Source organism: Grus americana, chromosome 1, assembly GCF_028858705.1.
Source record: "Grus americana isolate bGruAme1 chromosome 1, bGruAme1.mat, whole genome shotgun sequence".
Classification (NCBI taxonomy): domain Eukaryota; kingdom Metazoa; phylum Chordata; class Aves; order Gruiformes; family Gruidae; genus Grus; species Grus americana.
The window spans coordinates 216,281,665-216,425,843 of NC_072852.1; the positions used below are offsets into that span (position 1 = coordinate 216,281,665).

At 44.1% G+C, this 144,179-nt stretch overlaps 2 protein-coding genes across 8 annotated transcripts; both read left to right on the forward strand.

Annotated features, from left to right (window-relative positions):
* The first annotated feature begins 16,019 nt into the window (after positions 1 to 16,019).
* On the forward strand, positions 16,020 to 65,539 carry GUCY2F (guanylate cyclase 2F, retinal). The gene is made up of 18 exons (XM_054826559.1): positions 16,020 to 16,758; positions 21,186 to 21,487; positions 22,919 to 23,273; positions 28,056 to 28,140; positions 31,386 to 31,482; positions 32,409 to 32,543; positions 33,398 to 33,478; positions 34,474 to 34,650; positions 35,584 to 35,740; positions 37,107 to 37,256; positions 39,369 to 39,517; positions 40,755 to 40,918; positions 41,152 to 41,344; positions 41,466 to 41,640; positions 46,565 to 46,663; positions 49,116 to 49,210; positions 50,274 to 50,359; positions 65,082 to 65,539. The coding sequence occupies exons 1-18, from the start codon at positions 16,020 to 16,022 to the stop codon at positions 65,218 to 65,220; spliced, it is 3,378 nt and encodes a 1,125-aa protein (XP_054682534.1). The 3' UTR covers positions 65,221 to 65,539.
* A 17,285-nt stretch (positions 65,540 to 82,824) lies between these two features.
* LRRC32 (leucine rich repeat containing 32) lies at positions 82,825 to 99,796 on the forward strand. Of its 7 annotated transcripts, none has more exons than XM_054826791.1 (3): positions 82,825 to 82,918; positions 91,338 to 91,428; positions 96,059 to 99,796. In XM_054826791.1, exons 1-3 carry the CDS (start codon positions 82,893 to 82,895, stop codon positions 97,997 to 97,999), a joined length of 2,058 nt encoding a protein of 685 aa, XP_054682766.1. In that variant the 5' UTR covers positions 82,825 to 82,892; the 3' UTR covers positions 98,000 to 99,796. The 7 variants fall into 7 exon arrangements, with proteins under 7 accessions (XP_054682766.1, XP_054682940.1, XP_054683029.1 ...); XM_054826965.1 differs by lacking the exon at positions 82,825 to 82,918 and adding an exon at positions 82,935 to 83,200 and having other exon boundaries at positions 91,335 to 91,428; XM_054827054.1 differs by lacking the exon at positions 82,825 to 82,918 and adding an exon at positions 82,935 to 83,200.
* The last annotated feature ends 44,383 nt before the right edge of the window (positions 99,797 to 144,179 follow it).

The window sequence follows — 144,179 nt, forward strand, 5'->3', positions numbered from 1 at the left end:
TCTCTCACATATTGTCGTTCCTCTCTCTGGCTGCAAATTCTGCTAGTGTGGTCGTCATCTGCCTTCTTAACTCTGTTATCCCAGAGGCGTTACCACCATTGCTGATGGGCTCGGTGTTGGCCAGCGGTGGGTCCGTCTTGGAGCCGGCTGGCATTGGCTCTATCAGACATGGGGGGAAGCTTCTAGCAGCTTCTTGGAAAAGCCACCCCTGTAGCTACCCCCACTACCAAAACCTTGCCACGCAAACCCAATAAAATATGGATGCATAGCTGAGTCTTAAAAGGACAGTACCACATTCTGATATCTATTACTTTAGAGCAAATTTGGACAAACGGCCCTGACCAGCTAGCTGAGGGCAGTTTGCCATCAGAAGAGATCATACAACTACTGCTGAGGTACATAGAGTGGTTTATTGCTCTACAGCTGAATTCAAAGCTGGTGTTTGCCCCCCCATGGGGAGCTGACAGCAAACATGGAGCTGGACTGCCCTTGTCAGCACATGACACTGGGTTGGGTAGGTGAGAGCTGACATGGACCTTGCTATACAGGATGGCTGCTCTTGGCATCACTCCCTACCTCCACAGCAGCAGTGGCTTTAGCAATCCATCTGCCTTGAGGACAGCACCTTATCTGTAACACTGCAACCCTACAGCAGCAATTGGCCTGCAGCAATTCAACGTCACTGAGAAGGAGTTTCCTTTAACAAAGGCCCTAAAAGATGCCACAGTTTGGAGAGACATGGTCAACAGAAGATGACTTACACTTTTGCACCCAAAACATCATGCTGCGGCATTGGTTCAGGTTAATTCAGGATGGTAAGTAGACTTAAGTCATCAAGACCAACTGTTGAAGTCAGCTTCTCAAAGTATATCTGTCAGTTATCTATGGCAACAGACTGTCAAGGGAAACAAGACAGCAATGCCAGGACAGCCACCTCCTCACCTTTTCCAGCTCTGTTCGTGCCTTCTTCCCATATTTCCTACATACAGACCGTGCCATGTTCTAGCTCTTAATTAAACCTCAATTTTGCTGGGAAGCCTGAGCCGCAATCTGTCTTTGATGTCTCCCAAAAGACCTGAAGACCTCAGCCTGATGTGTTTGGCTTTGTTCATCACATTCACGTAGCACAGAAGTCTGAGCCAACATTGCTGAGCTCCAGGCTGTACAGTTCCTGAAGACATTTAGCTTCATTCATCATACAGCCAGTCCTCCCTCCCAGTCTCCCTCTGAACTAAACTAGCAATGTAACTAAGCTAAGTTAGTTTAAATACACAGCTTTTTGACAGTGTGATGGTGCAACCCAAAATCTGGCTAGCAATAAACTTTATCCTCCTTCATCACTACGCCTCGTCTTTGCTTAGTCACTGCTTGAATTGATGTCAGGGGTTCATTTCCCTGGAACAATGTGTCTTCTGCCCTGGAACAAGGCTTCCTTGTGAAGAGTTGGATGCTGTGAACAGAGATGCCCGCCCAGCTGGAGAGTTCAGCTCCGGGGGTGAGGGCTGGACAAGTTCTGTGCAGAACAGATGCTTTAATACGGTCCTCTCTCCTATTGCAAAAGTTAACTCACTGCAAAGCATAACCCTTTCTGTATTTCTTGCTGGGACCTCCTTTAACATCAGCACAGATGTCCACTCAGGGGAATTATTTGCTTTTCCTCTATTTGTCTGGTTTTCTGCCAGACAATGAAATAACAGGGGTTAGCACTCCCATCCTTGACTGGATGTTTATTACAAGCCAGTTCCAGCTAAACAAACTCTGGAGGAGTCGTGTATATTTTACAAGACGTCAGAAATAAAGAATGCTGATAAAGATACATAAAAACCTTGTGGGAGACCATGCCCTGTGGCCAGGGAGTAGCAACTACATTTTGCGCTCTGTTCCTGGATGAATAAAGACCTATGTATAAACAGCGAGCGGGAGACACAAATGTATTTCCATTATCGTTTCGACTTGACTCCATCTACCCATAATTCAATGGCTCCTGTTGCCATAGCAATGGAGTGCCTCACCATTTTCATGTATTTTTCTTCGCAACACCTCCGTGAGTTGAGGAGGTATTGTCTACACGTTACAGATGGGGAAACAAGGCATGGCAGGAGGTTTTAATCCCCCTCTTCTAGCACCTAATTGAAGTGGCGCGTTCATTTCAACACCCTGGCTCACAGCAAGGACCGAGCCAGACACCAGCACCCCAACCCTGACACGTCCCCGTGTCTCCCTGCTTGAGAGAAGGGAGAACCACAGATGTAAGGTGTTTTACCAGTTAAAGGGAGTCTAAGTACAGTGCTGAGCATCAGCAAAGCATGGCCAGAGGAGGTCTCTGGAAGATCACAAAGTTAAATACTGATACAAAGCAATCCCTCTTACCACGTCCCTGATTGCTCAGGTACCCACGTGCCTGTGTATACCTGGATCTGGAGGCACCATCTCCGGGGGATTAATTTGAGGTGACATCCCTCCCATTGGCTTCCATCCACTCAAGCTGGGGTGCGGTGGGAGCTTCCTTTTAAACCCCCTCTTTCTGAGCAGCTACCCCATCTCAGCCCCTTGTCGTAGAGCAGTAACTGAACACCAATTATCATGCACACACAGGCCCCTCAGCTTTGACAGGACAAGAGAATGCACTGTGTGAGCAGAAAATTGAACTAATTCCCTCAGTGTTCAGCCCCGTGCCATCCAAAACTCAGCATTTTTCCTCCTCTTTCTTTTTTTTCCACAGTGGTTTTGGTAAAATCTGAAGGTCATCTCCCTGAAACATAGCCAGGCTGCTCGCAGCTGTTATTTGCAGAAAGAACCTCTCATTTATACCCCTGGTCCTGGGAATTTAGTATTTATGTTGAGATATGAGGACTGTGGCTGGTCACTCTCCCTGGCAGGATGGCAGGCTGAGCATCCCAGTGCATCCCACAGGCTTTGCCACCTTCCATCTGTGCTGTGGCCACAGCTCAGGGATGACCATCCAGAGCTGAGCCATCTCTCTCTGGATTTCCCCTTTGAGATTGTGCTTGTCTGCTCTCTTCTTGCCTCTCCGTTCTTGTCCACTGCAGTTGACTACACTCCTCCTAGGTGGTTTTCTGTATTTTCTCTGACCTCTCCCATCCCACCCTTCCCAGTCCCGCTCCTCATCAGTGCTCTCTGACGTTGCTGGAGCATGCAAAACAGAGCAACAGTAGCAGGCAACCTTTGGGTGGGCAGATTAGTGTTCCCTCCCCTTGCTCCCTCCCCCTAGCTCCTTTCCCTCCTACCTACTGGGACCAGTAATGGGATAAAATGCCTGTTGTCCCCCTCCTCTCCTCACTAATGAACAGTGACAAGCCCTTAGCTCATCTCCACGGTCTGCTCAGCCATTTCCTGTGGTGCCAATTACATCACGAACGATGTAGACTTCTGTCCATTGGCAGTTGGATGGAGACCACTGGTCTGGTCTGCAGAGGCTGTCATTTGCTGGTGCTGTTTAATTCCCACTGAGCTGAGGTGTCACTTGACCATCAGTTTTCAGGCACACAGGGCACTTCCAAGCTCCCGAGAGACTTGGGCATCTTAGCCATTGGCCTGGATGTTGCCTCTTAACAGGCTGGAAGAGGGGAAGGAGCACATCTGGGTTCAGATCAGCCACTCATGCACCTTGAATAGTTTGAGATGCCCTGGAGTATCTGAGACATCTGAATGGTGCTGATGATAGGTATGACACAGCCTATGGGAGACCCCTGCCTTTTTTGAACAGTTAATAGGAGACCAGGTGGGGACACTTTGAGGGCATTAGGCAACCAGGTAGGGCTGATTTGTGTGACCACACTCGGGTATTTAGTGAAAAAGGAGATGATCTAGGGCACTGCAGCTCCAGCAGAGCATGCAACTTTATGTGAGGCATGTCTGACACCACACTGATGTGTTAGACCCAGAGGACATCATATATGTCACTATATATATGGGGGTGCAGCTGAATGGAGCTCCAGGCTCCCTGGTGTCTCCAATAGCACTAACTGCCACGGGAGCTTGGGGACCCTGTGGATATGGAAATATGTCCTGGCATCAGCTGGAGGGCTCAAACCCACATGAGTGCCACCGCAGGGGATGCATCTGCCACCAGGCATGGCTGGGAGGGGGACTTCTTACAGCTGAAGGGCTGTGCTGGGAGGAAAGGAAGTTTCAGAGGATATCAGGAAAGGAGGGACAAACTCCATGCCCAAGGCTTTTTTTGAGGACTCAGCTTCTCAACCAATGTCCGCTGTTGTACATCTAAAGAGACCACTCCTTGGGCCAGCCCCCAGCCCCACTGCTAGGGTGCTGGGCCACTCAACTCCCCCAGTTTTCAAGCAGGGCCTTCACCTTGCCATCTGCAATGTCTTGGCCCTACTGTTCTGGAGAGGACAGCCCTTCTTCCCCTCTCTCAATGCATCAGGATGGTGGATCATCCACAGGCTCCACTGCCACCCAACACAGAGCAATGTGCGAGAGACACAGCACACCAGGCAGGCAACACCATCCTCCCCCCAGCCACCAGGTCCCAGCATCACTTTAATCATGGCTGAGGGCATTCCCGTTCCCTGGAGGAATGAGCTGGGTGTTTTTCAGGCATCATGCTTCATTAAGTGTTTTTATAGCATTACTTTGCAGCTGCAGGGTGCAGTAAGTGGGGGGCTGCAGCTCTGACTTGCTCATTAGTGCAAGGACTCTTACGGACATGGCTTGATGAGAACCAGTGATCATCTGAGCAGGAAAAAACTCAGAATAACATAAAATCAGGAGTGGTTATAAGCCTGGCATTTGGGGAGTCCTCTGAACTGTCTGTCATCCTCAGACGTTCACCACGAGGGAAACTTAATTAAAATGAGGCCCTGAGAGAGGCTCGCCACTCTTCTCTCCGGAGTAGCTCACTGCTTAATTGGAGAAACAAACGGTGCTCAGTGGCTTAGTGGAACAACCAAGGCTCTTTTGGACAGGAGGTTCCCAAATATGAAAAGAAAGGCTGAGGACAATGAAATATATTTTACCAGCACTGATTTCAGCTTGCTCTAAGGATCAAAATCCTACTGGTGGCAGTTCAGTCCAGATGATGAACTGGCAAATCACATTTGTACCAGGTAAAATGTGTGGCTGGGAGAATAGAAGCCCCCTCCCTTGTCGTGCTCTCCTGTTTTGCTTGCAAGCGCTTGTGTCCTGCAGAAATCTCTTTCCTGGAAAAATAAGACAACCCTCTGACAGACCAGATGCTGATGCATCATGTCTGATTCCCAGGGAGTTGACTTTGGTGGGATTTGGGTGTGAGCAGAGGATTAGAGGGCAGCCCAGGGACCAAGCTACCTCAGCTGAGTTGCTTTCCAGCCTAACCAGTCAGAAAAGTGTGCAGTCTACCAGCGAGGGAGCGCTCTCTCGTGGGCTACGTGGGCCATGAGCAGAGCGTGTGTCAGCTATGTTGGCTCAGAGGTGATTAATAAAGAAAATAAAGACTGTGGAAGAAAGACATGACATAAGCCAGCACGGCAGTAAAGTGCAACCAGATGTCAGGTTGTTTTGATCTTCTCCTTGAAGAACCAAGGAAGACAGAAGAGAAATAAGCCCCCCAGTGTCACCCGCTGTGCTGCTTGAGGCCAGCTGAGATGAAAGGGAAGATCCAACATGTCACATGCCCCTGGCTGGGGACCATGAACTGCAGAAGCATGTAGGACACTTCTCTGCAAGGCACAGACACACTGGGTTTGCTCTAACTCCCACCATGTCAGGGCTTTGGCAAAACAGACAGCACTGGAGGATGGCAGCAGGACTAGGAAATTTTGGGTGGGTGTTTTTCAGCTCATGGTGGTGAGAAGGTGGTGAACACAAGGAGGAAGAAGAAACACAGAAGGTGGATGGGAAGAAGAGCCTGTTAATTGGTACATGATGGTTTGCTCAAGGGTGACTCATATCTCCCCTTTTAAGTCTTGCAGCCACATGTCTTATCTTTGCTATGTGAGTGAAATGATTTGCATGAGGTCTTACAAAAGCCTGTGATAAAGCAGAAAACCCTGAAACAAGTTTTCCCACCTCCTAGAGTACCCTCCACCTCTTTGGACCTGCCTTAATGTACCATGAAGAGCAGGCAAGTTATTCTGCTCACATCGCACCCATACCCATCTCTATTGCATCTCATGGCACAGAAGCTTTCAGAAACTAGAATAACCACCAGAAAACCCCAGGAAGACAGCTGGAGCCTTTTCCAGCTATTATGTAAAATATTGATTCTTACAGTTAAGCATATCCTTACGTACTTTACTGGATTGAGGTTCCTCCTGGCCCAGGAGAAGTCCTCCTTGGCTCCTTTTCACTCAAAGGATAATGCTCAGAGGTTGGGATAGGACCAGAACCAGAGTTTGATACTGCTGTGGATGAGCATCTTCACTCCATCAGCTGAATACTTGACGGCGTATTTATACTACTCCTTGAGATCCTCCCTGCTAATCAGCCAGATATGAAACCTTTTGGCAGATCCTCATCTAAACAGTCTAGTGCTCAGGAAAAACAGCATAAATTGCTCAATATGGGGTAAAACATGGCTTGCACATATGTCTACAGTCTTAGGGAAGACGCAGAAATGACAGGTCTTTGCTGCACCTGCTGCATCATCTACTTGGTATTTCAGTCACTCACAGTGATGCTGATCCAGATGCAGGCTTGGAAGTGTTTCGTGCTCTTTAAAACACAGGAAAAGGTAATCCAGGTTCCTGTGTCATTGTATAAGACTACATGGTCTGCTTTAGACAGCTGCAGAAGGTAAACTTCTAGAAGAAAGGAGGCAACAGCTATGTCCCTTTTTCACAGCATGAAGCCATCAGTGCTAGTAGGAAAAGGCAAGCTGCCCTCCCCCTTGTCTTACCCATACTAAATCATCGGAGGAAGAGGCAGTCCTAGAACCTGAGGAAGTGGTTTCTCACCAGACCTCTCTGTTTTGCCGCAACCTATGAGCACTGCAAGCCTCACAGACACACTCTGACATCACTTTGAAAGGTCAAATGAGAACTGGCCTGGCCAGGGTTGGAGTTTGGGCTCAGATCAGATATGGGACTTCTTGGTCTCCGATGGGGAGTGAAGGCCAGTGAAGCTGGAACCATGGAAAGTCAGGACCAGCCCATCAGAGCCAAGGACAGTTTAGGAAGGGGCTTTCCTGACCCACCCCTGATCAATGTCCCTGCAGCTCTCTCCACAGATCCCTGCACACATTCACACAGCCTGGCCTGGCCATAGGCAAGTCGGGTGGCTCCTAGGGCAGCAGATTCGTTGCTTCCCCAGAGCTGGATGTTGCTCTTGCCTTTTTCTCCCGTGGTTCTGATCATCCAAGATTTCCCTTCTGCCTTGCAGAGCTCCCAGCAATGAGTACCTGTGTCTCGTGTCTGCTACCACAGCAGCGCTGGAGGTAACAGAGCAACACACAGTCAGCCTGAGAGGCTTATCATTATCGGCTTAGGAGATGTAGGTCTTCAGGGAATTTTAATCAGCAGAGACACTTTCACACCCAAAGAGACAAAGATATTATCAATTCACTTAAATGGGCACCAGAAGAGCTGAGCTGCAGCTCTTGGGACTCTTCCTCTGTTCATCCTGGCTGAAATAAATTGCTCTACGAACTGCAGCGATGCCATGCTGATCCCTAACGCTCCAGCTCTTCAGCCACAGATGTACTTTAAAAGTTAGATTTCTCTGAAGGATTTCCTTTTCCATGAGGAACATGCTGTTTATTTCTCTCACCTCTCTGGAAGGGACCCTTCGTGATGGCCACCCTGAAAATCTGTACCAGGAAACAGCAGGCTGCTGCTATTGAAAAATGCCTGTTTGTCTTCTGGGTCAGTGCTTATTTTCTCCAGTAGTTTTGATCTGGTTTTCCTCTCCCTCTCTCCGAGGGCATGCTGCGTTTGCCCTGCTGTAGCATACCATGCTGTGCAGCAACAGATAATGGGGACTTAGCAAGGTGTTAGCCTGGATGTGCGTGTTTCAGATGAAGGGATTAATATCTGGGGGCTTGTCTGGGACTCCTGCAGATGCCGTGTTTGAAATATGACAATGTTTACACTGTGATTTATCCTTCGTCTTGCTTCTCTCAACTTCTTCATTAAATTATAATTCCTTAAAGAAAAAAAAAATCACATGGTTGGCATGAAGATAGATAATAACAATTGATTATTTTATTTTTATCCCCCCTTCTGTACTTAGTTGAATTGCAGGTATTGCTGGTTATTTGATGGCTGGGTGGCAGTTAGGACCGATTGTTTCTATACTCCCAAGAGGCAAAGCAAAAGAGACATTGGGGTGTTTTGCTCTGTTATCTCTGGTCCGAGCTTTACTGAAGAGTTAACAGATGTGTCACTCTAGCTGGGTTAACTGAGTTTGCGCAGCGCTGTAAAATAACTGTCTGCAACAGTCCGTGTGTTTAAAACGTCCCTTGGAAACAGTCATCTCAAGGGTTGACTTTATGATTGACAATTAAAGGGCACTGAAAAGTAGGTGTGCTCTGAAACTGGGTACATTGATCCTCATTAAGTTTTGTGCAGGTTCTGTAAATGAAGTGAAATCAAAATATTTCCTTCATAAATGGTCCTCAGAAAGGCTTTAAATAGTTTCAAAAAAATGCCAGTAGAAATTCTAACAGATTAGCTTTTCTGCCAGTCTGAAATAGGGCCAGTTAATTACCAGTAAATTGAGCAGGCACTTGCCCAACCCTGTGGGCACAGAGGGGATTAGTGGGAAGGCTTGGGCAGACCACGGGCTTTCCATGGGAGAGGGCTTTGCAGCGAGTCAGCAGAGCCAGACTGCGGCCAGGCAGTGACTCTCCAGCCACGCTGCAATGCAAAGCAGCTGCCAGACACTGCCAGAGCATCCCAGAGTAGGTATATATATAGATATATAGATATGAATATGTGTGTGTCTGTGTCTAACTGAAGCAGGAGAGATGAAGCCATCAGGTTGCTGGAGGCTGCTGCCTGCTAAGAACTTCCACCTACCCAGGAAAGTTCATACCTAACTCATGTTCCATATTAATTCATTAGTTTGTTTGTTTGCTTATTTTCTGTAACTCCTCATTATGGATGAAATGGTGTTAGAAAATGGGGATATAAGAAATTATTGCATATGCTGCTGGTAAATTAATAAAACGTGTTGTGACAGGAGAGCTCTTATGCAGTAGGAGTTGGGTGTTGGGGAGCCCAGATGCGGTCAGAGAAGTGATTTGGGCTGCATGGACATGCAGCTTGGAGCCTGGGGTGGTTTCTTTCTCTGTTCCTGTGTGATCTTCTGCATAACATCTGTCAGGTCATGCAGAGACCTTGCCTTAAAAATGCTGGCCTAAGTCCTACACGATAGAAGTCTACAGTTACAAAGGAAGCAACATTCCTCTTGGGTCTTGTTTCATCCCACACTAAAGAGAACATAAAGCTTTGGGTCTAGTACATACATTTCCTATGCAGCTTAGGCTAGATAGCTAAACTTTGTGTGTCCTCAGTTTCTAAGCTTTTCAAGGATGCCAATGATGCTGTTCTACGGCCAAATACTGGCTAGATGTTTGGGTAGCCTGATAATAGGGGACAAAGGTATATATTGTGATAGGCAAGGTGAGAGCTGGAGGAAGATAAAACGCCAGTACTGTATGGCCTGTGCTGTGGCTCACTATCCAAGTTAAAGTCTCTCCAACAGACATTTGAAAGCTCAGATGTTTAGATAAGTTTCTAAAACTGGCTGTTTTCTTCAAGCTGCTAAAGATGCCATGGGCTGGGATATATCTAGTGGGACAGGAGATGTTCTGGGATTATTTCCTCCATGGGGTTTGTAAAGCCTTGATGTAAAGGAAATGCAACTCAGTGTCATGTTCAAGCTTTATTTTAGGGAAAAATGCCATTTATCAGATCTGGCAGGATCTGATGAATGCTCCAGTGAGGTTATGTGGTTGTGGGAAAGCTTACAACATAGCATAGGGTAAGTCATCATGCAAAATGTCGTCCAACCGTTCATAAGTCCATTGACGCATTTGGAAGTCTTGTTGCCGTTCACCATGAGCAGGGTTGGCCAAAACCCATCATTCTTTGTCTGCCAGAAGATTTAGTGTGATATTTTTTTTCTTTTTGGTTTTTTTTGGCCGCACTGCGATGAAGACATTTATTTTTTAAATATCCAAGGAACTATAAGCTTCCTGAACTCTACATGTGCTTGGTGGGTTTGCTGTTCCCCTCAGGTTTTCTGTTAAATCCATCAATGAAATTGTCATTGTCACTGAGCTGCTGTGGCTGGTTTCCAGGCTTCTCCGTGTGGGCCAGTGTTGCAAAGCTTATATCAAACACTCATCTGCTTTCAGCTTCCCTGCCTATGAGACAGATCTGCTTGATATCTTTATTTCCAGATAAGACACCTGGCAATTTCTTAGGTCTCCAGACATAGATCCAAACACGTCTCAAGTTTTTTTTTAATCTGACATGTTTCAAGAAAAACATTTTAGACACATTGGGCAAGTACTTTTTTCAGTTAACACCACATGAGACACTCCATCTCTTTCAGTACCCATCTTTAACTTGCTTATTAAAAGTCCAGCCTCACTAAGCCTCATGTAAAGAAAATGATGAACAGTAGTCACTTCTTAGGTTGAATCATAGCTGGATTCTAAGGGTTTTGGAAATGTCACCTGGGAGAGGAGTGCTTCTCTATATATTGCTATATAATGAGCTTCTGGAGACAAGGCTGTCAAACACTCAGGTTATGATGCCTAAATAAATACACATATAAATACCTCATGTGGTGTTATGAGACTCTTTCTTGCCAGCTCTAATACTGACTATCCAAACTACCTGCACCGTCATATATTCCATTAACGCTAATGCCAGAGACCTCAGATCTCACAGGCTGCAAAATCAGCTTTCAAGAAAATCACATAAATCTAGCCATTTGGGGAAAGAAAGAGACTCACTTGAACCTGACTTTACAGGACTCCTCAGGGCTGACATATAGCTGCTCTGATGCAAACCAGATAATCTGGAGAAACAGAGATTCTGCATGCTGGACTGCAACTTGAAAACAGGATAATATGGCACATCAGGACACTCCATCCCCCAAAAAAACAGCCCCACCAAAAACATGGGACATCAAACCCTTCCTGTGCTACATGGCCAAGAATCCGATGTCAGATTGAGTTGACAGCAAGCTTGCTCAAAGTCATGGAAAGGACAAATGGAGAGGAACTTGTACAGAATTAAAGGATGGAGGTTAACTAATGCCAGGCACTGAGGCTGGAGCAATAATAAATCTCGTCAGTCTGACTTTACATAATTTTTGTGATCGAGTCACAAGTCTGGCATGTAAAGTCAAGTGGCGACATTGTCTTCTTAAACTCCTACAAGTTGTCATCCTACAGAAAAGTGATACTGAGAGAGAAAATTAGTGCTACATAGTCAGTGTGTCCATGTCATAAAGAAATAAAAAATGATTAACTGATATTTTGAAATAAAATAGTAGATGACGAGCCTCCTTTGGTAGTGTGTTCTAGTGGAGTCTCTGGGATCTCATTTTTTTCCAGTGCTGTTCAATAACTGTATCACATTATCCGGAAGAAACAGAAAAATCATTATTCATAAAACTTGCACATTGGTCTGGACCTCTCATTAAATGGACATATTTGAAAAAGTATCCACTAAACTAAAACCAGACAGGTTTGTACACATCTGGGAACAACGAATTCATACCACACTTCCAAGGCAGATGTTTGCATTAAGGAAAGCAGAGATGGGCTTGAAAACAGCGATGCTGCAACTGTGTTCACCTGTGCTATAGAATTAAAGTGGAGAAAAATCAAATAGGTGACAAAAGATGCCATCGCCTCTATATTCAGCATTAAGGAGTGAAGCTCACTAATGGATACTGTTTTCAATTTAGCAAAAAGAAGGAAAATTAAAAATGAATGTCAAAAGTGCGTTGCAAGGATGAAATCCTGAAGGTATGCTCTATGGCAAAAGCTTTAAGGAGCTGTTTATTTATCTTGCTCAGAGGATGACTAGGATGTGAGCTAATTATGGTGTGCAAATGTCTACAGGGAGGTGATATTTATTGTGCTTCCTGGTTTTTTGTTTCACAGGCAAAGGCGGAGTGAGAGCCAGTTGCAGGAAGCTGAAGCCAGACACACTAGACATTAACTGGGTATTTTTAATGTTGAGGGTAATTAACAGTTGGAATAATAGACGTGGGAACCTGGTAGATCCTCCAAGGCTGGAGATTTTAATTAAGGCTCGGAGGATGTGAAGAAAGGCTAATGCGAGCGTTGCTGTGCTGCTCCCTCGATTTTCACTATAATCAGTGGAGATATGAGACTTTTTTGCAGGGAGAGTCAGAACAGGAGCCAAGCTTTTTCCCTGTCTCTCTCTGCTGGCTGTAGAGGGTTTCCAGAGAAATCAGCTTTATTCAGCAGTACCCTCTGGTATAATTCATTACAAAACGCATTTTATTTCCAGGATGCTTGGAGAGCTCAGGAGCAGCAGCAGCTCCTGGGAGGTTGTTTGGCCAGGCTGATGTGGGAGGTCAGTCCAAGAGATTAGAGCACCCTCTTCTGCTCTAAAAAATTAAAGCAAAGCCATACAGCCGTGGCTCAGCCTTCCCATGGGAAATGTTGTGGCTGTATGAATGCGTGCATCTCTCGCTCACTTCAGTGAATACAGAAGAGTGTTGGGAATCGATCTGATGGCGTGCAAATAACACAGCGTTGCAAAGAAATCTTCACTCTATGATGTGGTTGTTGTGGTAATGGTGAGCTTAAGATGTGAGAAAAAAAGCAAGGTTTGGAGGCATACGCAGAGTCTTAAACTTCAATGTTAATTCCAGCCAGATGAATTACCTCAATAACATTTATTTTTTTGCCTCAGCTGCATTATTTACTTTGCTTGTTTATTACTGAGGCAAATCATGCAGTGCCAGAACCTGAGCTTGTTTTGGAAGGGTAGGAGCATTATCCCCAGTCCTGGATACCCCAAGCACGGACAGACGTGTCAGAGCTGTTTGGGATAACCAGCTTTTCCTATGGAGGGCAGATTCCTGCCACTGGTATTACTTGATTGCAGGAGGGTCTTTTCTTTCACTGGCAAAAAAGAAGCGGAAGAAAAAGGAGAAAGCAATAAAGGTTTCAACCCACTTGGCTATGGAAAAATATTAATTGTTAAGGGTCAGAGTAATTATGCTAATAAAGAGAACTCCAAGTCGATTATTTTTTAATATTTCACTGTTGGGTGCCTGACCCACATTTTTTTCAACACAGGAGATTTTAATGCTATAAACGTCCCCTAGAAAGAAATCACTGGAGTTACTCCAGGAGACTTTGAAACTGCTGACCCTGAGTGAAATTAAACTGTGCGGTACCATTTTTGATACTGAAAGAAATGAGACAGCAGTGAGCATATGATATATGGATAGAGATGTAGGTATATTTGTAAACAGATAAATCAAACTTTTAAATTCCGTTAAAAAAAAATCAGACTTCCAACTGCAAAACCTTTATTTAATTTCATGCTTTGATCAAAACCCAGAGTCAAAACCTAATGCACTAGTAGCATACAAAGAACCGTTCTCATATTAGACTTGACAGTAACGTGCCTTTTAGGCACTTCTCAAATGTGAAGCTATTTGGTAATTCCTGATAACCATCTTGAGCTGTACCAGTCTTCAATGAAGCACGTGTCCAGGAACCTTCCCGGATCTGGGCCGTGCAAGGAAATCAATGAAGGGAAGGAAATGAATTAAATGAATGGAGAAATGCTTTCCCTACTGCATCTGAAAGACTTTGTGGCTTCCCATAATCATTAGTCTTGAAGAGAGAACTGCTTCTGAACACACACCAATGAGACGCGTGTAATTTATACGATGTATTTGAAGTTAATACTGCTGAAGGGTTGAATTATAAATGGTTCCCTCTAGACCACAAGCATGGGTCCTGTGACCTCAGATAAATTATTGCAAAGGGCTTCCTAGCTAGGACAGGCATGAGGACATTCGAGGTCTTTCCAGGATGATAGTTTTATTGCCAGGTCCACTAGGGAAGGAAGGTGTCTGGGAGTTTGGAGAGGGTTATTGGAGGGTTCAGCTGTAGGGAGATCTCTGGAGGACCCAGAGAGATAACCAAGAAGATTTTGACGCAAGTGTTTAAGACCAGGTTGGATGAGTCTTTGGGCAACCTGGTCTAGTGGAGGGTGTCCCTGCCCATGGCAGGGGGGTTGGAACTAGATGGGCTTTGAGGTCCCTTCCAACCCAAACCATTCTATGATTCTATGATTCTATAAAAATCTATGTGTGTGTCATAATGGGTACATGAAGAAATGGGGAAAAGGGGAATGTAACACACCAGCAGGATGGTAGAGCCCAAAATCAAATATTCTGCTTACCCCAAACCTCAAACAGCTCTTGTCTCTGCTGCTTACAGGGCAGGAGAGGAGCTATCCCTGCTGCCGTGCATGGAGACTTAAGGAGCTGTTCTGCAGGGGCAGATCCCAGGAGCTAAATCCCACTAATCCAAGGGCAGAGCTTTAAGAAGCCATCCCTACAATTACTGAGTTAGATATGAGTACATCTCTGCACTGAGGCAGTTCAGAGTGAGGCAGACTTTGAGATCTCTGCAAGACCTTTATCGAGGAACTAAGGGCTTGGGGGGATGTACCCCAAGTCATGAAACCCTGGAGGAGAAGGATGTCCCTCACCAAAAGGAACATAGGAAGCTTTTGACACGGCGTGGAGGATCTCAGAGCACCTACCCAGTTGGAGTAGCCCATGCAAGCAAGAAGTCGAAAAAGGTGAGCACCCAAGCGCACTTGCAGTGGAGGCTGACCATGCATCGCCTCTCCTTGAGGCGGGACCCATGTCCAAGGATAGCCACTGCCACCGATGAGAAGCTGCTCTGCTGGTACGTGGCTCCTTCTTCAGGTCTCTCTCCATCAGGCTAGAGGACCTGTGGGTGCATTTATAGATCACGCTGCATTGCGGTGCTCTGCCTTGCATGTCTCGGTGGCTGAGGATCCAGGATAAAAATACTTCTCCAGTAATGAACAGGTAAGCTGGTGCAAGGGGGCTGCTATTTTTAGCGCACAAACCTGCCTTGATCAGCAAATTTTCTAAGCCACGGGTGACACTGCAGATGGCAGGGAGACTGTCGAGGGTTTGCAATTTCTGTGCCTGGCTGTGAAGGGTGAGGTTGTTATTGCCAAAAACCCCCTATGGCTCCTAGTCTTTAATCAAGAATATTTTAAGCCAAGAGTGAACACAAAACTTTTGCCCGACAGTTATTTAACAGGTCTTTACCTAAATTCAAATCATAATCCTCCTTTTCCCTCATTTTGTGATTACCTGTTTATCCACTTCTCATTTTGCCAGGTTTAAGAGACCTTGCCGTGACTTGTCCTTGAAAAACCTTTTCAAAAAATTTTTAAATCATATGCACACATGTATTGCTGAGTATATGTATATATGGGTTTATATAAGTGTGTGCATGTGTGTGTATATTTATGTTTGTATGGGCTCTGATTCATATTCAAAACTCGCCGAGGATTTCAAATTGGCAAAAGTTGCTAGCTTAGTGCGTTTCACCTTTTTATTTTCTTATATGCCTGTTGGTGTGATTTGGGAATTATCCTTCCAAAGAAGTAAAAACATAGTGTATCCATAAGTTGTGTTTACTGCTGCAAACAAAACGGACTCACTCTTCACTGCCTGGTTTCAGAAAATATTGCAAAGCATTTTAAAATGTTTATATTAGCGTGCATTTAAGGACTATGGTAAGTTTGACACTGTTTGGATGATCGTGTGGTGCAGTGCCTTGTGTGGTGCCTGTCCATGTGTCTGTGCAGGGTTTTGGCACCTCATAGAATTGCACCCTGAGAACTGTTGTGTAATTTGGGCTGACTCATCTGTATCTACACACACTGAACAAATACGTATACAGGAAGGCAAATGTAATCTACTTTTCTTCCAGCAGCTGATAATGCACTGCCTGGCTCCCTGAAGAACTCGGCGCAGATCAACCCACCTGTAAAACAATGTCATTTCTCCTACTGTGTCCTAACAGCTTGTGCTGGGTGCTGTCAAGGCACATTAGATTGCATCAGTTCAACACTGGAAATTCATTCAAGACATTTTTCCAGGCTGTCTGGTGGCTGCTGTTGGGAATAATCCTACTTTGCTCTCCAGCACATTGTACTGTTTTTAAAATTGGACTGCTCGGACCCTGGAACTGTGACCCCTTCTTTTCCAAAGCCTTTCCCCATGTGGCTGCCAAGTTAGCAGTGGGACGAATAAGCAAAGATTCTTCACTAAATCTTGGACACAGGCTGGATTATGTGGTCCTGCAAGAAGAATGTGAGACATCGAGAGCTCTGGTTAGATTCATTGACTTTGGAAAGCTTTCCTCAGCTTTCATAGGCCCTCTGAACCCTGGTTTCTGTGAGGTGGCTACACTTTTAGGGGAAAACTGGAATAAAGCCATCTTCTCATGGATGTGCATCAATTATAAACTGGATTCCACCATCTACCACTCTACATTTGCAAGGACCCTGCCCTCTCCAACGCAAGTTTTGTTTACAGTAATGAAATATTTTAACTGGGCTCATGTTGGCATCATTGCTTCCAATGAGGATATTTGGATTGACACAGCTAACAAGTTAGCGAGTGCACTCAGGAACCAGGGGCTTCCTGTAGGCATTGTTACTTCCATGCGTAAAGGAGAAAAAGGCATTGAAGACACCTGGAATGAAATTAAAGAAGTTGACGGCATTAGAAGTAAGTGCTTTGAGTCTCATTCCTTTTTTTCTTTTTTTTTTTTTTTTATTTCTCCAGGGTAGGACTGCATTGTTATCCAATGGACATAGCTTAGAGAATGAAAATTTGAAGTCATTTAAGCGAAGCAGAGTTTTATCTCTGACCGTAATGGAGCCAGGGCTTCATGTAAAAGAATGCTGGGCATTTTGTATGGGACAGAGATAGGGCAAAATAATCTTCTACAACATGAAAGATTGGGTCCAGCTTCTCTGAAAAAATAATGTTTAGTAGACAGGGGTCTGTGATTGACCCTATCAAGTGTAAAGAGGGACTTATGGAAAAGTTTTATATTTATGGTGTTTTGGATTATGGATTATTAAAAATCTCATGCTCTGATGCTGTGTCCTTGCTACCTGTGTTCAGTGAAAGTATCAGAAGTGAAATTCAGTATTATACACCACATATTAAAGCAGTGCAAGGGCCCTTGTTGATGTATAGCACGTAGTAAAGAATGATCTTTTTTCTCTTGAGAAAATATGGGGGAAAAGCAAAAAAGAAAAGTTTTCTGGCTCAGAGCCTTGTTAGGAAGTCTGTGATGGAGCTCTGATCCAGGATGTAAACCTCTGCAGACAGCACTGTGCATCCAGATGAGGATGCATTTTAGCTAAGACTGACTTTTATGCCAAAGACTAAAAAGGGTAACAAGGTGCTAACTCTTTAGGAAGGACAAGCAGGTGAGACAAGGAGAGGGTGTTGTACTCTATTTCTATGACTAGCTGGAGTGCATGGAGCTCCACCTGGGGATGAATGAGGACCCAACTGAGAGCTTATGGGTCAGGATTAAAGGGAGGGCAGGGACAGGGGACATTCCAGGAAGACTGAGTGGATGAGGTCCTCTATAGACAGATAGGAGCAGAGCAGCCTCATGTTCACAAGCCCTGGGCCTCCTGGGGGATGTCAACCACCCCGCTATCTGTTGGAGGGACAACACAGCAGGGCATAAGTAATCCAGGAGGTTCCTGGATTGCATCGATGATAACTTCCTTCTGCAAATGATAGAGGAGCCAACGAGGAGAGGTGCCATGCTGGACCTTGTTCTCACCAACAAGGAGGGGCTGGTGGGGAATGTGAAGCTCAAGGGCAGCCTTGGCTGAAGTGACCATGAAATTGTGGAGATCAGGATTCTCAGGGCAGCAAGGAGGGCGCACAGCAAGCTCACTACCCTGGGCTTCAGGAGAGCAGACTTTGGCCTCTTCAGGGACCTGCTTGGTAGACTACCATGGGACAAAGCCCTGGAGGGAAGAGGGGCCCAAGACAGCTAGTTAGTATTCAGGGATCACCTTCTCCAAGCTCAGGAGTGATGCATCCCAACAAAGAGGAAGTCAGGCAAAACACCAGGAGGCCTGTATGGACAAACAAGGAGCTCCTGGGCAAACTCAAACACAAAAAGGAAGCCTACAGAGGGTGGAAGCAAGGGCAGGTGGCCTGGGAGGAATACAGAGAAAGTGTCTGAGTAGCCAGAGATCAGGTTAGGAAAGCTAAAACCTTGACAGAATTGAATCTGGCCAGGGACATCAAGAAAAGCAACAAGAAAAGCTTCTATAGGTATGTCAGTGATAAAAGGAAGATGAGGGAAAATGTGGGCCCTCTCTGGAAGGAAACAGGAGACCTGGTTACCTGAGATATGGAGAAGGCTGAGGTACTCAATGACTTTTTTGCCTCAGTCTTCCCCAGCATGGGCTCTAGCCACACTACCCAAGTGGCAGAAGGCAAAGGCAGGGACTGGGAGAATGAAGAACCACCCACTGAAGGAGAAGATCAGATTCAAGAGTATCTAAAGAACCTGAAGGTGCACAAGTCCATGGGACCTGATGAGATGCATTCAAGGGTCTTGAGGGAACTGGCGGATGAAGTTACTAAGCCACTCTCCATCATATCTGAGAAGCCATGGCAGTCTGTTGAAGTTCCCACTGACTGGAAAAGGGGAAACATAACCCCCATTTTTAAACAGGGTAAAAAGAAAGACCCAGGGAGCTACAGGCCGGTCAGTCTCACCTCTGTGCCTGGCAAGACCATGGAGCAGATCCTCCTGGAAACTGTGCTCAGGCACATGGAGATAAGGAAGTGATTGATGACAGCCAACGTGGCTTCACTAAGGGCAAATCATGCCTGACAAATTTGGTGGCCTTCTATGATGGGGTGACAGCATTGGTGGCTAAAGGAAGTGCAACAGATGTCATCTACCTGGACTTGTGCAAAGCATTTGACACTGTCCCGCACGACATCCTTGTCTCTAAACTGGAGAGACATGGATTTGATGGATGGACCACTCAGTGGATAAGGCATTGGCTGCATGGTCGCACTCAAAGAGTTGTGGTCAACAGCTCTACGTCCAAGTGGAGACCAGTAATGAATGGCGTTCCTCAGGGGTCGGTACTGGGACCAGCGCTTTTTAACACCTTTGTCAGTGACATGGACAGTAGGATCGAGTGCATCCTCAGCAAGTTTGCCGATGACACCAAGCTGTGTGATGCGGTCGACATGCTGGAAGGAAGGGATGCTGTCCAGAGGGACCTGGACAGGCTGGAGAGGTGGGCCCATGTGAACCACATGAAGTTCAACAAGGCCAAGTGCAAGGTCCTGCACATGGGTGAGGGCAATCCCAAGCACAGCTCCAGGCTGGGCGATGAATGAATTGAGAGCAGCCCTGAGGAGAAGGACTTGGGGGTGTTGGGGGACAAGAAGCTCAACATGAGCCAGCAATGTGCACTTGCAGCCCAGAAAGCCAGCTGTGTCCTGGGCTGCATCACCAGCAGCGTGACCAGCAGGTTGAGGGAGGGGATTCTGCCCCTCTACTCCGCTCTCGTGAGACCCCCCCTACAGTACTGCGTCCAGCTCTGGGGTCCCCAGCACAAGAAGGACATGGAGCTGTTGGAGCGAGTCCAGAGGAGGCCACGGAGATGATGCGAGGGCTGGAGCACCTCTGCTATGGAGACAGGCTGAGAGAGTTGGGCTTGTTCAGCCTGGAGAAGAGAAGGCTGCGGGGAGACCTTAGAGCCCCTTCCAGTCCCCAAAGGGGCTCCAGGAAAGCTGGAGAGGGACTGGTGACAAGGGCAGGGAGGGACAGGCCAAGGGGGAATGGCCTGAAGCTGCAGGAGGGGAGATGGAGATGAGATGTGAGGCAGAAATTCTTCCCTGTGAGGGTGCTGAGGCCCTGGCACAGGTTGCCCCGAGAAGCTGTGGCTGCCCCTGGCTCCCTGGCAGTGTTGAAGGCCAGGTTGGATGGGGCTTTGGGCAAGCTGGGCTAGTGGAGGGTGTCCCTGCCCATGGCAGGGGGTTGGAACTAGATGGGCTTTGAAGTCCCTTCCAACCCAAACCATTCTGTGATTTTATGATTCTATGAACTTGGAGTTTTATCAGTGCTCAAATCTATACTTGAAACCAAATCCACTTTGGGTGGGTTCATCTCATCACCATCACAGTGCTCCATGTGAATTAGAGATGATGGGCTCCTTTTCCAACTAATGGAGAAAACCAGTCCCTCTTCAAACATGATCAGCTTAAGCTCTCTGCTATAGTACGGGATGTATCACTGCCTAGTAGTACCCATTTCTTTCCTGTAATTCAGCAACCTGAAAATGCTCTTGTTCACTTCGGCTTCTACTTTGCCAAGGATACTTTTTCTCCTAAGGAGAGACTACAGCTACTGTAGAGATCCTGCTCCCTTCTGGTTTAGTAGCAGGCAGGTCTCCTTTGTAACTTTCCTTCCCATTATTGCCCTACTTTGCTCCTCTCACTTGCTGAATTTTGAAATGTTGTCTTGGATGAAAGATCAGGAGTGCTTCCTTTCATGAAGGACCAGTGAGCACCATGGACAGCCTGTTAAACAGATGCACTTGTATTTCAGATCTCCTCACCAGATGTGGGGACATTGGCACCATGGCATTTGGTAGGCAAAGACACAGGCTATGGGACAGCCAGGCATAGACCAGATATTGAAACATAACAGAGTGCCCAACCTAAAATCTGTATATATGGTGACAGGGTGAACAGGTGGAGCTTGGGCACTGCTAACGACCGTGTGGTGTCTGTCAGCTCAGGGCACACAAAGGGAAAGCGTACATCTCTCAGCCGATGGCAGCACAGGACCTGACTTCCCATCGTGTTAGCCTGTGCCTCACTTCTGTCAAAATTTCTCTCCGCTCCTCCTTCTGTATGGCTCCAGGAATGGGTAACACTTACAGCCTCCTTTGCTAGATGTTGCAGACCTCCAGAAGTTGAACAAAATGAGTGCAGCTCCCAACTTCCTCAGAACATCACACTGGTGGAGGACTATTAGAGTCTGACCTGATACAGCAGTGCAGACAGCTCTTTTATTGGGGGGGAGGGAGCTATTTTGTGTTGAAAACCCCATATGGACTAACAACACTGCAATCCTTGTGTTTCAGTTATACTCCTGTGCATGCATTCTGTGCTCATTGGAGGGGAGGAACAGGCCACCTTACTCACAAAAGCTCTGGAAATGGGACTAGCAGATGGAAGATACGTCTTCGTTCCTTACGACACTTTACTGTACAGTCTTCCTTACCAAAACAACTCATTCAATGTCTTTGATAACAACAGCAAGCTCCAGGAAGCATATGATGCCGTGCTGACTATCACACTGGAATCTGGAGAAAGGACTTTCTATGATGCATTCAGGGAAGCTAAAGAAAGTGGTGAAATAACCGGTGATTTGGAAGCCACTCAGGTAAATATTCTTTCTCTCGGGCTTTTCTTGGACCTGGTAATGGGAGACATGTCACAAGCAATAGTTATAGAGAAAGTACAGATGAAAGACAACCCAGAATGTGTGCTTTTATTTTGAGAAAAACATGGTAAAAAGATATTTTTCCTGAATGTCTGGCAATCTAACTCAGTTAGTTCAACTGCAGGACCATGCTGGGAATTTGAGAGAAAGAGGTAATGTCTGAGGTGCTTAGGTTTGGTTTGCTACATGTTAATGCAGTAGGTCCAAGCTGAAGAGGTGTGTCCTAAGGTGGATAAAGTCCATGGAGCTTTTAAGGCACCAGAATAAGATGTCCGCATGCCTGACAATCTGGGGGAGAATGCAACAGACAAACAAAATACTGGATGCTTCTAGAGGGAAATGCTTATGATGATCATTGCTGCCTTATTCTTTTCAGTACTATAATCAAAGTTATTTTTTGTCAGCACAATTATCTAAATGTCACCAGTAGCCTATAAAAAAAGAAGTCACTTGTGACCTTGCAAACATTGCAAGAAGAATTGGGGAATCTGCCATACTGGTGAAGAGATGCAGGATTCAGCTGAGCTAATTTTCAAATCTCACTATGATCTTTCAAAAATTATAAATACTTTTAAGGCATGGATGTCTACTTTAGGAGGAGATTAATCATGCCCTGAAATCATCCTTTTCTTTCCCATCAGTATAATGAGAGCCCAGGTTAACTATAATGAGTGTAGGGTTCTTCATTGTAAGCATTTCTCATTTTATCACGAGTGTATGGCTATAATCTCTCTTCACCTACCGATTGTCAATGACCATGTGATTGCAAAAGCCACCATGAGTGTTTTTAGGGGAGGGTAAAGTTATAGGTTCCTAAGTCAAGTCTGGCACAGAAGGGAGCAATGCAAGGAGAAAAGGCTCTGGTACCCCAGGGAACAAGTTTGCTGTGGCTCTGCTTTGTGGTTTTTACATCTTAGGAATAAACAATGTTCTGACAGAGAGGACCCATCCTTTGGGCATGATATTTTTCCTACCTGGGTAGGGAGGTGAGACTCTGGCTTTGATCTGCTATTTGTGGAAGATGTTTTAGCACAGTGCTTTGAGGCAGGCTGTGATAAAATGCCAGCTGAGCATCAGGCTCAGAGTCTTGGCTCTTCCCATGATAAAGCAATTTTACATGGTTTTAAAAATATTTTGAAATTGTATTTTGGGAAGCAACCACAAGAAAAGACAGATATTCAAAGTCACACATATATTGGGTCGATCCAGAGCTACCTTCAACCTAAGATTCTTCAAACCCATTACTCTGTGAGCCTCTGGTGTCTGAGTTCTTGAGTTTACAGCTTAGTCAGTGGGACATCTTTTGCCACAGATCTCAAGCCAGAGGTTGGCAGCAGTATATCCTGACCTTAATTTCTCCTGTATTTTTAGGTTTCTCCACTTTTTGGAACAATTTATGATGCCATTTACTTCATGGCAATGGCTATAGACAGTGCTCGGAGGAAAGGAGTCAGAATCTCAGGAGCTAACATAGCTGAGCACACAAAAAACTTCAGTTTCCCTGGATTTAGTTACTGGGTAGAGACAGACAACTGTGGGAAGGGACTGAGCAACTACGTGATACTGGACACAGATGGTCGTGGGAATCAGCTCTTCCCAACCCACTTGGTTGACATGTCTTCAAGCTCTGTGAAGTCCCTAGGCCAGGCCTTCCACTTTCCCGGTGGAGCTCCACCCAAGCCAGACTCCAGCTGTTGGTTTGATCCAGATGTTCTCTGCACTGGAGGTAAGAAAGACAAAAAAACCAAGGTCAAATGGCATTTTATCCATGCTTCTTGTTTTATCATCTTTTCTCTTAGTCAAGGGGAGAGCACCCCAAAGAGGAAACCCTTAGCTCAAGCAATTCATAAAAATATGACCAGTTATCATGCTGTTTGTAATGGGAGTCCTATACAGAGATCCCACTATTGATCCACAAGACTCTTTTATTGCTTGTTAGGTCAATAAGGTTGTTGCTGCTGTTGTGTGCTGGAAAGAGTTTTCCAGGTCTAACAGTCAACATCTGCCTATTTTGATAGCAATCAATATATGCCAGAGGCTCCAGCCAGCATCATGTCCCTGTCCTTCTGGGGGACAGGACACTAAGTGGATTTGCATTGAAGACAGAGCTGCACAACCGCAGATGCTCTCACCATCTCTCCTGATAACCCCAGCTTCTTTACCCAGCTAGCTATGTGGCTTTAAGGATCATCAGAGCTCGCCTCATCAAGAAAAGATGATAATTACTCAAAATAATTTAAGTTACTGTAGACAGCCGAAGTGGTAATTGAAGACACAGGGGCAGAGATATCTGTGCTGCTTCCTAGGCTTGTGAGACTGGGCACTGGTTTTACTTATTGTTTTTAATTTGAGGCAACTGTGGTGCAGTTTTAAAGTCCACAGGGAAGCCAAAATCTCAGGGTAGGGTACTTAGCCTCCACTTGACATATTTACTTATAATAGTAAGCATTTACTCCTACTGCTCCAGGATGTGACTTAAACAGACAAAATTAACCACATCTACAGAATATTTTATTCAACAGCTGAGAAAAACATTCTCCTCGGCTCAACCATAGCTGGTTTAAATCAGTGACGCTCTATGGAAATTGGAGATATACTGATCTTACAGCAGCTGGCAAGCTACAGAAGAGACAAATATAATGCTACCATATATCTAATTTTTCACTGCCACTAGGAAAAGCATAGCAATTTAGCATCCCATTGCAGTCTATGGAAAAATCCCACTAATTTTTAGAGAGATCAGATTTTATGTTCACACCTTTACAAAAGCATAAAGCTCTAGGCATTTGTCAAGGAAGCAGTAATTTATTATTATTATTAATATTTCAGAGACTGAATTTTATGACTGGAATTAAATCCAGGCCTCAGTCTGGCTTTTGTATGGAGTTAGGGTTGGAGGGGGGTTGGATGTGAAGCTGTCAGGCTCCTGAGGTTCCTGACCCCAGGTCCACCAGGAGCAGGGCTGAGCAGGTGCTTCCCGTACACGTGCACACACACACACACACACACACAGAGTGCAGGCACAACCAGCTATTGACAGACTAGCATACACAGGAGACCCATGTGTTTACAGGCACCACTACCCACAACCAACATTGCCAAAACATGAGACAACACAAACGGACTGATCCTGTTCTTATGCTCCACTTAATCAGCCTCCAAGCTTGCTAGCAGATCTCATAACCCCAGCTCCTGCACACACACAAATGCATCCTCTGGTAGGCGGTCCAAACCTGTAATTCCCCCATAGCCATCTCTCAAACCCTCTGCAGGAGCTTGTCTCCAGACTTGTTGTCTCTCATGGGTTCTTATGGCTCCAGGACTTCTTATCTTAGCTGTTGGTTAGGTTGATGTGAAGTCTACATCACACGCAGGCAGAGAGCAGTCACCCAAGAAAAAAAAGTTAGGAATAGGGGTTAAGAAGAAGGTAGGACAGATTGTGATGATAGGTGGAGGGTTTGGCTGGAAAAATGCACAACCTGCTTATGTGTGACCAGCACCTCCATCCCCTCCAGTATCCCATGCTTGAGCCTCCCCAACTCACCCCCATCCCTCCCTTTCCCCAGTTTTTCCCTTCCTTTACACATCCCATAAGAAATTTCATATACTTCTCTTGTCCCCTTAAAGCATCCCCTAATGAATTTAACGCAATCCCACAAGTCCCCTCAATTATGCCGTAAGTTTGCTTTTTCCCATGATCCCATGATAACCTTGCTTTCATTTCTGATTAGTTATAAAGTTCTGGTTGAGCTTCCTCAAGGCTTTGCATCATTCCTGCAATGGCCCATCCATCAGTGACATGAGTGCTTTGGTCTTTGCTACTGCTTTCACTATCTCCTGTTCCTTAGGGTTTGTTTATCTGGGTGTTTATTTTTCAGTTCTCTTGTCCTTTTACTGTCTCTTGTTCACCCTGGTGAATTTTGTGCTCCAACCAGCTCTTGCTCTCAGCTTATCAGGTGCTGCTTCAGTGAATGAAATTGGATTTGTATGTTTTCCAGCTGTGGAAGAGTCCTCATGTCATGATGGGTGACAATGTCCATACTTTGAGCAAAGGGCATGATCAGAGAGAGACCCTTTGCTATTCTTTGATTTTCTGCACTGCCTTTCAAGTACCACTTGCCTTAGAGTCCTCTAAAGTATGGTCAAGCACTTGTGGGTTATAAAATGCAATGGTAATAAGTAAAAGAATTTTTCTGAGGCTTTTTCTCAAAGGAGATTTGTTCAGACAGCAGAATCTCTGGGGGCTACCCGAGGAAGCTCAGGAGACAGCACCAGTAAAAAAACCCCTCGATTGAATACAGAAGAGAGCATTAACAAACTCCACATTACTCCTACCACATTGTGGTCTGGGTTACGAATTCTGTCTGAAAATATTAGAAGGCCATGCAGAAATGTGAGATCGGATTTTCATACCCCTACACTTCATTACTGGTTTGTCCAGGAGGCATTTTCTCCTTTGTCCAGCAAGAAACCAACCCATGCCCCTGGGCTATTTAAAGCTCATTCTCTCTTCAGTAACAAGTTTCCCAGCAAGTGACCACAGGTCCAGAGCACAAGGTCTCCTTCAAGTCTGCCTCTAAGCTGATCCGATCCTTCCTTTTCCATGGATCTAGCATTGTGCAAGACCTTTATGGGATGTGTTCTGGCTCCACACTCACTTCAGTTCTTCTGGAAGGAGATGTGTCTTTGGCAGCTTCTTTGCCTCCTAGGGATGAACATCGGGTTGCTGTCACCTGCTATTATGGGGACCGCAAAACTCTGACTTTGTTAATGCATGAAGAACAAACCCTGGCCTCCAGGCCAGATTGGTGTGGTCTTGCTCATTCCTGTATTCAAGGTGAGCACCTCCTGGAAAATGCTGGCTCTTTGGTGGAGTGAGACCTTGGTCTACATCTGCGCTGTCTGTGGGGTGGAGAAATGGGTGTGAAGTATCCACTCTACTGTACTCAGATTTCTTCTCAGATAGAGGTATACAGGGCTAGTTCCAGACTGGAGCATGAAAGCAGAGTGACTTCTTGTACAGATTCATGGTATCATAGAATCACAGAATGGTTTGGGTTTGAAGGGACCTTTAAAGATAGAATCATAGAATCGTTTAAGTTGGAAAAGAGCTTTAAGATCATCAAGTACAACCGTTAACCCAGCACCGCCAAGACCACCACTAAACCATGTCCCTAAGCACCACATCTATGTGCCTTTTAAATACTTCCAGGGATGACCACTCAACCACTTCCCTGGGCAGCCTGTTCCAGTGACTGACAACCCTTTTGGTGAAGAAATTTTTCCTAATACTGAATCTAAACCTCCCCTGGCACAACCTGAGGCTGTTTCCTCTTGTCCTATCACTTGTTACTTGGGAGAAGAATGATAGAATCCCAGACTGGTTTGGGTTGGAAGGGACCTCAAAGCCCATCTAGTTCCAACCCCCTGCCATGGGCAGGGACACCCTCCACTAGCCCAGCTTGCCCAAAGCCCCATCCAACCTGGCCTTCAACACTGCCAGGGAGCCAGGGGCAGCCACAGCTTCTTGGGGCAACCTGTGTTAGTATATGTGTGAGGAAAATCAGGGATCAGGGCCCTGGGTTGAAGTAGAAGGTAAGTCCAAACCCAGCAGAAAACTTTCAGCTAAAATGCTCTGTCTTTTCCTGAAAAAGACACCAATTTTTAAAAATGCCTGCAGTTTTCACTGGGAAGCTCTAGGTTTCAGTGCTTGCAAAAAGGCCTGTGATTTAAGTGCAAGCGTGACATAGAGTTATGAACCTTTTATCAACCCAAATTCCTTCATGCTTGTTTGTGTTTAAGGATCTCTGAATACAGACAGAATAAAATAGAAATAAACACAAGACAGAAGAGACAGAGACAGCAAACACTTCCCACTGGAATTTAGCTCATCCACTCACGTCAGCTTTCCTTAGCTCTCTAGCAAAGACACTCGGGAGCAAAGCGTCTGTCTCCAGTACTTTGTGACGATGGCCCCATTGAGGAAAACATCAACCTTCTCCTCCTTCTCTTCTGCTCTTTTCAGCATTAGAAATCTGTAGCAGGGAATGAAAAATCCCAGATGGGCTGGTGACTCACACTGGCCGTCAGTTTGGTACCACATGATAAAAGTTTTTTTCAGTGTTCCTGTTCCTGGAGAGAAGGGGGTCAAATGTTCAAAAGTTACGAACTTTGCAGAAGCTGCCTCTAAAACTTAATTCTTCCCTGAGAGTCCGGTCTTTATTTACTTGAAGAAAAAACATTTTTCCACTGATCCAAGGCTCTAGATTTGGTATAGAAAAAAAAGTGCATAGAAATAAATAATTAAAGTAGTGGCAGTCTCATGTAAATAAAGTCAGTAAGTATTTGTATATTCACAAATTAACATCGCATAAAAATTGTCTTCTAGCATTCTCCTGGCTGAATATTTGACTTTGTAGTCTAATGGTCTGATACTGATATTTTCAATATTGTTGCCTAAATCAAAGGGATTTTCTAACTCACTGATTCTTTTCCCCTCTTTGCACAGGGATTGAGCCTATAGTCATGATTTTGGGAGTAATGCTGATATTTGCCCTGGTGCTTTGTGCTGTGGGCCTGGCTTCCCTCATCAGGTGAGGATTGCGGTACGCATTTGATTTGGTGCCACTTTTAGCTTCTGTGGGACACTTGCACTTTAACTGGCAGTTTGGACCATGTGAACACATAGCAGGTTTCATTGTGGCCTTTGATCTCCATCCACATATCTCTCCTGCTCTCCATCCACATATCTCTCCACTTTATTAAGTGATAGTGGCTTGAGCACTGTGCTAATTGGTTCTGCAGTCTCAGGAGAAGCCATCTTACCCTTAAACCAGTCCAGGTGTGGAAGAACATTGCAGTCTGTTGCTGGAAGGATTAGCTGGGTGATGGCTCTGAAGCATTAGGAAGGTGACTGTCACTTTGGAAGTGCAAAGTGTGCCGTACCAACCAATGACCAGAATCTGCTTTGAGAACACCAGGGTGGAGACTGAGTGGGCTGCCACATGAAATGTCTTTGTTTTCTTATTCAAGATCATTCTTTCCTGGATTTCTGTCCCTAATATAATCATGCTTCCTATGAAGCACCTAGGCTGACCCTCTTTACTTTCTCCGTGTACTAAAGAGAGAGAGAATATCTCTGGAGAGGGTTTGGAGCAATTAATGAGGATAACTCTTTATTACCAAGCTGATTCACTCCCTGTTTTGAACTGAAGTCCAGCTCCCTGGTGTTGCATATATGTTGGTCTGGGAGTGGGATCTTTGGAGCAAATGAGGTAGTCTGCTGGGGAAGGGACAGTGTCCAACAATTGCATAGGTCACACTTGTGTCCTGACTCTATATCCAAGGTGGACATGAGCCAGCATGGACTGATTCATCCAGGAGCTATGGGTTGTTCTTTGGCAAGGACACTATGGGCATAACCCAAGGTAATCTGCTCCAAAACGGCTTCTGGAGTAATCTGTCTCTCATTATTGATGTCTACATGGTGCATGACTGAAATTAGACTGAAATTAGAAGGCATAGTTCCTCAGCAGCAATGACTTCAGCAGAGCAGGATTCCTGGATTGTCCCATCCAGCTTTGCCTCTCAAATCATCCCAAAACACGTTTTCTCTCCAGTCCTGAATCATCCCTCCAAACCCAGATGATATAAGGCCACCCAGCAAGCAATATCCCAAACAGTTCCCTCGCTTATAACACACAGCTGTTTCTGATACCTCATAATTGCAGGCACTGAGGAGGTTGCCTCCATCCACCCGCACTTTGAAGCCCTGCTCTATTGCTTGGCCACCAGCCTCTACAATTACGTAAATAAAAGACAATCTTTCTGCCTACTCTACTTGTAAGCTGTTCCACAAGTACCAGACTGTGCTTGGGAAGGCTCAGTCAGGAGTAAAGATGTATGACCATCTGCAAGGAACGAAAAAAAAGTCTAGCATGACTCAGACAATGATTTATGTTAGGGAAGGGCATGTCTGGAACTAAATTTAAACCACAGCATGGTCTGAGTTCAAACGTGGGAGCTCTGGTCTTAGCTCTGCCAGGGAGCTGCTGCATGACCTTAAATGAGTCACTCCGCTCTCTGTGCTTTGCTTTTGGCGGAGGGGTTCTTTCCTCCATGCTTGGGGGAGAGGATGTGATTGACTAAACAAGGTTTTCAGGAGGACAGGTGAAAAGTACGTAAGTGATGAGATTTTTGCATGAAGCTGAGTTGGGTGGCTTGGGACAAGTGGTTAGAGAAAGATTATAAAAAAACATGTCAGGTGATGCCTGTGATCATACAACCAAGGCTCACTGTGAACTCCAAAAAGGTTTTCATGCTCTTCTAAAATGCCTGGAGTTCTACATGCAATGGAATCATGGTGATCTATGGATATTTTGCGAAGTGGATTCCTTCTACAGTACCATTAGTAAAAAGCAACCTATGGCCCACCTTATCAGGAAAAGGCTTATGTGTGTGCAGATCAGACACCTGCTGTAAAGTAAGCAAAGTTCATTGAACAAAAAATGTGACATTGGAGGCAATAGAGGAGCTTTCCTTTCCCTTCTTTCTTCCTACTTGATGAGGTTTTTACTGTACCATACATACTGTGTGCTGTGTGCTTGACATCCATTGAAACGGTGGGTTCAAAACGATGGTGTGTGACTTCTGCCTCTTCCCTGAGTCCCTAAAATGGCAAAGTAGTGGGTATTAGTGTCAGATGAATCCCAGCTAAAAACTGACAATGAAACTCTGGAATGTTTCTTATTGATTTGCATGAAGTGGACATAAGCCTGTTTGAACTATCCCATGACCACTTAGTCCTTGACAGGGCACCATTTCTTCTTGTGGTCTCTCCTGCCTTGCATATTTAAGAGAAGCTGGGCAAATAGCAGGATGCAGTCAAGGAACAGATAGCATCTTTGCTGGTCTGGCAACTATACTGAATTTTCTTTCTTGCCCGTAGCAATTCTGCAAATCTGGTAGCCCACCAAGGAGTGCAGAGAGTCATCCCTTGGAAAATGGGCAGCAGCATCCTGTGGAGATGCCAGAAGCACATTTGTCCTGTGTTACACAGTGCGTGATAGACATCCCATCTGGCTCAGGTCCTGGAAGAAGTAGATCTGAATCAGCACAGTCTTCTTCTTGATCTAATTACTCCTGACCAAGAGGAACAGCACTGGCTCAGCAATACTGCTTCCGAGACCTCCACGCTGCATTGCACTACACCACGCACGCCAAACTGCTCATTCCCTGTAGCTTTTCCCTCTGTACGAGCTTGCAGTCATTACAAGGGGGTATCTTGCTGTGTGCTTCATATGGCACCATGCTACAATACAGAGATTCAGACAGCACATTTTGATGGTTACTTGTGTCCAGGCAGCTTTTATAAATTACCTGTGGTTCAGTTTCAGCCCTGAGAAAGACTAGTGTGCCTGAGAGCTGTTGGCTCACCAGCCAGATTGGCTAGTCTAATAAAACCTATTATTCTCTCCTAATGGAGAATGATTTGGGATATGAAAAATAAACCCATGCATAACAAAGTACGCATTACATACACATCCAATTCATATTTGCAACCAGATTGACTCAAGATGTCTGTTTGTGATGAGACCTTTTGAGATGATAGCTTTTGTTGTCTGTGAATTGGATAGCCTTTGCTGTTTGACCCAGGGGATTTTAGTCCAAGAGAGGACACCGTGCTTTGTGTACTGCTTTCACCCGTGTCCATCCCTACTGCCACACCACACGCTGCACTTTCCTTATACTGCAGGGAAGCCAGATGTGGGGGACTCAGAGGTGGTGTGAACTGGTTACCTACCTAAAAATGATAACTGTGGCTCTCCAAATCTCCCAGGCATCGTATCTTGAACAGCCAGCTATTCAGGGGACCTAACAAGATAATACTGACCTTGGATGACCTCGTCTTCATCAACCCAGAGCTACATAAAAAGGTAAGTCCTCCCACTCATGAAGGTAATGTGGTAGGACAAAGACAGGTTTGCTGTGTGGTATTTTCATACCCATGAAGCTCTGGGAAGGTCATTCACTTCTCCATGCCTCATTTTCCCCTGCATATCAGAAAATTTCACATATGCGGAGTGTTTTTGAGTCTCAGATTAGACTCACATGCAGTGTCAGAGCTGTTATGATGATGTAAAATAGTACCGTTGGCTGTGTTTATTCTAACAGCCAGGGCTTATTCTTTGCTCTTGAGGTTGGATGGCGTAGCATAGTTCATGTCCATATAACTAAACTATCTTATCTTCTAAAATAAAGTGTCTTCATCTGAACTTCTTATCAGGAATTTTTCCTGGCCTGTGTCAGCTCCTGCCCAGAGCTGGGCATGTCCTGGGGGAGTGTCGGTGAGGCTTTGGGCAACCTGGTCTAATGGAGGGTGTCCCTGCCCATGGCAGGGGGTTGGAACTAGATGATCTTTGAGGTCCCTTCAAACCCAAACCATTCTATGATTCTATGATTCTATGTTATTTGGCACAGGCCAGAGCCATACCCAGGACCATGCCAACGATATGGACTGCTGTGGATCAATCCCTTTGCCTAGGTCACTGGCACAGATACAGACTTCTTGTCTATGCCAGAGGAAACACTTCCCTGTGCCCTGCTCAGAGACATACCTGCCTCCTCTGGTGTGTCCCCTGAGCCATGGCATTTCCACCATCTAAAGTGCTGCTGTAGTGTTTCAAGGTACTAGAGTCAATCTTATGAGCCTTTTAGAGGTATTCAGAGAGGTGACATGGAAAGTTTGGGGGATTTGGGAGGTTGCTAGCATGGGTGAAATGCATGGCTCAAGGCAGAGCTGAAGTGGAAGTGTTCATCCAGAGGTGTTAATTGTCTTGCACCTGCTTTCCTTGCCTTCCAGAGGCTGACCTTGGACAGTCTGACTGATGCAAACAGCGTAGCAGCTGATGGCAGAAGCCTGAAATCTGTAACACGCTCCTTTTCCTTGAAAAGCACAGCTGCCACCCACGAAACCTCCAACGTGGCTTTGTATGAGGTAGGTAGGAACCTCATGCAGCCTTCTCCCACTGCTTCAGTTCACTGAGCTGCTCAAGCAGATAAAGTCTTGGGCTGCAGTACTGTAGGTCCCAGGATGTGAATACTGCTGACAGACCCTGAGGGTGAAAATAAGTCACTCCCAAGCATCGACTTACCAGTGATTAAGGTGACTCTACCCCAACCCTCACTCTGACACTTGGAGTCACGTTGGGTGGTGGTATTTGACATCCCTATGGAGTGTTGCCATGTCTGGTCCCTGTTAGCGATGGCCCCACCTAAAGGCACTGTGAAGAACCTTTCTTACAAGACAGGGCTGTTAGGTGGTAACATCTCTAACAAGGACCTTTCCTACAAGACAGGATCCAAATACACAGCATAAAGGCTACGAAATTGCCCTTTGTGCCAATAGGACTGTATGGAGTGTAAGCAGAGACAATGGCCAAGAAAACTCACCCCATCCAGCAGTTCTTTCCTAAAAACACAGCTTTTCGAAAAGATGGCATGGCAATTTTTCCTGAAAAGGAGCAAAATAAACTAGATCATTAATGGCAGAAAAAAAATACTGGACAGGGTTACTTTCCTTTTTAATCAATTTATCATTGTTTATCAGATACTAATACGCCTTCTAGGTATGAAGTTCTGATCCAAGTGAAGGTCCTGCCTCGCCCCATTTTTTGAGGGTTTCCTGTGAATATTCTTATTCGGGTGCAATATAGAAAGAATCTACTGCCAAGAACATTGAAAATCCCCAGCCACTTTCAAAGTCAAGGGTCTGGAATTCAGACCTAGGTCCTGATGTTAGCTGTTGCTCAGAGACTTGCTCTATCATTCACCCACCTGTATTGTGGACAGGGAGACTGGGTGTGGCTGAAAAAATTCGAGACGGGAGCAGTTCACAAGCTGCGGCAAAGCTCCACCAGCATCTTGAGGAAGGTAGGAACAGGGGATGACCGGGCATATGGAGGGAAGGTTGCTTGGGGGACATTTGTGAATGCAGGGTCTTTTTATTCTCCTTCTCTGCTGTTTATCCATTGAATCATGCATCATGGCTGCCAACCAGTCTTGCACAGTTGCATCTGACAAACTTAGCAGTAACCCATGTGTCAGAGTCAGCAGCCTGCAAAACCCCACCCTGGACCTGACACTTCAAAGCCGGTGCAATGCTGAACGTACAATGAGTCCTCTAAGTGGCCTTGTCTACAAAGGCAGAGTGCTTTGGAGGAAATCATCCCCGCCTGTCTCAGGGCAGGATGATGCACTGGAAGCTATTTTCATGTGATATTTGTTGACAGTAGTGTGGCACAGACACGGTTGTGCGTTTCTCTGGGATTTGCTTTCTGTCTCCAGCTAAGATGACTGTTATAAGTTTACTTTTAGTCTTCAATTTTATTATTATTACTAAATGACAAGCAAACGCATTTATTTTCCCAAATCAAGGCCATTAGTTGTTGGCAGCTACTGCTAACATAGGAGTGGCATTTTTGTGCATATAAATATAATAAATTTACCAGGGCATGTCTCCAAAGGCACCCTCGAGGGTTGACTTTGGATCCTCCAGGCATGGTATTACTTTCCAGATCAGACCAGAGCTGGAGCAAGACTCCACATGCTGAACTCAATTTACCCCAGCGAAGCCATTTTGTCCTAGTGAAAGATCCAATCCAGCTTGTCTAAAGAAAAACAAATTTCTGTTCAGATTTCTTTTGCTATCTTGTTTTCTTTGTCTTAACGGATAGACTAAGAAAAACAAAGCTTAGGAGAGTGTAGGATAGCTGAAAGTAAGCAGCAAAGAGGTTGTTTTCTTCCCCATCCTTGTGTGAAAGACTCTTTGGGAGTACAGGAATGGTAAGGACACCTAATGATATAAAGAAGCTGCTGAACAGATGTCTGGCTGACTTGGCCTCTTGTGATTCACTGTCTTGTTTCAGATGAAAGATCTGCGTCACGAAAATGTGAATCTGTTCCTGGGCTTTTTCTCTGACTGTGGCATCTTTGCCATAGTGACAGAGTACTGCTCCCGAGGAAGCCTGGAGGACTTGCTGAGAAACGAAGATATGAAACTGGATTGGATGTTCAAGTCCTCACTCGTGATGGATCTAATTAAAGTAAATCCATTGGTCGTGCTGAGGCGTGACCTGCATGTGACTTTTATATTGACATAGCTATTTTGTCCAGGACTTTCGGATTTTTATAGTAATGCAGGGAAAACCAATGTGAATGTAATCATACTGGTACACAGGGTCTTTAATGGAGACCTCTTATTCCTGTTTTGTTACCGTCTGAGAAGCACTATTCGGGGTAATAGGACTACATCCTCACAGCAGGATGAGAGGTTAAAACTACACATCAGGCTGGAACTGATCACCTAGAACAATTAATTTGGTGACAACATACTTTCCAAAGGTCCTTTCTTGTCATAAATCAGAAATGCATCTGGCATAGAACCAAACCATAGGCATAGAACCAAACCGTAGACATCCCCTGTCACAGGATGGCTACACTTTTGGTCACTTTACAAGAGTGTTCACGTACTTCCAATCATGTTCCATGTGTTTTCATCCCCTAATGGTGAACTACCAATCTGGGGCAGATGGTCTACAGAGGGTAGGCTGCCAGAATCATTCTTACAGCCCGTGATCCACCTTCTGACTCTCCTTGAAGGAGCTGGGTAAAGGCATCCGGCTCTTAATGGCTTCTCTTGGCATAACCATTGGGTACCACTTGTGTCCACCTTCTCAATCGTGTCTAAAAGTACAACTTCTGAGTGCAATGAGTCCTAGGGCTACAGAGGGAGGCATCTGACTGCTCCTAAAGCTGCCAGTCCTTTCCAGTATTACTTTCAGGTGGAGATAGCTCAATTCCTGTTCCTAATCTATTTCTGAACTTTTCCCACAGTTTCTTGGCCTGATCAGCACTGCATTTGACATAGAGTCAATGCCGTATTTGATGTCATCCAAGGTGACAATTTGGCTTCGTGTCACTGAATGCTGACAGGATAATTCTTAAGGAACAGCCTCAATCTCTTCTGTGTTTCATAGGGAATTAGGTATTTGCATCACCGAGATTTTGCCCATGGACGTCTCAAGTCTCGTAACTGTGTTGTGGATGGCCGGTTTGTGCTGAAGATCACTGACTATGGTTATAACGAGCTCTTAGAAGCACAGAAATGCCCATATATTCAGCCACCCCCAGAAGGTAGGTGCCATAAGGGAATATTTTTGGGAAATATTTGTCCGTTGACTTAACAGTTGCTTGTCCTAACACAATTCTGGGCCAGTAGCCACCTAAAGATTTTTGTGCTCAATCTCACGACATCCAGTTGCCTGTATACAATGCATTGTTACAGGAAAGGATGAGCAAAGTATTTTCAGACTTCCTGAAAGTGAAGTGAATAGCAGCGTGTCATGGTAATGGAAAAAGTTTTTATTGTAAGCAGTGACAGACTTTAGGCAATCATAGTTGGAGAAGGATTTAAGTGCCCCTGAAATCTGATCAATCCTGAATTTCTGTGACAGGTGGAATTCACTTCACACCCTTGGTCCCAACCCTAAATTTGAAGTCTTAGGTTAACCCAAATGCAAAGAGCCTTGTTTTGTAAAACTAAGCCATTTGAAACACAAGATGATACAGGTCTCTGAAATATTTTAACATGCCAGTCCCCAAAGGCTGCCACATGACATTCCCACCACTTAGGGACAGCGTCTCATGGGACAAGTTGTGGAGACTCTGATGGGATTTCTTTCACTTGGCCACTGTCTTGAGGTTCCTCTGGTATCCCAGTTTATTTCTGAAATCTGGTTTCAAGTGCTATGTAGTGTTTTGATCCCTCTGTCACAGGATTTGGTTCCTACACGTTTCCAGCGTCTCAGGGCAGTTTCAAGAAGACCTTCTCGTTTTATATATATATATATATATATATATATATATATATAGTAGTAGCTGAAATGTTCCTTATTCCCATTACCCAGAATGCACAGTTACCAGGGTAACAATATCCCAGTTTGAAGAAAATTCATTTCTTGATGAGGCTGGGTGTGTTTTACAACTGTGTCTTTCATCATTTGAACTATTCGATTATGAAGATGGATCATACTTCAGACTGCCACAAACTGCTTTTATGGAAACTACTTTCATCTAAGAACGATGGAAAATATTTTATTAACTGTTGCTTTGTAAAAGAGCAACAACAGTAACAAGAAATCCAGACTTCAGCACGAACATTTTATCTGAGTGATATTTTCAAACAAAATAAAGTGTTAATGCTTTTGGCAATGGTAAGAAGACTTCTTACGTAGATCTTCAAAACTGGTGTTTTAGCATGCAAATTGTTGGTATAGCAATTCTTTTTTTAAAAGGTGGAGTGAAATTTGGAAAATTCAATTTTTTTGTGAGGATTGAAGTTTAATATTTCTAACACATCACAACAGATAGAAGACATGATCCAGTAAATAATGAAGTATGTTCCAACCTTTCCTCAAATAACTGAAGTGTTCGTTTAAGCACTTAATTTGACATAGTCTGAGTGCAAGTGTAAGAAACATGATGCTCTTGAATTTTTTAGAATTGCTCTGGACAGCTCCTGAGTTACTGAGGGACCCAGACATGTGCAGAAAAGGCACATTCAAAGGGGATATTTACAGCTTTGCAATCATCCTCCAAGAAGTGGTTGTTCGGGGTCCACCATACTGCATGTCAGAATTCTCAGCTGAAGGTAGGCGAATATTTCAGTACATTTTTAAGGCTTTACACACAGCGCTCATAAAAGGTCTGGCCAAACCCCTTGGGTAAAACATTAGTGTGAAAATAATGTCCCAATTTCACGACCTTTCTTAGTGACCAAAGGCTGTTTTCAACAAAACTTCCATAACAAACATCAAAATATGTAGTTCTGATGTCAGCCTTGGTATGTGACTCATCACTATCAATGGGATTGGAGCTCTGGGTTCCCCTCAAAATGCTTCAGAGCTGGCCAGCAGTCAGGCCACTGCAGCACCTCCAGTTCCCTGTCCAAACATTGACTTTTCTTCATAGTGTGGGGTGAAATCCGATGGCAGAATTTCCCATAGCTTGAAAACTCCTTTGCTTCTCACTCTTTGGCCCTTTTCTATATGTCATGGGGCTTGAGGTTTTTGAACTGGACTCCTTGCTAATGTCCTATTTTGTCCCTCTGCCCATCTGTTTTTCCCTAATTGCTTCGCTGTTTAAAGAGGTTCTATCTTCAGCAGAGATCAAAGTGATACATCATGACCCCGCTGACATATATAAGGTGGCTTGTATCAGAAATAGCAAATAGGTGAACTCTTTAGGAACTGCTCATGATGCAACTCTCATTAGTTCAAACTGTGTTGTCCATGCATAGGCAGAGCAAACACATTGCAGCCTGGGAAAGGTCACAAGCACTTGAACAAGGAGAAGGTGAGAACAATAAAAAAAAATATTTCAGTGAAAGCCTATTCTCAACATATATTAAGCTGGACCGTCACCAAGTGGGGTATGGCCATTCAGCATCTCCCCGTTCAGTGCCTGGAAACATGGGAACCTGGCCGATCATAACCTGCTGCAACAATGCAATGACAATAATGATTATGGTGTAATGTGCTCTGTAACTCAGACCTGGACCTATGATGTAGCCTATGATGTAATTAGCAGGTGTCCCCCCACCTAGTCCCCATGGGGAACCTCCAGCAAATGTTGCACGTAGTACACTCCAGTTTCCTGACCTGATAAAATGATGAATTTCTACTCATTGCATCCTAATCCTCAAGGAGGTTTCACTCGTGGTGTGAACTTTAAAACCATCTGGGGAAGGCATTTCCCCTTGGCTGCCCCTGGAAATATTTGGGCCAGGTGCTTTGCTTAGTTCATTTGGCGGAGACGGGTGGGATGAGCCAAAGAGCTTTAAACTGTCAACTCTGAAAAGCTTTGGGTACTCACAGTAACAGCTGTGGAAATGTGGGGCTTCTGCCAGAAAGAGGGTGAGTTTCACTCCGGATGACTCCATTGCACTACGCAAGATGAAACCTTCAAAGACAATCACTTTGTGTTTTGTTTTGTTTTGAAGTGGGAAGATATATTTCTATCTTACAAAAAAACCCCATTTCCTCCAGGACATTCATACTAAGAAATACCTAAACTGAAGTTGGGGTTGGGTTCAGACATCCATCTGTACTTCAGCTGTCAATGAAACCTGCAGCTCCACTCCTTTGCTGTAGGGCTGTTTTATCTAAAACCCGTAGATTCAATGACTGACTTCTCAGGGTCTGAAAGCCCAAGCCCAGTTCCTTATTAGTCTTATTTCACCTCTGGGTAGGGAGTCATTTCCCAGACTTTGTTTTGAACCCAGACTCTCCCCTTTAAAGTACTTTCCATTGTCTCTGTTCCCATCAACCTCCTACGTACTGGTTTCCAGTTAAAGATGAAGCATCAGAGCTGGGCTGCCTGGGCTCGGACATAACCCTCTGCTTTCTTAGAGGACCACAGATCCTGATGGAGAGAGTCAGAGGCAATTTCATTAAATACAAGCCTGCAGGCTAACACATCCATCTGTCCCACAACCTTCCCCCATCCAGCCACTTTATTGCTCATGACCTGCTTCTCCAGGGACAAGAAGGCAAATGAATCTCTTATTGTTTAATTCCTCCATGAGACTCCTGGTAGAGGAAAGCAGAAACCTCCAGTTTCATTTGACACAGCCATTGAGTGCTGAGGAATAACAGTGGTGGCTGAAGGAGCGAGCAAGGGACAGGTGAAAAGGTCCATGTCCTTTGCCCCCACCAAGACTCTCCATCTCACAGCATGCTTCCCATTCTTCTCTTTGTCACAGAAATTATAAAGAAAGTGAAGAAGCCCCCTCCTCTGTGCCGCCCAAACGTAGCCCCTGAGTTGGCCCCCCTGGAGTGCATCCAGGTAATGAAGCAATGCTGGGGTGAATCCCCCGAACGACGTCCAACCTTTGAGGAGGTATTTCATAAGGTCGGTGAATAGACCAGCAGGTGAAATACTTTGTTTGTACTTGGCAGGAAATTGTGTTCTTTTTCTTTAAGTGAGCCCTTAAATAATGATTGAAGAAGTCCCAGAGCTCTAGTCTTGCTTTTGCTATTGGGTTATTTTATGGTTCGTGGTGTCTGGCTTACACCTTGTCCTGAATTTGAGCCGCCATGGCACCACCACGTGGGGTGTGAAGCAGGCTGGACATGGGCTTGGTGTCTTCACATTTGCGATGTACCTACGTGGATGGTCTCATGGAGATCAAAGTTCTGTAAATTGTGATAGCACCTTCAGATCAACATGTTTTTTGATTTTCTAGATTATTTAAAAGATGCTTAATTTAAAAGTAAAATTCACCAAAGGCAGTTAAACACAAAGATACTACGTTTGGCATATGAGGTCTCTGAACTGCAGATTGGTGGAGGCTGGGAGCATATCCCAGTGAAATATGAATGTACCTGAGCACTGTTTGAACTGTTTGAGCTTTCCCAGACATCTGTTACTGGCCAGTCTCATGGACAGGTACTGGCAAAATAAACCCCTTCCCTGATCCAGCAGTACTGTTTCTATGTACTTTTAAGGTCAAATCAGGTGAACAAATATCCATAATTTTTACCTTTCGGTTCTATGAAACTTTGAATAATTTTGCACCATGTGACTCCACTGTTGTGTCTAAGGCAGCTTCTGGAGTCACAGATTATCCAAATGGCTCAGCTTCAGGTCAAGAGGAGAAAGCATAGCTCAATGAGGAGTTGGGGATGGGAGGTGGCAGTAGACATACATGCCAGTATGCAAATGTGTATTTAAGACCAGAAATACATAAGCAGGTTGTAAGTGTTGCTAATGCCCTGAAATTTGCACCTCTGAATGCAAAGGGCTACAAGTTACCCTAAAGGCTAGTCATGGGATAAATGAGGGTGCAAATTTGCAGCATGATAAGACTCCATAAAATCTCACATACACATTGCCAACTCATGGAAGGTGGTGTCTCACTTTACCCTCACTGAAAGTTCATAGAAGAGCAACATGCTCCTGGGCAACTTCCATAGTTAGTGATGCAAATTTGCTCTCTGGTTTGCCTTTATTGTTGATGTCTTGCCACTGACAAAGCCAGTCTTTAGCATTGTCCTATAAAAATAAGTGCTTTTTGTTCCTTTCCAAACTTAGAGCGCTACAATGTTGTAATGAGATGGAGAAATAACTCTCTAGTTTGATTTTCCAGTTCAAAACCATCAACAAAGGGAAAAAGACCAATATCATTGACTCAATGCTTAGGATGCTTGAGCAGTATTCAAGCAACCTGGAAGATTTGATCAGGGAGCGGACCGAAGAGCTAGAGATTGAAAAACAGAAGACAGAAAAACTACTGTCACAAATGCTCCCCCCGTAAGTACTAGTACTTCAGATGGTAACAAAGCCCCTTGGCACTCCATAGCTAGACCGGACAAAAGAGTTTCCCAGAGCTGACCTCTGTGGCAAGCACCTTCCAATCAAAGTAAGAGACTTTCATCAATGCTTTTGATCTTTTGAGCTCAGTAGGACAAGAGTTTCTGAGCTCTTAGGCATGCCCTACAACAAGTGTTGGTGCCCTGCCATCTTTGCCTGTGTTGTTATTTCAGATCAGTGGCAGAAGCCCTCAAGACTGGTGGCACTGTGGAGCCAGAGTATTTTGACCAGGTGACCATCTACTTCAGTGACATCGTGGGCTTCACAACGATTTCAGCCCTCAGTGAACCCATTGAAGTAGTTGACCTTCTGAATGATCTTTACACACTGTTTGATGCTGTTCTTGGAAACCATGATGTTTACAAGGTGAGGAATACCTGGGCATGAGGATCAAGCCATGCCTGGGTTGAATGCTCTTGTTTTATTCTACTGCTCTTTCCCATTTTTTTTCAATTTATTTATTCATTAATGCCATGGTATTTGCCAGGTGGAGACAATTGGCGATGCCTACATGGTTGCCTCAGGGCTCCCAAAACGGAATGGAAACAAACATGCGGCTGAGATAGCCAACATGTCCCTGGACATCCTCAGCTCGGTGGGAACGTTCAAAATGAGACACATGCCAGACATCCCCCTCAGGATACGAATCGGGCTGCACACAGGTAGGCAGTGGCACTTGCCTGTGCCTGAACATCAAAGAACTGCTTCTTTGAATGCTTTCACCCTGTCTGCTCCAAAACAAGCACCCTTAGAAGTTGCTTTAAAATTCTATAGCAACGAGGGAATTAAAATGGAAACACAAACCCCAAGGAGGAAAATGGCTCAGTATCATCTGGGGGAGAAATTGTGTATTCTGTCGAAGTCAGGAACTACATCAGAAATGTTAGTCACAAGGGTTTCGTTGTAAGGGTGGCTCTTTGATATGCCATCGCATCTTCACTGGTGTGATATGAAGACTTCTTTGTAACTCTGTTCTGAGATGAAAAAGCACAGAAAAACAGGCACGTAGAGTGAAAGAATCAAAAAGGTTGGGGAGATTAATTACAGGTAGGACATAACTGGAAGACTATGTGATACAGCTATAAAAAAAAAGCATGCTATAAAGAAAGCAAAATATCTCTAATACAGAAGTCATAATCTATTCAATGAACTGAAAAAATGGCTTGTTTAAAAGAAAATAAGTTCTTCTTTTTTATACAAAAGTGTAATTAAACTGCAGAACAAAAACCAAAAAATTCCATAGGATTGCAGTCATCATGTAACCAAAAGTATGACTGAGATTTTAATTGGAGGAAAAGTCATCTGCTGTTATCATAGAATCAATATTTGTTAAGAGATATGAACATTCATAATTTTATACCATAGTCATCCATTAATACATTTTTGCCATCTGTTCATCACCAGACTTCTTGCATCTTCCTCTAAAGTACTGGGCACTGCCCATTGTGGGAAAACGAATAATGAGTAAGATTGTCCAGGCCTCTGACCCAGTATTACCGGGTAGTTTTTTCATCCTTCTGCCTGTCTGATAATGCCCACATTTTTGCATCTTTGGCATGCAAGTGTTTTCAGAAGTCAATATCCTGGTCCCTGTTGCATACATAGGGAAACGAGTAGAGAAAAAAAAGGACCTCACTCAGAACATCCCGCGAACAGAACTGTGACTTGAGCAGAGCTAAAACCAGTATTTCATATCTCCTAGACAATGTAAGTTCTTCTTTTGGGGTTATGTCTGAAAACTCACCTCCCTACTGTTTTCTTTGCAGTTCGGGGGCTTAGCTGTCCCTTCACAGATGTCTAAAACGCTAAGGAATGATTGCAGCAGCACTGTGGGTTTTATACTCTGGCAGAAATGAGATGAGACTATGGCCCCAGCTTGTCCTACCCAGAGCAGGAGTCTCTGGAGCACGAACAACACATTTTCAACATGGAAAGATGGGAATTCAGTGTGCAACATCTGCTGCTGCCTGTTGACAGCAGTTCTGCAACACGTCTTCCATGCTCCCAGCCAAAAATCTATCCCTAGGTGATGTGTACAGGGGGTAGTTACATTTCTTCTTTTTTTTTTTTTTATGAACTCTGGGTATCTGGAAAGTAGTGTTACTATGAGCTGTTGTGTAGGGTGTGAGAGGAAGAGGGGGAGGAATTGGTGTTTTTTTGCCAAAGAAGCAGAAGCCAGATCTTGTTTTGCACAGATCTGGCAACATCGCACTGTCATGGGAACAGTGAGAAACGCATGCTCCAAAGCAAACCAGCTCTCCGAGCTGAACAGCAGAGTTTGATTAACCCTAGACCCCATTTCTCCTGAGGAAAGAAGCATGAAGAGGGAATCACCAACATCATGAAAGCATTGAGGAAGCACTTGGGGGACAGGAGGGCTTGGCTAACACTTTCATTGTCCTGGAAAGGTTGGAGAATGGGTGTGCCCACCAGTTTTGTAGGCAAACTGCCTTCTGGAAACTGGTGCTGAGAAAAGCTCATGATCCCCCCCTCTGAAAAAGCAGGAAATGCCGTTACGGCACGGGCTGCCCCGTCCCTCCAACCCCAACGGAGAGCTGCACCTCTGGGAACCTCTGCCAGCCCACGCCCATGGTCCACCTGTGGCAATGCATGAGTAAAGTGAGGAGGACAAGAAGACCAGTGTTTGGTTTTCAGTTTCTCCCCTGCTTTAAATGCACCCTGGAGTCTTGGCTCTCCTCTCTCAACTGGACTGCCTGTCCAGAAAAACTCAGCTGACTCAGCTGTTTCCATGCTGGCCGTGTCAGGGCTGGAGCTGGACAGTTGGGGAGAGCGATGGTGAGAAGACAAGCTTTTCCACGGAGGCTTAACAGGATCTGTTTATCTATCAGGCTCTCTGGCAGGCAGCCCCTCACTTTGATTGAGCTTATTAACCTCTGCGGCACCGCTGATGGTTGTTGCAGAGTCGTAGCCACCACGGCTCATTAACCGACCCTGCAAGCCCTGGCAAAGCGCCATTTCTAAACAAACCAGCGAACCTGTATAATTAAACAACTCGACCATAACGTTCACATCACGGGGACTCTGGTTTCCTCTGAAACTTGTTACTGTGGGAGATTTATCGCTGGAAGTTTTTGTTAGCCCTTTGCTGAGGCTGTCTAGACAAGGGGGGAACACACACAGGCAGCGAAGGCAACGAGTGAATTAACTCTTGGATGCTTTAAATATGGAGAAGTCCTTTGGCCATGCTTACACTGTAGGGTGGGTTTTAAACTAGTAACTTTCTGCAATAGGAGGACAGGCTTAAAAGCAGTGATCTAGAAAGAAAGTACCTCTGGTACTAAAAATCTGGCCTATCTTAGGTTGTGAGCTTTGCAGAAATGCTTGGATTCCCGAGTAGGAAACCTAAATTTAGGCACCCGCATGGAGGTGTTTCCAAGAATGTTAGGGGGCCTGCACTCATTTTGTGGTCAGCAGAGATCTGGTGGACATGTAAGGGGACCCTGGAGAGCTGTTTGGGTGCAGGAGTGGAAAGGCTTTCATGGCTCAGTTGACTGTGTTGACTTGGCTTCCACTAATTACAGTAGGAACTCAGAGGAACTCAGCTATTTGTGCTTTAAATCAAATCCTCCTCAGTGAGGGCTGGTTTTTGACAAGAACCACTTTTTTTGTGTCCTTGCAACACCTATTACAGAAGGAGCTTTGACCCTTACTGAGATTTCTGAGTGCCGCCACCATGTCATCACCACAAAATGAAGAGAGGTGATGCAATGTAAGTTAGTGTTTTCTCAGGGAAAGCTCTTATTGAAGCATGAATTAAAACGTCTCCAGCAAGACCATTTTTTATGCATATGCTACATTAGTGTGCACACGTTAGGGACCGGTTAGGTAAGCATTAGGACCTTGACCCAGTAGTATCAACAGTGTCTTTACAGTTGTGCTATAGAAGTGCCTAAAGACTTGACCCTGAAAAAGCTTCCTCTAGTGGATATAGCTCCTCTCCTGAAGGGCTTGAACCAATTTAGTGAGTACTGATAAGGATGGGAATTAAATTAGAAGAGATTCTGAGGGGTAGTGTCTTACCCAAGGTTGCACGGCACATTGGCAGTAAAAAATCCCGCCACTAAATCAGCTTTTCCTGATCTCCAGCAGTCTCTGCATGGTGAGTTTGACCCAGACATGCTGTTTAAGTCCTTGTAACATTTCTGGTATGAAATATTCTTCCTCCCTTTTTTTTTTTTTTAATCTTTAAGTAAGTGACGCTTCATCAGGCAGGAGTTAAAATCTGTCTTACCTCTCAGTTTGCATTATATTAAAATCCTGTTACTTTGACTCCGCAACAACAACTTTTCAGAGGTCACAGCAAGAGGGGTTCTTGCAAATTTCAGCTGTGGAGTTTCACTGCCCTTAAGAAGTAGCTGACAAACTATATGAAGAATCAGTTTTTGTAACTAAGAAGGGTAAAATTGCAGTAAAACTACATTGTCCTAAAACAAGTAACTGATCACTTCTAAATTAGGCTATTATTATTATTATTATTACAACATTTTAACCTACAATTTTTTATATGATGAAAAACCTTATCTATAGCATCATTTCAGATACTGTTGATGATGTACTACATTCACATCTCTTGTAACTTTGCATGGTAAAAGATATCCTAGGCATCAGTTTTGCTAGATCTTAACCCAGAAGGATAATGAAATTGAAAAGGCAGGCAGAGCCTAGAAAGACATGTGACATAAATGCATTCAATGGCAAATACAAAGAGGCCTGTCTTTTCTCTGAAGAAAGCCCCACACCTCCTTACATTGCTGAGAGCATTCTTTTTTTATTCCCCTTTTTCTTTTTACTTTTTTTTTTTTTTTTTCCTGGGAAGCTTGGTATTTTAAATTGTGGGTGATGAAATTTAGCATCTCATCCTTCAGAGCACAGTCCAAACATTAGCTAACCCAAGTCCCCAGATGACGGTTGTTGGTGCTGTTTGGCTGTCACACATTTTATCTCTATGTGTGTGTGTGTGTGCGTGTGCATGTTCGTGTGAATCCTGCACACATACCTCTCCCTGAGAACTTGGCACCGGTTCTTCGGGAGCTACTTTGGAAGGGAGTGGATCTCGTCTAAAGAATGAGAGAGAGGAAAAATAAACAGTTTTTGGCTAGACAGGCGAGCTAATGATGTCTTCCTTTCCAAGGAGGGGACACAGGGTGGTCCAGCATGCTGCCAGCATCTCTGGACTTCCAAGGCTGATTTTCAATACTGTTTCACTGGGACACAGGGCATTTCACAGAATCTGAACTTTTCTCAGATGGAAGAGGAGGTCAGAGCTGACCTTTTAAAATGAGATTAATAGTCCTTGAGATTGCGTGAACTCTGAACAAATTTATCCCAGATGATGGTGAACTGAGGCCCTATCACACAAGACCTTTCTCAGGCATAAAACACCAATGTGAAATCCAGAGCAATGCTTAATTTTTGATCACTTGTAGCAAGCACCAAGGCCAATGAGATGTTGTCCTGTATTCCCAAGGTTTTTGCATATCAGAGGAGAGCGTGAGATTTGTTTGTTGGTGAACCCCTTGAACCCTGGTGGTACCTTCTGGGTTATACAGATGATGTGTCTTTCAGGGCCTTGCGTGGCAGGTGTGGTGGGGCTTACCATGCCACGGTACTGCCTCTTTGGAGACACGGTGAACACGGCGTCACGGATGGAGTCCACAGGCCTGCGTGAGTATTTGGGATGGTCCCTGGGGCGGGTGGTTGACAAACTTCTCAAGAGAGACAAAGAAATGCACATCTTTTTAGTTATAAGCATTGGAGTTGAATCAGCTCTGAAGATCAGAGCTCTGAAGATCAGGTCAGCTTTTAAGACCCTGCCTTCCAGCTATGGTCCTTTGATTTGGATCCCATTAACAAAAATGAACTTGAATCTTGCCCTAGATTTGTCTCCTACATGGGCTGGATTTTGCTTTCAGTCAGTGCTGAGGACCCTTAATTCAGAGCTGTTCTTGCACAGCAAAACAATGCACTTACCTGTCACGGCCAGTACAATGCAAGGGTTGAAGCATGTGTGGGCACTGCTTCCATCATGCTGGAGAGAAAAGCAGACCACAGGCAACAATGTCCTGCAACATGAAGAGCATCATTTGTGATGGGTTCGTTTATCAGCAGTAACAACGCCACAAACAAGCGTTGGCAGGTCCTAACAAAATCTTAAGCTTCCCTTCCTTGTTGGGCTTTCTTGATATCTTTCTTGATGGGTTGATTCTCATGCTATTTTCCCCTCAAGTTTTTGTCCTTTATTTTCCTGAGACTTCCAGGTATTAAAAAAATAATTAAAAAATAGTCTACATGCACAGAGCCAAGCACTGCAGCAGGTAAGACAGTACCATCTCTCAGCTGCTTCCTGCTGTCCCATGGCTGGAGGCTTCTAGACATGTAAAAAGAAGTGGTGGGGAAGGAACTTCTACCTGCATTTCAGTCATATGTGTACACAGCTGTGCTGTTTGTTGCTGTCCTTGGCTAAGACATGGATGTATAAACCACAGCGGCTGAACTGTGGATGACACAGTGGACAGCTAGGGACAGCCTTGGATGGATTTTAAATTTGCTTTTGATGTTCAGGCTCCCAGTACAAGTTTACTTCCAAAGGCAACATCTCATACATTTTAATATCTGATCTCTGGTCTCCCTTTTGACATTTTCAACAGCTCTAAGAAATAACCCGTTATGGCTAGTTTACAGCTACACAACTTTGTGATATTTAATATTAAAATCTTGAGGTCTTGCCAGGCTAGAAATATGTTGCGGTATACATGCCACATTGGAACTTTATCACTCTTTCATACAATCTTCACATTTCCAGCTCCAGTGATTTTGATTAGACTAATTAAGACTAACAATTAGGCTAATCATTAATTAAGGAAAATTGCCTTTCTTGTGATTATGGCTGGCTTATTTTAAGAGGCATGCATTGCATTTGGAAAGCAGTGGAAAGGAGAAAACACTTTGACAGCAGATTTCTAACGGCAAGAGAGATATTTGAAGATTCTCAAGGTGTAGGTGCTTGAAAATGCAAGTCCCACTGAGACTAGGAGCACTGCAGATGCAAGAGCATCATTATACATGAATGGAAATATATAGAGATCTACAGTAATAGGAAGATTGTAGGTTAGTGTCTCAGGAAATGTAGCTCAAAGCTGTGTGGTCTTCCTCTGTATATTTGAACTGATTTTCTTCTTTCTGATTATTGTGCAAAAAGATATCCCTGGAGGTATTTAAAAAATGTGTAGACGTGGCACTTTGGGACATGGTTTAGTAGGCATGGTGGTGTTGGGTTGACAGTTGGACTTGATGATCTTAGAGGTCTTTCCCAACCTTAATGATTCTATGATTCTATGAAAAATTTATTTGGTTCATCCCGCATCCTTTAAGGGGGAAGGGAATGCAAGTGACAGATTGGAAACAAAAGTTCAACAAGAACAACAACAAAAACTATTTTGGGGGAAAATGTTTTAGAAACATTCCTTGGCTTGTTCACACCAACAGAAGAACAACAAATTTCAGTGAGTTCCAGCAATGACTGTAAAACAAGCTGGTGGAGATGGAAATTTAATAAAGATCTCCATCTTTGCTCTTTTTATTCATAGACTGTTAATGGCAGCTCTGGATGGAACCAATTATTGAAAAACCCAGATGGATTGAGATGCACAGCCACATTTTCATTATGTGGCCTTGCAAACTCCATCTCTCTGCTCTTCATCCCAGCTTTCAAATGATGTTGGGTGTCTAGAGCAGGACAGTGGGTTATTTTTCTTTTCTTTCTTGCTGCCTAGTTATGCTGTGCAAATAGATAAAAATGGCATTCTTGATTCCAGATGGCAATGATGCTGAAAAAAATACTTACCATCTTTATTAAGAGCTGGACTTCTATACTTAGCATGTTTGGTGTCCTCCGGGAAGCCCCCGGTGTAGATCTCCTCTCACTCTGTGCTCATTACAGCCCTACTTGGAAGGATCCATCCAGCAGCATCATACTCTATGTAGAGGAGCACCACACAGCTAAACCAGCTACATGCCTGCATGCCTTGGAGCACTTTTCCTTGCCAGCATGAAGCAGTGGGGAATTCTCAGTGTGTGTGCAGTATAGTCATCCAGCTGTTTTGCTTTCCATTCCCAGCTTACAGAATTCATGTCAGCCAAAGTACAGTGGATACGCTTCGGAGTCTAAATGAAGGCTATGAAATCGTACCTAGGGGAAAAACAGAGCTGAAGGTAAGAAGGCCAGGGCTGTGTGAAATGCTTCATTGGGGAATCTTCTTGATTAAGGAATTTTCATATCAAGCTCTTGTTTGGCCTTCATCCATCACTCTTCTGCTGGATCCTTCCCAAATCGTCACCATCAGTTGTTTCAGTACATGAGGTAATTCTTGAAGGACCATGGGATCGAACAATCAGCTGTTGGTGCTGGATCTAAGTATTTATTTAGGACTCTATGTAGTCCACTTGTGACAGAAGCTGCTACTTTTCACAGTGTCCAAACAAGACAACACTAATCAATTCAAAAAATCACTTCTCCCCTTATGTAGTCAATAGGCTATATTCAAGAGGTAGAAGGTTTGCTTGCCTTAAACATCAACAGTAAGAGGTCTGAATATGGCCCCAGGTCCCTCAACAATCTTTCATGACAAGTGGAATGATTTCACCTGAGTTCATATGTCTGCAAGTGGAGATCTGAGGTAATTACTCCAGGTTTAGTCAACGGAAAGAAACCTTGACATAGTGGAGATAAATTGGCACTTTAGGAAATTATTAACCTGACTTATTTTCAAGGTCCAGTTTATGTGAAGATGAATGTTGCCCTAGAAGCGTCCGTTTTCCTCCACTCATCCAGTCAAGGGTGATTGATTCTGATATAGATGCCTACATTTCATCAGGTGCATCTCACCTTAAAAGCTAAATCATCAGTGGTGGGAGAGGAAGTTATTAGTCTGATACTCAGCCCAGCAACAGTTGTAAAATCTCTTAATTAATGATGTTAGTGCTGCCAAATAAGATGATTAGAAATCCTGTAGTTCCTCATTTCTGTTAAGCTGTGTAGTTTCAATGACCCAGATCAATGAGGATCATTTGTAGATGACAGTTAACAAGGCCTTTTCTTTTAGGGTAATAAAATTCAAATCATCCCTGAAATATTGTGAAGGAGACCCTAAGATTTCCAGTCATGCTCTATCTCTGGATATGTATGAAGCCCTCAGAAACCCAGGGAGGAAGTTATATATTGAGCAGAGGGTGGGCAGAAAGCTGCTCCTTTTCTAAATTTTTGTTTTTATTTTAGGGTAAAGGAGTAGAAGACACATATTGGCTAGTTGGGAAAAAAGGCTTTCTGAAGCCCTTACCTAAACCTCCTGAAATAAAGCCAGGGTAAGTGTGACTTCATCACTGTTCAATGCATTCATTTAAAGGTCCTTGTTGGAGTTCACAGGCTGAATAGCTGTCTTTCCATGGTACCAGTTTGCAAAGACTACATCATTTTCCCTAGGTGACTTACATTTTCAGGCATAGTACTGGGATTCAGAAGTGATGCAGTTTCTTCAACTCCTCTCCTTAATCCCAGTTCCCAAGAAGTAGTGTGGAAACTTGCTGCTTCCCCCCGTATAGTCCCTTGGAGATGGAGCACCAGGGAGTTCCTATTCTGTGTGCGTAAGGGAGACACACAGGTAGGGACACTTTCATAACTCTGATCTCATTAGCGTACAGGTGACACTCAGATTTTTCTCTCCTTCCATCAAAGTCCTGCAGAAAACACCAGCTTTATTCACCATATAAACATTTCTTCCCTGTAGCACTGTTCATTCGAACAGAACAATGAGACTTTGTGTTGTAAAAATATGTCACCGTTATGTAATTAAAAACTTAATGATGTTGCCTCCTTACAAGCAGTGGTGAGCAAAGATTGAGCACTTGAAATTCATTAAGCCTTTTTGTAGCTTTGCAATGCCTGACTCTGCAAACAGAGTACTCCCTGTTCAGCTGTCACATGCTGTATGCCTGGAAAGAATGTTGTGGTCAGGACATAAATAACAGGAGTAGGATTTGTTTGACATGAACAGTGTAGTCACCCACATTAAAGCTAGTTAACCTTGACTCCCTTTATAGTCAACAAAAAGAAATACATGCTCAGGGGTCTGATTCCACTGGCCTGCTTGGACATCTGTATTAAATGAATCGCCCTTGCAAGATGGCTTTTTGTTGATTCTAAAGAGGTCCTACAGTGACTAGCTCAGAGATGGATGTCTGACAGCAAACAAGGTCTGTTTTTATTTTGACTCTGACTTCCCCTGAGAAATCTTGTTCTAAGTTTTTCCTCATTTCCTCTTAGTAAAATGAAGACTGGTTTTATCTCCCTTTTGGGAGATGGTTAACTACTGGGGCAGTTGCATATAGGGCAGTCCATGTGCTCAGAGCCCTCCCAGAGCTTTCTTGGAGCAGCATGGAATTAACAATATTTTGGGCCATAACTTTTCAGTTGAGTGTTAATAAGTGTGGAAGATAGAAAGTTACTGGAAGATAATTTTGAGAGACAATATTTTTTAGGCTTGGAGGCATTTTGTTGTTAATCTCTGATGGAAATGAGCTATTGAGTAATGTGTGTTGATACCAATGACGTATTGGGAAATACGAAAATTGGAGGAGCTTTGCCAGATTAACAAGGTGGGTTGGCTTACCATGCAACCAAAGAAGCACCAAGACTTCTACCTTGAGAGTAGGTTCTTCTCATCCTGGTTTTACCATCTAAAAATCATGTGTTAGGCTTCTGTTAACTGTTGAGGTTCTTTCCATAATCCTCAAAGAACCTGTCCTCCGGTCATGTGTGTCAAAGTCAGACTTATGCAGGCCCAAGCTGTTTCTTAACATGGATTGTAAATGACAGAAAATACATTGGGTCCAGGGGGACAATACGGGAAGGCAAAAAATTTTCCCATGTACTCAGCATCAGGGGATCTTGAGCATCCTTGTGTAACCTCAGAAGAATCCACCAGTAGCACTGCAGAGAGGGGGGTGATCTTCTTCTCTTGCCCTAACACCCCAGTCTTCACTGTTCTTTTGCAGTTTTTCTGTCCCCATAGATCACCATATGGCAGTTGAATGAATGTGAAAGTAATCAGAGGAAAAAGCAACATTATATGAAACTAAATCTGTCCTAGTGAAGGGCCAAAATTAAAGCTATATCCCGTAGAAGTCAAATGGCATAAAGAAGTAACTGGATGCTTAAGCAAAGCAAATATTTGGAGAACTGCCCTGTGCACAGGCTCTGCTATTATCAGAGAGGTGTCAGGCATGATGTCCTATTTTTCCAGTCTTATCTTGCTGGTTCAATTTTATGCCAGTTTATGAGAGGTTGAAAGTTGTTTCCCTGTTATGTTTATATGTTGGCCAATACGGTGGTTTGAAGACACTGCCTGCTATAATTCTGTAGGAATTTCCTCATCTGTAGGCTTTTGTGCTGAGGAAGGAGCTACTGAACAAAGTCCTCTTCTACTCATTTTTTCACTCTGTCCTGAATCAACTCATCTTCTGTTTAGGTCTTCCCTTTCCATGAGGTCTTGCGCAACACAGTCCTTCATATCTGGTGAGATCAGTGGGCAGCAGCAGATTTTCTCGTCCTGTTCATAAGACCAGGGGACACATTCCCTAGCACTTAATTCCATGCATTCCTCATCACTTAATTCCTCATGACTCACCAAAGCTAGCATCTTCCTCTGAGAGGTGTGCTGGAGACTTTCAGTCCATAGTTTGGCTTGCTCTCTGAGCTCTTGACTTAGACCACCACAGGCGATCACACTCATTAAGTATGAAATAGCAAGGAAAGGGGATTTGCTTCAATGAAGTAAGCTTCAGCTTCCGTGTTTCTTAGTGCCATGACAAGTCATAGCCCTTGAGATACGGAGCATTTCAGGCCTTCACTGCAGTGATTTGTGGAAAAGGCAGCAGACAGCATTAAAAAAAAGTGCTAACTTGCTATTATTTCCCATGATGTAAAACCCATCAGCCAATCAAAGCTGTAAGCACAGTCCTTGCAGGAAGATTTCTTGACATATGAAGGCAATTTTCCAGCTCTGGTAGGCACCAGTAGCCTACCAGATGATCAAGCAGCTCATAGAGCTGTTCATAGATGTCTAGGGACAAATCAAACTTCATTATCCTACTGTGCTTGCAGTAGTCTTGGCCCCCTAGACCTGCAAAATGGTCCTTGACCTTACAAAGGTGAGTTTATACGCAGGTTAGAAACCAAACTTCAGCAAATTTTAAAATATGGAAGAACATTTAATTATGTCATTGGGTTAATACTAATGGTCCAGTAAAATACTGTGATAACAACCCCTTCTGGTATTCCTGAAATTGCTGAGAGAATACATCTGATTGCCTAATAATAAATCTCAAGCCACCATCAAATGACTAACAAAGGAACAATTGTTGCACCTACATAATTTGAATTTAATTGATATGCATCAACCTCTCTGTTTAATCCCAGTTACAGACTCATTTGAGATATTAGTTGGAACGTTCTCATTGATTTCCATCATCTGCACTAAGCTTTCATACATTTACAGTTGTGTAAGGATGTTCAGATAAATGTACCTTGCTCTTAAAACCCAAGTGCTGTGGGTGACGTGGCTCACACAGGATACAAAGCATTTTAATTAAGAACAAAGGCAGTTCAATTAGAAGACCTAATATGCTTCTTACCACCCCTACTTTCTTCCAACTATGCATAAAATCAAAAGGCTATTCTTAAAATTAACCTTATGTGAAGCTGCTCAGGGTAACTTGTGTATCTGTTTTCAGAAGTAAGTGTCTTACTGGAAATCAAGCAAGAAACCCTTCAACATGCTCTTTTTATGGGGTAGGCTGGAAGTTCAGTAGTAGTCCCAGGACACAGGAAACATGCAAGTTTAATATCCAGATTGCAGTGCTGGCTCCTGCCCCAGAGAATTTTCCTTTTCGAAGGATAATCTCCTTCTTTCTAGGTCTGGTCAAATCTCAGTTTTACCTGCTTTACTTGGGAGCTTTAGATTAACTTTATATCACATAGAACAGGGCAGTCAGTTCAATAGGCTCCTTAGTCCTTTCCTTGCTCCAAGGCAAATTTCTACACCTTCTCTGGCAGATGTTTGCCTTGTGATAGATATTATATCTCCTTCTTCCTTGCAACTTTGTTAGGATTTGTATTGCTGCATCTCAGGATCTTGTGGATTGGGTATCCATTGTGTAATAGCCATGGAAGGCAGAGAAAAACCTTTCCACAAAAGTCTGCCACACAAAATAACAGATTAGGGTGGACATAGAGAAGTTGTAACAAGATGATGAGATGATAGCAAAAACAAGCATGCTGAGCAGTTGAGGAGCAGCTTACCTGTAGGCTAGATATTTTTTTGAGATTTCACAGTCAGATAGGTTTGAATGAAGGCTGTGAGGTTTATTTGAGAGTACACCAGGAGACTAATTTTGAGGTTGAAGAGCAGCCATGGAAAAGGCACAGAATTGATTGTTTATAAATGAGTGATATTGGAGTTGACATCCTGTGATGCTCTGGGACACGCAGTACCTTGTCAGTATTGGGCAGAAAAGATATGAGGTTACACAAATCTAGCAGGTACAAGCCTGACCTGGACTAAATCACAGACGTATTTGGCAAAGCACTAGGAAAAAGTCAAGAGCTAATGAAATTCAGAAAAAATAAAAACCAAGAGCCAGAATTATGTTCATTTGCAGCTCCAGGAAGATGAGTGACATATAGTTGGTCTTCTGATTTTCCAACTTTTACCATAGTGTTTCAGAAATCTTTTGCTCTGGTACTGAATACCATGCTTTCAAGCAGCAGGATCCCTCTATCCCAGGAGGTAGTTTTATCTGGAAACTTTCCCTTTCTAAAACTATTTTAAACTAGTTATAGAAAGCTAACTAGAGGGGAAAAAAAAAAAGAGAGAGAGAATACAATTCAGTGAAGAAAGATACAGATCATGGGTCCTCTCAAGGTTTTTTAACCATGAACCCAGTGTCCAGAGAAAGAGCGTATAAGACTTTTGGATTTTTATCATTAAACCCAAATCCCTTCTTCTGTATGAAATCATTCAGTAGGTCCTAAGTCCAGAAGGGCTAGGAGACCATCTAGTCCACCACCATCCCCAATGATAAGTACAACCTAACATGAGAAATCACTAAAAACTTAAGATGCAACCAGGGATAGGAGGAAGTTTTTGGGCTCTCCTGTCCTCACATACATGAGGATCAACCCTAGAGAAAGCACTGAGATCCTTATTTGAAGATGAAATGGGTGAGAAGCAGTGAAGGATACTCAAAGAATCCATCTACCAACACCAGATGAGAAACATCTTTTTTACGAGCCAGGAAAGAGAAACCTATTAGGACAAGATGGCTTCTGCTTCTACTCAATACAAAGCTTTCATTGCTTTGTCTATGTTGAGGCACCCTGGCAGGATGGGACGCGATCTTCAGAGAGTCTCTAGTGTTGCTATTGCTGTTCATGTGTCTCCCTGGGGGGATAAGTGAAAAGATTTTCATTCAGGCTCCTGTTTGAAGTTTTTCACCCAATGCACTTTAAAATCAGAAATAAAAGAGCTTGTGAAGCAAATAGCGGTGAAAAACATTTGTTGTCCTTACATAGCTGGAATTATACAACAGCATCACAACATTCCCAGAATAAACTTTCTATAAAATATAATAAGGGTCATTTGGGGAAATCAAAGCATCCTCTGGCTCATAGTCTTGATCACCCAATGTCAGGACAGATGCTTTTTGCTTCACAATCAATGCTTTCTTTTAAAATTATTTCCGAACCCCTAATACAACAGAAAAGTGAAGAAAAAGAAATATTCTGGTCATGGTGATGGCATAATGCAGGCAAGGACGAATAATTTTTCTCTGAAATCTGATTGAGGGGAGAAAGGGAATAAAAGCCAGTGAGTCATCTCCCTTTGAACAAGGCTCTCTGATTTGGAATGTGATTGCTCTAGCCGATATATTTCAACAAAATCTTTTTGAGCAAGCTGAGGTTTCTGGAAGATCTGGCTGGAATATTAGATTAGAGAATTACTGCTGATAGCAAGAAACCCTTAATTCAGTGTTCAGAAGGGAAGCAAAGGCAGGTAGTGGCATTGTTTGGCTGGAAGATGTAATTCAATGTATTGCCCTTTCTTCTGTGGATATTTCTATGGATTTAGGGAAAGCTAGTTCTGAAACTGCTCAGGACCTGGCTGGCTTTGTGGAACGTATTCTGGCTTGCAGGTATGGCCTCAGGCATGGCTGAGATGTGTCCAGATGTGCCTGGATGTGCCCAGTAGTTTGTCCTGTCTCACCCAGACAGGCTGAGAGGTGGAGATCCCTTTGAAGGATGGTTTTGCAGAGGGAGAGTAGCAATCAGCACCTTGGCAGCAGGTGAGGCTGTCAAGAGTAGGTCCTGGCTGCAGAAGTTCATTTGAGGATATCCCTGGATCTGCCCACACTTGCCTTGAAAACAGAAGCAAAAGGAAGCCCAGCGATGAGTGATCTGAGCTGCCTGAACAGGAGCCAGCTTGAGTCTAGGAATGTTTTTATAGCGTTGCACCTGCTGCGTGGGCTGGCCAGGTGACGTCTCTATCAGATCAGGGTATGCTGCTCTCCCTCGTGCCATCTAGGCAGGCTTGCTCATTACACAACAGCCCAAAAGCTCTTTACTGAACAACTGTGCTGAGGGACGAGAGGGAAGAGTACCAAGGAGAAACCATTTCAGAGCCAGCTGCTGCTGCTTTTAATCTCCTCTGCTCCTCAACCAACCATTTCTACAAAGCTACCAGCCACTTACAATATGAAAAACTGGAGTACAATGAAATGTGGGTTAAAATAAAATAAAGGACCTCAGAAACAAGTAACCCCAGAGACAATCATGACTGGTTTAAAGACAAAGGAGTGTGGGAGGCAGTCAGTGAAAGGGCTCCAGGTCTGGCTGGAGCAGGACCACAGAGCTGAGATGTAACGGGCTGCCCAGGATACCCATGCCTTGCAATAGGGCATGCATTGCTCCACCATACAGGTTTATGGAAAGCGGGGATAAGAGAAAGAGAAAGAAGGGCAGAGAAGACTATATTTGCATCCATATGACTCAGTTAAGGCAATCTGAGTTGCAGTTGTTCTCACCAAAGGGTACAGAGTGGCCAAGTCATACAGATGTTCTGTCCATGGGTCTGAGCCTTTCCCCCTGTAGCTGAGAACTAGTTGTGCTGGCTGCCTGAGGTTCAATCCAGGGGCTTGTGTTTCAATACTCAGGAAAAAATCATTGTAAGACACCACATTCAGAAAAGAGAAGATAAATTCTTTAACAGTCCAGAGAGCAGGTATGCTCCAGAGAGCAGGTCCACAGTGCAGCACCTTACAGATTTTCTCTCACTGGCTTTGGAAACAAGGTGGTGGGAAGAGAGGACCTTGGAAAAATAACAGCTGACTTCAGACAGAGGGGTGTTGAGAGACATTGGGATGGAGGGTGCGGAATCAGCCCTCTCCAGTTGCTCAGAAAGTAGTGAGCTCAGAAGATGTGTCAGTGCTGTTTCCACTGGATATTTATTCTTGTTACTGTGCTGTGGATGAAGATCAAGTTATTATCAAAGGGTTATTGGGTATTTTTGTGAGCAGTGTTTGGAGGTGGAACTCAGGCAATCTGATATCGTGTTTGATCCCCAAATACTCTGGTCAGGTCTTCACCTTCTGTGGGTCACAACCTGCTGCATTATTGTGCAGAAACAGGCAGCAACCTCCTCCACTCCCCTGTGGATGAAGTCCTGCTGGGTGGACTTAAAGAGCAAGCCCCTCATGTTATCCATGTGTGGCTGAATTTTGGTACTGCTTGCATAAAAGGGCTGGAGACAAAGTATTCCTCTTTCCTCTCTGACTGGTAGGATTTCATCTTATTAAAAGTTATTTACCTCTAGCGTAAACATCTCCATCTGAACTGGTCATCTTACAGATCTTTTAGAGTCAATTCAGAGAAACAAGCACTTCTGGGTGCAGCTCTTCTGCCCCACAGAGGACATCCACTTTGGGATAAACCCCCGCTGTGGTCCAGCAGTGCCTGCTTCCCTCCACTGGCTCACGAGAGAGACCAAGATATTTGGCTCAGATGGAGACATCTCTGCTGCAGATAGCTAAATTTCAGAGAGATGAATCCCACCTGAGTTGTAGATTCCCAGAAGAAGCCATTCCTCAGTCAGCCCATCAGGATTATATCCTCCTGGCTTTCCTGTCCTTGGGACCCAGCCATAAAAGCTCCAGCACTCGTGGGGGGTTTATAAACGAGGATCAATGTTTCTATAAAAAGGAAGGATGTTCCCAGAGCTGAGGATTTAGGTAAGGCATGAAAGTACAGCTTGGTTAGATGTTGTCATTTGTAGGACAGAATTGGCAAAAGAGCCGAAACTTGATTCTAGTCTCCCTCAGGAAAGGCTGTTAAATTTGTGCTAAGTATTCAGGGAAAACTGTCTGTCTCTAGGGACAGTTAAATAGGATTTCCATTTGGAAGTGTGCCCGTAGTTTTGACAGCTGAGAGTTTCTGAAAGCAACACCCCTGCAAGACCAAAAGGCACTGACACAGGAGCTGAACTAACCAAAGCCAAGATCTTCACAGCAGTTTTGTTCTGCTCTTCCCTTTGATGAATGAGAGGGAGGATTGGAGGAATAATGGAATAATTCTCCCAGGATTCATCTTGTCTAATAGATTCAGGATACGGCCATGATAGATATCTAGTTTGTGCTCCTCAATCAACAACGTCATTCATCTCATCCTGGGAGAAGTGTCTAAGATGTGCCAAGAGCCCTCTGCAAGTGCCTGGCAGGGACTCTTTATCAGGGAGTGTAGTGACAGGACAAGGGGTAAAGGGTTTAAACTAAAAGAGAGTAGATTTAGATTAGATGTTAGGAAGAAATTCTTCTCTGTGAGGGTGGTGAGGCCCTGGCACAGGTTGCCCCGAGAAGCTGTGGCTGCCCCTGGCTCCCTGGCAGTGTTGAAGGCCAGGTTGGATGGGGCTTTGGGCAACGTGGTCTAGTGGAGGGTGTCCCTGCCCACAGCAGGGGGGGTTGGAAATAGATGGGCTTTGAGGTCCCTTCCAACCCAAACCAGTCTGTGATTCTATACAGATTACAACAGATGCCTGTCTCAGAGCAGGCACCTAACTGAGGGACTCAAATTGGCAAATCTCACGCTTTGCAGTAAGTCAAGCTGAAGCGATACAAGAGGGTAAAAAATAAAAACTGAGCCAGGCCCAATATTTGTTTTCCTTTTTTGCACCAGAAGACACTTACCTTTCACTTGGTCTCCGTTACAGTCTGTTCTTTATTGCAGATGAAACTGAACTGGTTCTTTCTCTAATGGCCTACATGTTCACTACAGGTGTAGAGCTCATGGGTTACCTTCGGAAGAAATTGCAGAGTTCAAAAGGAGGAAAGCTGAAAAACTCCTTGGCAAAAGGGCCTAGATCTGAGGTAGTAGCTGTAGGACAGTCCCAACGTAGCTCTGCTATTTAGTGTCTGCTTATGTGTTATTTGTCTGCACTTTGCTGATTTTAGTATCATGCTTTTCTTTTTTTTTCTTTTTTTTTCTTTTTTCTTTTTTTCTTTTTTAGTCAAAATATGTATTATTCTTTTAAAGTGTCTCATTCAAAAGGTGCTCAGAACAGCAGCAAAGCTGTCTAAAGGCAGTAGTAGCCTTGCTGGGTGATTTCCTAGCAAATTTATGACCTGTTATCACATTCATTCCTGAACGACATACAGTATTACTGTGTTTACCTGCAGTGTCTTATCGATCCACTGGATGTCAATGTGCACTGTGCCAGGAAGAGCCCAGTCCACGGTAAACACAGAGATAAAGCTGGAGTTCAAGCCTGGAAGCATCCAAATTGCCTATTGTTGCTTTCTTGTCATGCATATCTCCTAGTGTAACTCCATATCTCATGACATGAAACAGGATGCAGCTCTGTTATTCATCACTGTGTTACCTACTGGTATGAGGAGTAAATATGGATTTAGTAGGATTTGGTTAGAATTCAGAAGTTCCAGGTAGTATAACAGCATGACCTGAAGTGCCTGATCAAATAGGTGCTACCAGAGCAAGGCTGGCATATGAGCATGCACACCCACACATGCACATAGAGGGTCTGATGTCCCGTGAAAATCCTGTATGGTTGGGGTTTTTTTCAATAATATCTCTGAAAGCAGCAATAACAGTTCTGCTCAGTGCCTCTGAACTAACTCTTACTTAATTTCCACTTCCTTAGATAAAGGCAGAGGGGGATGAAAGCCCAGAGTGCCTATATATAGGCTGGTTACAAACCCCTAAGATACACCATCTCAAGCTGATGGATTACTCTAAAGCCTAAAGCTCCATCCAATTTTCTCACAAGGATAAAACCCAAGAAATTTTGGCTGTATTCCTCTTTTCCAGCCACAACTTTTAAAGATTCAGGGAGTGTTACTAGGCTGTTCTATCTCCCATAAGAGATCTTTAAATTTTTGTCTGAGGCTCTCCCTATTCTAGGAGCTGGGCAGAAATTCCTCATTTTAAGAAAAGATTTAAATATGGGACACACTGTGCAGAGACCTGCATAAGCATTACCATATGTGAACACTCACTTCTAAATATAAGCACAGAAGACCGCCCTGCTGATCTACACCTATGAGCGCAAGCTACTCCTCCAAGGCCAAAGAGGATCTCTCACTTGGGTTAGCCCTGCTTGACAAAAACTGCACGTATGCTGATAGAAAAATATTTAGCGCATACATCACCCACAGACCTAAACTTCTGTGCTGAAGCAAGGCTGATCAGCAGTACATTATAGAGAACAGAAGGTCCTCATTAGCACACTTGGCTCAATTCATGGGAAACAGCAGAGAAAAATCAATAAGGCTCCAAATACCTGGAGCTTTTCAGCAGTCCTAGTTCAATCATTCTTGTGTGCATGAAGCTTTCAATGGAGGCAATTATGTCCTCAACAACCGCTTATTCCCAGGTGCCTGCCTGGTGGCTTAGTGATGTTTCCAGCTAATATATTTTAGATATTTATGATAAAAGGAATCATGCCATCAATAACCTTGTTTTTCCTTGATAGCAATAAAGGGATGCTCTACACAGATCTCAGATGTAGTGATCCATAGTCCATTCACCCAGTTTACAGTCCCATTAGTCTGGGACTGTAAACTGTTAGCAGTCTCACAAGGGCCTTGCTGTGATACGATGGGGATCCTCATCTCAGTACTTTTGGAGCATTCATCTGGCCTGCAGTCTAGAGGGAGGCCAAGACTCTGCTCCTCATGCTCAGAAAGTGAATCCTTTAACCTTGAAAGAGTAACTGTGGACTCTGTTTTCCCTGGTGGACACCTGTTTTTCAAGACAAATGATGGTTCTGACTGGATCTTGATAAAACCATGCAACAAAGTATGAGGAACACCAAAGTGCACCTCCAGTTACCTGGAGATAAGCCTCTTGGCTATACCACTAGTGATCCTTCCCCTTTCTCCTGCTGCAGGATATAGGATCTTAACATAGACCTACCAACCCACGCATGAAAGTGGGATTCAGCTCAGAGCACCATGGTTGTCTGAGACACTTGTGCAAGGTTGGCCGATGAAACAGCAGTTGAAGTAGGACAAACCATGGCATCTCATATACTGCTAGACAGTATCCTCAGGCAGCTGAATCCCACCCCTAGCATCTTACAGTGCTTCTGATATGGAGAAAGGGATTTCTCTCCTTCCTTCAAGGCCCAGCGGAGAACTGTCCCACAGAGAGGTCTATGACTCCCTGTGATCCCTAGATTGATCTCACTTTAGAGATGAGACTTAGACCCCATGCAAGTCATTCAGAGCTCATTATGGAGTTCAAAGGGGCAAGATTTCACCACAATGTGGTTGGTAGCTGCCGTATTTATGGAGGGAACCATGGTGTATAGATCTTAATGTCACCTATATCACTCTTTGCTGACCTTTAGATAGATAAGCATACAGGTAGTGTGTCCTGCATGGACAAAGGACCGGTCTGGGATCCCCTAAAAGTACCAAGGGTCAATTTTTTAAGTTATTTTCTCTCTTATTTTTCCTCAAGACTTTGCCTCTCCCTCTATTCTGACCTCTCATCCCATGAACTCGGCTTAGTGACAGGAGATCCTTCAAGGTTCTTTCTTGTTCAGGAAATACAATAAACACCCAAGTCATTGCATCTTACTGGCCAAGCCATAGACTAGCGAGGTGCAGCTGACCAGCAGTTGAGATCTGAAAACTCATTCAGGACAGGGTTTTTGATAAATATTCTCTCTGTCTTCAAAGGTGAAACTCACACCTACACAGAAATCTGTACAATTACAGCTTACTCCTTCAGCCCCACCGCAAGGATGATCTCAGATGATTTTGCCTCCATGATCTCTCCAAAGATTAAAACCAGAAATGCAGAAACCGAACACTCACTTCTATTGATTTTTGTCCCCGTCATATCTTTCATCTCTTCCCCCTTTCTTCTACTCTGCATCAGCTACTACTTCTCTCTTATTATGCAGGAACATCTCCCAGCAACACACTGGAAGGCATATCTTCTTTGTCTAACACCAGAAAGGGGTTTTTGGGCAGTTTTTTTAGTTGGTTGGTTTTGTTTTGTTTGTTTGTTTGTTTTAAAAAAGAAGGGGGGAAAAAAGGCATTTCTTTCCCTAGTTTCCTCAGTGGTTACAAAACATTTGTGATCATCTTTAAAAAGAACATCAGTTATTTGTCATAATGTTCAATGAATGAATTGTCAGGGTGGATCCTTCACTGAATCCTAATTCTCATTGAGTTGATACATTTGTGATTTCTTAAGATTCAGGAATTTGCCTTTAGATTCCTTTCCTGGTTTTTTGCTCTTGGTTGTCCTTGGCCACCCTTAGCTGTCCTTGGACTCCCACAGAGTGTGCAAGTGAAGGGAACATGATATGTGTTGAGTTTGAAGGTCCTGGCTCTTCTCTTGTTGCATCCAGATTTAATAGCCAGTCCTCAGGGACAGGTAACCAGACCATCGAACACCATCTGCAGAACGTTAGGTCAAATAATAAAGTACAATTCCCTTGAATGATAACAAAAAAGCATTAGATATGCAGTGCTAGAGTAGAGGGTGTTGGAGTGGTCAACCCTGCATACCTGCTTCTGGTGCCAGTGCTATTAGTTGACTTTGCTATAGTCTTACATATACTTTAAAGTATATATATATACTTTATAGATATCTAATAGATACTTTAAAGACAGCTCATCCTGTGCTGTCATTAAGGGCAGTTTCATTAGGCTGCTTAACAATTCTATATTAATAATTGGTCATTAGTGTGAATAGTCCTCAGGCCTAATAACATTCGTTCCCTTCCTTTCGAGACCTCGTATCTTTCGCTCTTGGGATCCCTGCTTCATGTAGTCAGTTTTACATATATTTCTCTTCTAAAGTAACTGCTTGTTCATTCTACACAACAATGATGTGTACAATTTAAAAGCACATATATATATATGTATATGCACAACAATTTCTCAACTAGTCCTTTTTAATATCTATATAATTACAATGGTGTTATTGGTATGGATTATGGTTCTTTTTTGTTTACAACAGTTAGAATTATATTTTCTTCTATTATACACAATAAATTTAATTTCATATGATGCTTTATGTAGGACAGGACAGCTGCAGAGTTGAGACTTACCTAAAGCCCTGCCATTCACTGAGCTTCTGGCCTTCTACAAGTCCTTGATGTCTGTTTTGTTTCTGAAACCCCCATTATCTTAGAATCATAAAATTGGTTAGGTTGGAAAAGACCTTTAAGATCATCAACTCCAACCATTAACCGAACACTGCCAAGCCCACCACTAAACCATGTCCCCAAGCACCACATCTACGCATCTTTTAAATACCTCCAGGGATGGTGACTCAACCACTTCCATGGGAAGCCTGTTCCAATGATTGACAACCCTTGTGGTGAAGCATTTTTTCCTAAAATCCAATCTAAATGTCCCCTGGCGCAACTTGAGACCATTTCCTCTTGTTCTATGGCTTGTTACTTGGGAGAAGAGACCAACACCCACCTGGCTACAACCTCCTTTCAGGGAGTTGTAGAGAGCCATCAGGTCTCCCCTCAGCCTCCTTTTCTCCAGGCTCAATAACCCCAGTTCCCTCAGCCGCTCCTCATCACAGTTGTGCTCCAGACCCTTCCCCGCTTCGTTGCCCTTCTCTGGACACGCTCCAGCACCTCAATGTCCTTCTTGGAGTGAGGGGCCCAAAACTGAACCCAGCACTCGAGGTGCGGCCTCACCAGGGCCCAGTACAGGGGGACGATCACTGCCCTGGTCCTGCTGGCCACACCATTGCTGATCCAAGCCAGGATGCTGTTGGCCGCCTTGGCCACCCGGGCACACTGTCGGCTTCAGCCACTCTGCCTCAAGCCTGTAGCGGTGCCTGGGGTTGTTGTGCCCCAAGGGCAGGACCCGGCACTGAGCCTTGTTGAACCTCACACAGTTGCCTTGGCCCATGGATCCAGCCTGTCCAGATCCCTCTGTAGAGCTTTCCTACCCCCAAGCTTACTTCTAGTCAACTGGATGATCTGAGATGGATGTCAGGGCTTTCTGGTACTCTGCCTATCCTGTCTTGGACTTGGTGGGATCATGGGGCTGTCAGAGCAGCCGGACCTTCAGATTTCTCATTAGTGGCAGTGAATGACCTCAAACACAAAGAAATACAGCTGATTAAGAAGGAATCTCTGTTATTACCAGCTAGAGACTTTATCAGTCTTGTGATGCACAGTTAGGAATGGTTTTCATGAGCAGCTGAAGCACTCTGGTTGTTTTTATGTAAACATAATTTATGTTTGTAAAGTGGATATCCTTGGATGAAAGCTCTATGTATCCCATTAACCCATGCAACAGCTCCAGCGGTTGTATGGTCTGCTGGGACCACCACATCCCTGCAGTTCTCTACCAACATCCCTCCTTGCCTGATGCTTCCTGATGGCTTTGAGAACATCTAACATTTCTGCTTTGTCTGACACAAAATGATGCAAAACAAGCAGGGTTGCTAATTCCTCCTCTCTTCTCTGTTTTACAGCTACAACTGGCCAGATGTGCTGACCAGGAAACTCAAATCTGTCCTGAGGGACACAAAGAGGACACTGACAAAAGCCACCTTTAAAGAGCTGGGGAGCATGAAGGAGGCTGGAATAAGTATTGAAGAGGATGAAATCTGAGAAGAGCACAGTAAAGAACTAGTAAGATCAGGATGGACACCTTGAAGCCAACCCAGCAGAGGAGCTCACATCCTCCATTTAATTATCTTCCAGCAAACGCAGTACAATTGATGAAGCCTCTTAGCTCTTGCAGAGGGTCAACTTGAACAGGCAGATGAATCCTGACCATCATCCCTTGTGAAACTGTGTGTGTGCATTTTTGGCAGGGGTCCATTGGGGAGGAAAGTGATGGTGATGGTAGTGCCAGCTCTTCATCAGCATCTGTCACAAGGATGAGCCCAAAGAATATTTTAGCTAGGGCTGCATGGCAGCACAAACATGTCCGGCTGCACTTGGATTTGATCTATAATGCCGAGTGCTAAAATTGTATAAATGTTTTGCATTAAATAGATTTGTTGTTGTTGTTGTAGGAAAATCTAGTTCCATTAAAATCAGTGCAATTCAGAAGAAAATGCTTCTGACAACAACAAAAAATATTTTTTACTCCCCCACAGGGGAAATTTTGAATCAAAATGTTTTGTTCCTCTATGTCAATTTAAGCTGAAACATTTTCTTTTAAATTGACATTTCAGCTGCAAATGCCATTTTAATGCTATTTTCAAACTGAAATGGCAGTTTTGAAATGAAACAGTTTGGTATGAATCAATATTTGTTTCCAAATGCCAAAATGTGATTCTGCTCAAAATGTCAAAATATGCCATCTTCACAATTCCAGATCTAAACTGGAAGAACATTTTGTTTTACTTTCTACACACACACATATAGCATATCTAAAATATTTTATGCTTTTCATCCCAAAGCAGGATGAGAATGGAATGCCAAGATACTGGAAAACTGAGATGCAGAGAATGACATTCTGTATTTCCTTTAGCTGAGTAATACTAATAAGATATGAATTTTCTTTCCCGCGAAAGTGGGGCTGAGGGAATGAAAAGTACATCACTTAAGCACTGCAAAGCCTGAAACACAGCACTCTTTTCCCTTCCCAATCTCCAAGTGGTCTCAAAGGCACTTGTCTTCAAAGTAAACCTCCCAGCGGGTAAAAATACCTTTCCGCAAAGGGCTAGCATCTGGCGTGTAGGCACTCCTCACAGAGCACACTTCATCAAGATCAAATAATTTTGTTGTTGGCTACATCTTCTTCCAGGTTTTTTACTCCTGTTCAACATCTGGCTTCTAACAAACTCCTGGGAATTGCTGTTCTCTCTTCTGCAAGGCTGAGAACAGCAGATATGGTAATTTAATCAATATTACCACCAGAAGGTGCTCATTGAAAACATGGAGACCTTTCTCAAGCTCAGTTTGAACTCATTAGAGCAACCAGAGCAGATTTTTATCATTCAGATGACAAATAGGAATCAACAACCACTCAACAAACCTTCTTCGGGTATTGCAAATATCTTTATGAAACGAGACAAGCCAGACTCCATAAAGCTAAGGAAGATATTATTTTCACAACTAATTCGCTGTAGCAAGTATAAAACACGTGTGCTGTCAGAGTAAGGGCTGTTAGGAGTATAAACATCTGAAAAGTGAAAATGGAAGGGCAATTTGTTAATGTTGTTTAATAATGAGATTTTTCTCAGTGGCACCTGGTTTTGTGACAGCAGCTTTTGCTTATTTTGTGATCAGAATTGATATTCCAGGTGGGATGAGTTGGCCCTTGAAAAACATCTGTCTCATCTGGCTCAGACGACACCTGAGTTTCAAACAGAGCTTAGGAAAGCTTTCACCTTCTGCACTGTGCTCACCCTCTGTTTGCAAATTCATTCAGGAATAAAGTCCTATGGAAGAGACATGGGCCAGGCAATTCCGTCTAAATATTCCTCAATATACAGTTCCAAGGAGGGTTGTAATCTGGATTGGTCTGTGCAAATGTGAGTTTATAATCAAACAATTTCTGCATAATTCACGGCTTTTTCATCATTTTCCCACGTTAAAAACATTGATCGGTCCCGTTCTGTTACATAGTGAGTGGGTTACATCAACCTGACGTTAACGTCTTGGCTAAAGAGAACTGCAAGTTGTGGCAGGCAGAAAGCACATCCTCTCTATGGGGGACAGGTGATCTCTCCCTCTGCTCTTGGTGTGGTACTTCCGTGCAAGTGAGAGTTGCATCCATGGGTTTTCCTTGGGAAGGCCTATGTCTAGTCAAGGCTGGCCTCCAAATGAAGAGAAATACCCTCAATGATGCTCAAATGAGAATCATCTGTTTAAATATAGCCTTGTAAGGCGAAGTCTGAGACAGTCACCCAGACACATCCCCTAACAGTCAGAGGAGGGAAACAGGCGCTTCCCAGGAGTGTTTCTTGGGCTCCTACATGTGGATACCTTTGTGTGGTGGGTGTCTCAGCTTCTGTGATGGAGATCGAGTCAAAAAGTCCAAGGAGACTAATGATTCAGCTGAGCCTAAACTGGGTGCCTACATCTGGCCAGCACAGTCACCCCTAAACTTCGCCAACTTGGCAAGGTCTCCTTTCAAGAAATGGGAGCCTGGTGCACACAGAGATACCCAAATAGTGATATCTGTGATACAATTCAGCTGCCCAAACGCAGGTGCTTAATGCCATTTAGGATGCCCTAGAGTTCCTATAACATCCAGACAGAGCTGATAAATAAGACACAGGACCAGATCCTTTTGCAATGGCAGCTGGAGGCCAGACAGCAGATGCTAAGATCTGAAATGACACTAGACAGATAAGTTTAGTGAGATACACGTTAAAGTTGGGGGTATTAACCTGAAAGTGAAACCCATCCTAGATAACTGCATTCAGATGGACGAACCATGCCCTAAAAGTGCTTGCCATCGAGTCCAACAGGAGCTGCACTGATCAGCTCATGCAAAGAAACCTACATCATGGATGACTAAAGTCAAGTTGGGTGAACCTCACTCCTACATAGATATCATCACTGGTTCAAAGGAGGTGCTGTACTCCCTAACATTTTCCTTGGGTCTGGAAACTCTGCCACCTGGCTTGTCTAGATGTGTAAAATCTCTCTGAAATGCTTGTTATTCCCAGCACACAGGCAAAATGGATGTAAAGGAAGATACATATGAGCAGAAAACATAACATCTGTGAAGCAACTTGCCCTCTGAAAAACTTCCCATCAATCCATTAGCTGGTAATGTGACAGTGAGCAGGAGGGACAGTGACCTTCCATTTCTGCTACATATCAAATTAAACATTTGTAAATGCATAAGAAAAAAACCAAAAACCAAAAACAACAAATCAACACACCTCTTCAGTCTACCACTGTGCAGATATTGTCCCTTTCAAAATATACACATATGCACAGATATATATAAATATTTCAATTTGGAGGTACCCAGTTTTTTATTTCATACTTTTTCACTTAGAAATAATCTTTTGAGTGTGTGTTTTTGTTAGTCCAAGAAAAGACAATTTTAAGAAAATGTGAGCTAACCAAAACCTGAATTTTCCAGCTGAAGACCATTTAAACAAGAGGATTTCAATCTGCCCTTCTGCACACAGTTTTTGGATTCTTTCTTCAGCCTGTAGTCTTCTAAAATAAACAACATTCTTCAAATTTATTTTAAAAAAATAAAATAGTAAATCTGTGGGAAAGGGTAGCAGAGAAGCAAAGTTCTGATCACTGACGACTTTAGTAATCCCAGGATAATTCTTAATTCTCTTTGAAGCCAGTGGTATTTTTTCCCTCTTAATTTCAACAGGGAGAGGCCAAGGACTCATCCCTGAGTGTGATAACCTCTGCTGTTAGAAACCCATAAAAAATATATTTTCCTGGCATTGTTCTGTTTAGACAGGTTTAGGTTTACTCGTAAGATTCCTTCCCATATTAATGTGATTACTGTATCAGGCTCTTCTTATTTTGCTCTTAAAACTAGTGTTTGGATGTTATAATGAGGAAGATGGGGGCTGAAAGCAGCAAATGTAAATTTTGTAACTTGGCAGCAGACTTTTCAGGTGATTGTGGACAAGTCACTTGGTTGATTTCTTGGGTAGTGAAGTGCACACTCTAGAAACCACTATCAACAAGAACCTACTATGTGATTGCAGGAGGTTTTACCACTAACAATATAGGGTGAATTTTAATGTAATTGTGCAAATTCGCTGAGAGCTGTAGAAGATGTATTTATGTACAATATACACTGTCTGATTATAGTTCATATTTCATACAGTATTTTTAACAGTGAATTAAACCCAAATGCCAATAAAGATCCTTGGAGACCTATCCCTCCACCTGAAAGTCTTGTTCTTGTTTGCATATTTACCTTCATCTCAGCTTACTTTCCATCACTCTGTGCAGATAAGATACCTATGGAGAGTCCTGTTCATATATCCACTCCATTATTCAATAATTGAGAGGCAGGTCTCAAAAATACTGAGCCAACAGCAGGACAGTCAGGCAAAGGAGGTGTGAGGAGATGCAGAAGAACCTGAGGAAGGTATGGAGCAGCCACGGTGTGGATGGGTGTCAAAACAGCTGCAAGGACCTATGTCTATGAAAGTTTCCCATGATAGGGGATACTAAAGCGGGGAGGGGGCAATACCACTCCCCATAACACATTTCTCATTGGAAAATATCAAGATGCTTCCCTGGAGTTGGGACTGCAGCTGGGTGAAGGCAGGAATAGAGCTGAGGGTAAGTCTTCTGCAGCATTACCCCTCTTTGAACTCATGAAACTATGTTGTCTCTGTCCTGACATCCTTGTGCAAAAACATCAGCACGTCTGCCTTTCCTGAAGCTCTGGTTATTTACCTTGGCATTGCAGAGACATGTCCGTCAGTGGTGAGGTCAGGGACAGCTCCACAGTAGCCCTCCCTTCCCTGCAACCTTCCGTCATCTCGCTAGCAATGGACTTGTCTTTTGTCGAATGTATGGGAGACATCAGGACAACCTACTCCTTTCTATCTGTGCAACTAAGAACATGGTCTGGCAAGGTCCTATGCACAGGCAGACCCTTACCCTGCTTCACCCTCACACACGGTGTCATCAGCTGGATGCAAGTCCATGGGCATCATGGCTGAAGGTGGGCTAAATGTTTCCTATGCTGTAGCCACACATCCTTGCATTCCTCTTCAGTCATGCCACAAAGTCCTAGTGTGACTCTCATTACTGAACTCGACTGTATTCAAAATAATTGTTTGAATAAAAGAGTAGGTGGGAGAAGGCAGAGGAACTACAACTGTTCACACTCATGCTGAAGCTACGTGAAACGGTGGCCCTAGATAAAGCTCTTGCAGGCAAAACTCAGCCAGTTGAAGAGCTACAGGATTGCTGTGTCAGCTTGAGGGGACAGTGCTGTAGGATACAGAGAGCTTGATGTAAACAGAGGTCGGGTTAGCACACAGAGCTGGACCAGACCTCCCAAAATGCACCAAGAGCCATTGCATTCAGGATGATTTCCAGCCTCTCTTCCGGCCTCCTGCAGCTGGTGGGTGAGCAGCAGCACGCAGTGCTCCTGGGCCAGTGACTGCTGAGACAGGCAGGCAGGGGAAGCTTTTCAGTATTCGTCCGACACCAGGATACTCCCCCAATCCTCTTGCAATGACCACAGGGGAGGGTTCCCGAGCTGATGAAACCAGCCCCATGTTCTGTGCAGTGTAAGAAGCACCTAACACTTTTCCTCTGATGCTCGTTACTTTACATCTGTTGGTATTAAATTTCATTCGCCATCCTTTTCCTCATTCACTAGAGTTCCTCACAATCCTCCCCAAGCCTGGCTTCATATCTACAGATGTCACTCTCCCTTGATTCTTCTTCCTTCCTTGTCCAACATCTCTGGGCACCTCTGAATTCTGCTAAACAGCACAGGACCCAGCAGGGGACTGCAAGGACCACCCACAGAAGTTCTTGCACAATGAATCCTGATCATGCAATTCTCTTTGCTTCCTACCTCCACATCGGTTTTGATCCATGACATTTGCCCTTCACTTTGTCATTGCTTCGTGCAATACAGTCTCCTTTCCTGCATAGGGCCTGTTTAGGATGTCCTGAAAGTCAAGAACAATTTTATCAGCTGGTTCTCTTTTATTGACTGCTTTCACTGACACATTAAAATAATTTTTTCAAAGGAATTAAATCCCCCCCTTTGCCACTATGTCTCCTCAACTTGGGGCTGTCCAGGAGCCAAACTAGATAGTACAGACTGCAGGCACAGTTAAAAAAACCTGTACAGCAGACTCTGAAAATAAATAGACTCATTTTCACAAAGCTAGATGTCTGAAACATTTTTCATTAACATATGCAGAGAAGCTCAGGGAAAGTCAATACAGGGCCAAGGACCAAATATGAAATATGTTATGTCTACATCGCCCTGATGTCCAAATGAAAACCACAGTACGATGCATGAAATTCCAGTTGGTCTTGAACAGAAGGCATTTATTAGCGTTGAAGCTTTTTTGCTATTGTTGTTAGAATTTGCCAAGTTGCAAATGTTCTGCAGTTTTCAAATGGAAAATGGCTTGGTTTTCTAACAGTTTGTTTGCCAGACACCTCAGCTGCCTGTCTGCTGGGCTATCTCAGTCACCAATCCCAGCCTCTCACTGCAAAGCAACCCTGGAGGCAGATGTCTCAGATCCAACCTCCACATCCAATTTCCTTCATTATTTATTTTTTTGTTCAAAAGCTGGAATTGAAATAACATTTCAAAATATTGAAATCCTGCAGGAAACCAACTGACCTTTCTCCACGCTAGTCAGAAAACTGTGGGCAGGAAGAGAAGGCAGCAAACAGACTCTGCGTGGCTGAAGCTCCAGTCTTGAGATCTTTGCTCACCAGGAGCAGTACATCATCCGAACATCGTGTAGCACAGAATAATATCTAATGGCAGATGTACTGCAATTAACTGCTTTAATAACCATGCCTTATTTGATATTTCTTCTGTTGTAGTACCAGAGGGTTTTAACCATGTATGAGAGTCTGGTGGTGTAGAAACTCCTTACGCGTCTCTGCATGAGTGCTTTGCTCTGGTACATTATTGCTTTAAAGAACAAACCTGAAAATTGTTAATCTGAACACTTCTGACTTTAAAGGAAATTCAGACTTGGCTCTGAACGTGCATTTTGTGACTCAGGGCTGTTTGCAATAAGAAAGCATCACAGGAGCTGAGCATTCCTTGCCAATCCTTGTTTTGAGCCGTCTGTGAAATCTTGGCACCGTGTCCCAAGAATGCAGTGTGGAAATAAAGCTTTTGTTTAACCTACTTGTGTGGGCTCCCTGCGGAGGTGATTGTCTGCCTGGCCAAATCTGTAACTCTAGCTCCCCAAACACCATCATCACACAGAAAGCACCGGAGGGAATAATCACAGGTTGTTATCCAAATAAGATGCCAAAGTTTGTTCATGGAGAGATGTCATCAAGCGCGCTCTGGTTGACTGCACCTGTCAGGACTGCAACACAGTCAGGACAAGAGGGAAACATGACCCAGTACTCATGGTGGTTCCAAGTCTCAGGTCCAATCTGCAGGGTGACCCAGCAAATGTTGCTTCTTGGGCTATGGAGGGGAGGGATCAGCCTGAAAACCTTTTCCTCTCGACCCATACTGCTGAAGCTTTGTCCTGGTGGCTGAGCATTGGGAAGGGTGCAGACTGTCCAACACTGGTGTGTGTGGAACAGGACAGGAGATACGAGACCATGTGAGGTTAGAAGACAAAGGTCTTCATTTAGGTGGGATGAGCCTGCCTTGGTTGTACGTTCAGGCACTGTTGTCCATGTGCACCCAGCCAGCAGAAGATAAGCAGGTGGAAAGGAACTGAAGAATCTCCTCAGATGAGGAGTCCTCTGGCTGTGGGGTCACAGCAGGTTTCACATCCTGAGAGGTCTCCAGAAAATCATTCCTCATATCTGGAACAACAGGAGGCCCTGAGCGTTGAGAACAACTAACCTTGCATGGTGCTTCTGTGGACTTAGAAAAGGAAGAGCGCAAACAGATGCTCCTCAGAAAGCAATGGAGATACCTGCATGATTAAATGACACGTCCCTGACATCCGTCCCTGGCACTGGAAACAGCTAATAAACTGCCTTCCCCTCCCAAACACCCAAACTACATGGTGAGAATATCCCTGGCCCCAGACATGCCCCAAGATTGTTTGGGGTGGTGCCTGTTGGCCTGTGGACCACCGGTGGTAGCAATTTAACAGTTGAATCCAGCACCCAGGAACTGGTCACTGGTTCGGATGGAGTTGCCATGAGACAGAAAGGCAGACCAGTACTGCCACAGTCACTGGACAATGTGCTATAAATTCTGGGGTTGGACACTACAGACATCACCTCCGTGTTGCCTAAGGCTACGCGAGTCCAGGGACATAGTGTCCTCATCCCTGTGCATGGCTTCAAAACACAATCCAAGGCAAATATGAAATCAGGATAATAATCTCTAGAAGGGTTTGCAGGTCTCAAGGGCTCCAAGGGCTGAAGGTTGTTTTCCCAAAGGGGAAAGACCGTAGTTTCACTTGGAAATGCAGAGTGGTGAATGAAGGTGTTGAGATGAGAAGTTTCTCTGGTTCACTCCCCTCTAGACATAGACAAACCCCATCAACAAGAATACAGCCTGAGAAGCCACTGTTGCTGCCCTTCCCACTGTAATAGTTTGTCCAAAGAGAAAAGGCTGGGAACACTGTGTTTAGGCAATACCTCTTATATTTATGTAAGTCCTGAGAGCTGCGATGTTGAACACAGTTCTCCTCGCTACCTCATGCCCAGGTGACACATTTGTACGAGGTGAGGAGGGCTGCATGGCAAATCCCTCTGCTCTTTGCAGCTACAAGGGGAAATGAGTGGAAATATGATGTTGAACCCTTGCTGAACTGAAAATAAACCCCACCGAGTGGCTGAAGGAATATATCTCCTCCAAGCTTTCAGCCCAGGGCCACCTTTCTCTCTGTGCCCTCCTGCTAACCCAGACTGGCGTTGTGTAGGGAAAAGCACATCTGTGCTGCGGCAGTTATTTTTATGCTGTCCTGTATTTCCTATAAGAACCGGCCCTGGAAAAACATTTTGCTCTTGATTTTGTACAGCTCACCCAGTTTCAGTGGAGTTTATTTATAGAGAGGAAAAGGACGCATGAAGATCTCGCTGGTCTCTCCAAGCTGGATCAAATATTTAACTGTAGTCCTATTATTTTCACGCTGAATTATTTTAACTGAACTAACTTTTAACACAATCACAGTAAAGTGGAAAATCTTCAGCCAGCTACAGCCAATGACAATCATTAACTACTACTCACATCTGCAGCATTAAGATTCAAGGTACAATTCAGATTGTATGCAGAAAGCATTTTCTGCCATATATGTCAATGCATATGCATATGTGCACACATAAATATGTACCCATACGTATGTGGATATATGTATATATAAATACATACGCGTGCATACAAGTAATCAGCAGCCATTCACCACCAGAGGGCAGGCAAAGTATATGTAAATCAGTTGTCCTATGTGTTCCCTGCACACGTCAGTGAGGGAATCGTTCAGTGGCCAGAAAGGTATTGCCAATGTGGTCTCTGACCATCTCCAATGACTTTCTAATCCTGAATCTCGAGCCTTAAGGCAACCTCATGTTGCACAATGCGCTGGCTATGTTTTTTTCCGTTTGCTTGTTTAGAAATTCTCTGCATTTTTCAAGGGTGAAATGGGCTGAGCTGGGAGCAGTCCACCGTGGGGTAACCACAGGGAGTTTCACATGTGAAAGGTGAGAAGCTTCCTTGGTGCTGCGGCTGAAAGCGGAATGGATATTGGCACGTGTGTGTCTGGAGAAAGGGGAAGGCCAATGGGAACCGTATGCCCCTACTTTTCAGTGCATGTAAGGCATTATTATTCCTTTGCAATCAGTAGATATTCACCGATGTGTAGTAAAAGGACTGTTCCCTTCTGAGGTGTGTTAAACATTTATCAAGACTGTCCTACCTGACAACTGAAAACAACTGAGATCTAAATCTAGCGATGTTGATATGAACCAATAAGCAATGTGGCTACTCTCATAGTCCTGAGTCCTAGAAGCAGCTTATTTCATCCATTAAGATGTGAGGTGAGCTAGCAGGAACATGGACCTTTTGAATACATACAATGAGCAAAGAACAGCTTCTCTTCTTTTCATAGAATCATAGAATCACAGAATCATACAATCACAGACTGGTTTGGGTTGGAAGGGACCTCAAGGCCCATCGAGTTCCACCCCCCTGCCATGGGCAGGGACACCCTCCACTAGACCAGCTTGCCCAAAGCCCCATCCAACCTGGCCTTCAACACTGCCAGGGAGCCAGGGGCAGCCACAGCTTCTCGGGGCAACCTGTGCCAGGGCCTCAGCACCCTCACAGGGAAGAATTTCTGCCTCACATCTCATCTCCATCTCCCCTCCTGCAGCTTCAGGCCATTCCCCCTTGGCCTGTCACTCCCTGCCCTTGTCACCAGTCCCTCTCCAGCTTTCCTGTAGGCCCCTTTGGGGACTGGAAGGGGCTCTAAGGTCTCCCCGCAGCCTTCTATTCTCCTTCTCTTTTCATTCATGCTATAGAGAGGATAAATATACCAGAAACTTGACACAAGAAAGTAAATCCTTAGAAGCACTCCTCCAATCAGGAGATGCTTATGATATGGCACAGACAGACTTTCTAGATATGATGGGTCATAAGTTCTATAAGGATCATTGTCTAAATCCCAGTGCCTTTGACCTGAGGAGGAAAAGGGATGCACAAACTAACCCCAGAAGCTCCATCCCAATTTGCTTACAAAAATCTTTGCATTTCTGTACAAGGAGATGCTTTATAGGGGTACAGAGGCTCTTCAGGGCAGGAATCCTGCTCAGAGCTTTACTCAATGGGGTGATAGACCTTCAAAGCAGCAACAGAATGGCAGAATCACTTGTAATGTTTGTAACACATTCAGAAATACCATCCCCAAGTGGCTTCTCCCAAGGAAACCTGGAAAGTATTTTAAGTGATTGGTATGTCCAACATGAGCTGGAAAGCTGCAATTTACGCTAGCAGGTTCTATACCCACAGCCAGCAAAAAATCCAGTTCTGTTTCCTGGCTGCAAGAAGGACTCATTTCCTTTCATTTTAAATCCGTGTTTGCATTAGTCACTCACCACACCCTTCGTGTTCACAGGAGAAAGTAGGAGCTCCTTCTGGGTGACTCATCTGCTGGAGAATGAGATGAATCATGAGCAAGAAGGGCTTCCATTTCCCTCCATGAGCTGTGAAAGATATCAAGATCAGTGGTTCATTTGATAGATGCCGACCTTGCAGATGTCTGCATTTGATCAGAGATATCTCATCGTTTTCACCCATGACATCATGGGTTACAAATCTGTATAAGAGAAAGGGGACCCGGAGTTTACTCAGCTCTTCAGTGCTGCTGCCATAGCTCCTTCTACCTGTGCTTGATAGGGGGCTGATGATAGATGTTTGAGCATAATTATCTGTGCTTCTGTATTCTCCGTATTTCACCGTTCCAGTGCACTAAACTTCCTAGTGGACATGCAGCCTGTGCAATGGATCCAAAGCTTTTGTTGAGTGCATCCCACCTCCAAAATCTAGAAGGAGATGTCTGGCATCAAATTAAATTTCCAGTGTTTTGAACAATCAAAGAGACTGATGAGCAGGACTAAAAAGGCATCGTTTCCTTCAGGTTGTTGCCCTACGTCTGCCTTCTCTCTCCACCGAAATAACTCTAATGTTCATTCCCCCACATCTCCCAGTGTATCCACTGCTTCATTATTTGGTGTGGAGGCGTTGTTATATGGTGCAGGGACCTTTCTCCTCCAGGAGTACGTTCCACCTGAAGCACTGTGCCATGATGTCAGCACAGCAAAGAATGCGCTCAGGGATGAAGCTAGGGTTTAAGTATTTTTCCTCCATGCAAAAAATCCAAAATACATCATTGGGAGTGGGAGTTAGATTATTCAAGAAAAGCGAACATACTGCGCGGGGAAGCAAAGTCATTTTGGAAATAACCCAGAATCCAGCTGTGGACTATAAAAGAAAAATGCTTTCAGTAAGTGATGACGTAGTGATGGATCAAGGGGCTATGGGAAGGATCAAAGGGTTTAAGGAACATGACAAAAATAGAGCATTTCTAAGTCATTTCTTCTCTCCCTAGAATTATGATTGCAACCTTTTTTTTTTTTTTTTCAGTCTTTGCTTGAAAAATCAGCATAGAAGGAGCAAACTACAGGACAGATCACACTCTTAACCAATTGTGGTGAAACTCTTTTCCACAAGAGCTGAAAATTACCTGTTTCATTATCAGCTTCAAGGCCTTGCAGACATAATGCCAAGCAATCCTTTCACTATAGCTTCCTTGCAGTGAGACACCACCTACCCAAAGTAAACATGGTAAAGAGGTGGAAAGAGAGGGAACAACAACAAAAAAGGAAAATTTATTATTTCAACGGTAGTTGATAGCTTAAAGTCGTTTTCACGAGGTCTGAGGTTTTAGCAGGGACTAAAAACGCTGGTGGAGAGACCAGCTTTCCTCTTCATTCTTCCACCCAAAAGAAAATGGAAAGAAGGAAGAAAAAAGGATGATATTTCACATTTTGAATGGAGTAGAGGATCTAAAGAGAGAAACATGATCTTTAACCCCATTAACACAGATGACAGGGCAAACTGTTCTGCATCATGTTTGGCACCACCTGATTCATAGACCCTCCTGCTATTGCAGTGGCAGGCAGAGATATGAGAAATATTTGAAAGAGAAACCACATCAGTCTCGTCTGGTTTGCCATTTCAAGATGAACCAGAATTGTCACATGGAGCACGGTTTTCTGAACCTGTTGATAAAGCTTGGGATGTTTCAAGCACAGGCTAGAAGGCGTCCCTGGAGATGGTCGTGGCGGGGGCGGGGGAGACAAAGCCCAGAGACACTTGAAAAATCTGGGTTGGATGCAGGCTGCCTCTGACCATCAGAGCTGGCGGGGCAAGTGCAAGGCAGAAGGTCTTTGCCCTTATTTCTATCTTCTTGAGATGTTCACCTGGTAACTTCTCTTGTAAGCCGTACCTTGAAGTCTCACTGGGCAATGGTGTAAGTCTGAGGCCCACAGAGGACCCTGGAGATGGTTTTGACTCCCCACAATCCAAACACAAATTCCATTTGCCCTGGTCTACCCCCTCCAAAAAAAAAAAAGAAAAAAAAAAAGAAAAAAAAAGAAAAAAAAAGAAAAAGAAAAAAGAAAAAATTAAAAAAGAAAAAATAAAAAAGGAAAAAAAAGGAAAAAAAGAAAAAAGAAAAAAGAAAAAAAAGAAAAAATAAAAAAGAAAAAATTAAAAAAGAAAAAATAAAAAAGGAAAAAAAAGGAAAAAAAGAAAAAAAAAGGAAAAAAAAGAAAAAAAAAAAGAAGGGTCTCTTTGCAGCTCCTGTGCTATGCTTTTTCTTCCCTGGGAGTTTTGCCCATGTTTTTTCTGTTCTTTTTCTCTTACTGTCTCACTGCCCCATGTCCCAGCAACCCTCACATCCAGCCATCATTTCCTCCCTAACTGTATTTGTGTTATCTTCTGTGGTCTCTCACTTTGCAGAAGACCCTTTTTCCCAAAGTCATCTCATCCAAATCCTGCAGTGGTACCAGCTCATGTTGGGAGTTTCAACACTATCTGCCGCTCCAAGTGATGTACAACGTTCCTCAAGCACTCCATGAATGTCTTGAGCACAGTTATGTGCATTTTGCTTCTTGTTCAATTTTGTAGCACTGTGCTGGGGACAGGCAGCCACCTAAGAGTGACAAGACGAGCCAGGACTATGCCAATCCTGCAAATCACTGCGTTGCAACATGGACAGAGCTGACCCCTTCGTAGCTAGTCACTTCTGGCTAGTATGGAGTGTTCCAGGAAGAATCAGACATGCATTTTTTTACCCTGATTTTCAGATGAATTTCACAGCTACTTGGGTTACTGGTAGCTGGTTTGGAGCTAGCTAAGGTATGTCTCCTTTGCAGTTGTAAGTGGAGCTGTCTGCATCTTGCAATGGCAATGTCTTCATGGCCCAAGGCCAGGTGGACCTGAGGAAGTTTATGGTTCGTACTGGAGGGCACTAAGCCAGGATTAGTCTGGGGAGATGCCATAAGCAGCATCTTCCTTGAGTTCAACTAAAGACACAGTGCCTGAGACCTGCAGGCCTCATATACTGAGGCTGAGATGGGACAGGAGCCACAGCTGACCTGGTGACCAGGACAACCCCCTTGTCCTGCTCACCACCAGCATCAGCACCAAGGCAAGCCAAAATCCCACCATGTAAAGCATCGTCATGCTCCCAGCTACAAACTTAGAATCATAGAATCTTTAAGGTTGGAAAAGACATCTAGGATCATGAAGTCCTACTGTCAACCCAACACTACCAAAAATTTAATAATTATTTTCACCTTGCAGTGGACAGCCAGCTCGACTGACTTCTCTGAACTACAGTAGGAACAGAAAAGGAGTGGCCAGAGCAAAGCTCTTGGCCCTCTTGCTCCTCATGTATTTTTTTTAAAAGAACAGGCTATGATTGGAGTTGGAGGAAATGGAGCATAAATATCAAACTTTGTTTAGTCTGGGGAAATATCATTTATAATTAGAGATGGGCATCCTGTTGACATGATACAACCTATTTTAAGTATGAGGTGAGCACGTGGTCAACCTCTAATCTTTTGTCAGTCATTAAATACTGCCAGTTCATCTCTTCCTGGCTGGTTTCTTTTCTGTTCTTTTTTCTTTTTTCTTTTTTTTTTTTTTTGTGTAATTTCTAAAAAGCAATGGGCTAACGTCAGCTCAAGATAATGATGCTTATACTGGCAGTGATGTCTTGGAGCATCTCAGTAGCTGGGAGTTTTGCTTTCTGTTCATGCATTTCTCCTTGTTTATGTGCCAGCCCCACAAGCCTGGTCACCTCTCCCATGGAAGACTGAGAATCCCATGAGACTTGGAGGGGTTGAGTCTACAGCAGGACATGACCTTGGGTTGACCTTGTCTGACCAGCACCGACCTGTGGCCCTTTCTTTGAAGTGGGATTTGCCAATCGCCACATCCTGCTGCCCTAGTGTGGAGGCGTGCGGGATTTGTGCATGGCAGGTACCAGCAGAAATCATTGCAGGATTAGTGCTTGTAAGCAGTTTTGGAGGCATGATGCTACAAGTCTTCAGGGTGTGGCATCCCTCCTAGTGTCCTCATGTTCTTTCATGGGGTATGCATGGGTACATCAATGCTGTCAGATAACCTGGATCCCCACAGTCAACCACATTGTGGGTTGACTCTCTCATGGGTGCTCTTCCCCACCAAACCGGCTTGTTCCTTCCAAGCTGGAGGTAGTTCTGGGGTTTCCTTCAGGGCCTGCATCAGGTTTGGCTTCTTCTGGTCTACAAGGTCCTCCTGCACTATCCCAGTGGGCTTTGCATACTCTCGCCACATTATTCAAGGCATTCTGAAAGAAATGTAACAGTGAAACAACAACTTCAGGGCTGTGGGAACACTATCCAGAGCTAGATATCAGAGTGCTATATACCTGGACATAGCCAACTTGCTCTAGAGAAGGGACAGGTCTGTGTGGATCAGGCCAGGGATCACTCCCTGGGAGAGACATCTTTAGTGGGAGAGATGTAACTGGAGAAGCATCAGCACTCAGGTGTCATAGGGAACCAACCATAGGTTGACCCAAGTCTTCTGCAGCGCACACACTAGAGATGGAGGTCTAACAAAAGCAGGATCTGTGGGAATAATTTCTTCTGCTCCAATATGAGTCTGAAATTTATCGTCAGGAGACTTCTTATCCTTTCTGTGATAGGTCATTTTCCTATTAGCTAGCCATGCACCACTTGGAAAATACAAATGGACCCCCGTCTCTAAGCAGCAGGTCCACAGCTGTCCTCCAGGCTTGGCTGCTGTGACATCAACTTGGCCATCAGGTTGGCCTGGCGTGGTGACAGGAGGGGCTACAATACATCATTGTGCCTCAGTGAAGTATCTCAGTGGGTCAGCCCTGGCCAAATAAGATAGCACGGATTAAGAGGTGAATTTCGTCTTGGGTGGGAGGTATACATCAACACATTGATGTTGTCCTCATGCCAAAGCAAACAGTGCAACCATATTCACTAGGTATGGTGCCAGCAGATGAAGCGGTAGTGGACAGTTAGTTTAGACACTGCATGGAGGGAGAAAATACAACTTTCAGATCATAAGCTCGCTCCTTGGTACTGCCCTGTGTTCTTGAGACCACCAATGTACCTTGAAAGTGCTAATCTGCGGATGTCAATAAGGTTTTGGGACTGCTGCACACAAGCAACCTTCTCCATAGGATCTGCTTCTGTTGCCAAGACAAGTCAATGAGAGAGCATTTACTTAGCAATTGTTAAGCCATTTGGCCTTTAATAAATACACAGCTAAACATGTACACAGTCAATAGCTATTGCAGTAATAAAATCATTATTGTTTACTTCTTTATCATTAGGTACATGTTACTATTACATTTATGATCCTTGTTACATACTTATTACAACAACATGTGCAAAATATATTTACTGCAATATTTAACGAACCACATCTTTCACATCTGTAGACGTTTCCATCTTGAGTCTCCCAATATGCTGCACATCTGAAGTAACTGGCTCACTGGAGCTGGTGTGCTACGGAAAATGAACAGTAACCTGTTGCGGAGCAGCAAAGGCTGGGAGCCAGCAGATGTTTAGCAGAATCCACCAAGCTGCTTGGCACATTGTATAAAAGGACATGACTTGTCCAGGAGAAGGGAGTCAGCACCCCGTTTTTTTGGTGAAAATCATTGCCCATCATTGTACATCACAGTGCAAAGGGGGTAAAGCACCCGATGCTGAAGCCAAACCTCTCCTCTGAGCAGGAGGTCACTTGGTGGAGGTGCTCTTCATGCACCTGGGGAAGGTGGAAGGTTTGCAGTGGTCCTCACTGCCTGTGGGAGCTCCGCGGTGGGGTGGCCCTGGGGAGGTTAGGTCCTGGCTGGTGAAGCCAAGACTTGGTTTGGTCCTAAGACACCCACTCTAGAGCTGGCAAAACCCTATCAGAGGTTTGTACTACTGCAAACTAACACGTGGAGCCAGTGGACACCTGCCCAAGTATCAGAACCCTTCTGAGCAGAAGACAACACGGGCAATGTGCAGGTCTCCCACCGATTTACATGGGAGCAATGCTTCTGAAGTAAAAGGGAATTTCACACCCGAGGAAAAGAAATAAAAATCCATCCCATTGCTGTTTTTAGAAAGCATTTACTTTATTACTCATTCAAGCATTAAATTTAATTTGTCCTTTCCCCCAAGGGTGCGTTTGGCCATACCGCTGCTGTGCCACAGAGACACACCTGAGCTGCTGGCACACCAAACGCGATGTGTTTTCTATATTGCTGTACTTCCCTCCGATATACCCTTTCCCTACACACCCCATCCTGCACGGATTTGGAGTTTAGGGTTTGCAGCCAGCTCCATCCCCGTGATTTTACCCCAGCCCCGGCAAGCGCTGCCCCCCGAGAACCTGCAGGTCCATGTTGCTGAAAGCAGACGCTCACATCTGTGGGACAGGCACGGCGAACTTCAGAGACAAGCACGTGTCCCTGAAGCCTGCAGAGGGGATTTTTTGTGGTATTCACAGACTGTTTCATGTGTCAATACGAGAGGAGCATAATTACCAGCTGAGAAACTGCAGGAAATAAGCCAAGGTTGAATGAACGAAATGGAAAATAAAGAGAAGTGCAGAGGACATGCACATTTTAAAACTATTTCGGAGGTATGTATTCACGTGCTCATGGGAGCCTGGGAATATATAAAAGCTCATGACTGTGAAGGAATGAATTCAAGGACCAGTCTATGGGGAGTATTTTTTTTCCCTGTGACTTCAAACTTCTCTCGGAGCTCGCAGAGTTTTAGTCAGCTGGCATGCAACAGAGGTACGACTTCCCCAAGGAAACTCTTCCTCGGCTTGTGCTGGAAAGGCTGCTGGGAGAGTCCGGGAGGCAGAAGGCTGCAAGCAGAGGCGAAACCTCCTCCTCCTCCTCCAGCCACAGAGCAGGTACGTGGAGACGCGTGCGAAACCGGGAGCCTGCTGGAAAGTTGAGCTTTTGACTGCGGGAGAGACGGGGGCTCTGGTGACTTAGAGCTGCAGCCTTTAAAAATAACACAGATGAGGAAGGTACTGTATAAATAAAATATACTGTGTTTATGAATAGGCTGAGGAACTGACTAAACACACTGTGTGGATGGCTCTATCCACACAGCTGTATATTTAATCCATCAGGGACTCGCACTGCAGCGAGTTAGATCCTTTATATTAAGGAGGCACCGGTTAGTTTATAACAACACGGTTGTCATATGCCTGCTTTGTTATTATTCTCCGTGTTTACAGGAATGGAAGATGGGGAGATGTTTTGGGTTTTTTTTTCCTTTCTTTCTTTCTTTCTTTCTTTCTTTCTTTCTTTCTTCACAGGACTTTATTCTATTTATGGTGTTACTGCATTACAGCGCTCTGAACCAGGAGTGCTGCAGAGAGCAGCATCGTGCGCTGATTAAATGCTGCTCCCCCAGCTCTCTGACACTGAATCCTAATATAGCCTTGGGCAAATCACTCAGTACCCGGGCAAAAGGGGCAAAATGCTGTTTAGCTCGTCTGCTCTTCTTGCTGTCAGCGCTGTCATTGAACTCTCCCTGTCGGAGCACGAGGTGTGAGATGGTAGGGTTATTTTTCTACCCTTAAGATCCTGACAGCTTGAATGTCACCTTGGGTGAACGACGACTTACTGACAGTGTTCTGCTGCGTCTGGACTGTAATCATGAGGAATTAATGTTTAGGCAATATTTGGAAATAGTAAAGTTTTAGAAAAGCTTAGTTTATATAAAAGTCACAGATAGTTTTCTAAAGCCAAACACTTGTATTTTTGATAAAAGTGCAAATATGTTTCACTTAAATAGAAGCCAAACTTTGGCTTTCCACAACAGTGGAAATTTGGTTTTTTTACTAAAGTGTAATCATTTAAACTTTAAAATCATCTTATTACTCTCAAATGCTGAAATCCTTTAGTTTTCAGAAACAAAAATTCACAGTCAGTCATCTCTTTTTAAAGCAGACGTTTCAGCTTAGTGACTGTATCAGTGCTTGGCCTTTTACTAATACAATGATGGATGGATTCCAGGGGGGTATCAGTATCAGACAAGTCAAATCTATCAGAAATAATTTTCCTCACTTCATTTTATCTCCTGTTGGATCATATAAATTGAGTACACCTTTTCTCAAACACTGACTCCACTGTCAGTTAAAGAAAAAGTGCTGAATTAAAAGACGATTTTTCTCTCTTTTTGCTGCACTTAGATTAAAGCTGGTGAGAAAAAAAAAATCTGGTTTGGTTCCTGAACTTGAGTTTCTCCAGGAATTTTGTTCTGCAGGGAGAGTATTTCGTGTTCAGATAGTTAAGCTGCAAATGCCAGTACATGTCACTTTTTGTTGATGGAAGTGTTTTTGTTTTCCCATCTGCTGCTGTTCCTTTGCCCAGCCCCTTGCTCTCAAAAGTCTCCAGGCTGGTGGGTTTCATGCCATTCTCATTCATTTACATTTTCTCTCCTGGAGAGAGGACCAGAAAAAAAGGCGAATAAAATAGGGGAAGTGGCTAAACCCTCTGTGTCCAATTAATTGGAAACATTAATTTTTGGTGGGGAAATGCTGTTGGTTGAACACCTGATAGAGGTACACGTGGAGAGAGGACAGAGAGAGAAGGAAGGAGGGCAGCAGCTTCAAAAGACAGGAGAAATCCATGCTGGGATTGCAGGAGTTGTAGGAGTCCTTATTTTGATGTGTGGACTTGACACTGGAGAGGCAGGAGTCTGCGTCTGCCCACGAGAGACCAAGCATAGTGCAGGTGGCACAAGCAAACCAAACCAGGAGAAGCAGCTCCTGGAGATGTTGTAGGGTCTCAGGAGCTGGAGCTGTGCCTCCTTCTCAAAGGCTGTGGCTGAGGATGGCATGGGCTATTTATTTTTTAATAGGGTTAATATTAATGTTGTCTCCAGCCAGCTCCCTGGTGGGATGAATCACCAGGGAGCTATTCCAGTCGAAAGGGACCAAGACTTGTCCCACTCCTGCCCTTGCAGTTCAGACCCACTTTCTAAGGCGGGAGCTTGTTTTGTTTACTTCTCTGGAGAGTTTGATTCATACGGCTCGGCACAGGACTCAACCCAAAAGCAGTGCCTTAGAAAGCAGCAGCGTTACGGATGGACAGACTCCAAAAGGTCTGGAGGTTCAAGACACATAATCGTCAAGACATATTCTTGTTTATCTGAAACCCTTGGGAACCTGCAGCAGATTACAAACCGGCTCGTGAGAGCCAGCGACTGGGATTTGCTTTTCCTCCTCGCTCTGGGCAATGCTGGGAAGAGGGTTTAGAGGAAAGGAGAGGTCTGACGTGGTGCCCCCGGCTTTGGGTGGTGTGGGGTGAAGTCCAGCTGATGTTGGCAGAAACCGAGTGGGCAGCGATTGCGGAAGAGACCACAGGAAGGGTCTGATTTCAGAGTCACAGGTGCAAATTCTTTGGCATCGGTGGGATGGCATAGACCTTGCTATTTTGTGCAGGTGGGCACAAGAGTTTGATTCTCCAATCTGCCCGATGGAGGTGACCCAATCTGTCTGATGGAGGCGACCCTTGCTCTGCAGACGTGGCTACCAAGCACATACCATGCTAATGTTTCAGCAACACTTTAAGGTGTAAACTGCTGGGTAGCCCAAAGCACAAAAATATTGAAAATGGGAAGTCAGCCAAAAGCTTCAGGGTCTTTGAAACTATTTGCTGTCAGATCCCCTTTAGGAAAGAGCAAAGACAGTAAGGACAGCGCTGATCTTTCCCAGCACGGCTGGTGTCCTCTAAGGCTGTGGTTTTAATGAAGCAAAGTCCTGAGCAGCAGAATCAGTGCGTGCCCTTCCCTCCTGCTTTGGCATTTGTTTCTGTCCAGGCTCTTCTTCACAGTTCAGCTGGCACAGCTGCTTGGCCACCCGGTAAAACAGCTTGAGGAACAGAGCTGGCTTTTTAAAAAAGCACCACCAACAAAAAAACCCCTTCTATTTTTACCCTTGCAAATCCAGACTTCCCAAAGTGTTCTGAACATCCAGGTGCAGGAAAATGTGAAGCTGCAGTCATCCAGGGCACTCACTGCTCTTCCTTACAGGCATGATATTTGTATTCCATCTCCAAATCAAATCAAAATATCCTATTAAAAAAAAAAAATAATATTTTTCTTTTCTTGAAGACCTCAAATATTTGAGATTTTCCTTGTGAAAGTGTCTGTGCATTACAAGTGCTATTGCATGCTGCTGACGAGGCAAACTTAAACCCAAAGCACCCAAAAGGCATTTAAACCTTTGGACACCACGGTGGTCCCCAGCTTCAACCTGAGTTTCCTGCTTACCCCAAGGGGATTGCAGATGGAGGTGCTGACTCTAGAGAGCGTGCCAAAGGGATCAAGTGTAAAACAGCACTGCAGCCAGCTCTGACCAAGGGAAGCTCAAGACACTACACGCTTGGGGGAAGGTGATCAAAACTAGTCTGATGAGAGGGGAACCTCTCCAGGGTTGTGATAATCTCGCTGGCAGACTGTTCTCCTGAAAGCTAAACACGGATTTTTCTATCCATTGCACCTAAATCATTCCCTCTCCTGCCCACACGCTTACTGCTGCCTCTTCATAGCAGTAATGCCTCTCGTTTCAGGGTGCGCTGCAAAGCAAATGAGATGCTAAGAGCCCAGCTCTTTGGCGTATCATTTCAACCATGGGAAAAGTGCATTGCAATAGTTTGGGCTTATGAGGTTGGGAGAAAGCGACAGGGAAATCTACGTAAAGGTGGGTTTTCCAGAAACAGGACTTAATTAGCGAAAGGAAGTGAGGAAAACAGCTGCTCCAGCCCTAGAGGGCAGCACAAAATAATAAATAAAAAGCTGAACTCAAGGCAATCTGAAATCATCTTCTGCATGACAAAAGCACCCCTTTTGCAATGGGAATTTCTCCCAGCAGGTCCCGTAGATTCAGCACTATGTACTCGCTGCCAAAAATTCAGCAGCTCACCCGCATGTTCGAACCCCTCCACCTTTATCAAAGTCCCTAATTGCTGCTTTGTGCCATGAAAACCCTTCAAGTCAGGTGCGTTGCAGCCGACACTGAACCCCCGTCCTGCCAGCAGACTGCTATCACGCTCTGATTAGTGGGACCACTGCAAAGAGAAAGACTTATTTCTTCCAGGACAGGTTTCAAGATTCTGAGCTTTATATTTATCAGCCATGAATTTGAAACCTTTAATCTTCAAGCTCTAACAATGCAGAGAGTGATTTAGGTGCAGGGGTAGGAGGCTGCAACCCTCCAGGAATGTAATTCGCGGACACAAAACCCTAAAGTAAACACACCCGCCTTGCACCACGCATGCAGCTAAACAATGGCATCGGCGATGATAAGTCACTTATTCCCCTGAGCAAACCCGTGGCCCGATCCTGACAGTTTTTCTGGCAAAAATCCCCCTTGTTTCTCAACGCCTGCCCCGAGCGAGGGCTTCAGGATGTCGTACAGTAGCTGACTCTGTCCAGAGCACAGCGGTGGCTGGGACCCAGCAAGAGACCGGAGAGGAGTCCGGAGGAAGACAAGCAACATAATTTAAAGCAGACACTGTCCCAAATAAGGTTATTTCCCTGAAAATGCCTCTGTTATGAAGTTACGAGCGAGCCCCTTGGCATCCTGAATGGGTGAATGTGAAGATGAAGAACAATTTCATCGGTACCAGGACTGAGCCGGTTTTGAAGAGCTGGATATGCTTTTTAAAGACATGATAAGCAGTGTTTGGGGATGCGAGAAACCCTTGAAACAAGGTAAATGTGGAATATTCACTCTTTTTAACTCTGAAGGCTGTGACACGGCAGCAAAGACTCTTGTGTGAAAAAGGATCAGACCCTGGGGAGTTTGGTTTGTGTTTTGTGTATTCTCTTGTACTTAACCTTTCTGGCACAGGAGAACGTATCTGTTAATTGTCTAAGGAGTAACAAAAATTACCTTTGGGGGAAATTTGGAAGGTGCTGCTGTTGTTAGCTAAGTAACAGCAGCATCTACGAAGTGGTTTCAGGGTTAATATTGTAATAGAGATGGAAGCAAACATTGTTCTAGTGGGAAGTGAGCAAACTGGGATTAAACCCTGGTTCTTCCATGGTTTCAAATGTGTCTGGGGACAAATCACTGTTCTTCTCTGCCTTTGCCCTCCCATCTGTTAAGTGGACATGCTGACGTGGTTTGGGCTTTTTCTAGATGCTAAATTATTTGACCCACTTAACAAGATTCCTTGTGGGCGTTGCTCACTGAAATCACTTGTATTTTTTCAGCCGTGGATGGGGATAGGTAATTTTGAAGTATCATGATGGAAAGCTGTGACACTGACTGTGGTTCAGAGCTCAGTCCTGCTCTGAGGTATGCTGGGATTTTTATCACAGCTGCCAGTGGGAGCAAACTGGCACCAAGCTCGAAGTTGCTTCAACTCTGGGAAAGCCTCGGAGCAATAAAAGCTCCTTTAGGTCAAGTTGCTGCTACTGCTGCTCCCAGACTGTTTTTGTAAGCTGTGGTTAGAGACATCAGTGCCAGTGCCAGCAGGCAGGATTTAGTGGTGATGCTCTCTGACACCAGGGCAATGGGGGTCCTGTGAGCCCTGAGCTCTGCACTGGGGGAGGGTGGTGGGCATCTGAGACCTGCCCAGAGGGCAGAGAGGAGGGGGAATGCAGTGCTGTGTCACTCTAGGTGTTGCTAAGGAGGCTCTAAAGGTTGTCCGGAGAAAAGCTAGGCAGGGAAAAGCTCCTCAGCTGGACAGCTGAACTGAAAACCACCTTGGGAAGGGAATCTCCATAAGCAAGGAGGTTGTGTTGTACTACAAGGAGTGGCTTACACTCCTCTGGATGGAGTCTGTGTGGTCTCATATTGGAAGAGACTACCACATCCTAGTGCTCCGGGGTGTGACAGACACCTTAGAAGCACCTTGAGGGGCAGCATCCTTGCTTACTACGGATCTGTCTTACACAGCAAGCCATTAAATCATTTTTTTGTGTTCAAATACATCAATTTCCTAGATGTTTTATAAACTTATAACTTAGGAAGTTTCAAAGCATGTTAAGACCCTGGATTGTGTCAGGTTTATTATTTAAGAAGACCATTCTTTGCACTCGCAGTGTGACAAGAAAAGGCATTGCAGCCCGCATGGGATGCACAGTGTCCGTCAGGGTGGTGCCTTGTTGTGAGTAATATCCATGGAGATTTCCTCAGCTTAATTCATTGGATTTAAATGGAAACAATTTCCATTTGAGGGCTCTGAGTAAAGCCTTGTAATCATCAATATGTTTGTCTGTTCTCTCAGTTCCCACAAGCTAATACCCAAATGACAAAACTCATTTTCTCCTCCTTAGGGGAGGGACCCACTCCTCTAAGCCTGGGGAATGAGGAACAGACGGGGAACAGCAGAGACATTCTAGATGGTGGTATCAGCAATTCCTCCTTCCATAAGATGTTTTCAGCGTATTTTGCAAACAATAATTACAAGGGCCGAGAATGAACATCCTTGGTCTCATTTTAGAGGTGGGGAACAGACTTCTGATCCTGCTGCTGAGCCCTAAAGACAAACTCCAAGTTCTTTCACCTTGGGGCTCCAGATTATCATCTGTCACTAGTTGTTCCCCTGAACTGGAAGGAATGTGCAATCTGAAAATAGAGTAGCTGTGGTCTACACCTCCTCAGTTTCTCTCTTCCTAGCACACAACTCTCTTCTCTGGTTGGGAAGTGGAGGGATGGGCAGGTTCGCATAGTGAACCTGTTGGCACTGCTGTTCAGCAATTGCCATTGCAGCATGGAAGCGTGGCCATCAGCTGCGTCCTTCAAACAGTGACTAAGCAGAGGGATGTCCACCAGCTGGGAATGATCCCATCTCTTTTGTTTCCAGCCTCCTGATGCTCTGTGGGTGGAAGCTGCAGAGTAACAGTACGTTGATGTCGGGTTTTGGCAGCACGTGTGCACGGGATTGGCATGCATTTGGAGCTTGCCAGATACAGGCTTGCTCTGGGAAAGACTTAAGAGCAATGCTAGCTAAGCACTGCTGTGTGGCTTCCAGCTGGGAGCTGGCGTGTGTCTCACTGGCTCTGGATGGGGGCAGGACCAGCTCAGATCTGCCTGCAAGGAGCCATACAAATACACATTCGGCATGTTTGCAACAGAGGCTGCTATAAAGAAGTGATATCTGGATCTCATGTCAGTGGTGACCACAGCCAGAGATCTCATTAGTGTCCATCTAGAAACATGCCGTTTGAAGGATGAATGCTTTCCCTTGGCCTTGTTTGCATTTTTCTGCCATTGCCCAGTGACAAGTCTCCCAGTGTTGTTTGCTCCTTTTGCACTTATTTCTGTGCTCTGTTCTGGAGTGCTTTCCAAACAGTTAAACTCTGATGAATCCTTCGTTTCACACAAATCCATTCCATTTCATATCTGTCTCTTTGTAAGGCATTTGCTTTCAAATGTGTTTAAAAGCTTGCCCATACCTGGAATGTATAAAATGGAAAACTAAGATTTGGACAAAAAGTTCTCGGTCCATTCTTTAAGCTGTTTATATTAACTCAACAAATCTGGATGAGTGTGTAAAAGCTCTTTGACATTCTGGAGTGGAAACTGTGATGGATGGAAATGGAAACTGTTCCCAGCACTTGTTCTTTCTGAGTGGCACCCGTTCGCTTTGCTCAGGACTTGGCACCCCAAAACTCCAGCCCAGTTAAAAGTACCTGAGCCACCTCTATGGGGAGAGTGAACGAAACTCAGTGGTTGTCTGTTTCCATGATGCCAGACACACTGCCCAGCTTGAGCATGTGGACTTGATGGGGTGGCCTGGGTATCATCTAGGTAGCAGCTGAGATCACACCAGGGCAATCCCATGAAGTGCCTCGGATCTTCCTTTCAAGTCCTCATATAAATCTCTCATTTTCCCACCAGGCTCAAAGGGATGCAAAGGTACATGGGTAGGTCATAAGTGCTGTAGGTTTAGAGATGGGTTAATTTACTGCACCACATGTGTGCTTCTCCATGTTAGACGATGACCTGGTGCCAGCTTGCACATGCGTCGACCGCCATGTCACATTTGAAATCTAACCATAATTACTTTTTCCAGCAGAACCATGAAACTGTACATCGTCTTCTTCCTGGCAGTGGTGAACAGAGGGACCTCTAACTATCAGCCCACAGAGGGGATATCCTGTGAAATGGTAAGGCTGTGTCCCTACTCGGGCTCCTTGGGATCCTGGATGAGGTTGGGACGCCCTTGTTACGGGCACTGCACAAATAGTCTCTGAGAAGGGACCCCCCCCAGGACCAGGCTCTCGTGATGGCAGAGGTGGGTTTGCTGGGTTAGTGGATGCTCAGCAGGCTGTTCTCAGGCTATGTCTGACAGCACATAAAAGGGGAGGGGGGGAGGAAAGAACAGTCATTATCTCATTTTTTTTCTAAGGAGGACCTGGTTAAAAGAAATTTGACCTGATTTGCCCAAGACTGTACAGGAGTTCTGTGGCGGACGCAGTGAAAGAACTTAGACCTAAAATCAACTCCTTGATATCAGGCCTGAGTTCTTTGTGCTTTAGATAAAGCATCTTCTGTGAAATACATCTATACCAGCCCTTTTGTAGTAACAGGGAGACTGACCTCCTCTGCCCTGACGCAGCATTGCTGCCAGGGCAGTTGTACCTGACTGCTGCTGGAGGTTAAAAAAGTGTCAAAGCCTCTCATTCCTGTAAAAAATTTGCTTCTTGAATTTTTGCAAGCACCTGGTACTATATTATAAATGTTGTTCATAGCTGAACTTGCTCCTTTCCCTATCCAAGTGCTTCTGACTGTAACAGGCCATTTAAAAATACTTATCTTTTTTTTTAAAAAAAAAAACGTTGAAGCTGTTCAGCACAAATCCTCAAGAATTTCCAAAATAGGGAAAAAACTAATTTGCTAGCTGTACACATCTCCCTTATGGGACTCATTCCATTCCTGCCCACCCTGCCGTATTGCTGCACTTCCTGAATTCCAGAGAAATTAAGAACTAATATATATAAAAAGATCTTGGGAAGGTGACTGGGTGGCTCAGTTCGTTGGCTGGAGGGGGAAGACTGATGAAGCCACTGTAAACACGGCAGCTTGGGTCCCATGTATCACATTCACATGAAGGCTGTGCGAAACACGCAATAGTCCAAGCAGATTTGCCCCATCCTGTTTCTTGATGGGTCACAGATCAGGCTGATTGCTGAGCAGTAAACACATGCTTGTTTCCACCACTCTGCTGTAAACTGCTTTCATCAAGCCAACAACCCAAAGCTCTACACAACAAAGCTCTGATAAATTCAGCCCTGACAGCAAACACGCTGCAGTCAGGGGCTGGAATGCTCATCTGGTATAAATTAACAGCTTGCATCGCTAATGTCGATGTTGATCGTCTTCCTTCGCTGGGCATTTGGTCCGATGGAAGGAGGTGGGTGTAAATCCAAACACAGCTTGAAGAAAGAGGGAGCTACTGGATTAGCTGATGGGTCCATTGAGAGTCCTGCTTACCTCACATGATTATTTTTCATCACAGCCTCACTGTTTTACATGTTATTTTCCCTGTGGCGACACCTTTAGAGTAGCAAAGGCTCAGAAATGGAAACTTTCATCCCAGATCTCGTGGAAGAGGCATGAGTCAGAAACCTGTGCCCCTCTCTGACTCGCTGCCAGTGCTCCTGTCGTTTAATCAAAGTCTTGTAAAAGAGGTTTTAGGAAGTAAACAGTTCCTACCAGACCCCTGACATGGGAGTGAGCTGCACTGATTATACAAGTTACTGCACATCCACCTGTTTGCGAGACAACAGGGCACAGCTTAAATGTCAGGAGGTTCTTCCTAACTCTCATTGCCTTCCAAGGTGAGGGGCTTCAACTAGTTTTACCTCCCAAAGAAAGATTTTTCTGCTAATTTGCATTAACAGGCAAAGGGGGAGCTTTCAAATAATTTATAGAAGGGAAGGGGTTTTAGCAGATTGTGTCTTGCCTTGCATTGAGGCAAAAACATGTGCATAACTGGTTATCAATCATAGGTCAGCAGATATGTGGTACCTGGGCACACTGCTAAGGTTTGGTTGCACAGCTGAGCCTCCGCCCGGACAGCTCTTCCAGAGAATGGGCATGGACGCCATGCAAGTCAGTGCCAAGTGGATCCAGCCCAAACTCTTTGGTTCAAATGCTCATGAGTTGATACAGGAGAACACAAGGCTTGGATCCAGCTGCTGTGTTCGTAGGGCTCTTACTAAGGTGGGTGACAACTTCCACCCAGTGCTGAGCAGTGAAGAACTGGATTCAGAATCCAAACGATGCTCAACTTTTGACCTGTTGGTTCATTTTTTTCACCAGCACCTGAATGGCAACAGGCACTGAAGAGACCAAGTGCTCCCCACCCTGCAGTATTTCTTACCAACGGACCTTGAACAAACCGGTGGCAGCACTGGCAGAGATGATAAAGTCAGAACATGAGACTGGCAAAAACCTCTTTTCCAGCCTCAGGCTGCAAACCCATTGGGCTATGGGGTGGGATGAGGGGAGATACATGCAAAACAGATGCTGTTTGCTCCATCCCACTGAGACGTGCTTCGTCTTTTCTTCCTAGTGCTGATGAGAATGAAATTCATGCAGTTTGAGCCTCGGGGGAGAAAAGATGGTGCAGAACAGACTAGATAAGAAATTCAGTGAGGATCAAAATAGTCAGTGAAAAGGAATGAAAGTTTTAAAAAAATGGGAGGGGAAATGTTATAGGAACAAATGGCAGACAGTGGGAGGTATAGATTTTATCAGTCCCTTTTATCACAGGGAGGGTTCAGTGGTTGCAGATTAAAGGCCCAATCCTGCAAAATACATGGTGAACTGGGACTGACCTCTCCCCCATCGACTTCAGTGAAAACCAGCCGGCTGGCGTCGATGGGAGTTGGATCAGGACTTTGCTGAGATGCTGGGTGCCCAGAGGGAGTGGAGGGTGCTCAACACTTGTTGAGGTCTGGCGCAAAGTGTGGGAAGAAACCTGGCACCTGCCTTAGGCTGTAAAGCGGCTGCTGCTTTTTCAGTCTGGATTTTTGCATCCTTCTGGCTTCTCCCTCTTCCACAAAACAAAGAAGAAGAAACTTCCTGCTCTGTTATGTGGGCCTCGGAGCTAAGTCCAACTCTGTGCGCATTTTAGCTCGAAATAAGAAATTCTACAGTGGCTTTGCAGGAAAGAAATAATGTCAGGAAGAAGCCAGAAAATTCCCTTCTCCTTTCTTTGTTTAGCTGGGGGAAATTTGAGTGAGTTAGAGGGAATAAAGGAGGGGATTCATGTTTTAATAGGCCATTTACTTGGGATCTTTGAGAAAGATGTGTTATGGGAAGGACTGCGGAGCAGCCTGTGTATATCTAGAGTCTGGATGAGCAGTTACACTTCTCTGGCACATTTTTGTGTGGTCTCCAAAACTCACATGATGCAGAAGAGATTCACAAAATGCTGACTATTGCCCCACTTCTCCTAAACAGACCTGCCACTTCATTCACCTAAAAGTTCACATGCAACAGATGGTGTTTTTTAAAGATTTTTTTACTTTTAATGTTTCTTTAATGTCTGAAAAGCTTTGCGTCATGGAATCTGGATTCTGCTTCTCCACAGAAGTTAAGATTCAACAGATTTTTTTTTTCTTTCTTTCCTTTCTGATCTTTCTACAAACAGTACATGACCCAGTCACCCAAATACACTCATAACAAGAGTTTTACTCCAGTAAATTAAATGCTGCCTAAGCCTTTCGCATTCCACTTCCTCCCGCTGCTGTATGTTCTCCTTAATAACAAAATACAGCTTGACGTTTATGCAAGGATTTTCATGTTTCCAATGTTTCTTATGAACACATACTCCAAATTTTGCTCTGAACAGATTCAGTCCCAGCTGCAATTAAACAGACATGCATTTAGAAGATTAATTTGACTTTGACACTTGGTATTTTTCTCTACCCTGCTGCTGAGAATTGGACTGAAAAGACATGACCGTCACTGCACATCACAGTTTTTTTCCTTTTGAAAACTGTCTTTAAATACTTTTTCTTTTCCATGTTGTATGACGGGTGCCTTGTGTGGGTGGTTTCATAAGGCAGGCTCCCCAAACAAGAAGAAGGGAACTGCTGCTTTAAGAAAAGCATAAATATGGATGGTAAAAGCAGGAGGAGTTTGGAGGTTTGCATCAGAAATGTTTCAGTAGTTGAACGACCCATTTCATTAAAGATGCATTGCTTAACTAAGCCATGGCTAAAGGAAGACACGATCAAATATCTGAGGGTGTGACTAAGAAGGAGAGAGATGGGTTTTGTGCCATAGGATCCTCATGCATTACTCCACCTCCTTGCTTTGGGACCTATGCTACCACCAGAGTGGAGCTCTTCTAAGAACTACTTAGTGTTGCAAGTAGAGTTTGCAGAACCTAATATAGTGAGAAAGCTGAGAAAATTAAACATCAGAACAAAAGTGAGGAAACAATGCTTGATTGCAATGGAAAGAGGGCAAAACTCCTTCACTTGGGACTATTAAATTGAGACTAGGAGAAAGATACAAAAAGGACAACATTTAGTAGGTATCACATGCAGATAAAAATCTCTACTGTTGTAAGTCAGAAATGTCTTTAAAATGAAGTGAGTGCTGTTAGATGCAAAGAAGCAGTAAGACTGTTCTTGCTGTCTGAATACTCAGAGAAAATAATGTGATAAGTGTTTCAGAAGAAGGATCTGCCTGGATGCTGAATGTTATTTTCTTTATATTTCACGCAAAGATGTTTTCCATTTGTCACGTGACAACCCCTTTTCTCTCTTTTTCTGGCAGGCAAACTCACAGGCATTTTGCCACAGCAGAGAACTTCACCAAGTCCCTCATGAGCTGCATCCAAATGTAAACAAAATAGATCTGTCTGGAAATCTGATTCAAAGCATCCCTGAAATGCCGTTATCTTTTTACACTTCACTCCAGTGCCTGGATTTAAGCTCTAACCAGATAAGCTTCATCACGCCTGGAGTCTTTGCACACATGACAAGTTTGCTGGAAATAAATTTAGCCAACAACCACTTATATGAGCTTGCTCAGAATGGGACAGAAGGCATCGGACTTTTACCCAAGGTGGAAATACTGGACTTGTCCCACAACAGTCTCTACAATGGGATGGCTGAGTTTTTCATTAAACAAGCTCCAGCACTGCGGTATCTTTCCTTGGCAGACAACAGTATTATATTTATATCCCACAAGATGTTTCAGGGATCTCCCAATCTTGTGGAGATAGATCTTCAGAGTAATATCATCATGGAAATAGAAGAAGGTGCTTTTGAGATGCTAGTGAACCTTTCCAAACTCAATCTCTCCATGAATTCAATTACTTGCATCTCTGATTTCAACCTCAGGCAGCTGGAGATACTTGACCTTAGCAGGAATAGCATTGAGACCTTCCACACCACAAAGTCAGATGATGAATATAGCTTAAGATGTTTGGATCTGAGTGAAAACAAACTGCTTCACTTCCCAGTCTTCCCCCAGGTAAATAAGCTGGTAACTCTGAATTTATCAAAGAATTTAATCCAGCTCTCTGCTGAATCCCCTCATAATAAAATGGACTATATGGAAAACGAATGGCTAGATGCTTCTTTTCATCTTCTTGATCAGAAGCAAAGTAGAAACAAAAGTTCTCTTTATTTATCCCACCTTGTATATTTAGACTTAAGTTATAACGAAATCAAATCCATACCGGATGAGTTCTTTGAATCAATGTTGTCCCTTCACACCCTTAATCTCAGTAAAAACTGTCTTCAGGCATTTGCAGTAACTTATGACAGTGCATTGATCTCCCTAACTGTCCTTGACTTGAGCTACAATGCTTTGCAGAACCTTCTCCTAGATGCTGGCACGTTGTCAAATTTGAAGGAGCTCTATATTCAAAACAACCATCTTCAGACCCTGCAATTTAATATCTTCTCAAGTCTTCCTAGCCTCAGACTGCTCAATCTACAGAGCAATAATATCAGCCTTTGCAGCATGTACTCAGGATTAGCTAAGCAAAGACTTGCTGGAGAGGAAAGTGGTTGCGTATCATTTGTTGATTCTCCTACTCTTCAGTACTTGTACCTAGCCGACAACATGCTGAACGTCCTACCAGCATACACTTTTTACAAGACATCTCTGATTGTCTTGGATCTCTCCATGAACCTGGGACTGAAAATAGAAGTTAAAGCATTATCAGGACTGGAAAAGTCTCTGGAATATTTGTATTTACATGGCAATAGCCTCATAGATTTAAATATTGACTTGCCTTGTTTTAGTCACCTTAAACATTTAAACCTCTCTGAAAATCAGCTGAACTGGCTGCCTAAGTGGGGTAGTGACTCTCCATTGGAAGTTCTGGACCTACGGAACAATAGGTTTAGTACATTACAGAACAGCAATATTTTAGCGTTAGAAAATTCCCTTAAAAACTTGTATCTCACTGGGAACCCACTCAACTGCTGTGGAAACATCTGGCTTTCATCAATGATCCAGAACAAAAATGTCCAGATCCCCAATGTGGAGCACTTAACATGCCAGTACACTCAGAACTTCGGGTACCAGGAAGAAATGCACATCGGGAATATTAGACCAGAAGACTGTGAAAAAGAGGATCTGAAGAAAATCAATTTCCTTATTATATTAACATTTGTGTTGGTTTTATCTGTGATCATCATTGGCGTGGGTTTGTTTTTTTGCTTCCGCAGGCAAAACTTTAGTCATCAGTTTAAAGCATAGGAACACAAAATGCCTTGAAAACCGAAGAAATCAGGTGCTACACTGCCGGTGTGTAGAAAAGAAGGGTAAAATTCTCATCTTTGATTTTTAACTGTGGATTTTAGGACAGTTTGAAAGTGTCCCTCAGCTGCACCTGTGTTGCAGGGACTGAAAGGAGAATTTGCCGTGTTTTGCACTTGCTTCATTCACAAGCAGATCTGCTTAAAAAGTTTATACAGTAGTAGAAGAGGCCACTGTAAAGCCCTGCTGTTGTTTTGAGGGATGTGTAATTTAAACCAGACCAAAAGAAAAAGCCCTCTAAGGTCTTGAGACTTTTCACTCTGCTCAGAGATACTTTGTGATGTCACCTTCACAGAAAGACTTCATGCAAATTGAGCATTGTAGCTGACTCACTTTTTTATGACAGTCGTTGATGACATCAGCTGAGTAGGAAAGCCCTTCTCAAAGTTATGTGCCTCCATGAGATATTTTGCTTTGAGCTATGAGCTTGGCTTTTTCCTAACTGGTTAGAAATAACAGCTCCTTACCCTTCTTAAATCATACAAGCTGATGCCAGGGCGGGCCAATATACAATCTTTCAGTCCTTGAAGTTGGTTGCAAATCTCCCATGAGTTCCAAAACAATGAGGATTCAGCTAAAAATGGAAATCACAGCTCATGTCTGTTGTGCTCATGGCTGCCATTTAGAAAATCCACAGCTATCCATGGGAACCAAATACCTGGGTGGTAGGAACCTCTTTGGATACCTCTCTTTGCTTGTAGTATGTTGCTCCAGCCATTGGAGCAGGACACGAGAGGTAGATGAGGTTAATTAGTCTTGGCGCTTAATACCCAAGGGGGATGTAAGAGAAATCTCAGGCGTGAAGGAACTGCACTATACGTTACCCAGATCTGCTCAGAAGGTCACAGGTCCACAGTTCGACTCAAAGAGGAGAAATTTGCTCCTCGCGTGCAATACATATTTAACTGGGTTTAATGTGAAGAAATTCATCTCTGGGGTGAACGCTTTTTAAAAGAAAAATCTTGGAGAATGAATTTCAACCAGCTACCATTGGACTGAAATGTTTATGTTTCTGAGGAAAACTGTTGGGAACTCACTGCATACAGTTGCATTTCAATGCAAAAAAATAATATGGCTATTTTTAAAGGTCACAGGAGGTTAGAGAGCAAAAAAGGTGTGTTAAAGATACCAGTGTGAAACAATACACAGGGAACACAGTCCCAGGACATTATTCAGATCACATGTCCACTGTGTCTCCCTAAAAAGATATTATGGTCTAGAGGACTGACTGCAAGAAAAGTTATGTAGATCCTCATTCTGCGATGGGTTTAACATGGCCAACCTGTTGCGTTGCTAAAAGCTGACACTGACATATGTTATGTCCCATACTCTGACAGCAAATTCACCCTTTTGAAGTGAAAAAAAGCTCACCAAAAGTGGGAGCCTGACCTACTAACGGGGTTCAATGGCTTCAAAAGGAGCTATATCAGGTTTTCTCATAATGTCAGGAACTGTATATTAAGGCACATAAAGGAAATAGAGGTCAAACCAAAACCTGTCCAGGTAAATAACTCAGAGTCAAATTGCTGCTCCATTTCTGTTTCTTCCAGCTAGTGAATGTCAAAATTAAAACACTACAATCAGGTGTATAATTCTATTTTTAAAGCGGTTATGTAAGAAACTGGCTGGTACTTTTGATTGTGGAATTTTGTACAATAAAAACACCTTTGAATTTTGTAAAAAGCACAGGGTTGTGAATATATTAAAGCACCAGCTTGGAATGCTCCACAGATGAAAAGCTATGTCTTCCTATTTTTCTATGGTGTTCAGACTCCATCTTAGACCTTTACCTTCTGGCCTTGAAGCAGGGAGAGCTGCTCCATATCTTAGAGTATCACTGAATCACAGAATCACGGACTGGTAGAGGTTGGAAGGGACCTCTGGAGATCATCTAGTCCAACCCCCTGCCAAAGCAGGGTCACCCAGAGCAGGTTGCACAGGATGGCGTCCAGGCGGGTTTGGAATCTCTCCAGAGAAGGAGACTCCACAACCTCTCTGGGCAGCCTGTCCCAGGGCTCGGTCACCCGCAGAGGGAAGAAGTTTTTCCTCATGCTCAGGTGGAACTTCCTGTGTTCCAGTTGGTGCCCGTTGCCCCTTGTCCTGTCGCTGGGCACCACTGAGAAGAGTCTGGCCCCTTCCTCTTGACACCCACCCTGTAGATATTGATAAGTGTTGATCAGATCCCCTCTCAGGCTTCTCTTCTCCAGGCTAACCAGCCCCAGCTCTCTCAGCCTTTCCTCACACCAGAGATGCTCCAGGCCCCTCATCATCCTCGCAGCCCTCCGCTGGACTCTCCCCAGTACTTCCCTGTCTGTCTGGAACTGGGGAGCCCAGACCTGGACACAGAACTCCAGCTGTGGCCTCACCAGGGCAGAGCAGAGGGGGAGGAGAACCTCCCTCGACCTGCTGGCCATGCTCTTCTCTATGCACCCCAGGGCACCATTGGCCTTCTTGGCCATGAGGGCACACTGCTGGTCATGGAGAGCTTGTCCACCAGGACTCCCAGGTCCTTCTCTGCAGTGCTACTTCCCAGCAGGTCAGCCCCTGACCTGTACTGGTGCCTGGGGTTCTTCCCTGGGTGCAGGACCCTGCACTTGCCTTGTACAACTAATGGAGAACAAGGAGATCTGCTGAAGATGTAGGCGAGCATTTGCACAAATGTTCAGCAGCAATAGGGCCTGATTTAACATTTACAAAAGCCAATGCTACCCATTGGGTCAAGCTCTTATTCTTGTAGGAGAAAGTTTGCACAAGCAGCAATCCCAGGGGTTAGTTGGAAGCCCAATGCTGAAGTTGGTGAGCCTTTCCTTTGGTGTGAAAGCAAGCTGAGCTGTGCGCCCAGACTCATGCTAATTTAGCCACACACTGAGTCCGTGCATTTTGTGTCGAGCACGGCAAGATTATATCTCTTTCTGAGAGTCAGTATTAGTTTGGCTGCCATGACTGGAATTAGTTAATAACCTGATGACAGAGCCAAACCCATTTAATTAACGGTTTTAACACTGCTTTTGTTTGGCTTTACCAAAAGGAAGTGCTTGTTATTACTAAACATCTGGGACTAATTAGACTTTCATTGACTTCCCTGGGAGCAGAAACAGCTTTCTCGAGGAATAAGTCTCAGGAGTAAAGTGCGGCATGGCTCATTTGGATTTCTCTGTTAGCAGCATAAGCAACCGAGAAGTGACATGAGCCCACTCCAGCCAATTCTGTTATTCTGGATGGGATGAGGAGCCTGAGGGAAAGAAAGTATGAATAAAAGAACAAAGAGAGGGAAAACAGGGAGAAATGGGAGCTCTCCATGCTGTTATTGCTCAAGATAGGGGTACACAGATGACTGCCCCAACTCTTGCCTCCCCTGACTGCTTCTGTGCCTGCAAAAAGCCCAAACACCAAAGTACCTGATCCTGAATCAAATGTAGCCACTACTCACACATTACACATCTTTCCGTCAATTAGCTCCATTGTCCTAATAGGTTGGCACAATACAGGCTGTTTTAATTGTAATTTTGCAAACAAAATTTACAGCCTCATTCACTGCTTTTTCACCTTGCAACAGCCTCTGTTGATGCACAGAGAGCTCATGCTGCTTGTTCAGGGAATATCTTTCTGGGATTTTGGGATATGCAATAGAGCATGTGGGATTTATGCAGCCAATGCAAAACTTTTTTTTTTTTTAATTGTTGTATGCAACAAGTGGCTTCCTCTCTGCAGATGTTTGCATGGGGCAGGACAATAGATCTCCAAATATTTCCTACCATCGTTTGCTGTGGTTTGTTCCCAAAAAGGATCCTCTGCAGTGGGGTCAGGTAGATAGAAGTGCTGGAAGCACTAGAAACACTCCTACAGAGAATCCCTAAAAGTTCAGCAAGTCATGACTCATGTTGGCCATCCATGGAAAGTCAAGTCTCAGTTTCCAAAGGCATTGGCTTTTCCTGCAAAGCCAAGACAAAACAATACCCTAGTAGAGAACCAGAGCCTCTGGGTACAGACCTCTCTGCAAGGAGCTTGCTCAGCCCTGAACAAGCCACAGCGGATTAATATCAAACAGAATAAGTGCCTCCTAATATTTTGGGAGCCCAGAGTATTTGCTTTCCTGTTCCTATCTATTCCCCATGCCATTCAGTACCCTCTTACTTGCCTGGGGAGAAACAAACCAAAACTACAACCTGAATCCCCTGTATCTCCACAAGCGAGAAAAACATGTCTTACCTTGCACGGCAAGGAATCCTCTGGCCATATCTATTATTTTCCATAAACAATTGCCTATTCTGTTTGTGCCCGCATGTGCAAAGGCACAGATGCATGCAGGCTAGTATAAGGAACACATCACTTCAGGATTAGCTTTGTTTAACCTAAATGAGAACAGCCTGTACTAAATGATCTTCTATAATAACAAACAGCCTGTGGTACTGGTGCCTGTGGATTCCTATTTCATGCCTGTCTGTGTGAAGCAATTTAATCAAGATTTTCAAAAGCGATCAATGATTTGTTTCAGATGCCTAAATTTGCAGGCTGCATGTCGCCAATCCTGAAACAAGCCTGATTTTCCAGAAAACTGGGTCCATCTCCTCTCAAAACCAAGGCTCTGTAGTGTGTCTTATACAAGCCCCAGAAAAAAACTGAGATTGTCCAGATGTATACATAATTCTTTCACTTAGCTGCTTACTACTGATAGTTGCCTACTCGGACAGAGCTGTGTTGAGCATCTGAAGAGCTGGAATACAGCAAAGCTACCCACCAACACCTCCTCTGCCCTGTAGTCTGCTCTTGGAAGGACCAAGTTGAATATCTCCTCACTCACAAAGCAATCATTCACCAGCTGTTGTGGCTCTTAATCTGAGTGAAAGAGGAAAGCTATCCATCAGGAAAGAACAAAAATTAAGCCTTCAGTTTTCTGTCAACGCTGTAACTATCCAGCCAGAGCAGATTTTAGTCTCCTGGGTCATGGATTGGTGAAGGTCCAAATAGATTTTGCCAAGAAACAAGAGGAAAAGGGGATGAGAGGAGCTGAGAGCCATCAGAGAGCTCAGGGTGAGTGATGGGAAAAGGTGAAAACAAAGTGTTGGTGTAATTCCCTCCAAGCAGTGGAGAGCTCAAAACACTCAGTAAGAGGTACCTGCCCACCTCTCCCCAGTCCAAGAGATTAGAGGAGATCTGTGAAGCTTCAGCCCATCTCTTGTAGTGGAAAAGTGAGAAGAGACAATTAACAGAGGAGCAAAAATGAAGGATGATAGAAAAAATGAAAGATGGAAAGGAAATGGAGTAGAGAAGAGGGTTTTAGTATGATTCAGCTCATGATGAGTAACCGAGAAGTGTAACTGGGAACTGAAGAGCATTCAACAGAAAGAGGTGGGAAAAGCTTTGCAAAGAGGCAGTCAGAGTTGAGCTGTGCGGAGCAGGGGGAGACACGGATACCTTGGCTGGGCAGCACGCTAGCTGCCTGCAAATATGTGACATGTGTAAGCAGAGGAGGACATCAGCTCACGAGAGGTGAAGAACAGAAGTATATAGTAACCAGGGAAACAGGGTGAAACCGAAATGGGAGGGAAAAGAGACTGAATAAACACAGAAGAACTTTCCGAGGAGGGCTCATGAGGGTGTGCAACATTCTTTTGCAAGCAAAGACATTTGGAGACTGATGCAACAAGATACTGAACAAAATTTTGGCAAATATAAGGGAACAGTCCAGTAACAGTGGGAGAGTCACTTTTCTCCCAAGTTATTGATCATGACTGTTCTGCTGAGTTGCAGAGCCAAGTCAGTTCCACAGATTTCCTCCTCCTGTCCATTTCTACAGTCATTGCATCAAATACACACATTTTCCAGTTCATAAGCAGTATTCCTTATGAACAAACATTCTGAAAGGCGACAAAAGAAGAGATTCTTCTCTACTGTTTCTGACTTTCCCAGAAAATGGAGGGGAGAGGGGAGTCCAGGGTCCCGGAGACAAGAACAGAGAAGGAAAAAAAAACATTTTCAGGCAGGAAACCCACCAAGGAGAAAAAGGTTTGGGACACGCAACTGGGCAGGAGGCGTGCGGTGGGGAGAACAAAACGGGGATAAGCACAGCTAAACCAGGAATTTGGAAGACGACTGGGGAAGGAATGATCAGGATGAAATCAGAAGCAGAGTGCAGCATTACAGGGCAGAAATAAATTAAAGAAAGGCTGCACACCGCTTTTAGCTACATTTCTGTATTTACGCTGATGGGACAGAGCCTTCACTGTATTTGTGGATGACACCAAATGGAGCAGCGGTTGATATGTTGGGGGCAGAGCTGCTATTCAGAGGGACCTTCCACATTAGAGCAATGGTCCAACAGAAACTTCCTGATATTCAGCAATGACCTGCACCTTGGACAGAACAAGCTCGTGCAACACTCCAGCCTAGGGACCTAGATCTGGCTAGGCAAGTTGTCCATCAATCAACATCATGCCCTAGTGACAACGAAATCCAGCTGCATACTGAGCTGTATTTGCAAAAGCTTAGTTAGAAAGTCAAGAGATGCTGTTACTCCGCTCTGTTTGGCTCATCTAACACCACATCTGGATACTGTGTCCAGCTGTGGGCCTCCCAGTGCAAGAGAGAGATTGACAAACTGGAGTGAGTCCAGCAGAGGCCACCAAGATGGTCAGGGGGCTGAAGTGTACGATATCTGAGAAGGAGATGGAGGGAACTAGGCTTGTTCAGCCTGGAGAAGAGAAAGTCTTGTGGGGGGGGAATCTTTTATCAGTACAGGAAGGGCACTTACAAAGACGACAGCATCAGCTCCTCCCAGGAGTATTCAGTTCAAGGACAAGATGCAGCCACTGAGAACTGCAACTTGGGAAGTTCAGACTGAACATAGGGAAAAAATTCTTCATAATGAGAGAGGTCAAGCTCTGGAAAATCCTTGGAGATTTTCAAAACTCATCAGGGCAAGGCCCTGAGCAATCACTTCTGACATTGAAGTTGGCCCTGCTTTGATCAGGGAGCTCTCCAGAGGCCCCTTCCAACCTGAATTATTCTCTGAGTCTTTGCAAAACAAGAACGGGTCATGCACTTAGGTGAGGAGTAAAGTAGCAGAGAAACTTCTGAGCAAAGTCTGTTAATGGTATCTACTCCAGCACTGAAGCTGTGGAAGGGATTTGGCAGTAGAAGTGTCCGGAAAGATGGCAAAAGTGGCTGATAATGACAGATGTGGGCAGAGTAAGTCAGGTTATGGAAGTCTGAGTTCACATGTTTCCTCTTTTTTTTTTTTCTTTTCATTTTTATAGCTCAAATTTAAAATCAATGTTTTCAAAATTTTCCATGAAAATTCTGAAAAATGTGAAGTTGGGAAAATGTTTGCTTTGTAAGGCCAGAGCTTCAGTTTGAATTCAGTTACTCCAACTGCAGCAAGCACATTCTCATACAATAAAAAACAAATAATCATTGCAACATTCAGTTTGCTTTTATTATCTTTGTTCTAGAGAAGATGAGGAAATGTTTCAATTGGCTAATGATAAATAACATCCCCCCCAATTATCACTAAAACAAAACAAAATAAAATAAAATGTTAGGATGTTGCAACTATATTTTTTTTTTCATGTTTTAACACATCAAGTAGTGCTGAGACACAGGAAGAATATAAAATAAAATAATGGCAGTAACCTTTTGAAATTCCAGAAGAGAACTATGAAGTAAGATTTTCATTCAAAAATGTTTTCTATTGTTTTTTATAAATACTCCATCATGAGTATTTATATAATAATTGGTGCTTTTTATAATATTTACAAGTTTTATGACTCCACTGCCTTTCGCTTTAAAGTGGTGTAACAAAAAATTCTGGCAAGAGTAGTAGATTGAAGAGTTTCAAAACCCCAGCTTCATTAATTGTTGCTTATTCTTGGAAAAAGCTCTTTGTGAAAGAGCATATGTTTCTTGCCTTACATATGTGATTCAAGACCGTATGTTTCCTCTAATCTGTCCCTCGTGTTTCACCGCAGACATCAGGCAAGTTGCTGAACTGGACCCATCACCCCTAAAGCAAGTTCCTTTCCTGTTTGGGAAGAATGATGCCCAGTGATGTGAAGGTCCAGAAAAGAATTTGGGTGTTTTAATTGCCACTCTAGGTATTTAAGTCCAAAATCTAAATCTTTACAGTCCTTATTTGGCTGTTGATTCTTCCATCTGGTGCCTAAAGTCTGTCGAGGACTATATGTGATGTTGAAATTCCCTGTGCATTTAACAGCCTGCTCCTTGGCATATTCAGAAACGCCACAGACAGCACAAAGCCATTCATATCTGTGTAAGCCCCGACAGGGCTCTCATGTTGAGCATCCCTCTGCCAAGTCTCCTAAGCGGGTAGATATTGCTGAAGCCTCGCTACTAGATAAAGCTCTGTACAAAGTGTAGCTGGAAATAGAGCTGCCATGATAACTCCGTGCCTAGACTGCCAGTTCGATTCTCTTCCCTACCCAGATGGGTATTTTATACTCCTCAAGCAGTGTCCTCCTTGCCAGTCCAAAGGGAGCGCTAGGTAGACCCTGACAATTCATCCTCAGTTTCGTCTCAATTTATAGAATGTTGTGCATCTTAAGGAGCACTTAAGTGATCCATGGAGGAGGGAACTGTGCCCTCAACACAACAACTTGGCCACTGGGACTGTGGAAGGCAGAGGGGAAGAGTATCAGTGAGACACTTGGGAAGTACCATGCTCCCATATCGCTTGATGTGCTGATTAAAGCAACCCCCTTCCTGCAGAGGAGAAAATTGATCCATGGCGTGCCATAGTCTACATGGTGCTCTAAACACTATGCTATAAGAGAAAAGAGAAAGAAAAGCCACACAACCTCCAGTCACTGTGTTTCAAGAGGAAGGTCTAGGGATGTGAACCATCAGTAGCCAATGCTGTCTCTCTCTATAGCCCAGATTAAGGCATCGAAGTTACAGAGAGAGGTGAAAATGCAGGTGCCATCATGAAGGATTATGACATCTGAGTCCCCTGACAGAAATCTAAATCCCCCTAGGGCATCTACATCTACATGGGACGGAGGGTGCGACTCAGGTCTTCTGGGAGACTCTCAGTCTTACTACATAGTGACCTGAACCTCTCTTCAGCCTCCATCAACTGTAGTGACTAGATCTCCACTAGTTGCAAAAGGAGCATCGACCACCAGCTCACATGATGATGTCTACATCTGGACACTTACATTTAAGTATCTTAGAATCATAGAATCATTTAGATTGGACAAGACCTTTAAGATCAAGTCCAACTGAAAACCTAACACTGCGAGGCCACCACTAAACCATGTCCCTCAGAGCCACATCTACGAGTCTTTTAAATACTTCCAGGGTTGGTCACTCAACTACTTCCCTGGGCAGCCTGTTCCAGTGACTGACAACCCTTTGGGTGAAGAAATATTTCTTAATATCCAACCTAAACCTCCCCTCATGCAACTTGAGGCTGTCTCCTCTCATCCTATCACTTGTTACTTGGGAGAAGAGACCGACCCCCACCTGGCTACAACCTCCTTTCAGGGAGTTGTAGAGAGCCATCAGGTCTCCCCTCAGCCTCCTCTTCTCCAGGCTCAACAACCCCAGTTCCCTCAGCCGCTCCTCATCAGACTTGTGCTCCAGACCCTTCCCCACTTCGTTGCCCTTCTCTGGACACCCTCCAGCATCTCAATGTCCTTCTTGGAGTGAGGGGCCCAAAACTGAACCCAGCACTCGAGGTGCGGCCTCACCAGGGCCCAGTACAGCGGGACGATCACTGCCCTGGTCCTGCTGGCCACACCATTGCTGATACAAGCCAGAGCTTAATCTTAACCCAGAACTAAAGACTTGAGTCAGTTGCTTAAACATAGGCAGATAGTTCAGCCTATGGCAAGAAACTAGTGCCATTTGGGATGTTCCTGGGGCTTGGGCTACATCAGTAGAGTCTGCAGGTGTGATACAGGATAGAAAGGAAGCCTAGCTGTTCTTGAGCATCAGCTGGAGGCCAGGCAGCGTACCCCGGGGTATCTCAAAGGCAACTCAACACCAGTTTGTGGGCATCCAGTCAAACCCACTGCTGGATACAAAGTCAGAATTCGTTTGAAAAACAGGCTCTCTGTGTCGTTTGCTTTAACTGGCTGATATGTTAGATCTGTTCTCTGAAGTCTAATGTCAGTTTGCCCTCTTTAACAGTAATCAAAACCAGAAATCAAGACCAGCTTTCCACCAGGAAGGTTTTGCACAGCTCTGCCTATGCACATCCAACGTCATGTTATCTGTTTTACTTCTTTTCCCACGGTGTAATTGCTTTTCCAGCCTCCTGCTTCCTTAGACTGCTCATGAGGAGGCTTTCGAGTAAATGCAATAGAAGTGCAATGACATCACGTGTTTGCGCACTACGGAATGTGTCACTTCATTCGGTTTGCATCATGCACTTCCTACTCCTCCAATAGACCTCTGGACTCACCCACACAAAGTATTCTCAGATGTTTCCAGCAGAGTACCTGAGTGCTGCACGCTTAAACAAACCACTGACCGTGGTCTGTGGAGCAATGCTTTCAGCATCTCATGGCCCAAATGTTGGTTTCTTTCTGACCACTTCTTGTTTCACAACTTGGCTGTTGGGATTTTGGTCTTGTGCAAGAGTTGTTATGGGAATAAAGTCTTATCTCAGAGAAAGATCTTGCTTTATTTGGATCAAATAATATTGGATCAAATAAGAAGAGTAGATGTCCCTAATTTTGCTCCTACAATTATAATAAAAATGCTTTATTCAATTAATAAAAGCCTAAAAGACATAGCTAAGACATAGCTAAGTTTTGCATACAAACATCCAAAACGCCCTTGCTTTTCCACTGCACTGTTTCAGATACTCCCACAAAACAGAAATGAAGACAGAACATACTATCTGCGTTGGGAAGGCATGGCAATCATTTTTCTGGTTAAGTCAGCGCGGTTTTTGAAGATGTCTCAGCCATAAGTGAATGAGATCAAGTTACAATCTGTTCACCAGCCAGCCCCTCACAACTTTCTATACCTCTCCCTGTTTGTGAAGTAGTTTAAACCATCTTCATGTTTTGCTTGACAAATGGGACAGGCTAAGGCTACGTCCAGTATCATTTACATCTTGACTAAGGATAATTTATTAGGTCACGAGACTCAGCTCCATGGCAGCTGCTCCTATCCCGCTTCTGCTGTCTTGTTTTGCAGAGCTCCCAAATGCTCTCCTCAAGATCCCTGGTACTTTCTCTCAAGAATGAGGTTACAAAACCTGGCAAAGTTTTCCAGCCAGACACCGTGAGAGAGTTCAGAGGGGATGCAGCAGCAACTGGGAAAGGTGTGAAAAATGGGACCTTTGCAGAAAGGTTATGAGAATTGGTTCACAGTGGAAGGGGGAGAATTAAAGCATATAAACAGAAAGAGATGTTTTAAACATTCTGAATCAGCAGGGAAGAAGGAAGAAACACATAGAAAATGTAAGTCAAGTGTTGGGTGGATTTTTACAGTCTCAGTGGTGGCATAGATGTAAATGTATGTTGGGATCAATCCTGAACCCGAGGGACCCAGCAGCGACTGCCTTCTGGAAGAGGCTTTATGCATGGGGAAGGGAGTGGATGCTTTCCTATCAATTTGGACCTACAGATGTTGGAATGTGAATTGTTCTGGACTTCTGAGACAATTCTAATTATCCTGGAGGGTTTTCATACCAGACTGAGTGCCTGAACCCTTCTTGTTCTGCAAATGAAAAATCTGCTTGTTTCTCCAAGGACCATTTAACCGGCATATCCAAGCTACTGCTGGAGAGAAACCCTGAAGCGGGATAGTTTCATTCACACCAGTGATGATACTGCTGCTGTTGGCATTCACTTTTTGCTCTAAAAATGGTACCAACAACACATAAGGGACTGGCAATGACATCAGGTGATGCTCAGCAGGTTTGATGCATCCAGCAACTTTTTGGACTGTGCTCAGAGGACAGCCTGGGTGAAAGACAGTGAGACCTTCAAAAGTGAGGCTTTGTACAGAGTGTTCATTCTTTTAATGCATTTCTTGCTTTTTCATCCCCAGCTGTTCTCTTTATTCCATCCTAACCACTGCTGCCTTCTCCCTCTGTTCTTCACTGGGTTCCTCTCATCTGTTTCAAGCTCTCTGTCCCAAACAGGACATAAGCCCAATGAAGTTTGATCCTAAGCTGAACTTTTGAACTGTATTATGTTTGAGTGGACTGGAGATTAGGTCAAGGGAATTTATGCATATTTCATTGAGAGATGCCTCTCCTCCTTGTTTATTATTCCTAAAACATTTAAAATTTAGAAATAATATTATTGATTAGAAAAAAAAAATCTGCATTTCAATGCACCAAAATACAATATCAGCCAAGTCTGTGCTCAAAAGGATGCAGGCAAGCATGAATTACGGGCTGGCACTGTGTCAAAAATGCAGCTATTGTTCTCAAAAACAGGATGCAGACCAAGGGGAAATGGTGTCTAGTCTTGACTGTTCATAGTATAGGCATAACCCCCCTGGTACTCCAACTGGAAAGGTAGAAGGTCAAATTTTCATGGGAGAAATTTTTTTTATTTTCCTGTATCTGTTGATTTCCCCCATGTAAGGGTCTGGATCACCAAGCATAGATAAAAGAATTTGTTTCATCCATTAACTTGTGGAGTGTGTTATCCATAGCACACACAGAAGACTTCAAAGCAGCAACTGATGCCTTATAAACCTGGAAATTAAGCCAGAGGGTTTTTTTTTTTTTTTATGAACCTAAATAAAATTCACTTCAAAATCAATGCACTCTTTGGACCAAGGTGGAGAAAGAAGAACAATTTTTCTGCATTCCTCAGGTGAGCACTTGTCCACATTACTGTCACACTGAGAGTCCTGCAGGTATCAGGACTGCCCTGTGCTAAGTGTCTGTGTGTCAAAAAATGTCTATCCATTCCAACGCAATCAAAAATGGGTGGAAAGAAGCACAACCTGGCTCCTCCATAGATAGGGAGGACCTGCATCAGTCCCTCCAAGTACACAGAGAAACTACACAAGGTGACTCCATTTGGAGTACCCTTATCCAGTAAATATCTGCTTGCACATAGCTCTCACCCTGCAGTGTGTGTCAGTAGCTCACACCCCATTTATGCAACAAAATGCATTTTGCATTGGCCAAGGCTGAAAATTTGCACAAAACAGAGGCTCTGCACTAACCCCAAAGCACATGCAACTTTGCCGTATTTCCTTGCCACAGCCATTCCCCATCTCTCCAGATCCCCTGGGGTAGAACCTAAACTTGACACTTCCAGTTTAGCAACCAGACCAATCGGCTCCTCGGCCAAAGCTGGGCTGAATGGGGCTTCCCTGTATTGTTCTGCTGGCAGGATGGCTGCCCTCCTCCCTCCCTTCAGTTGAAATAACCCATGTGTGGCTCCCAAAAGGGAGCTGGACCCCCAGTTATGAGAAAGACAACCTTTCTCTGGTTTAGCAATACTCGGATAACATTTAAGAGCAGCTCCTCATTGCAATGGAGGGAAGGAGAGAGGGATGGAGCAGTGAAAACAGTCCCAGGGGGTTAGGCAACAGACTTGCTGCCTCTCCAGGATGCTCTTGGATACAGCGGTAGGGAATAAATCATGCTCTCCCCAGACCCGGGCTACTCGGTGCTACCGTTTTCCTTTCATGCAGTAACATGTGTCACAAATCATATCTTTATAACTCAACCCTATATCAAGCTATGAGTACATTCCTCCATTAAGGAAACAACCCCCTGAGGAGGGTTGCTCCAGACAAGTCCTGTGCCAGGGAAAATGCTTCGGGGGAAAGGCATTGGACAACCCCCCCCAGCAGCTCCGTCTTTCTCTTTGACCTCCCCAAGGGTACGTCTCCACGGACGGGTGCAGACAGATATATATTTGCTCCACCCGAATGCTGAGCTGGTCGGCCACAAGCCAGCTCTGGCTGGGATCTGCATGGCTTCATGTGCCTGAGCTCACAGCTTCCACCAAGGAGTTTCCATGGGCACATAGCCCCCAGACAGGGTCACCTCATGCCCTACCAGTGTCTCTCTACATTGACAAGCCCAAAGTGAAGTCAAAGTCTGAAGAGCCAGGAGGTGATGTAGCTGTCCTGCAGTGCTACCCACTATTAAATTACAAAATTGCCTAATAAAACTGGAACCAGCCAATCCCTCGGTCCACTTGGGCTAGCAGCGATGAGTCAGTAGTCAGACAGATCACTCTGATATTTAGTGCTGCTTTTATCCAACACAAAGAAAGCCCAGAAAGGGCAGCACAGCGTGCTAGCATGGCTCACCATGTCTGATTTGGGAACAGTTAAAAACATTGTCTCTAATATCACAAACCCAGGATGGCTAAGCCCAGGCTACCTGCCTGGCACTGTGTGTGGGGAGGGACAGGCACCTATTCAGCCGCGGTGTGCCAAACCATGTTCTGGCCATGCCTTGTGCTCACAGGGAAGCTGCAGCAAGCTGAAGAAGGGTGTATCTTGGTCTGTGTGTCTGCGTTAATCTTTGGCTTTGGCCCGTGCTATATTCACAGTCTGGTCCGATGGGCAGCTGGGATGTGAGGGATGAGCCTTTGCTATACAGCACGCATGATTAGCCAACACAAGCGGCCCCATTTCCCTTTAGGCTCCTGGAGAAAAACGTGGCTATGGCAGGATAGCAATGCTCCGGTGAAGAGTTAGGTTTGGTGCCTGCGGATGAAGGAACAAGCAATGATAGAGCCAGTTTTGCAGTCAATTCACACAAATCAGTAGGTGTCCCGCCTAAGGACTGCAGTGGGTGGGGTCCATTCCTTCCCAGTGAGGAAGAGTGACCCGGATCTCACCGGGCTTTTTATTGCCTCTGCAATATTATGGTTACTCTCCAGCAAAGCGGTAGATGGTACAGAGCTCGAGCGCTCCCCGGGAGCAGACCACAGCCCTTTGCTCACTGTGTCCTGGAGAGGGGAGATAGGCTGGGAGGGGTACAGAGAGTCTGTACAGCAGCCCAGGGGAGGGTTTTTTGGCTGATTCAGCAACGTTACTCATGCAGACTCTTTGGCTGCCCGCTCCTGACTAGGGCTGTTTAACAGATAAGCAGTTCCCTGATTATCAGCTGCAGAAGTGATAGTCGATTTAACGAGCCAAATATTACATTTTTCTCACAGCGGGAAGATTGTCCCTATTGGGGAGGCTTGGAAAATAGCCAAGGGGGCATGAGAAACCAGCTGGGGTGCGGGCAGAGGTCATTCGAGGTAGCAGACACTCTTTTCCTGGGGTACTTTCAGGTCTCAGCCTCCACTTGCAAAATGTCAGGTAGCACAGGGACAATCTGACCAGTCTGGGGTGCATGCAGATGTAGGGTACAGGACAACTGTTTTCATTGTTTTTTCTGTTCTCACTGTTTTTTCTCTGCCCAATTATCAACGGTGATTGGAGGTAGAACAAGCAGCCTTTCTTCTGGCAGAGCTTCCCTTCAGCTGTGTCCTCGCTCCCTGTTCAGGTGGTTCTCTCTTGCTGCAGAGCTGGTGGGATCTCTGTTGTTCAATTTTCCCATAAATTCTGGCTTGAATCACGGTTCACATGGACTGCATTGTGGGGAGGGCAGAGGTCTGGAGGAGAACAAGTAGCTGTCATCACTAGGTAATAATGGAAATCACAGCCAATTATTCATTATTATTCATTGGTTTACATTGTTTAAATTAATTATCGGTGTTTGAATATCTAAGCCCCTTTCATCTAAGTTTGCCCAAAACACCGCACTCCTGTGTGATTACTGGACTCTTGTAAAGTATTGAAACTGAGCCGTGGAGGAGTTAACTGAGTGTAGAAGTGTAGGTGGAAATTGAATGTAGAAGCTGTGACTCACAGTCACTTGCTCGTATCCCTGTATTGTTTGCATTGCTTGTACTGTTTGCAGAGCTCCGATTTCTGAAAACTGGCAGCTTTAGCCAGCCCAATAGAAATAAACAACAATCTAGAATTAACTATCAGAGAAATAAATACTAACCAGTACATAGAAATAACAGTTACTCGACATCCCAAGTATGAAAGGCTGCCCGTGTTGGAGAGGTTCCTCTTCACAATAAGGTTAATTGATGGCATAACCAAAAAAGGGCCACTTGGGGTTTTGGTTGTGTATCCAAACAGAGGGTGGCAAGACTCCAGCCAGGGCACCACTGCCAAGTCAGACGGGAAATTTGAGAGCCCATTGAGGAAGCTAAAGGACCACGAGGGGAACTACAAATTGAAACCAGACAATAGGACACTGTTCACGCAGAAGGAAAAATAACAGTGCTTGTACATACACAGTATTTACTTAAGATCTCTTAAGCCACTCATGCTGCTATGGCATGAAAAAGCATGAGAAGCTGTTACAGGGTTCATGGGATGCAGCCCATTCCACCTGAGATAGACAAGTCCAGTTTCAAAAAATGATCAGCCTGAACTCCAGCTGCAGGAGGTAGCTTTCAGTGGGGCAACCATGGTTATTGTATAAAAAGTTTTAGAACAAGACATCACATACATTTGAGTTGCACATGGCCTTTGTTGACTATCTTGCATATGGGTAAAATATCATCAGTTTGTGAGAGGTTACCATGGAAATGAGGAGAAATAACAGCCTCAGTCATCTGGCCTACAGACTTTGCTCAACCCACTATGCCAACATGATCCCAGAACCACATATGTGTCTCCATCTTATCTCATTCAGCAAAATAAAGGGGTCACTGTGTATTATCCCACCCAGTCGGGAAAAGAGGAAGCAGAGTGGAGCTTTGATCACACATGCTTGCTGACTGTGGAGGCCTCACTGCACAGACATGTGGCTCTAAGAAAGCTGAGGACATCTTATTCCCTTTTTCTACAAAAGGATATCAGGCTGATCTGAAATTATTGCTGCACCCGAGTTGTATGTCCTGCAAAATTTTAACACGAAAATTTGCATGAATAACCATAGAAAGCCTGCATGGAGCTGCTGATATTACTGATGACTGAAGATGACACATCTGACAGCTCCTCTGATGCCACTGATGGAGGTTCCATCATGGGGAAGGTGATCCCGGGGTCAAGATCCCATGCCAAGAGAGGATACAGGAAGGCAGACACAGGATCTCAATGACCATCTCCCACCTCCCAACATGACCCAAACTGCTGTGCTACTAGGCAATCTGGAAAGGAGAAGGAGGGTCCTGAAGGAGAGGTCTCTGAAGGAGAAACAGGCTTCCTTGTCCAAAATAATATTTAAAAAAATTAAAGAAAAATTTGATTATGTACTTTCATTCCAGAGCCACCTAACCTATGAATCTCTTAACCATGGCTACCTGATGGGGAAGAGCTTGTGATGCTGCCTGGGTCCTCCATCCAGCTCAGCACAGTGAATGGCACTGACCACTGAGGACACCCCCAAAACTTTGGAGTGAGGCTTCCTTCATTAGAAGAGACTTGAAGGGATTTGAATTCTTGATCTCTATTCCAGGGACATTCTTTTTCCCTGGGGTTGATACTGAGCTGTTCCTAATCTTCCATTTGATAAATGGCACGTAAACCTTGTCTTAGTTTCCACTGATTTTTGCTCCAAATACATCAAATTGTATAGCTCAACCCAACTGTTTCATTTAACAACCCCAACAGAAAATGGCTTGAAAATTTAATTTCAAGTTGATCCAACCTACCTGTTTAGTTTCTTGTTTGGTAACTGAACCAGCAATATGTATGATGGGTTTAACCTTCACCAACCGTAGCTCCACCAGCTCTATTCGAGACAGAGGCAGTCACCCTCCAGAGCAGCACACACAGCCTTAGCCGGGCCCTGGAACTGTTCGTTTGCTAGTAAGCTGCTACTTATGTCTTTCATTTTCTGAAAAAAAAGGTCGCTGTAAATTTATAGCTGAAAGCAATTTTGCAGTAGTCCCGATGAAATACAAAGCAGATGCCTTCAAGAAGCAGAAACAGAGCAGAGCTGACTGACGCCTCCGCGGCACAAACAACTTTGATCCGTATTTCAAAGACGGAACTGAGAGTGGATCTGTACTTCCAAACTTGGTTTGTGCCTCTTTCCTAAAGGAGTTATCCAAAACACTGTATTTGGCATTTGTTTTCTTATAAAGAATGACAAAAATCTACTCACTGTTCCTTATAATCTCTTCCCTGTATTTGGCCTATTGTCTTTGTTTAGAAATGTTTGTTCCCAGTTTTGACTCTGAGTAGATATGCCTTCGATATTTTGCTGAATGACTTGAGATTTATTATGTTCTAGTTTTGGGATTCCAGTCTCAAGATGTGTCATTTTACACTTGAAAAATTTCATTTACTTCTATAGCATTACTTGAGATTGGAAGGAAATCTGAGACCCACATAAGTCCAGGTAAAGCTTAAGTACAACTGGTTGAGCACATCAAAAGCGCTAAAAGTCAGTCTTAAAAGCATCCAGTATAAATCATTGCATCATTGCTATTGGAAAATGTGCAGTTTAGGTCTCAGAATTTCCAGAACATGTAGAGAGCGTTCTGACACCAAGAGAGATTATAAACATGTGTTTGGGCTTCGACAGAAAATGGGAAAGTATCAGAAAAAAGTTCTTGGGAAAATCAGTTTGATTCTCAAAATTATACTTCCCATTACAGCAAAGTGTTGCCTGTTTCATGATGTGTTGAGCTGGGAAAAACATCAAAAAGGAAAAAACTTCATAGATCATTAATGAGTGCAATAACAGCAAAAGTAATGATGCACTGACACTGGTAATTAGAAACATTGCCAAGCATAATAAAATGGACTATCATCAAAGGAATTTTATATTAGAAAAATATGCAGATTACAAAGGGAGACTGTTAATGATATATAGAAATTGCATAATAATGTAATGATTAACAGTCATCTGAAATCCTGTCTCAGACACGTAAGTAATTCCCTTATTTATGTAATGGTTGTCCTCTTCTTTCTTTCCACAATATTTACTTTCCTACTTTCTTATGTACTTTGCAAAGTTAGTGACATAACTTTGAGGTTTTGGTCTGTATGCCATGTTTCTGTGCACCTCTGTTATTGAAAAATGCTGTAAAAAAGGGGTGTGGTTTGACCTGGGAGCTCTGAAAGAATCAGAATGGGCCATTTACATCACTGGGACTGAGAAAACAATCACAACAATTTCTATGAAGTGCCTTTCACTATTTCATCTATGTAGAAATTTGAGTTTTGTTGGATTTTTTTCCCCAGTTTCATTTTTTTACAGAACTTGGAAATGCTTTTCAAATGTAGAGAATTCAACCTACTCAAGTAGTCCCTTTAAATGCCCATTAAAGGTTGTGATGTGACAGTAGCAGCACTTACAATCTTGAGCAACTAGAAAATATCCTGGTATCAACTGCAAATGACAGAAACACTCTTCTTACTGACATCAAAGTGGAATGCTGAATTTTTAAGAGGTACTTTATCCATCAGGCCCTGATGGAAGGATAATAACAGCAGGTGAGAGAGAAAACTGATGGTCTTCTGGTCATTTAGCTCTTCCCATTTGGTTTCACCTTTGCAACAATTTTCACGTCACCTTTGAATCAAATTATGCATTTAAGGAGGTCAGATTGTCACTTGCAGATATTTTCGTTATATATAGCTAATCTCTTTCTTCAACCTAAGCTGTACAGACTTACATTTTTCAGAAACATGTTTTAAAGGTTTATTAAGTCTTCATTTTGGTATAGACTATTTCTTTTTAACCTGGTACCAGTTTGGTCTGGAATCTGAACACCTTCAAGGTCATCTCATGAAAATCTTGTTGCAGATCTGGGCTCTGAGTCCTGGCCTGATGGTGGTCAGCTTCATCCCATATCACTCCATCACGCTTAAAGCTGGGCAGATAATTTGAGGTGTTTGTCTATAGCCAACAGACAGAAGCACCTCCAGAGGAGCCACATCACCAAAAAGATATTTTACATATTTTGGAAAAGGAAGGATATTCTTTAGAGATTCTTTTTTCTCTCCATGGCAAATAGTAGAAGAGTAACTTAAGGCAGGTACATAATTTTGCAGAAGCTGAAATAAAAAGTGTCAGATCCAACCATTAACGCTTCATCAATCAGTGTAGGATTAAGCCATCTGCGCATGTCTTTTCTGCTGAAGTCAACACAGTACCTGGTCTTTCCCTTTTATTAGAAACAGCTGAAACATTTGCTAAGGAAGGTCCAGAAGTGCTTGATCCACCCTAGGAGACTGTGTGGGGACACAGGTGACCTCTTCAGGACCTTTCCAACCTGTACATAAGATTGTATGGAATCAAGATCAGTTGCTGAATCAGGCTCTTTTGTAATCGGTCTCTAACAGTGCCTCTTTCTGCTGGGGAAAAAGGGAGCTCAGACACAAGCATCTACATTACATATATTTAATCTGGCAAATCCCACCAATATGGTTCAAATAGAAAGCACATCTTGTGCAATTTAGTCTCAAATATTTGCAGTTTTGATAGTGCAGCTGCATATCTCCTACTTACTAGCAAAGAAGAAATATCTCCAAAGCCATTGTAATGCATGTGATGTTTATTAGAAGTAAAGTATCTCCGATATCTGCTATTGAGTGATAACGTGCAAGGCTGAAGAGCATCCTCACAGTTTATAACTCAGTACACCTTCTGGTTGTCTAAAGACCAGATGTTTCAGCAAGATGATGAGCATTGAGTAGGCAGAAAGTTTCAGGATAGCATGATAATATAAAACTGAAAATTGCACATTCTCCAGAATCTTATGTGACTATAAATCATGGTGGGCTCCTTCAAACTGCATCAGGAGCCAAATTCCATGTACGTCCTCAAAATGAAAATTTATAACAGTGGGAATAGTTATGGTCTGGCTTTGAATGAGCAGGAGTTTTGAATGAGCAGGAGTTAATTAACTAGTGGGATGAAAGCAAATGTATTTGCATTTCAAGGTAGCATAAATTAAAAAAAAAATAGCTGAGGATCACCTTCTGCCATATTGTTACAATGAAGTTGAATGGATAAATGACTGCAGCACTTCGCAGTGAAAGCAATTCATAGAATTAGTCCTTGGAGAAGGCAATCGTTTCTCCCTGCGTGTATGGAAAAGGAGTTAAACCCCTGACTATCCATCCAACAAAATGCCAAATCAAGGATTACTACAGAGATCCTCTTCTCTCTCTGTCCTCCATAGTGTTATGTGTAATGGGCCTCTCCAGCAGGAGCAGGGATGGGATAGATCAGTCTCTTCAGAAAACGGGTGACCACTCTCACAGTTTCAGGTGGATGGTACCTGTTGGGTTACAAATCTCAGCCATTTCTGGGAACAGAACCCTACACGTCAACCTAGTTCAACAGAAATATAGCCCCTGTTCAACCTCATTTCTACGTCTGATGCCATGTTAACTTTACCCTACGCTAGAAGGAGCAACTTGGCAACTTGACATATATTTGTTCTAACAAGCTCGAAGTCAAATACCAGTGGTAAAATTCTGGCATCAGTAAGGGCAAGGGGTTTGATGTGAATGTGGCAAAAGTTTCCCCCAACATCTGAACTTCATCCTCACTCTGGACATTTTTGATCCAGATTTAAAGGTTGTGGCTGGAAATTTACTTAGGACTGGTTGGCTTAAGTCGTCAGGCGGTGTCCTCCAGCAGTGCTCGTGTCCCATAGCAGCAGTAATATTGTCAGCCAGTGACAAAATGATGTGACAAGATGAGTTTTTCATGGAGGCTGGATTTACAGACCATAGATTATTTTCCTTTAGAGATATGAAAGATATAAACAGGATCAAAGCTTCCTTCTTGCAAACATTTACATATGTCCTACGCTTCATTTATCAGAGTGGGCTAATTGACATCAGACACTTGTGTACATAAAGTTAAATATGTGTATAAATACTATCAGTACGAGGGGTCGAAAAGTAAAAGAAAGCCCTTAGGCAAACAGTTATATATAATCAAGTGGGCGGTTAAGAAGTTGCGGCTTGTCAGTTCAGCTCTGGTACTTGGCTTGTGCACGTTCTTAATGCATCCAAATGCAAGAGTACAACTCTGCTTTGACACGAGCGGCGGCGGAGATATTTAAGCACGAGCGTTTCGCTGCGCAGCCGAGGTGGACTGAGAGCAGGAACATGCATGGTGACAGCATCTCAACAGAGAGCAGCATTTTGGGAAAGGTCAGCAGAGATGTGCTGCCAAACCTCTGAGCCACCCGTCTTCAAACCCACTTTTTAAAGGTCATTCCTGCAATTGATAGGAGGGGTCATGCAGGGGGTGAGGAGTGTGTTTCCATTTAGCTCGGGGAGCTGCACAAATCTTGCTGTAAGTTTGGGGAAAGGTCCTGTAACCCCCTTGAAGGATAAATCTTTACGTTATCTCAACACTCTTTCAAGAAGGAGCAACACTCAAAAGAGTTGCGCAGTCAAAGTGATTACTGACATTGCTCAAAAGCATTTACCCCAAACACAGTGATCTTTACTAGCAGGAAAACCTAAAAGAAACATTTTCCTTATAAATCACTGTTTTGTTGCCTCTCTGCAGTCCCAAAATTGAGAAATGGCATGTGAACTATCAAATCTGACTGCGGGACACGTTGCAAAAATGTGTCATCTTGTCTGGGTCTACTTCATCTGTGCGGGTAAAGCCAGTTATCTTCAGAAATGAGAGGAAGCCATGTGGATTTTTATAAGACAGTCTATCACGCAGAGGAAGGACGACTGTGTTACTCAGCGGTTTGTTGATAGGAGAGGTGTACGTAGTGAAATAGCAGCTTTCTGTTATTTCCTATAAAAGGCCTGGAAAGACATAAAACCAATAAACAAGTCTGACAGCACTCCAGGTCTGACAGCATGCTGAATAAACCTGAGTCATGTGAATTACAATAGCTCGTTCGTCAGAAACACAGGAGTGTGCTGGGGGAAAGGAAATTAAATACACTTACAATTCTTGGCACCATCAGGGAGCGCACACCAGTCTGTGTCAGGATCAATCTCGTAACATTTCTGTAAAAGAGCTTTGCAAAGGACAGGGGATTTAAAAAGAAATATTGCTCCAAAGCGGCTATTATGGGTCTTGGGAAGGACTTACCTTGGTCTGAACTGCACAAGAGGATGTGATGCTCTGAGCTTGGATGTGGTCTCTTGGTTTGGATTTATACTCAAGCTTTCCAGCATCAGTTCTCTGATCTGACATCCTTCCTCCAAGTTACAAAATCATGAATGGCTGAGCACCCCCAAAAACCCCAACAAATAGGGCTCAGCACCCCACAGGGTTCAGCCCCAAACCAACTTCTTAACAAATTGTCAAATATAAGTGGGAACTTGCACTTTCTCATCGATCGTTCTTAGCAAAACCTTTGCTTCAAGATCTGAACGGTTCTGGTGAGGAGGGTAAAAGTACCTGTCAAGAATTAGTTCATCAAAGTGTGTAACCTCCAGGAAAAGGCTGGTACTTTGCTGTTGAATTGAAAGGAACAGGATTTCCTCTTCCTTCAGCAGTTTCGCAATGATAAAGCTCAAAAGATCTTGGTTCCAGTCCTGATTTCTGCTCCTCTTATTGAGCAATTCCTTTCACCCTGTCTATGTTCCCAGCCTCTATCTGTCTTACTAACACAGGGTGCGAGATTTTCAGAGAAAGTCTTATTGAATGTGTGAATAGTGCCTGGAGGCAAATGATGGTTTTGCTATAGAATTAGTGAACCAGTGCTCAGCCTGGTGATTAACTTCTACCTGTTATTGAAAGCCTTGAGGGCTGGATTGTTCAGCAAGAGGTTGCGGATTAAACCCTATGCCTTGAACTGCAAATGCTGCCAACGATGCTCACTGCCTAGCTATTTTTACTGTTGGCCACCAAAATAAGAAGCTCAAATCTAAAATAAGAATGTGAACTTCATGTTCAGGCTTGTTAGTTCTTGTGCTCTGGTTTGGATAAATTACAAAGCCTCGATAACAGAAAGCTGAGGTCTTATTAACCAAAATAGTCCAGCAGTTATTGTTTACAGGAGGGGATGAACAAAGAGGGTTTATATTCCTTCGTCTGTGACTTTGGACCAGTCAGTTGTGGTCAGACCTAAAAAGATGCTTGGAAACCCAAGTCCCTGTTGCTTCAGAGGACTGAGGCACCCTGTTCTTTTTCATAGAATCATAGAATGGTTTGGGTTGGAAGGGACCTTAAAGATCATCTAGTTCCAACCCCCCTGCTGCAGGCAGGGACACCCTCCGCTAGACCACGTTGCCCAAAGCCTCATCCAACCTGGCCTTCAACACTTCCAGGGATGGGGCCTCCACCACCTCTCTACCTTCCTTCAGCTTAAACCCATTACCCCTTGTCCTGTCACTAGACTCCCTCATAAACAGTCCCTCCCCATCTTTCCTGGAGCCCCTTCAGGTACTGGTAAGCCACAATTAGATCTCCCCGGAGCCCCCTTTTCTCCAGGCTGAACAAGCCCAACTCTCTCAGCCTGTCCTCATAGCAGAGGTGTTCCAGCCCTCTGATCAGCTTCGTGGCCTCCTCTGGACTCGCTCCAACAGCTCCATGTCTCTCCTGTCCCAGGCACCCCCAGAGCTGGACGCAGCACTGCAGGGGGGTCTCAGCAGAGCGGAGTAGAGGAGCAGGATCACCTCCCTCGACCTGCTGGTCACGGTGCTGGTGATGCAGCCCAGGACACGGTTGGCTTTCTGGGCTGCAAGCGCACACTTCAGGGTCATGTTGAGCTTCTCATCAGTCAATACCCCCAAGTCCTTCTCCTCAGAGCTGCTCTCCATCCATTCCCCACCCAGCCTGGAGTTGTGCTTGGGATTGCCCCGACCCATGTGCAGGACCTTGCACTTGGCCTTGTTGAACTTCATGTGGTTCACATGGGCCCACTTCTCAAGCCTGTCCAGGTCCCTCTGGACGGCATCCCTTCCCTCCAGCATGTCGACCACACCACACCACGTGCACGTGGTCCATAGTCCCTCTTCTCTTTACATGTAAAATAGCAAACAACTCTCTCCCTGGTTCAGTGGTCTGTCATGCTGACATCTGGACTGGCGATAATGTTTTGCTCAATACTATAGTAAAGATTGGCTGTACACTTATAAATCCTCCCCCCACCCCTTTTTTAGTGTTTCCTGAACAGAGTATAGATTAATTATGTTGCAGAAGAAACTGACAGCCAGGCTGCTATTGCATGCTCCATTAAACGCTGTAAAGCAATGACATTTTTTAACCAGAATAAAAGCTGTTGCCCTGAATAAATATTTTTTCCCTTAAAAATAATTTTGATTATTCACAGTGAGAGTGAGATAGTTATCTTTGGCTGATTGCAAGCGATATTATGAACTATCTTAATATTTGAAAAGTGACTCAGAAGCCCTGACACTCATCTTTGAACCTTTGACACAGTTCAAAGGGGCAACGCTCTCCCCTTGGCAAGCATCTCTGCGCTGTACATTGCTCGTTTTCTATAAAAGAAAGGCTGTGGATGACCAGAGGAGCAACACAGGTCTTCTGAATCAGCAACAGGTTCTCTTTCCACGGGGCTCAAAGCACCACAGCAAGTTGCATCAGACATGGAAGCATGCAATGCTTCTCCTGTGCACAGTCGCTTCCTACAGCTCGGTGTCATAACCCCGCTCCTTAAGGGTTCAGTGGCATCGGCAAAAGATCATCCACAGCTCCAGGAGCTTCTAACTTTCTAACAGAGGAAGGATGAAATACAGAGCATTCTCAGGGGCCAGGATGGAACAGGCTGCCCACGAAAGAACCCCCACAAGCATTGCGACTCCCTATTCCAACTACAACACACATTTCTGACCTCCCTCCTCTAAAATAAGTACAGTACACTAAAAAAACACAATAATCCTTCCAAAACAAAACAGCCCACTGCATCTCCTTCTCCCCCAGAGAGAATGAGAGAACAAACACATGATACATTACTCATAGGCTGTAAGATCAGAGGAGACCATGGTGATCCTCTTGTCTGACTTCTTGCGTAAGAGGCCATTAGGCTTCTGGCAGTTAATTCATGCTTGAAATGGAGAAAAATGTACTGTGGTGATTTGGAGAATTGCTAGCAATGGAAATTCAACCTCATTCCCTGTTCCAATGGCTTGTTAGATGCCCTTATTTTATATCTCAGTTTGTCTAGGTCCAACCTCCAGCCTTTAGGTCTCATTCTACTTTTGTCTCTACTTTTGTCATCTTCCGAAGTAAGTACTGTAAGAATCTGATCAAGACACCTTTTTTCCTCTTGCTTTGACAGCTACACAGTCTGAGCACCTTGTGACTTTTGCTACAAGGCAAATTTTTCAACACCTTAATTATCCAAGCTTGATTGTTTGGTTTTCGGTTCTTTGTTTTTTGGGGGTTTTTAAGTGACACTGAAAATGGGTACCTTGTTCTGGAGACATTAATTGTTGAATGGAAATAGAACAAAGCTCACAATTCCTCCACTTATCCTCTCTGGGATGCCATCAAACGATTATGTTCATCTAAGCAGCAGTCTCCTAAGCCTCTTCCAGTCTTGCTGCTTTCCATAATCATCTTCATCTTGTAAGTGTGCCTTTCAGTTTTGATCCTGTATTTTAGGTTTTCTTATGTAATAGATTTTCCCCTTTATTCTTTGCCCTTTTCCTTGTGTTTGTGTCATCTGCAAATAACTGATTATGATTTTTAGTGACACCAAGACTTTGATAGGATTATCAAACTGCACGGGGTCAAGAACATCTCTCCCCAATACCTGATGTTCACTAAGAAAACGAGTATGGAATGAGAACTAGCAGAATATGGAAAGGATTGCTTCTATTAAGCTTACTTATTTATGAATATTATCTCTGGAAACTGATGCTATTCTTCAAATGCAGACAGAGATTCTTTGTTTAACTTTGTGTTACGTGGAAGGTGAGTGCTCTCTGGCATCATTACCTTTTCACATTAGGTTTGCATCAAGAGTACCTTGTTTCAGTCTTGGATAGATCACCACTTGAAACATGACATGTTTCCTCCTCTGGGCAAGGATTGTCCCTAGTCCTGTAGGTTTTCTTACCCACAGAGGAGGCACTCAGTTTGGCTCTTCTGCTGGCTCTGCAGGGTCTTGGAGACAATACAGTGCTGCCCCTTCATTCCCTGCTGACTCCTAGACAGGAGTTTACGAGCTGATCTGAAGCTGAGCCTGAGGTTGCCTGAACCAGATTTGTCTTCTGGAAAGTGGAAGAGGCCACACACCAAGGGTGTGTGTTCCCAGGGGCACAGACATTGTGGGATGCTACTGCAGGCTCCTGAGCAAAGTCATCAGGCCACAGCCCCCACTGATAACCTTGGTCCACACTGCCCCAACTTTAGCACATCAGCGGTGGGAGGAGGCAGCCTTTATTGCACAATCCCCTCCTCCGGGGCCTTGGCCACTTGGCAGCAGAAGTCAGGCCTTCTCCAGGTCCCTGAAGCATTTAGGTGATTACTAAAGTCCCAGATCCACTTCACTGCTCTTTCAACCACGCCAGCAGCTGTCAGCTCCACCCAAAGCGCAACAGGGACCTCTCCTTCTGCTGTGGAACCTGACTCAGCTATTCCAGACACACAGCTTTATCATCCCACAGCCTTCTTTAACGAGTTTATCAAGTTCAGCTGGCACAAAGCAAGCCATTAACGCTTACAGCATTGATAGGAAGCAAGCAAAAATAAGGAGTGTGTCAAATACACGAGCATCATGTTCCTCACAAGCTCATTTCCAGAAAACGTTGCCCACAGATCTTTCTCCAAGTTATTACAAACACCACCATTTTCTTTGATCCCAAACCACTAGAGATTTTGATATGAGCTGGCTTACCACAAAGCTCTCTTGTGCACACACATAGCATTGACCTCAAAACCAACCCACTGGTTTGGTCATTGAAGAGACAGCTAATGTCAATCCCTTCAAGTAGAAAATCACGTGGGAATGTCCCAAAACCAAAGAGATTCATACTCTGAGTCTGGGGTCTGACCCAGCAATGAAGCAGAACAGAACCCGAATTATCAGCCTCCCTGAAATACACTTTAAAAAAAAAAAAAAAGTTTAATTTGAGAACAATGTCACAGCTTTCAAAAAAGGACAAACTGTTAAAAAAATGAGCTCTGAGTGCAAATAGTGGCATGCTGCTCTTTGCATTCCTCAGTGGCTATAAATTAGTTAACCGAGGATCTGGTACACATGTGTATGCATATAAATAACACAGGCAGATAGCTGAGTTCTGATAAAACTTAAAGGCAGTTCCCAGCTGAAAAAAAAAAATTGCAGGGAGCATAAATGGTGGCCCTGAGGGTCTAGTATGTGAATTGCTTCTGTGAGCCAAAGTGGAGGCAGGTTTTTTGCATTTGGAAACCAGACAGTTGTAGAACTTGATTCAGAATACTTAATTATTCTTGGCTTTAATTCCTAATTTTCCTCATTACAAGGAGAGACATCTCAGAAACATGCAGGTCAAATTTTACTCTCATTTTTACCAGTTCAAACCCAAAGAGGTCAGCTGGACCCTCCAGAAGCTCCTCCATGGGCTTGCCAGGAACGGAGGTGTTGAACATAACTGACCCTTGCAGCCCAGACCCATCTGACTCACCTGCCTGTTCTGTTCCCTGAAATCCCAGACACTGTGCCTAATGACAAGAGGAAGCCCATTGTGTAGTGCTCTTCCTCAGATCTACTTGTCTTTGCTATCACAGCTTGTTCTCCTCTGTTCCTTATAAAACGGTGGGTTCCTGTGGAAGTTATACTTGGAAAACACCCACTGTTAGACCACAGACTTCCCTGGCAGTGCCAGGAATTGAAGTTTCTACAGGATTTCACCTTTGAATCATTGCCCTACTTTTTAATGAATGTTTTATGAGCTGTGATAAGCAATGATTGAAAGCAACTGGGTAACCTCTACTTTGCTTGAAAGACTGTGTCTCTGCCTACTTGTCCAAGAGGACTAGGCTAATGGGCTGCAGAAAAGGAGACATATCTGTTTATGGTCTGGTGATGCTTGCTGTCCAGATATGACTTCTTTCTCAGTCACGCTAGTAAAATCAAGTCTGATTCACCGGTTATAAGACCAGAGTGGATCTGTTTCATTTTCAGCCTGATTGCCTATATAATGCAGGCAAAAAAGGCTCCTTTGGGCAAGTTTCTATTTGTGCAAAAGAGTATTTGTAAGAAAAATATTAAATTTTGACTTAAACATGGCGCTGATTAAACATGTTACAATAGATATGTTTGTTCCTGTATGCTGTTAATAATGTGTACTTTAATTACTGCTATCACAGATTTAAAAAAAAAAAAAAAAGAGGGTTAATAAGGAACGTTCAGATCTAAGATTACAACTTACAGTTTGTTCCTTCTGGGGAAAACATGCTGCTAGCTCATGATCTGGGCCAAAATGTTTATCCTGTTTGAAACTCTAGAGAATTCAAGAATTTCAGAAGCAAGGACACACTGGCCCATCTCATCCTTGAGTTTGTGGTGACTTTCCTCCAGGACCAGGAGCAAGGATCAGAATGGGTTCACAATTCCCCTTTCTTAATTTATGAATATGATTCCCAACATAAGATGCTTGGCTTGCATCTTAGCAGCTATTCACAGAAATATCGTATATCCCATACGTTTGTCTGTCCTAGCAGTCATTCCTAGGTCAATGTGAGCCAAATGGTGTATTTTGAAGTCAGCAGGGTAGAGGAACTGGGAGGGTTTTGTGCTGTTTTCATTAGCTTCAAACATTTCCTTAGTACTTCATATCACGTATTTCATCTGGAGGCGAATATGCTATAATTCTAACTGCCATGAAAGGGTAAAATAAATAATAAATCTGCTGCAATGAAGTTTACAGAGCAGGAGGAGGACATCCCTTTGAAAGGCTGGAGAACCCAGGGACAGCGCTGGCAAAAAAAAGCTGCTGTGTTGCTGTGTCAGAAGAGCCCGAGGGGGGTCTGATGCCCTTGGTCAAAGCAGAGATTGAATCTCCCTTCTCACATCCAGACTAAACCACTGGACAGTTCTGGGCAGGGCTGTTGCAGTAGCCTCCTTGTCTTTCCCTTCACCCCCTGCCCCAAAGCTTCCCGCTGAAACTATCTGTCAAATTCTGCCAAAAATTAGGGTGAGTTTGGAGATGAACAAAATAATTTCTTCTGGTGCTTAAACTTATTGATAATAGTAGTTTCCCCACTTCGGTGTTTGCAGTGCATAATAAGCCCTCCCCCCCATGGCTTTCTCTGAGCTCGAGAATCGGACTTTAGTTTCCAGTATTCGGTCTAAGGGACATCTCTCTTACAGACCACCAAGAACTACATTTAGCCTTGAATGGCCTTTCAGCAGATGACATAACATACACTATTACATTTGCTAATCATCATGCCTCCTCTCACTCCACAATATTCTTATTTATTCGCCTCATTAGTCTGCTATATCATTTGTAATCCTGTTGAAAGAAAGACTGTCACTGCTTACATCATCCTACGGGGCCTGGCGTAGCAGGATCCAGTTTCTGTACATGTCTATACGATGTGGTGGCCAATGCTATTGCAGCTCTGCCAGCAGGTTACACGCATATGCATGCACTCACCAAAGAAAACGTGATCTTCTGTCCTCTCTGCCATTTAAAGACTGAAAAAAATCAGGAACAATATATGTGGGGGAGAAATTCAAAGCATGGAGACTGCATGTGAAGAGTTTACATTAAAGCCTACAAATATTGTTTAAAAGAAATAGCATAGTTGGAGAGGGGTTTATCTCTGCTTTGAACTGCAGGGCCAACGGTATTTCCCCTTCACGTTCCATATTCTCTGGGGATTATTGGGATTTTCTGCCAGACTCGAGACTATATCTCAGCTTCATTTCCCCAAAGAGCAAACATTTTACGTGAATCACAGTTACTCTGAAAGCTCCTTTGGAAGGAAAAAGAAAGGAGTTGTCTCTTTGCCAGACGAGTTCCTGCTCTTATCTGTTGGAGATCCTTAGCTTGGAAGCACTTCACCTGCTCGGTCTCTGCCAGGGAACCTCCCAGCAGGCATTTTGAAGGCAAAGATCCCAGCAGAGGACTATTGCCATGAGAGGGAAAAAAAAAAAAAAAGCACTGTTGTATTTATCGCTACTATCACATCCTGCTCTTGTTTCAGTTTTGATTTGTTTCTATAACTTCTCAATTCACTGGGAATTTTCTTTTAACGTGCTGGAAGGTTGTTACCCTGTTAAATCTCAAGAAATTGGAAGAAGAAGCTATCAAAGTTTAAACACTAAATTCCACCAAAAGACTAAGCATCTAGTTGTTACTTCTGGCACCAGCGTAATGCCAAAACCCTTCAATTAGCTGCTCGCTAACGCTAAAGATCCCTAAAATCCCACTTGTCTGTGTTCCCAGCAGCAGCACTCCTTAGTGGCCTACAATAGTCTGGTGGTATGAAAAGGACTGCCTAAGTCTTGGAATCAGCCTTTCAATACCCAGCTTACTCCTAAAATCCAATGGAGCTCATAAACCAGATGTTTCTCTGTCTCTTCTTCAGGGTCTGGTCTGGTAAACACAACCAGATGATGTCCTGCCCCACAAAACAACAGGAGGGAAATATGTTGCTGGGGTGTCCTTTAGCATGTTGAAGCATGCACTCTTATTTTGGGGAAGGAGCTTTGTCTTCAAGTCACGTGAGGGATAGGAGGAACTGAAGAGAAAGCCCTGTTCTCCCATGACACTTTCTGTTTGCTATCGTAGGTAGCTGTCTGCTCAGCAGCATAAACCTTGTCCTTGGTGCACAACATATGATAAATCCAAATCCAGCATGAAATGCCCAGGAGAGGACAGGCACCTAAAACACCACCACAGTGAGCAGTCCTCCCTGTAAATCTGACCCTGATGAAGAGTACTTACTGACGCTACTAAAATAGCACCCAGAAAACAGGTCCCTCGGGGTAGGCGAGGTAAAATAAAATGAAAACGAGTCCCAAAAGTCTTTTCCCAAAGCGATTACAACTTAATGAGGCAACATGTGAAGGCAAGAAGCAGGTTTCCCAAGGTTGGCAAACAGATGAAAAAGCCAGGGAGAGGACCCTGGCACCCAGCTGCCAGGCTGGGGCTCTCTTCCATGTTTCTTCAAGATTATCTCACACGATTCAGCATCTTATCTGATAACGCACTACTCATTTAATCCTCACTCCGGGCATCCTAAAAATGCATCCAGTTTCCCGAAAGCCAGGCTGACGTTTTCTTTTGGGCCTCATCCCATTTGTGCTATTTCCTCTGGGCAAAGCTCAGTAAATAATCCCTCGCTTCCTTTTATGTTCACAGCCTTCACATCTCAGCTGACTCTTATCCTACGAACCTCCTCAGTCATCTCCGTGCCAAGCTTTTAGTATCAAACTCCTCAATCCTTTCTCACACGTCTCTAGCTATCCAGGAACAAGGTTCCCAGAAATGAATGACATGTTCACGTGGAGACCTACCACAGCTGTGGAGCACGCCCGTATCTGCAGCTTGGGAAATGGATGTGAGTGAAGCTCTGCTTAAACCATCTTCATCCAGTCCCACCCTGGACCACATGAAGCATGAGGGACCCCTGAAAAGCCTCCTTCCAGATGTCTTTCAGAGTCTGGAACAGACCGAGGTCTTTTGGACAAACTTCCCTTGATGTTTCAAGCAGATTTTAGAGCTATTTCATAACAGTAGTGGCATAAAGGTTGTACCTCTGCCTTCGGGTAGGGTAGTTGTAATTCAAGATTGTGGTCATAATTGCTTAAAACAAAATAGGTCCTTTAGCTAGAGTGGACGAGGAGTGAGAGGACTAATGGGGAACCACTACATGGTCCTCAAACAGAGGAGAGGATGTCACTCATGCCTAAATTAATGCACTTGAACTTTGCATTGAATGTGAATTGAATTTTCCATAGACACAGAAAGGGTGAGATTCAGCTGACCCAATGCAGATACCTGAGTTATCAGCTGAGCCGATGACACCCATCTAAAGAGAAATACACAGTGATAGGGCAAAAAAAAACCCTTCCTCAAGAAGATATGTGAAATAAAGCAGGTGAGTCTCCAAGGTGTCTCTTTCTCTCCATTGACTATAAAATGAACCTGGGCAATCAGAACTCCTGGGGATGCCTCCACTACACACACATCAAAATTAGGGGAGATGAATCTCACCTAAAACGCTGCAGCAGCATCAAAAGACTAACTGAAGAGTGGTTGGTTTCTGAAGAGCGGTGTGCTAGCAGCTGGTAACCAGAGAGCAGAATGCTAGCCTTAAACCAGAGCTGTAAATATGCTCTTAAATTAAAACACAGCTTTTGGTTGACTTTGACTGGCAAGGTCTTATTATTGGTTATTGGAGAATTATGAGAGCAAGTTTCAGAATCCTGAAATGAACTGTAACATTTATTCACTTAAAAATTATCATTGAAACTGTAGTTTGAAATTGTCATCCTCCTATTTAAGTTGTGTGCAATCAGGGAGCTTAAATGATACCATATGAACTATATGTTTAAAAAAACAAAAACAAAAACAAAAAAAACCCAAAAACCAAAACCAACCAAACCAACCAAACAAACCAAACCCCCCCCAAAACAGAAGCAGAGGCCAGTACAGACCCAAATGAACAGTACAAAAAAACCCCAAGCATCCAGCAGCAGCTCCCAACTAAGAGGTCAATGAAGTTATGAACAGAGTTATGAGACTGGTGGAAATTCAATTATTTTTGAACTAAAGACATCAGGCTGATTAAAATGTAGTTAAATTTCAGAACTGGAGCAAGAAGAGGAGAAATTGGGAACTCTTGGCACAGAATGAAAAATTTTTAATGAAACTCTTTTCTTACAAATAATAATGGAATCTCAGAAGTTTCAGCTGATCACAGAAGAATATTTCAATGAACCAAGGATTAATTTGTAACAACTATATTTGATATAAGTGCATAGTTTCTATTAGAAATAGCTAAATCCTCTTTTGGCAACACTTTGATAGAAGCCTCCATATTTTCTACAACTCTGGATGAGTTAAATTAGAGTCTTCCTAAGAGTCAGACAGTGAACATCTGGTTTGCATCACTGAGATCTAAAGTGTTTGCATGTGTGCAAAATAACTTCATTACTAACCTCCCCCTTTGCCGCTTGTCTTCTCTCTCTGCTTTGAGACCAGAAAAAGAAAAAAAAAAAAAAATCACATGCCCTGTGATCTCAACACTTCACTGAGAACAAGACCTCAGTTTCTCACAGGTTCCCTCTGAAAAAACATCCTAACAGAGTCAGCAAAGAGGAAAAATGAGATCGTCATTAAATTAGTCATAGCTGTACATTTCCCATCCCTAAAAGACGTCAAGTTTGGATTGTATTTTCCAGCTGAAGATTTGTTTCAGAGGGTTAAAAAAAAAAAAAAAATCTTATCTGAACTAAGACTGTCCCTTTGTCCCAGACACTCCAGCTGTATCCAGCTAAGTAGGTCTCAGAGGTCCCCAGGCTGGCTGGGCTGTTTTCTAGTAGACGCCCCTTTGCTTCAGATGTTTATCTGCTTTATCAGGAGGACAGTCTGTGAACTTAGTGCTTGGAAGAAAAAGCTTTCAAGTCTCAGAAACTTTGACAAAAATGTCCAGACATGGTTGACAATAAAAATGAGGAAGGGGAATCAAATCAGAAGACAGAACTGAAAATAAACACTGGCAAGGAGATGTTGCTGGTGGCACGTATGGCACTTATATTTATATATGCATGTATATCACATATACTTTATATCACTGATTCTGAATTCAATTGATATATCTTAAGTCAGTTGGACAAATCACAACTGTCCTGCAGGCAAGGTCTTCAGGCAAACCAGCACCACCATTAAAACCACCTTCTTCAGGGTTTATCTTTGTAGGTGTGATGTTTGTGTTGTGTGAGTGCTGGTGACGGCTTAATCTTTTCCCAAACCTGCCCCAGGACCAGACCCTTTCCCCAGGAGACTGAATTGAAAAGGCTGTCTTCATAACAGAGTGTTCAACTCAGCCAAGAGACATAGCTTCACATAAAAAGAGGAATGGGACACAAAATCCAAAAGTCCTGACACCACTTATTATCCCATTTATTATGCTCTGAGGAACTAACTGAAGAAAATAGAAGTATTTATGAAAAATCACCTGTGTGTTGCTTTTCTCTCTGCTTCAGCTGCTCCACGTTGGGTCAGGTCACGGCTCAAGGTTGGGACACCGGGAGCACTGAGACCTGCTCTCCAAGTGTGAGCTGATGACCACAGATGCATGTCACAATTTCTCATGCATGTAAAACATGTCACAATTTCTCATGCAGAACTTACAATCTTTCCTTTAACCCCAGACCTGCCTTTCCACACCTCTGTGCCAAGGATTTCTAATGGGCAACCAAGCTGCCTCTGATGGAGAGTTCCCAGTCTCAAGCATGATAAATCCTTGCTTTGAAGGTGACAGCTAGGCTCTTCCTGTGAACAATATCTCTTGTTCGGGTGCTTAAAGCTTGTGGCATCCAAAATTAGCATTTCCTACCAGGACTTTCACACACTCTTGGGACCATCACCCAGCTACATGAATAAAGCAATCTCACCATCTGCCTGCTGGGAGCTCAGTGTCATTTGGATATTTGCAGTGGAGAAGAAAGGGCATTTGTAAGGACAACTCTGAAGTAGCACTTCATTTTTTCAATAGTGTATATTCATCATTGATTTCTTTGCCAGTAGTAGTACATAAAATCCAGCATATAAACAGCTCTGCTTTGGCTTTCTGTTCTGTGGAGATACATATGTTTCCAATTCATCTGCCTTGAATATTAGAATATTTTTCTGAATATGTGTCCTGGTATGCATAGTTATCAGTCTTGCTTCTCCTACCACACCCATGGGGTGATCAGCTAACCCCATGAGAATATGCAGCGAAAGAGGGAAGGAGAAAAAACCTGTAGTTTCTGAGCAAGGGGATATCTTTCTCCTAATGGAGTCCTACTCAAGCCTAGAAAGTAACACCATTCACTGGCCCGGAGACCACAATACTGAAAAAATAATGTGTCAAAAATAACACCCTACTTTGCCTTCTCTTCTGACCTGGACAATGTCAACAACAAGGATTTTTAGACACAAGAAGCTATCAGATAATTAGCTATCTGCCAGTTGCTGGGACTGAGTACCACTGCTGCTCTGCTCAGCCACCCAGCCTGTCTCTGTTTGCTCAGCTCCTGGTGCAAAGCACAACTGGGACTTGAACAACCAACAAAGGTAATGGTATTAACCGAGCAACAAACTTGTAACCAGACCAACCCAGGTGAGCAACATAAGCTTTTGACATGACCAACTCTCAGGTAGGGAAAAAAAGAGGTACCATAGCGTCTTCCCATCCAAGACACAAGAGGTATTTCCCCCCCACTGCCAAAATACATTCCTTCAAAGCAAAGGCTGGAGGAAATGTCCATCCTTGTGGATGACAGATTGAGGACCTGGCAGAGTTTTCCTCGGCGTAGGCAAGGTCCCGTTTCTGGCAGTTTTGTTGTTGTCACTGCTGTTTGGGTTTGTTTCATGAAATAAAGCTGATCTTTCCTCCACAGCATCAGCATCTGATAACATTTATCTGCAGTTGCTTACGTTAAACTGACAGCTCGCTCTACACGCCTCTTCAAGACAAAAATGTGGAGGGAGTAAACTATCTTCACTGATTTAAAACGATTTTCTGTTGACCAGCCTAACTTTTCTGGCTCTATTAATTGAGTATTTTTCATTTCTCCTTTAACTCAGCTTGAATCCTAGGAATTTCTACAGGCTTCACTGCTTCAGACATTTTAACGAAGAATTACTACATTTTTTCTGTGCCCCTACATGAGGTCATACTTGCTCAAAGAAATACAGACAGAGGCTGCAGTTATTTTGAAGTTGTCTCATTCAGCCCTGTGGGCTTTTGTATAAGAAATCCCTCGCAATACAATTTATCAGACTCCCAGGGTCCACAGTTTTCCAGGCAACGAGGAGCTACGTTTGTGTTCGCAGCTATCCCCTCTGCTCAAATAACAGGGATGTGATTTTGACAGCTGTAGTCACAACAAATATCTGAGAGAGCTGTACGAATTTTTAGCATGTGAGGTTTTTTCAGAGCACAGTTCCTTGCGGTTTGGTGAGGAGGGGAATCTTCACTCTGGTTAATCCTTCAGGTGCCTAAAAATATTGTGAGACATTTAGGATTCAGTTCAACATGTATTCCCCTTGACAATCACTGTGAGTGGAAAAAGCCACATATTTTTCCAGTATTCATCCTACCTAATAAGGCTTGCTGGCGTGCTATTTTGATGATGTGTGTCCCACCTATTCCACTCCCTGCACGCCCTTGCGTGGCAACCTGTGATGCTGAAATAGGTCTGTTGATCTAGGCTTGGACTACCTTCAAATTTCTTACCATTATTGTTGTTTTGGTTTAGAGGGCAATTTTCTTTTCCAAAAAAACAAACCGATGTAATAACTACCATCAAGATTTGTGTTGGTACAAAAGTGCTGTATGCCACATCAGATCATCTCCTTTCACTTGTGGTAAATATGCTATACTAAAATAAACCTGGCTGCTCCTCTAGCTCAAAGAGGACACTGCTGTTTTATTACTTCCACAGCAGCACCATTTATGTGTATGGTGAAGCCTCAGGTAGAAGAATGTCACGCTAAATGACAACTAACTCCAAATTTCTAAACAAAGATGATGTAAAGGAGATGTTTCATATCCCTCCGGAGGTTTGCAGGATCAAACTCCTGGCATGCCAGCATACAGAGGGGGTAACGTAGAGCACTTTGGCCCATAGGCAAAATTCTTGTTAATCCAAATGTTTCCCCAAAGGACTGAGTAGGTCTCTAGGAAACAAACACCAAGACACCAGACAGACCACATCACCTTTTACTCATTCCTCCCAAGAACTCACCCGGGTGTGTAGAGCCCTTTCCCTTTTCAGCTGCGGCCAACAGAGCTACCAACAGTTTCTCCATTTTTCTCACAGGCATGAAATTTTTCATTCCAACTGATGAACATCTGGGTGCAATCACAAATGTATTCTCCAAGGAGTGCGGATCGTGAATCAGCAAGCCGCTTGAAAAGAAGTCCAGCTCATCAAAACCGCCAGGTCTACAGCATGATTTACCAATACATTATCTTCTTTGACCCTTTGTCTCCAATTAATCTTAATTTCTATCATCCAGATTTTGTCTCTATGGACATGACATTAAAACATGGGTTGTTATTTTCTGCCAAGAATAAAGAATTATTTAATTTCTTACACTTGGCAAGTCCAACAGGGCAGGATAACCACACCACAATTGAAGCCTAATGCAAGAAATCATGTAAGAATCTGGAGTATCTAGGAATGCAACTTGTTAACAAGTGTGTGAGAAAGGAGGCTCTGGTAGTGTGAGCACAGCTTCAGCTCCCATGACACTACCATGAGAGTCCTCCTCTTCTCCTGGGGCACAGCAACCCGCCTCCCTTTGCCACACTGTCCTAACAGGATCTAAGACCTTTATATCACACTTGTGCTGGAAGGGTGACCATGTGAGTCATCAGAAGGGGATGAGATGACAGACACTATGCTAATATGTAGGAAAATGACCACTAAATCATGTGTATATTTTGTGCCATCATAGCTGTGACTATGAACAGATGTCCTCACACATCAGGTTTAGAGCATCTATCTGAGGGTGTAACAATGCACTCCTAAATAAATATTTACTACATACTGTACTGAACAAAAGTATGTCAAAGATAGGCTTAAGCCCTCAACTCTGGCTTGTCCATCCTTGTTCATTTTCCCTGGTTTCTTGATTCTGTTCAGGCCTGACCTCGATCCAGGAAAAGAATCAATCATGCAGTCTTCCAACACTGGTTCAGCGAGCTTTGCACCTTCAAACAACCCTCAATGCCTTGATCCACCACCCAGAGCATTCAACACCTTTGTGGTTTCACCCCATTGCCACATTTCAGATACTTTGAAGGGAAACACATAGAATCATAGAATGGTTTGCGTTGCAAGGGGCCTTAAAGATCATCTAGTTCCAGCCTGACCTTGAATGCTTCCAGGGATCCAGGGGCAGCCACAGCTTCTCGGGGCAACCTGGGCCAGGGCCTCATCACCCTCACAGGGAAGAATTTCTGCCTCACATCTCATCTCCATCTCCCCTCCTGCAGCTTCAGGCCATTCCCCCTTGGCCTGTCCCTCCCTGCCCTTGTCACCAGCTCCTCTCCAGCTTTCCTGGAGCCCCTTTGGGGACTGGAAGGGGCTCTAAGGTCTCCCCGCAGCCTCCTCTTCTCCAGGCTGAACAAGCCCAACTCTCTCAGCCTGTCTCCAGAGCAGAGGTGCTCCAGCCCTCGCATCATCTCCATGGCCTCCTCTGGACTCGCTCCAACAGATCCATGTCCTTCTTGTGCTGGGGACCCCCGAGCTGGATGCAGCACTGCAGGGGGATCTCACGAGAGTGGAGTAGAGGGGCAGAATCCCCTCCCTTGACCTGCTGGTCACACTGCTGGGGATGCAGCCCAGGACACGGTTGGCATTTTGGGCTCATTAGATCTTGGAGCCACAAAGTCCAGACCAATCAAGAGTGTATAAATTCAATGCAAACTGTTGACTCTAGAGAGTGATAACCATAAGCAGTGAATATCAGCCTTATACCAGGTCTCAGTCACCGTCTCTCTGGCTTAGTGGGGTAGAAAGTATACACTTTCTAATAATTATAGAGGGAGCCTAGAGTGACGTGCTTGTAACGTGGAAAGCACAGCTCATTGCCTATATTTAGCTAGGATGAATCCAGGCCCTTCTAAAATGTTTACCGTGCCTTTTATTTGCGGCTTGAACCGGAAGATAGCAATTATACATATCCCAGATGGAGAAAGATGTTTAAAGGGACACTTGGTTATACCAGGAACCCTGTTGCTTGTTTTTTCTGTTTAGTTGTTTGTTCATTTCTCCTACAAAAGGAGCAGGAAATCTTTAGGGACTGGCTTTCCCCCTCCACTGTTTCCAAGAAACTGCACCTCTTTGATGTGTTTTAGTCTTGCAAAACCTGGGTCTGCCCTTGTTCCAACCCAAAGTGGCAAACGCGCAGGATCAGATCCTTATCTGGGTGTAAATTGGCACAACCTCTGCATTTCAAAGAAATACCCCTGATTTACACCTCTTGCAGACCACAGTCCTCAAGGTCTTCACGGGATGTGGGACCCCATGCTGACCTTGGTCAGTAATTTACTTAATTAAAAACAGTCATTAAATAATCTTTAGTCTAATGTTTATTTCTCCTGGCTGATCTGTTTACACTGCTTGTTGTTGCTGTGCATCGTGCCAGAGCGACAGGAGGCTAGAGCAAGGCTGTTCCTGCAACATGGTGGATTTCAGTGCCCATGCTGCAGCTGGAAGTCTTGGCTGCGTTTGGTCTCAAGAAGTACAGTCTAATGATTAGATGGGGAGAGGAATGCCAAAAAAAACCCCACTGCAAAACATCAAGGTTGAAATCTCTGGTGAACAGACTCTTCGGCTCTCCTCCCTCCGTCACAGTGAACAAGTTTTATCCCGAATCTAGGGTTCAAAACAAAAGAAGCCCGTGGTCTCTTCTAGAGTGAGGTTATGCAGGTGATTCCTGCTGTCAGAGAAAGGCTGGGCTCACGCTACAGTTTTTGCCCCAGCTGGAGCTTTATTGGGACTTTCTCTGAGCAGTCTGCTTTCATGACTGTCTTGAAGTCCCCCAGCTGACATTCACTACTGGGTTTATAAAGAAGGGTCTGGCAAACAGACCCTTTCTACTCAACATAGATGACAACTCACAGGAACACACTGTCCCAGGAAATAGCCAAAAACCCAATCCTGCCCATCCTGTGTCCTTCACTTACAGAGAAGACAGGGCCTTCTCACCCCAGAGTATGGAGGGGCCATGCCGTGAGGTCCTTAGCATGAATTTTGGGGTCTCAGATTCTCAGGAAACTCCATTTTGGAGCTCTCCAGGAGCAATGATTTGCAGAGGACTCCTTCCTATGGCCACTGACCTTAAGTGCCCAGGATTGGTGCCAGGTTCCCCAGAGCATCTCATCCAGAGCTCAGCTCTCTGCTCCCAGCTCTCTCACTATCCCAGGAGCAACCCCACATCTCTCTGAGTCCTTCACATCTGAAGAGGAGAATGTCAGGGCGATGGTGTCCTTAGCACATGCAAATTCAAATTTAATCATTTTTCCCCAAAATGTTTTTCCCATATGTTTATGATGTTAAATTCCATCTCCTCCGACAAAGGCATCCCTTCAACCTCCTTATTACACATTGGAAGAGAAAGACTTGGTTCATTCTCCCCTGTATGGACAACTCCTTGTCAGTTCATAAGAAAGAATGGGATTATTGATATGTGCTTTTAGATATATTTTAGAAGATCCACTTAAAAATGCAGTTTGAGATGTTGTTCTGCCAGGGATGGGTTCTCAAATGTTGAAACTATTCTTTCAGGAAGGTCATGCTGTCATAACAAACATTTCACCAAAATAGAAACAATACCCTGGGAATCTGAACGTCAGAGTGGAAAGTCAGCTTCCTGGCAGATATTTGTAAAGTGCTTTGAAGATGTGAAGAATGACATTGCTGCTAAGAAGTATTTATTCCCCTTTTCTGTACTATGATGTTGATGAGCTTAATTTTTTTTTTTTCCCCGTATGTAATATGACAGAAGCGACATCTTCTCCTCACTTGGGGATTAAAAAAACCACCAAAACAAACCCCACACCGAAAAAAACCTCTGCGATATCTCTGCTATCAGCAGAAATATAAACAGTGCTGATTTATGTATAGATTTTTCCATGGCTCTCACCACTGTGGTATCTGAACAACTTTACAAACATTTAACAGCTACAATAATTTTGTGAAACAGTGAAGTATTGTTTATATTTTGCACAGAGGGAATTGAAGCATAGAATTAATTAAGCAACACAAAGTGAAACAGCAGATTTGATACTGAACACTGATCTCTCAAATCCCAGTTTACTGCTTCTTCTATAAGATGATGCCTGCTGAAAAAAAAAAAAAAAAAGGCTTTATGCAGAAGCCATTTAGTACAGTTCTTTGTCCTGAGTGGTACAATCTGGATAAGATTATCTCAAAGGGCCTAACTAGCCCCAATGCCTTGGAAATTATTAACTTTCTCTAATTCCTTTGTATTTGGGTGTAAGCCATTTGTATATGTATATGTATAATCCCCCAAAAGAAGGCTTTTGTGGGTCATGGGTATGTGTTTGTGTCTATCCCATGTCTCAGCAGTCTTGTGTTCCCATCACCCTACAAACGTTCATCTGAGAATGCACAGGGGGCAGAGAACAAGAGAGAGACATTATAAATGACCCCACAGCAAGAAAAATGTAAGTTTGAGCTCACGAGCTTTTTAGGCACTGAAGGCAATCAATGAAGAGCCACAGCTCAGTAGGAAACTGGGCTTTATCATTTCTGGTGTTTGCAGGACTGCCGGGGTTTCGAAGAATTTGAGATGCATCTTTTACACGGCAAACCATTTTTCCCCTGGAGATGGGATTGTCACACTATTCATTGGAGGTCATGGAGAACAGAAGAGGTGCATGAGGACTGGAGGAAAGCCAATGTCACTCCAGTCTTCAAAAAGGGCAAGAAGGAAGACCCAGGAAACTACAAGCCAGTCAGCCTCACCTGGAAAGGTGGTGGAATAGCTCATTCTAGGGGTCATCTCTAAGCATGTGGAGGAAAAGAAGGTTATCGGGAGTGGTCAGCACGGATTCAGCAAGGGGAAATCATGCCTGACCAATCTGATAGCCTTCTGTGATGGCAGGACTGGCTGGGTGGATGAAGGGAGAGCAGTAGGTGTTGTCTACCTTGACTTCAGCAAGGCTTTTGATGGTGTCTCCCATAACAGCCTCATAGGTAAGCTTAGGAAGTGTGGATTAGATGAGTGGACAGTGAGGTGGGTTGAGAACTGGCTGAATGGCAGAGCCTAAAGGGTTGTGATGAGCAGCGCAGAGTCTAGTTGGAGCCTGTATCTAGTGGTGTGCCCCAAGGGCCAGTGCTGGGTCCAGTCTTGTTCAGCATATACATCAATGACCTGGACGAGGGGACAGAGTGCACCCTCAACAAGTTTGCTGATGATACAGAACTGGGAGGAGTGGCCAACACAGCAGAAGGCTGCGCTGCCATTCAGCAAGACCTGGACAGGCTGAAGAGTTGGGTGGAGAGGAACCAAATGACATTCAACAAGGGCAAGTGTAGGGTCCTGCACCCAGGGAGGAATAACCCCAGCACCAGTACAGGTTACGGGTTGATCTGCTGGGAAGCAGCACTGTGGAGAAGGACCTGGGAGTCCTGGTGGACAACAAGCTCTCCATGACCAGCAGTGTGCCCTCGTGGCCCAGAAGGCCAATGGTGCCCTGGGGTGCATGAAGAAGAGCATGGCCAGCAGGTCGAGGCAGGTTCTCCTCCCCCCTGCTCTGCCCTGGTGAGGCCACAGCTGGAGTTCTGTGTCCAGGTCTGGGCTCCCCAGTTCCAGACAGACAGGGAAGTACTGGGGAGAGTCCAGCGGAGGGCTGCGAGGATGAGGAGGGGCCTGGAGCATCTCTGGTGTGAGGAAAGGCTGAGAGAGCTGGGGCTGGTTAGCCTGGAGAAGAGAAGCCCGAGAGGGGATCTGATCAACACTTATCAATATCTAAAGGGCGGGTGTCAAGAGGAAGGGGCCAGACTCTTCTCAGTGGTGCCCAGCGACAGGACAAGGGGCAACGGGCACAAACTGGAACACAGGAAGTTCCACCTGAGCATGAGGAAAAACTTCTTCCCTCTGCGGGTGACCGAGCCCTGGGACAGGCTGCCCAGAGAGGTTGTGGAGTCTCCTTCTCTGGAGAGATTCCAAACCCACCAGGACGCCATCCTGTGCAACCTGCTCTGGGTGATCCTGCTTTGGCAGGGGCTTGGACTAGATGATCTCCAGAGGTCCCTTCCAACCCCTACCAGTCCGTGATTCTGTGATTTTTAGCATCAGTGGAACCTGATAGCAGAATCTGGCTGTAGGTTAGACACCATCTGATGTTCAGTCAGGCCTCAGCCCGATTAGTCATTCAGAAGACAGATTTGGGGCTGGTTTATGTTTTTCACCTCTGATGTTGCTACTCATAGATAGCCCTCCCACAGTCAGAGCTTTGTCTCTCTTGGGTTATACACCCCACATAATCCAGCCAACTGTTGGGCTTTATATCAGGAAGGGGGCAGTGATGCCCTGGTATCTGCTGGTGTTCATGAGAAAGCCCACGCCTCTGAGGAGGTGGGTGGGTCAGTTCTCCCCATGTCCTAACACAACCCACTCCACTGCTTGGGGGTGATTTGCACCCCACAAAGTTCAAAGAGTAGCCATTGTGCAGGAAAATATTACCAGACCCTTGATGTGACTTGAACTGTGTTTTTTAAGGCAACTGAAGTCAAGCTTCGTGTTAATGAAGTGGTTCCTGTGACTATGGTGAATAAAGCTTATTGCTCCAAACTCAGCTGGAAGAGAGACATCCACATTGTACAAACTGGAGAGAGGATGGGAACGATAAATTGCCCTGGATCCCTGGATATATGTTTTAGGCAAGACCCCAAAATAGTTGTTGTTTGGTTGTTTTTTTTTTGCCTTGGGCCTTTTTGCTAGAAAAAGAATAGTAATAACCTGTCAAGATACCTAGAATGAGCTTTACCAGCACCATTTAGGTAACGAGGGTTTCTGTGAAGAACAGAGAAGGGAACAGCTTTCTTATCCAGTGTTCCCCTTGTTAGCTGTCTGTTTACATGGTGGCTATCATCAGAAGTGCTCTTGTTTTCAGCTGTAATTCACTCTCTGCAAAGGAGGATGGGATGACCATAAGTTGGTGTCTCCTAACAAGCTGCTCCCAGCTGTTCTGCATAGGAGAATGGATGAGAAGAGACAGAGAAATAGTTTTGGATGACTGGGGGTTATTTTTTTCCTTATTTGTTTTTCTGAGACTTTTAAGATGCTTTCAGGTTTAGGAGGGCTAAAACAAGATACTTTTTTTTTGTTTTGTTTTAATCCTACTTAGCAGGAAGACAATTTTCTTGGTCTGTAAGTCAGGACATGGTAGGAGGTTCTTAACCGCTGGAGCAACCCACGCAAAGTGTTTATTTCCACAGTTAGGAAACGGTTATAATTGAACTCTTCCCAGAGATGCAATTAAGAAATTATCAAGCTCCTTGTCTGCCGGTAAAAGCTTTCTTTGTGATTTGCCTGGAGGGCCGTGGTTCATAATAGTCATAAAGGGGATGAGATTTCTTCTGATGCATGCAAAGAAAAGGTGGATTAAGTCCTGAGCAGGACAGAAAAGCGTGATTAGAAAGTGCTGTGCTTCTGCTGTGGTCTATTACAGTCGTGGAATTGCTTCAGTCCCAGTACCTGCTTATCTGCTCACCAAGCCAGATGTTGCTAGCAGAGAAGACTTTGCTGGGGAAGAAATCCCTTACACTCCCCTTCTCTAAGTGATCGCTGCTGTCCACTGCCAAAGGCAGGAAAATGCAATAGCGGGGAGTGTCAGGTATCACATACACTGGAATTTCTACTAACTAAAGGAAAATGCCACAAACCTGAATTGGATCTATCCAGTTATCCACCAAAATCACCTTATTTTCTTTCTTGAAGCTATAGATGCAGAAACACTGATGACTACAGAGATGCTGTGTCCTTTTTACGTGCCTTCAAATCCCAGCTTGCGGAAGCCAAATAAAATCCTCACAGTTTTTGTGTTTTGTTTTTTTGGGTTTTTTTTCCAGATTGAATGACTGAATCTAATCTTGGGTTAATTTCATATTTGAAGGCTACAGATCTATTAATGAAAATTATTGGCCTTTCAACATCTTGCTTGCAGCCCCTGGCTCTGATATAATATCCTTCAATATGCTCCTTAATTTTCCTGTAGTCATCTGCTGCTACTTCAAAATCTAGTATCTCTTGTAGAAAAATTTTATGAGTCATCTTATGGTATGAATAATTCCAGTGCATGTTTCATTTTGCATTGCACAGAGATGACTGGAAATGAAAACTCTGGAGGGATGCTTTACAGACTGACATGTAAAGGGGACAGTAAGTTCAGTGGGAAAAATACAGCACAGCGTGCATTCCTCATCAATGTTATATGCATCACCGTATAAAGACAGGGTTTGAAATTGTGTTCTCATTGTCCATTAGGAATAAAGGTGATTTTACAGTCAGGAATTAATTTTCCTCTAACACTGGAGAGAAA

What these genes read in the sequence shown, in the direction of transcription:
- LRRC32 (XM_054826791.1), top strand. Translation starts at nt 82,893, where the DNA reads ATGCACATTTTAAAACTATTTCGGAG. An exon ending in ATTTTAAAACTATTTCGGAG is followed by an intron (nt 82,919 to 91,337) that starts GTATGTATTCAC and finishes TTTTTCCAGCAG; the next exon opens with AACCATGAAACTGTACATCG. An exon ending in AGGGGATATCCTGTGAAATG is followed by an intron (nt 91,429 to 96,058) that starts GTAAGGCTGTGT and finishes TTTTTCTGGCAG; the next exon opens with GCAAACTCACAGGCATTTTG.
- GUCY2F (XM_054826559.1), top strand. Translation starts at nt 16,020, where the DNA reads ATGTCATTTCTCCTACTGTGTCCTAACAGCTTGTGCTGGGTGCTGTCA. An exon ending in ACCCAGAGCTACATAAAAAG is followed by an intron (nt 31,483 to 32,408) that starts GTAAGTCCTCCC and finishes CTTGCCTTCCAG; the next exon opens with AGGCTGACCTTGGACAGTCT. An exon ending in TCGTGATGGATCTAATTAAA is followed by an intron (nt 34,651 to 35,583) that starts GTAAATCCATTG and finishes TGTGTTTCATAG; the next exon opens with GGAATTAGGTATTTGCATCA.